The 144,179-nt window shown below is 35.7% G+C and overlaps 3 protein-coding genes across 7 annotated transcripts; 2 read left to right on the forward strand and 1 right to left on the reverse strand.

Moving 5' to 3' along the window:
• The first annotated feature begins 11,969 nt into the window (after positions 1 to 11,969).
• On the forward strand, positions 11,970 to 35,436 carry GNPDA2 (glucosamine-6-phosphate deaminase 2). Its single transcript, XM_045816069.2, has 7 exons — positions 11,970 to 12,096; positions 15,221 to 15,382; positions 19,400 to 19,501; positions 20,573 to 20,755; positions 26,056 to 26,240; positions 29,980 to 30,154; positions 35,300 to 35,436. Exons 2-7 carry the CDS (start codon positions 15,259 to 15,261, stop codon positions 35,359 to 35,361), a joined length of 831 nt encoding a protein of 276 aa, XP_045672025.1. The 5' UTR covers positions 11,970 to 12,096; positions 15,221 to 15,258; the 3' UTR covers positions 35,362 to 35,436.
• A 120-nt stretch (positions 35,437 to 35,556) lies between these two features.
• Positions 35,557 to 60,292, reverse strand: GUF1 (GTP binding elongation factor GUF1). The gene is made up of 17 exons (XM_045816063.2): positions 59,933 to 60,292; positions 58,088 to 58,199; positions 57,784 to 57,932; positions 57,436 to 57,516; positions 56,477 to 56,554; positions 55,431 to 55,514; positions 51,519 to 51,583; positions 50,827 to 51,030; positions 49,158 to 49,297; positions 47,865 to 47,988; positions 47,337 to 47,469; positions 46,381 to 46,524; positions 45,329 to 45,462; positions 42,333 to 42,434; positions 41,381 to 41,500; positions 39,798 to 39,834; positions 35,557 to 38,997 (listed from the first exon to the last, which is right to left on the reverse strand). Exons 1-17 carry the CDS (start codon positions 60,095 to 60,097, stop codon positions 38,860 to 38,862), a joined length of 2,010 nt encoding a protein of 669 aa, XP_045672019.2. The 5' UTR covers positions 60,098 to 60,292; the 3' UTR covers positions 35,557 to 38,859.
• On the forward strand, positions 60,282 to 104,689 carry YIPF7 (Yip1 domain family member 7). 5 transcript variants are annotated; one of them, XM_087864163.1, is made up of 8 exons: positions 78,958 to 78,997; positions 80,685 to 80,801; positions 82,202 to 82,346; positions 89,117 to 89,275; positions 96,921 to 97,068; positions 101,411 to 101,592; positions 102,537 to 102,580; positions 104,188 to 104,689. In XM_087864163.1, the coding sequence occupies exons 4-8, from the start codon at positions 89,163 to 89,165 to the stop codon at positions 104,337 to 104,339; spliced, it is 639 nt and encodes a 212-aa protein (XP_087720289.1). In that variant the 5' UTR covers positions 78,958 to 78,997; positions 80,685 to 80,801; positions 82,202 to 82,346; positions 89,117 to 89,162; the 3' UTR covers positions 104,340 to 104,689. The 5 variants fall into 5 exon arrangements, with proteins under 5 accessions (XP_087720288.1, XP_087720287.1, XP_087720289.1 ...); XM_087864162.1 differs by lacking the exons at positions 78,958 to 78,997; positions 82,202 to 82,346 and adding an exon at positions 60,282 to 60,466 and having other exon boundaries at positions 80,683 to 80,801; XM_087864161.1 differs by lacking the exon at positions 82,202 to 82,346 and having other exon boundaries at positions 78,843 to 78,997.
• Positions 104,690 to 144,179: the final 39,490 nt, after the last annotated feature.

Raw genomic sequence — 144,179 nt, forward strand, 5'->3', positions numbered from 1 at the left:
TGAAAGTAGAGCCAACAGGATTTGCAGATAGACTGAATATGGGATATAAGAAAAGAAAGGAATTAAAAATGGCAGCAAGATTTGAAGCTTGAGCAGCCAGAAGGATAAACTGCCATTAATCTTTGGGAGGAAGAGGTTTGTTGGGAAATACCAGGAGCTTTGATTTGGATATGGTAAGTTTGATATTCTTATTAGACACTTACGTGTACTTGTCAAGTAGGAAGCTAGATATATCAGACTGGAGTTTAGTGGAAAGACTCTGGGCTGGACAAATAGATTTAGAAGCCATTGACATTTAAATGTAATTCCAGATCTGTTTGATTCCCAAACCGAGCTCCTAACTGTTGAGAGCAATTCTCTAGTGCATTTCTACATGTCTCAGATTACCTTTTCAAGGACATTTACATCCCAAACATCCTTAGAAACTGGAGAGAGTGTCTGAAAGGCTGATTTGTTTCCTGATCAAGATCATTAAGGTAACGTCTCCCTTGGAAGCAAAGATTGAACAGATTGGCTTGCAGCTTGCAACCCCCTTATAAGACTGGTTTCCTAAACTCAGTGCTCCTCAGCTACAACACAAACCCATTGTGTGTGCAATGTCTACTAGGACCCACCTTGCATCACCCACAGATGATGAAGGGGGAGCAAGAGGGACCAATGCAATTATAAAGCTTATGTTGCCTGATGTCCCGTGAGTCATAAACTATCTAGATCCACTTAAGCTCATTGTTTCCTTATTGACCAAATTCATGGAAATGTGGGAAATAAGTCAGTCTAGCCACTGAAGTAGTAGCTACTGCTTAGGGACTGTTTGACCACTTAACCATAACTACTATGTAAGAAAAACCATTGAAAATTTTGTAACAAGGGCAGAGGCATGATCTGACTTCAAGTCTGAATTTAAATTCCTTCTGATACCAAAGGGAGAGTTGGGCTGGAAAAGAAGAAACAAGAGTGGAAGATAAACCAGTCCAACTGCCGTTGCAGTAATCCACATAAGAAATGATAAAGGCCCCAAACAAAGGTATTAACAAAGGGAATTGAAAGAAAGAGACATATTTAAGAGATATTTTAGAACTAAAATCAATTGGCTTTTTATCTTTAAGTGAGAATAATTTTAACTTTAGGTAAGAGAATAATTTAGGGTCACTTTCTTATATGAGAAGAATAGAGATAGGCATAGTTGCTACATCCTTATCAGAGCTCTGTGTTGACTTCTCTGTGCATTGTTCTCAAGAAATAGCCTGGAGCATCACATCCTCAAACAGCAATGTCCATAACAGGAACGAGAGAAAGGTCTTTCCCAGAGGCTTTATACAGGTTTCCCCTCAAGTCGCATTAACCAGATTGGGCCAAATGCCCATGCCTAAATGCGAGTAAAGTTGAGAAAATGAAAGCTGGTCCTTTCAGCCTCTATAATGGTAGGGAGGTTTTAATAACAGTGAAAAGAAGGTTGGCATTGGCTGTTCGAGAGACAATCAATAGTGTCTCCCAGAGTAGCTGTGAAGGCTAAGAAAGAAGTCAGAATAATCACTTAGACAACTGACTTGGACCATTGTCTAGATGGTATTGCCATTCATGGAGCTAAGCAATGCGAGAGGAGAAGAGAGCCAAGGAGGGAATCCTGGAAAGAGAAGCCCATTTGAGAGATTGAAAAGGGAAGTCCATGAAAGTAATAAAGCAGGAGAGGGGTGCCTGACTGGCTCAGTCAGTTAAGAGCCCAACTCTTGATTCTGGTTCAGGTCATGATCTCAGGGTTGTGAGATGGAACCTGCTTGAGATTCTTTCTCTCCCGCTCCCTCCCTGCCCTTACCACACCCTCCAAGAAAAGCAGGGGAAAGCAATATTTTAAGATGGATGAGAGGTCAATGGTACTAAATGCTTCCCAGAAATCAAGTAAGATGAAGAACGCCTATCAATTTTAGCAACAAATATGTCACAGTAACTATTGCCAAGGAAGAAAAACACATGGGAGGTAGTTATAGAGAAATATATATTTATAACTATTTGTTATTCTGTTTATTTTTTTATGACAATGTGAGCCCATAGGAAAAGAGCTGAGAGATAGGGGAATGAGAATGATCTATAATGGTGATACAATGGTAACATACACTGCCAGGAAGTATCCGTGCCTTGGATCACTGCAGAACCAGCACAGCCACCCACCAAGCATCTCGGATGGTCCGTAGAGCTCCCTCTCTCTCCCCGCATAGAAAATACTGGGAGCCACTTCTCATTTCTACCCTTTGCTTTTTATCACTATTTTATATTCCAAAGAATAAATTTTCTTTATCAAGGTTAATTTTCTTACACTAATTTGCTTCAGTTTACTACTCACAAAAATGGAGAAAAATCAAATTTAATAAATATGCTAACCAAATAAAAGCACAATTCCTGTGGCAGTGATCTGAGACAGAGTCCCAGTTCATGTGGAAGGGCTGTTATTAGTGAAAAAAGATCCTAAAATTTTACATCACTCTATTTTATGTTTTTCTTTTCCTGTTCTCTGATAAAACTTTTCAATATTATAAACGAAAGTAGATACTAAGTTGTATATTATAGTAAATTTCAGTTTAATGGATTTTTTAAATAGTCTCTATTGTCTGTTACGGCTATCCTATAGAAGGTCAGCTAAAATGAACTACTATCTATAAAGAACAATTGGAAAAACAAAACCCACAGCTCATAAGAAAATGCTGTACTATCAGCACAGCCTGTTTTATATCAGGTTCAATCATGCCCTCTTGTGTATAACTGTAGCATAGCAGCTTCCATTTTTAATTGAAATACAATGAAAACTAACACCTATGTTTCAGGTTCTATACTGGGCGCTGAGGACACACCTGTGGATAAGACTTACAAGGTCCCTGTCTTTATGGAAATTATTTAGGACTTACTTTAATTATCACAGAATTTTAAATTCTTTTTTTTTTAAAGATTTTATTTATTTATTTGACAGAGATAGAGACAGCCAACGAGAGAGGGAACACAAGCAGGGGGAGTGGGAGAGGAAGAAGCAGGCTCATAGCAGAGGAGCCTGATGTGGGGCTTGATCCCATAACGCCGGGATCACGCCCTGAGCCGAAGGCAGACGCTTAACCACTGTGCCACCCAGGTGCCCCCAGAATTTTAAATTCTATTTGAAAAATCTGTTTAACATTTAACATTTCATTATATGGTACAAATAGTTTTATCAGTTACAAAAGAAATATTGTCAATAATTTCTTTAGTCTATAATATTAAATTATCAATTCGGTTTGCCCCTAAACTTTTCTCCTTAACTTCTACTGGTAAAAATTTCATAATACACTGATTTAGTATTATAGTTATTATTTGCAAAGATATAAACTTCAATAAAGTACACTGTGATGTTTAATTCTAAAGCTCTTATTTAATCTCAGTGTCAGTAGTCACCTAGAAGCCTCCAAGGCTATAATTTCATAGTTTATGATCCCAGGAAAACTTTCTTTATTAAATTACCAACAAGAGACAACGCTTTAGTCTATGTTATTAAAATTGAAATTCCCTAAATCTCATTATATATTCTTACCATCTGCATTTTTATGATGCTTATCTAAAAAAATCTTCTGAAAAATCTCAGTGCTGATATAAATTCCTCAAATTTTACTGCAGCTTTCAAAAACAAAAGTCCTTGTTTTAATTTAAAGGAATTGCAAATCAATTGTGTTGGCTGATATTGATGGCATATTATGTAGTCCAGAATGAACCTTCCTATAATGAATACAAATATAAGATATAAACCATGGTAGGCAGATGTGGGAGAATTTGACTTTAAAGAAATACTTAAATCAATACTCATCCATTCTAGCTTTTGATTACACAAAGACTATTGTGTCACCCTAAAAGATCATCGAATCTCTGTATCAGGAGATTGTGCTGTCATTCCAAAAGTGTGAAGACCCACTGAGCATTTCTCATTTAATCAATTGCCCAATCCCTCTTATTCTTACTGTAAGAGTGCTCTCTTATTCTACTTCAGTGTTTGTGGGGAGTATCTAGTTAAGCTTAGTCGTATGAATGGTGACTTTAACTCCTCCTCTAAGTATATCAAACCCCAAATGACCCCAAATAAACCTAAATCCTAATTTAAAACACTGAGCCCTCTATGGAAATGTAGCTTCAAATCAAGTTCCCCTGTCTCTCATTACAACTAAATGACTGACTCAAAAGCCCACTTACATTAAAAATATAAATGTCCCTGTTGCCCTCTTAGACTGTGTATTTATTTTCTTTAAGAAATTAATGATATAATCATTTTCCACTTTCCCCTATGAATGCTTTTGCCCCATCTTATTGTATATATTTAAATATGTGGCTAAAATTATGAATGAAAGCTTGTCAAATTGTAGCACTCCTACAATGTCTACCTTGTCTATGGAGGCCTAAGCCATGAACCAAGAACCTAATCTGACCAACATTTACTCCTGCCTGATGCAAAAGGTAAGGCAACATCTTTGCTTGGTCGTCGTGAAACCCACCTCAGCAGATACTTCCAATATAAGCTCATGTTTGAGTGTGGAGGGATCCATCCATGATCACATTCTTTCTCTAATGCATTACAAAAGATGTGTATCAGTTATCAATTGCTATAACAATGATGTAAAATAAGCCACCACCAAGCACAATCACATTAGAAAGGGTATAGATATAACGAAAGATAAAGAACTGAAGCCATTTCTGCAATCAGTATGCCACAAGATATCCAGTAATAATGACTATAAAATTTTCTCCTTTGTGAATCAAATCAGACCTTACTTTTGCTTTTATTATAAACTCTAAAATTAAAACACACATGCATGCACACACAAACTTTCTGGGTCCCCCCACCAACACTCATGAGCTCAGTCATGCTAATCTCTATCTGTACAGTTGCTACTTACAGCAAAAGGTCATTCAAGATTTAGACTCACTTTTCATGTAAGGGCTTACAAATGTTTTCATGTAATGGGACACATAAAAAAAGATCATATACATACAGCACATTGAACTAAACTAGTGGAGTCTTGAGGGCATCTACGTCAGGCTAGTGGAAAGTTGTATTAACTTCTTCATATTACATAATTCAGAAAAGAAAAATGATATATAAAGCATTAAGAAAGATATTAAGTTTCAAATTGTACAAAACTTCCAAAGAAAATTGTTTTATTTTTCTTGGCTGAGGAATTTGAACGTGATTTCATGAACATAACATATTTTTCTATTAAGTTTTATGCTTGACATGGCTATAAGTAATCCCTGATAATGACTTTTTAGTGAAGAAGTTTCTGAAAGTTTAACAGCCACTTTTATAGGAAGCAAATAGGTTGTAACACTGACAGAAGAAAATGTATTACTTTTCCATTAACGACAGCAACTCACTTCTCAGCATTAGACAGAATTGGAGTAGTAAAATTTCCTTAAATGGTATTTCGAGGATCCAACCATTCTTTAAATCTAGCTGAGATGGAGTCAGATCTGATTGGCCTTTCTGGCTTAAACAAATAAAAAACTGGACAAAATATATGAAACAATAACTCTCAAGACACTGTACATTAGGCAACAAAGGATAGTGATCCCTGAGTAATGGGAAATGAAAAGTGAGCCCTACGATTATCCCAGCTTAATGCCTAGAGAAAGTTCTCACCATGTAGCACAGGGAAAGGAACCCAGGCGGAGACCCATGGTCTCTCTGTGTTGAGGGGAGAGATTTGGGAGTCCAAGGAAGCCATGATACTACAGAGCAGCAAGATCGCAGATAGAGAACTTGAAAGATCTGAAGAGTGGTCCCCTGAACTATTCAGCTAAGTACCCATCAGCACAAACATGTAAGGAAACTACCTGAGACTGAGAACCACGTGAAAGAATTAGAGGGGACCCTGTCTGAGGCACACATAGTAAGAGACATAGTTCCTGTTGCTACAACTAGAACAGAAAAATCGTTATTCATGAGGTAAGGTTTATAATACTAACAATAAGGTTCTTGCTTTCCAAGTAGGGGAAATTAACTCTAGAAAAATCCCTGCTATATTCCCACCTTAGAAAGCTTCAGAGAAGACCCAAAGGGAGCAAATTATTTCTAAGTAGCTTAGCCATGTCCTAGAACAATTTTCAAGGACATTTTTAGAAAATAGCAATATGCAGCACACAAGAAAGTAAAATTCATGATGTGAAAGTCAAATAAAAATTATCAGGAATGCAAATAAGCAGGAAAATACGAACCACAATAAGGAGAAAAATCAATCAACTGAAAGAGAACCAGATGTAACATGCGTGATAAACTCAGACAAGGAAATTAAAGCAGTTATTATACTTATATTCCATATGTTCAGGAAGCTAAAGGAAAGACTAAAGATGTTAAGTAGAAACACGGACAATATTAAAAAAATTCAAACCAATTGTTTAGGGATGAAAACTACAATGCCCCAAATGGAGTTAGGTCACAATACATGTCTTAACAGAAGAAGGTTGAAAACATATCAAGTATCTTTACTAATCATAATGGAATAGAACTAGAAATCATAACAGAAGGAAAATACATAAATATGTGGGTGTTAAACAACACTCTCCTAAATAACAAAGAGGTCAAAGAAGAAATAAAGAGAGAAATCAGAAAATATCTTGAGACAAATGAAAAGAAAACAACATACCAAACTAAATGGGATGCAACAAAAAACAGTTCTAAGAAGGAAGTTTATAGCCATAAATGCCTACATTAGACAAGAAGAAAGTTCTCAAATAAACAACCTAACTTTACACCTCAAGGAACTAGAAAAAGAAGAATACATCAAGCACAAAGTCAGCAGAAGGAAGGAAATAATAAAGATTAGAGCAGAAATAATCAAAATAGACAATAGAAAACTACAGGCCAATATCCCTGATGAGCACAGATGCAAAAACCCTCAACAAAATACTAGCAGAACAAATTCAACAACATATTAAAAGAATCATACCACATGATCAAGTGGGATTTATTCCTGAAATTCAAGGATGGTACAACATAAGTAAATTAATCAATGTAATATACCCCATTAACAAAACAGAGGATGAAGATTGTGATCACCTCAATAGATATAGGAAAAAACATTGACAAAATTCTACACCCTTTCATAATAAAAACTCTCAACAAACTAGGTATACAAAGAATTTACCTGAGCATAATAAAGGTCATATGTAATAAGTCCAAAGTTAACATCATATTCAATGGTGAAAAACTGAAAGCTTTTTTTCTAAGATCAGAAACAAGACAAAGATGCCTACTCTTGCCACTTCTAAACATAATACTGGAAGTCCTACCAAGAGCAATTAGGCAAGAAAAAGAAATAAAAGGCATCCAAATTTTAAAGGAAAAAGGAAATTATCTGTTTGCAGATGACCACATTTTATATACAGAAAACCCTAAAAACTCCACAAATTGTTAGAACAAATAAATGAATTCAGTAAAGTTGCAGCATATAATACCAATACATAAAAATTAGTTGCATTTCTTTACATTAACAAAGAACTATCCAAAAAGGGAAATTAAGAAATTAAGAAACTGTGCCCAAGTCAGGTTTGTCTCAGCAATGCAAGGTATACCTAACATTCAAAAATCAATCACTGTGATTCGCCAATAGACTAAAATAGAAAACCATACTATAAAAGATGCAGGGAGTATTCGATAAAACTTAACATCCATTCTTGATTAAACACACACACACACACACACACACACACACACACACACACACACTATCAGCCATTAGTGAAATGTGTCATACTAGGGCTGGGGCAGGGAAAAAACAAAATGAGCCTGGGGTTTTTCTGAATCTGGATCTTTGCTTCTGTAATACAATCCTCACCCATTCTACCTCCTTCCTAAAACACAATCTGCTAGTCTCTTAACACATTCATGAAGTTTAAGAGGCTCCCCATTGCTTCAATAAAGGTCTAAGTTCAATGCATAGTCTACAAGGTACTTCATTTCACTTCATTTCTGTCTCTTTCCAGATTCAATTTCTGCTAGTTTTTGAAATATATTCTACTCTTAGCTACATGGGAGTTGTTCAGAATTCCATATGTATGCTTTTTTCCTTTCCTGGTGGCATACTTTGTGCAAGCTATTTCCTGGGCTTAGAGGGCCTTCTCTGTATTCTCTTTCTAAAAAAAAAATCCAGCTTACCCTGACCTACCCCTGACCCAATCTTGATCTGTTCTTTTTTTTTTCTTACATACAAACTAAATCACGGTTTACCCTGTTAAAACATTTTGGAGCATACAGAAACCTCATAAGCCATAAATTCCAATATGCCATTCTTATTTTTCTTTAATAGCTCTATATAATCTATATTTTTAATATCTTTTTCTTAAATCTTTCCCTCAAGCCTCCTTCTCATGAGAGCAGGAAACTTAAGTCAATTATCTTTAGATTCATCTTTATGTTTTAGTGTTTTTGTAGTCATTTCAAATGTAAATTCTGTCCTGGGCACCTGGGTGGTTCAGTCAGTTAAGCTTCTGCCCTAGGTTCAGGTCATGATCCTGGGATGCTGGGATGGAATCCCACACCAGGCTCCCTGCTCAGCAGGTAGTCTGCTTCTCTCTCTCCCTCTGCACCTACCCCCGCTCATGCTTGCTCTCTTTCTCAAATAAATAAAATCTTTAAAAAAATATATATGTATGTATATGTATGTGTGTGTATATGTATGTGTGTGTGTATATACATACATATATATATATATGTATGTATTCTGTCCTTTCTGAGTATCCCCCCTTCCCTACCTTTGATTCAGAATGGAATCTAAAGTAGAGAGACTACTTGAATTTACATCAGTGGAGGCATCTGTACTGGTGTCAGTTTCTCTTCTTTGCCATCCACTAAAATGATAGTTATCTCTTTCTGTGTATTTTTAGTCTTTGGCATCTGCTGAAACATTTTTTGCCTGTTGGCCTCCATTTGCATGATCCATGTTGACTAAAACGCTACTTCATGCTGTCAGCCAACTTCAGCTGTATATCAGCTACTCAGGATTACAGGGGGGGTTGTCTGATGCTTCTCTCGGTGCCCTATAGTAGACCAGGGTTGTCATCAGCCATATTTTCCTGTCACCTACATAGCCACCTCTACTATAGTGCTCCTATGGCACTGTAAATTTGTCATCTTCTTTGGGTGACAGCCTATTAAAACTTTTCTTCCAAACTCTCCATCCAAACCCTTGGTTCAGGGGAACTTTCTGCTAATCCTGCCATTCCTTGGGGCTTCATTTGGAGAACAAGACACAGGTCCCTTCTTGCTCAAGCCATCTCCAAATATAAAGGAAAACCTTAATTAGAGTCTCATGACTGAGAATACTTGGCCTTTTTCGGATTTGCTGGGTGACTTCTACATCCCCACAAGACTTACTTTATTGCAAGCAAGGACTGCATGTCTGTTTTACTAATGTTGGTATCTGGCACATAATATGTTCTTGGCAAGTATTTTTTTTTTAAAGATTTTATTTATTTATTTGACAGCCAGCCAGCCAGATAGGGAACACACGCAGGGGGAGTGGGAGAGGAAGAAGCAGGCTTCTAGTGGAGGAGCCTGATGTGGGGCTCGATCCCAGAACGCCGGGATCATGCCCTGAGCCGAAGGCAGACACTTAACAACTGTGATACCCAGGCGCCCCTTGGCAAGTATTTTTTGAATGGACAAATTAATAGCTCACATGTCCCTGCCTTTGTCAAAAATAATATTTTTTTCTGATTAGTGTTGGGTATTTCTTTTTTTGTTTTTTACAATTTTATTTATTTATTTATTTGACAGAGAGAGAGAGAGAGAGAGCACAAGAAGGGGGAGAGGGAGAGGGAGAAGCAGGCTCCCCCTGAGCACGGAGCCCGACATGGGGCTCGATCCCGTGATCCTGGGATCATGACCTGAGCCAAAGGCAGATGCTTAACTGACTAAGCCACCCAGGCACCCTGGGTCTTTTTCTTTTAATGGCAGTAACCCCTTACTTTAATTATGGTACAGAGAGAATGGCATATGGGTTGCAAGAGGTGAGAAACATCAACTTGAGAGAAAAGGAAGACAGGATATGGTATAGGGCAATCAAGGAAGATTAACCATAATCAGTGCCTACAGTAGGGGCAGAACTTATATTTCTAGTGTCAGAAACACATAAAGAAGTAAAACCATTGGGAAAGTATACATTACACAAATATCCTTCTACTCTCCAATAACATTCCCGGCAAAGCTCCTTTTTATTAGTTGCAGTTCTTTTTTGACTGCAGTAGATGTATATTTTTGTTAGATGGTAAGTTATAGTACTGGGAAGGTGTTGAAAATTGCTTTTGCAAAATGAACTCAAGCCTAGAGTGCTAAGAAATCTTGTCCTCTAATCAGTTCAGGAGAAACTTTGCTGTGTGAAGTCTTATCATTGAGAATGGAACATCCCACTCTTGCCCAAGGAATTTCAAAATTTGACCCCGAGAAAGAATTTACAACCCATGTGCAGAACTTCAGATAAAGAGTTTAAGGACATAGCATTTTTCATTTATCTTAACCTTGTCATGTTCTAGGAAACAGTACCTTGAGTCTGCCTGTCATCTCATGCTGGTAGTCAGACTGTATTGTTCCTAATAGAACCCCAAACAGTGTTTCTAATGGGAACATTAATGAAGCCACACAACCCTTCTTTTGAGTGACTGCTGTTTTACAATAACTTCCCTATCCCTGCTTCCTGCCTTCCCCATCCTGAACAAAGGATGTGTGGTACCCAGGTCATAGCTGATCGTGCTTCCTCTACCTCTTCTTAGAATAGTTCAGCACAAGTCCATATCCTATTAAAGTCCTGACCCTAGGACAAGATGCCCCGAAATGTATCATAATGGCATATTAATTACTTTGAATTGAAGCTAATTGAGGAAAAACCGGTGCAAGGATACTGAGACCCTCTTGTCACCCCAAAAGCAGGAAGCCAACCTGCCATATGAAAAATACCTACCCTGTACTAAGAAAAAGACACTCCAGGGGCGCTTGGGTGGCTCAGTGGGTTTAGCCTCCTCCGTCCAAGTGATGAGCTCCTGGTCCTGAGACAGAGTCCTGCCAAGGGCTCTGAGCTCAGTACCAATCAGCTTGGGATTCTCTCCCTCTCCCTCAGCCCTTCCCCCACCCCACACTACTGGTGGGCAAGCCCTCTTTCAAAAAAAAAAAAAAAAAAGACACTCATCACCAGAAATAGACTTTGAAGTTGAGAAAGCTGTAGAAATAAACTTTGTTACATTTTTACTAATCTACTACCTTAGCCTAAATTCCCCTTAGTAAACTCCAAAACGCCTGTTTTCCTTATAATTAAATTCCTCACAAATTTATTATGTTTGTCTAAAATGTACAAAAGCTGCCTGACTTGGTCATTTCTTTGGGTCTCAATATATTATTGGTCCTCTATGCATGGATAATAAAACTTTGTGTTTTTTCCTCCTGTTAATCTAGGTCATGAAAATTGAATTCTTAGGCCAGCTGGAAGACCGTGAAGGGTAGAGGAAGAATTCTGCCCTACAGTGTCCTAGGTTTATTCCTAGTGAGCCACTCCAAGGCTTCCCAGGGTATACACTTTGCTTTTCTGCAGCATGTAACAACCTTAACTTTGATGACCTTATTGATACAAGGCACTTAGTAAACATTCAATAGCTGTGAGCGCAGAGTACATTCAATAGCTTAAAGATAAAGATGAATTCATATTGCTATTATAAGCAACAATTTAAGTAATGCTTATGTATGAGCACTGCAATCCTACATACTAAATTTCATAAGCCCGAAGAATCTACCTCAGTTCAACTTCTGAGAGTTGATAAAGAGAGTAGCGGCAAGGTGATGGCCCAGGAACTGGAAACTCCCGTGTAGGAAAGGATTCCTGCCTCACGAATTCGTAAAAACCTCCGCACAGCTCATCCCTAGAGAGCTAGAGGTACGCGCACGCGCATGCGCAGTACCCGCAGGCTGCGCTGCCGTCCCATCTGCGCCTTGGGTTTACATCCGGGTCTTTGGGCTTCGCGTTCCACACGCCGGCTGGGGTCGCTCCGGGTTCCTGGGTACGGATTGTTTCCGCTGTTCCAACATCGGAAGTGTGGGTGGATCGGCAGGTGAGTCCAGGTTGGGGACCAAGAAGGGGAGTCGGGCGGGGAATGGATTGACCATTGCCCCCTCGGTGGGCTTTGTGCCGAAACGGGGACGTGCGGCCGGAGCAGATTGGGGTCCCGGGAGCTTCGAGGCGGGGCGGAGGGTGGCTCGTGGCTGCTGGTGCCCTTCGGAATTGGGCCTCCGGGAGCGGGTTCTTATCGTTTCGTCTCTTTTGGCGGCTTTCTCCTGACACTTGTTAAAAATCTGTAACAGTCATCCTCTTGTATTCGTTAGAGTCTGCGGAGTGATTGGGCCCAGCAGTCACGCAATTAAGGAGGGTTTGCAGCCCCGGCCTTCTGGGCAGGGACCACAGCTTCCTCAGCTGCTTCTCGCCGCGCAGAGGGATGCGGCTCCCCTGCGCTGCACTTCAGAGGCCTTTTCAGGTCAGGTGTAGAAAAAAAGCTCAGAGCAGGAATTAGGAAGTTCAGATGCTAGTGTAGATTCTAGACTAACTGTGCAACCTAAGTCGTGTGCAAGTTCCCATCCTGCTCTAAAGTTCTGAGATTTGTATTCAGTAGCCCATTCTCCAAGTTAGTGCACATTCAGAATGAATCAGCACCAGAGGAAGGTGAGGGAATGGGGGTGGGGAGTGCTGTGTAATTTTTTGAGTGCTATCTCGTTGTGATCTCAGAGAAGTGCCCAGAGCCACACCAGTTTGGATCTATGAGGATTAGCAAAAACTTGCAAAACCACATTCTTAAAAATCTGATTAAAAGTGACCAAAACATTCTGCTTTTCCTCTGCGTGGAATGATTCATTTGAGACTTGTGTAATGAAGTCTGAGTCTTCTGAGTTTAAAACAAAACTTGCCTGTACCTGATCTGAGAGACTTAACTTGAACTTCTTTGCCATGAAGTCGCTTCCTGTGGTGTGCTTTTCGAAATTTAACCTGATTGTAATAATCATCTATGATATTTCTAAAAGTGCAGATTCCCTGGATCCCCTTTCACATCTGTTGAAACACTTATGAACAGTGAGAGGGGCCTGGAAATCTCAATCTCTAGCAAGCATCCTAAGTCCTCTTCTAAGGCACATCTGGAGCATGGGTCTTTCAGTCAGACCATCTACCATTAATAGCTTTATAACTTTAGCAATAAATTTCTGAGTTGTAGTTTTCTGTATCTGAAAAATGAGGATAATAATTTCTACCCCACAGACTATTCAGCGATTCTAAGCCTTAATAGTAGGGCCCCTATCGTAATCATTTTTGTGACTACAGAACTTAGTGCTTAGCATTTAATAGGCCCTTACAAGTGGGTTGAATTGAGAATAAGAGCGTGCCCAGAACACAGAATACACTTGGAAAATTCTAATGCTCTTCCTCCTTACATTACAGGTCTTTTTTTCTTTTTATCAATAAACAGTTTGCTGAATATTCTTGTTAGAAATAAGTATATTATTAGAATTAAGTGTATCTCTTTATGGCTGGGAAATCTTTCTGATTCTTGGTGTAACTTCGAAAATTGTTTCTGGCATTTGATCATTAATGAATTTAAATAGAGGCGAAGTCCATTTGTGTTGGAGTGAATTTATGACTTACTATGTAAATTATTGTCTGTAAATGCTATTTGTCTTTTGTTACTATGCCAGAATTTTAAATCATGGTGATCATAATTTCTTGTTATGCCAGAATTCTAAATCACTAAGTTCTTAAGAATGTCATTTAGGTTTCATACATTCATTGTAATAAGACCTACTATTCCCATTAATTTCAAGAATTTGACTTATTTTTGTATGTAAAGTGTATGGGAACTTAGAACTGCTGAAGCCATTTGTAAAAGGATTGGTATGGGTGTCAAATCCATTTAAATACGAAACTAAGAATTAAAATCTGGAAATTATGGTTATAAAATACAGTGTAATGTTATAAATCTTGTCAGTACAAAAATAATACATTTTATAGAAATCGGGGGGTGTGAGTCATGTAGTAGGTCAATCCACATTGTCTAAAATGGAATCACAGTTTTTAAGTGACTCGGATCTCTTAATGTTTGTGAAATATTTTGTCTTAACCTTAGAGTACTCTTTTAGGAACCAAAATTGCTTTTTATGAAGAATTTTTTTTTTCTTAGATCAGCAGTTTCAGTTCACTTTTTCTTTTGTTAAATTCAGGAAGAATTACATATTACGCTTTTTATTAAAAACAGCATCTCAATGTTGAAAATTATTTCTATACATTCTATTTATATGTATGCACATTAGATAGACATCTAGGATGTTGTATACCTAATAATAGTTTTTATTTCCTTTTTTTTTTTTTAAAGATTTTTTTAATTTATTTGACAGAGATAGAGACAGCCAGCGAGAGAGGGAACACAAGCAGGGGGAGTGGGAGAGGAAGAAGCAGGCTCATAGCAGAGGAGCCTGATGTGGGGCTCGATCCCATAACGCCGGGATCACGCCCTGAGCCGAAGGCAGATGCTTAACCGCTGTGCCACCCAGGCGCCCCTAGTTTTTATTTCCTGATTTGGGTTGATTTTTTTCTTCCTCTTATACCTTCCTGTATTGAAAGAAATTTTTGAGAAGTACAGGTATCATTTTTACAAAAACATTTAACAAAAGGGAGGTTTGGTTATTACACTATTTATAGGGAGAGTTCCGGATTTTAGTAATTAACCCAAAGGTTGCTAAGTAATCACTACTCCCTTTAACTTGCGTTCAAGAAATGAGTACTACTTTGTTTGCCTTTAGTTTTGTTTTATGTTGCTTTATATAACATCCCTGTCAAGACAGTGTAGTGTGGTGTCTTATAAAAACTTTTAAGTTTGCCTTGATATGAATTCTGACTTTGGCATTTAGTAACTGTGTGACCTCCGTCAAATTATGTGAGTTCTTCTCCTCATCTAAAAGTGAGTGTTATATTTACCTCACAAAATTGTTGTATGTACTCAAATTACATAGGCTACTGCTCAGAACCCAAGGTCTGTTCAAAAGGGAAAGCCTATTACTATTTTAAAAGTACAGGTTGTATTCGTATATAAGTATGTCTTTCTTAAGTAATGTCCTTTTTACAGTCAACAGTTTTAATACATCTATGTTTGAGTGTCTGTAAATTACTTAAAGTGCTCTGCAATGGAATTTTCTCAGGTTTGAACTTCTTGTCCTGGAAGCTGTGCATCACCGTAATGAGGCTTGTAATTCTTGATAACTATGACTTGGCTAGTGAGTGGGCAGCCAAATACATCTGTAATCGCATCATCCAGTTCAAACCTGGACAGGACAGATACTTTACATTGGGTTTACCAACAGGTAATACACCTTTTTTTTTTTCATTTTAGGTACTTAAAATCATGGGATGGAAGAGTTTACTTTAGTAAAATGTTTCCCCTTTATTTCTTGCCATATCACTGATTGAACATATTAGTTTATAAAGCCAGAAATGTGTGTGTGTGTGTGTGTGTGTGTGTGTAGATATATATAGATATATATATACATATATATATATCTATATATATCTGGCATCTGTGTTTCATTACTCTTTTCTTGTATTAAAATTGTACATCACTTGCCACTCCAAAATGCAAAAGGAAATATCCTAAACTTAAGTGATGGTCATAATATTTTTGTACCTTTATCTAGTCATCTTTTGTTTGTTTTTAAGGATGTTACTTTCGCTATTCATATAATTAATTAGATTAGCCTTTCTAATGATTGTTTGGAGGTATCTGAAGTATGTACTCTTGCCTCTTCATTTCACCTCCCCTGTTTCATATACTGTTATTATTTTATTAGCCTTTTATAATTTGTGTTTATTTTCTTTTTATTATAGAAGTATTGTGACTGAAAAATTGAAGACTGGTATGTCTTCATGACAGAGCAAACATAAATATGAATTGCATGTTTTATTGTATTTAGTTCCCTGTTAAGGTTTTTTTTTTTTTTTTTTTTTTTAATTAACCAAGTAGTGTCATTGATCTCATGGCACTTAATTTGATATTGTTGGACCTGGAATCAGAGCTGCTACTTTCTTGGTGACTGCAGGGCATTTATTCTACCTCCCTAATCTTTGGTTTCCTTACCTTTAAGAAAGATAAGGATAATAATAGCCAATAATGTTGTTTGAGGCTCATATAAGGCAGTGTTTGTGCCACTCCCTTGTATACTGTAAATACTGTATAAGTTTACAGTTCTCATAAGTATGTCTTATTTAAACAGTATTTTGTTCTTTCTGCTCCTCCCCCCACATGTGCTAACTACATAAAAACTACAGTCATACTTTTTTCCACTTGTGTAATTTTCATGAAAGGTATTGTTTAACTCCTCAAGTTGTTTGTGTGTTATTTTGCTTTTTGTCTTTTGGTCCAGGGCAGTAGATATTGGTGAGAATGGCAGAGAGGGATTTTAAAAATTGTACATACCAGACTGGCACCCTTAACACCTACATTTTTGATACAGGAGCCCCAGTGGTTGGACATGGCCTCTGTATCAGTTTGCATACTGTGAACCTAGGCTGCAACCAGGCCAGCTGCTTTGATCACTCTGTCTTAAGTATGATGTAGAAATAAACAGTAATTTTAGCTTGGGGGCAGAAAGTCTTCAAAGTCATGAATGCAAACAGTCCTAAACATGCTTTTGTGTGTTTAGATCTACAAGTTTTCCTTATTTTGGGATAGTTTAACTGCTAATAATAAACCTGCCGATGACATATCTTGGAAAACCTTTCTTGACATTTTCCACTTTCCTCCTTAATTGACCATTGACAGTGTTAATCATGCTCTCTCCTCCTTGCCTTTGAAGTTTGAACATTTCTGTAGTTGTCTGTAGCATGCTGTGTTTATCCCTCCACCAAGCACAGTTTCTGGGGAGTATCTTTTCAGTGTTTATTGACGTGATCTTTTTTTTTTTTTTTAAGATTTTATTTATTTATTTATTTATTTGACAGAGAGAGACAGCCAGCAAGAGAGGGAACACAGGCAGGGGGAGTGGGAGAGGAAGAAGCAGGCTCCCAGCAGAGGAGCCTGATGTGGGGCTCGATCCCAGAACTCCAGGATCATGCCCTGAGCCGAAGGCAGACGCTTAAGGACTGCGCCACCCAGGCGCCCCTATTGACATGATCTTAACAAGCTTCACATTTAAGGGCCTCCGTGCTTCCTGACTCCCAAACTTATTTCTTGATTCTCTTACTCTGAATCATGATAGGAAAATTAGACTACTTGTAGTTCAAAGAATAGACCTAACCTTGCTGGCTTTACTTTCACTCATGTTGCTAGTGAGTTATATAATGAAAACTATATGAGCCATGGAACCAGACAGAATCTCTTGAATCTCTCTGGCTTCATCACCATATGATATTTGGCAGATTCCTTAATCTTTTTGACCCAGTTCTTCCATTCTCAAAATGCAAAAGACAATGCCAGTTTCCCAAGGCTGTGAGATTTACGTGAGCTGATGTGTAAAAATACCAGTATATAGCATCTAGCACATGTTAAGCATACAAATGTCATTGCTGGGCCTCCTCTCTGATCTTTTTTTTATTTTCAACTATAGTCTAACTCTTAACTATTGGAATTCTACACCTTCTTCAAGACTTAGTTGAAATGTCATTTTCTTGGATCCTTCCTCCAAAAACAAGACTATAATCTTTTCTTCTTTGATTTACAACAGTTCTCCAGACTTCTTATAGGTTATTTATAATATTTTCCTTTGTTTTGGTTATTTTGTATTTGCCTGGTCCTATCTTGTGAGGTTTTTTAAGGTAGAAACAGTTTTAGTCTTTGTTTTATCTGAATCATAGTAAGCACTTGATAGTAGTTATGTTAGTAAATGAGTTTTGCCAAGCAAATATTAAAATGAAGTTTTTTTAACCAGTGCACCATGTACCATATCTTTCATTATTTTATTTTCTTCAGCCACATGGATTAAAAAGTAGAAAATGGATGTTTTTTTTTTTTTTTGTCTTCACCATTGCGACTTCTTTTTTTATTCATATATTCTTAAATCAAGGGAGCCCTATAATTATGCTCTTGACATTGAAACAAACACAGATTTGTTTATGCTTCTAGGAAGAAAGAAGGAAAAGCACATTTATCCGTCTTTTAGATAGGTTTTATGTTAGTGGGGTATAGTTTTTTGAGATGGAATTATAAAATTTGTATAAATTATTAATTACAATTTAAAATAGTATGTTTGCTTTAGCTTTTAGAAAATCTTTTAGTCTTCCGTTCTCTGAACCTCTATTTGTTATTTATAGCCACTTACATTATTCTTTCATCTCAAATGAAAGGCAGTCTTTTTACTACTATAGAATTTCTTTTGTTTTGTTTTGTTTTGTTTTGTTTTTTGCCAAAGACTGTTTAGTTCTGTCGTACTTCCTCTGTCTGGCACTTGAGTAGAAATTTTGTATGCAGATGTTTTGTTTTGTGATGGTGGATATATTAGGAATTAATCAATACTCCAGCCAGGATTGGGAGGGCCAGATCACTTGTTAAGAATGCAGTCAATCTAACTTTCCAGTTTGTAGTTAAAATGAAAAAATACAGCAAATTTAAAAACAGAGGTCAACTTCAAGTGGCTAAATTTATTTATCTTTATTGTGTCATGTCAAGAAGCACTGTCAAACTGATTTTATTTTATAAAACTTGTAAAACAATCACATTTATAAAACAATAAAATCAAGAACTGATATGAAGTATCCAAAGCCAAGATCTCATTTCCCAGAGGTCGTTTTACTTTATAAATTTTTTGCTGATACATGCTGAAGATAACGCAAAATAAGAAACAGAACCTCCAGTTAAAATCATAAAGGCTAATGTTCCTCAAACAGTCCTTGCCAATTTCTGCGTCTATTTTGAAAGCAGAGGCAGTATTTAAATTTAGCTCCGGTTTCCCTTTTGATTTCATTAAATGGTCAACTTGACCTTTTTATATTTCATTTATATGATATAAATCCTTCCCTAAAAAAGCTTTTTCTCAAAAGGTGAGTTCTTTTTCTTTTAATTCAGATGTGCTTTCTAGAAGTTTCTAATCTTGGAATATTCAACATTAATTCCAAATACTGAACAATTCTAGCATAATTTTCCAAACTATAATTTCTATTGACAGATTTCCAGTTTTATTCAGCAAATTCTAATTTACTAAGATTTCAAGGTACCTTGCAAATGTATGTATAATTCAAAAAAATTTGTTAATTTAATATTTAAATTAACCATTGTTTCCCTAGTAAATTACAAATAGAGAATATCATTAAGAGAATAAGTAAATACAAACTTTTTTTAAAAAATAGATTTTTCACATTATGTTAGAAAATGGAATCTCTATCTGTTTTAGGGAGTACACCTTTAGGATGTTATAAAAAACTAATAGAATATCACAAGAATGGAGACCTTTCTTTTAAATATGTGAAGACCTTTAACATGGATGAATATGTAGGTAAGCTATATTATTTGAATATATTATTTAGATATATTTTAAATAAAATGAATATAGTTTATAATATATTATCTGAATTTATGTTTTGAATGTAATATGATTATTTCTAGAAGATAATGTACTGCCTTGTGATGAGGTTGGGAGTTATTTAAAAAACATATTTTTGTGATGGCAGCACGATATCGTGGAGGAATATGGTACTAGAAATCAGAAGATCTGTATTCATTCTTGGGCTCTGCCACTTACCAGTCATGCAACTTTGAGCCAGTCCCTCACAGTTCTCATTTTGTTTTTTCCTTCCCTTAAGGCAAACTTAAAACCAGTGTTGTTGTGGGGATAAATTGAGTACCACGTATGTAAAAGTAATTAGTAAAGATTTTTCAAATATAAGTGTATTTATATTTGTGGCTATTAAGCTTTTATGATATATTGATTGTTAACTTGCTTAACAGGGAAGATCTGTGATGCAAATAAACTCTTGTTTTAAACTTGGAACATAGGAATACATTTTTAATGGCAGCCTAAGTGATAGCCAAAGAATTGTTATGATTCAGTATACTTTGCATGCATATAGGAAAAATTGATGAGAAACATAGACCAACATTTCAGATGTATGGCTAATTAATTTATGTTGAAATTAACACATGGATCAGTTCCACTGGTAAAAGTTTATGTGTTTGAGAAGTGGAGTACAGCGATTAAATGCATGTGAACTAGACATCTGTGTTTAAATTCCAGTCTTTCTATGAGCTGTGTGACCTTGGGAAAATTACTTAACATTTCTGTGCTTTTCTGTTGTGTGTCTGTAAGATGAGAATGATAAAGGTAATTCCATAGATGCTATATAAAATATTTGAGTAAGTACATGTAAGGTGATTAAAATAACATCGCATATAATGAGCATGTTTTCCACATAATAATGCCTTTAAATTGGATTTAATTTGGCTATCCATTGGATATGGAATAGAAAGGTTATATGTTTTAAATAGCATTTATGGCTTAATCAGAAAAGTGAACTTTGGATTTATTCCTGGAAATACTTACATTTTTATTTGTTAACTTTTTATTTAGGACTTCCCAGAAATCATCCTGAAAGCTACCATTCTTATATGTGGAATAACTTTTTTAAGCATATTGATATAGATCCTAAGAATGCTCATATCCTTGATGGGAATGCTGCAGATTTACAAGCAGAATGTGATGCTTTTGAAAAGAAAATAAAAGAAGCTGGAGGGATTGACCTTTTTGTTGGAGGTATGTAAAACATTTTGTCGTTAATCTTAACCTTTGTATAATGTCTGGAACACCTGTAACTGTCTATAATACCTATTCAGCTACTGATTTTTATTTTATTTTATTTTCATCAAAAATAATATTAAGGTTGCAAGTTAGAATTGTTTAAATTATGTCTTGAGAAATAAGTTCCAATACCTGCTAAACTTTTATATTATCTCTTTTATAATTAACAGTTTACCACATCGTACAGAATGAGTGATGTTTCTTTTCCTAAATTGTAATTCTTATCTTTTATGATTTCTTTAAAATTCCAACCCAGCTTTCTTGCCAAATTACAGGGTTAAATCTCTAAAAGTTTGCATGTGAAACAGGTGGATTTAAGCATTTCTGTACTGATCACTTAAATTGCTTCACTTAAAAAAAAATCAGTTAAGAATGATGTAAGACTTTATTTATCATCACCCTTTAGCTAATGTGAACTAAGCTGTATAACTGTCTTCATAAATTCCACATGAATAAATGCTTAATTGGCTAAATTCCATTTGAAATTTATATATATCTACATGCATGCATGTGTTCATAATGTACTGTTGAAAATAGGAAGTTTCTTTGTAATGACAACGTGGTTTTCTGTCATCATTATGAAGCCTGAGACAGCTAATTAATTACCATAAGAATAGCATAACATCAACTAAACTGAAACCAAAATTGCTTTTTGCCAAAGTTTTTAGTATTCAACTAAACGTACTAAAGCTCTAAATTAATTTCTCCGGATATGTCTTATATTTAATTTATTAAAAGACTGCTTAAAAATACATGAATTAGATCTTCAGTAGAGCTGTATTGAGGCTGATTGATGGTTGAGGTGGCCAAGTATGGTTGTGGTAGTTGGTTGCCCTTGGGAAAAATTGGGTATTACAGTCAGACATGATTTGCATTCCGTTCTGGTCACTTCTGACCTTGGGAAGTTTATTGAAGTTCAGTATAATTAAGTTATTTGTAAAACGGGATTAACCATTCCAAAACTTGTGAGAATTAACCATGTTATAACATGTAAAATGCTTGCATAGTGGTTGGTGTGTCATTGGTATTTGATTAAGTGTTACTTCAGTCTTCTCTTTCTGAACTGTAGATAATGAAATAATTGTTCCTTAGTTCATTGAATTTCCTGCTTTTTTACTAAATTACGTCTAAGGGTATCCAGTAAGATTGAGATTTTCTCTTGGAAGAAATTTTTTTCTCTACCTAACAGAGCCAATATTTACTTTCTTTTGTAGGTGGGATGGTTTTTATCTGAGCAAGAATCCAAGCTGGACTATTTTGCTTTTCAAAATAGAAAGTTATCTATGTTTTAAATAAAATTTGCTAATATTACCTCAGTATTCCTGGAAAACATTTGTATTCCAGTTTTGTCCATATGGCTCAATTTTGAGATAATTACTATTTGTACTTGCCAGTATCAAGGCTGTGGCGATCCACATTTGGGAACGTTTAAGGAGTGCACTACCCATGCATTCTTTAGAGTTTCTAAACTCCATATCAAAATCAGGTAGAATTACTATAATGTATACCTAATTACTGTAATGTAATTATACCTAATGTATCTGTATTTTAATTATATTGAGAAATATTTTCACCCATTTACATTCATTTGAGTATCTTTTTTTTTTCCTGTTAATTTATTTGCCTTACATAAGGAGCCATGTGACAAATCCCTTGGGGATTCCATGCCAGAAAATAGAATTTACTTGGGGTGGGGGTGGGGGGACCTAAGAATTCCTAAACTCCATTTTAGCCCTTTGTCTGTTTTCCAGAAATTATTTACCGCTTAATGTAGTGTTTAAGCCCGAATATCCCTTATCAGAGATTTCTCGTAGAACTTTCTTCTTTTCCTATACGTTTAAGTCACTTCTCTTTTTTGCTTAAGCTTTTTGGTGTATTTCCTCACTATAGGTCACCTTAGTTTTCCCTTTGAAACAGATGGAGTGTAAATTATAATTATGTATGCGTATCACTGACTCTTACTACTAGAAAGAACTTTGCTTTGTTTTCTAACCAATTTTTGTCTTGAGCTTCCTGTAGACATTCCCTCCTGACCAATCAGTCACTTAATCAGTCAGTCAATAAATAAGATTTCCTCGCCTCTTCCATTAACATCTTTACTGTAGTCATGTCATGATCCAGGGCCTACCATTTTATATTTACCATCCAAAGGATGTAATTACTCTGTGTATAGGGGGAGAAGGGTTAGCTTATTGCATTTTCTTTGAACTTTCTCCTATTTGGGGCACCCTCTTATTGGATGTGTACTCATGAAAGAATCTTATTTGATTCTTTGCCTTTGTTAATCTAGGTTTGTTATTGGATTTTCAAGATGAGGCTTGGTATTTGGGTATTTGGGTCTTATCACTTACCCTTCTTTTGTTCCAGGGTTTGTTGGTTAATAAAAACACTAAGAACTGAGCCAAATGGGATCAAAATATCAGCCTTATTAAAGGTAAAGTTGGATTAGAGATTTCAGGTTGGGCTTGAGGCCAAAGTGGGGTTTCCTATTCTTCCCCTCTAAACTGGAAATAGTAGAATGAGAATAGCTCAAGACTATGAATCCATCGTGTCTTACTCCTGGGAAATAGAACAGGAATTCCCTTTCTTCAGTAGAAAAGAAAAAGGAAATATATACTGCCAAAAGTTCTCATTCTCCCTGTGATGACAGAATTGTTAAAAGATAGAGTAAAGTGTATCATGCAATCCCTGACCCACCCCCAGCAATAAAATACACAGATATGAAATTTTATAGATAAACTCTATAGAGATATTACTAACTTTAAAATCATCTTAAGGTACTGTTTTTAAAAAATAAAGATAAGTGGGGAAAACTTGAACCCTCTCCTTTGGCTACATTATTAGAATCTTTCATTTGCAAGTAACTGTAATCTACTTTGGGACCAAAAGTGAGTTAATTAAAACTGGAATGATTCTGGGCTGACTCACAGAATTGTTAGAAGAGTTGAGACAGCCAAGTCTGTGGAAGAACAAGAACCAAGGAGCCTCAAATCTCCAAAGCAGAAATTTATGGATACTCTCCTGCAGCGCTGTCGTCAGATACCTCGGCTGTAAATGCCTGCCTTCTTTTCTGCACCCCTGCTCAATTTTCAGAATTTCCTGAGACAAATTCTGACTGTTTCAGCTTGGGACAAGTATTGATCACTAGGCCATAATCATCCTGATTCAGAGAGAGACAAAGTAGATAAAGGTCCCCTTCATTGTGAGGGGAGCAGGGTAAGGTAGAAGAAGGAGAGAGAAACTATACCGAGCATACCAAAGAATAGCAAGCATCTACTCATTTATTCGGCCATTATGTATTGAGGGTCTTCTATGTGTCATGTATTGTTCTAAGAGGTAAGGGTATATAATTAAGAGAAAGTCCTTACTCCAATGAGATTTACATTCTACCCCCACAGAACTGTAGGAACACAGGGAAGGCCTATAATCCAGTCTGAGGTTTTATAGATGTTTCATAAAGGTGTAAATATATTAGTTTAGACTTAAAGACTGAGAATGTGCCATGGTTTTTAGATTTCATGATTATTTTCTTTAAAGTTTTGTAAAGCTTTATGAAACATTCTGAACGCTTTTAGGACATATTTATATGAGGAAACTAAATTTCTAAGAGGTACTTATGGTCAGTAAGGGAATATATTGACCTTTCTCTGTCATGAACCACTGCTGATAATTTCAGCCTTACTGTACACTTTTGTATGACTCCCAATACAAGCTAGAACACTAATGTTGATCCTTGAGGACTTCCTATTTTTTCTGAAACTTTTATTTTCCTGGTGCTAGCCTTTCCTGTTTATACATACACAGAGAAATATAAATATTTGCACAGATATATACTTAAGAGGAGAAATTATAGTTTTACAAATCTAGAGAGAAATGCATATCTATAATTTAAAACTTTTATTTATAGGCAGATATATATACACTAATGGAAAAATCCATACATATTAACCACATGTAGGTCAGGTTTTATGTCACCACATTAAAATTCCTAGAATGTGGTGCTTTGGTAGCTTATATCTGCTCCCTAAGATTTTCATTTCTTCTTTGTTCCATCAAAACAGGTTCTTCTTTGTCATATTTTATTTTATTATAATCTGGGAGAAATAGGTTTGGATTATAGGCTAAGAGTCAGTAAAATACATCTATCATTAAAGTAAAATGCAGAGTATAAATGTAACAGGTATTTTAACTCAGAACTTGTGGGGTTTTTTTTTCATTGAGGTTGTCAGAACTCTGACTAGCTGGTAGGGTACACATATGTAGAACATAATTTATTCATGTCTTAGAAAGAGTCTTCATTTTACAAAAAGATTTACTTTCAGTTTCATTCAAATAAGGAATGTATTTTTATCTAAAATAGAGATGGGCAGTCCTAGAATATTAGAGCTGGCGGTAGGTCTTTTTAAAGCAGTGTTTTCAAGTTGTGGTCGTCACCCATTATTAGGTCATGAAATCAATATAGTCATTCACATTCTGCATTTCCCTTTTGTGTTTTGCTAATGAAATAGAATGGCTTCTAGCAGGGGTAAGTATTATTTCATGCAGTTCTTGTTTTTAATTATATTTGTAAGTGTGTATATGTGTGCTAGGTTGCAGTGTCAAATATATTTCTTGTAGTAGACTGTAGTCAAAATGTCTGAGGAAAACTACTGCCCTATATTGTCCAATCTAGACATTTTTGTAAGTGAGGAAACTATCCTACAGGGATGTTCAGTGGTTAATCGCACCATCTAGACTAGAACAAGGCAAGTTAAAAGTGTTGATCATAAAGACCACTGGGATAGGCATCAGAAGATTTAGATTTGAGTTTTATGTCAGTATTTACTAAATTGTTACCTTGAGTAGTCATATATTATCCGTGCATGTCAGAGTTTCCTTCTGAGCTCAAAAAAGCTTGAGGAGATGAGGAAAATAGATATTCCTAATAAGATTATCTCACAAGATTGTTAACTATATGTGTTCTTAAGATGTGAAAATACTTTATAAACTGTGAAGTGTTGTGTTTTAATATAAGCCAATGTGCTAAATTTTACTGCTATTACAATCATGCTAGCTCAGTGCTAAGCGTATGGAATACATTGCAATACTTCTTGAATCAAATACAGGAACAAATATTTTAATGCAGCATGAGAAATTTGGCTATCATATAAAATAAGGTGAGCGTGTTTATGGCTATTTGCTCTTAAAAACAAGTTGAACTTTGAGAAATCTTATTTACTCTCTGCATCTATGTGTGTGTATACTTCTTTTAAAAGGAATTGGTCCAGATGGTCATATCGCTTTCAATGAACCAGGATCCAGTTTAGTATCAAGGACAAGATTAAAGACTCTAGCAATGGACACCATTTTGGCAAATGCTAAATATTTTGATGGAGATTTATCGAAGGTGCCAACTATGGCTCTAACAGTTGGTGTGGGGACAGTGATGGATGCAAGAGAAGTAAGAATTCAATATTCTTTGATGTCTGAAGATTTTGGAGGAATTATGGCACCAAATAATTTTGGTTACATCCTGTTAACTATGTAAATTGTTATCTAGCTTTCAATGACTTCTGTTAGTCTCATTGCATGTTTTGAATCCAACTAAGTTAAGTCTTTTGGAGCTTATGTAAACTAAGAATTAGGCACCACCCCTTCTGGAATACTGCTATATTGGCCTGTTCCTGCTTCACAGTTTGAGTTCCTAAACTCATACTGATCAAATGGTCTGTTTTTAAGTGAATTGTCTGTTATAACGAAGATGCAATGCTGGTTAACACTAAACTATTTTTGGAGGCTCAGGATAACTTAGTATAAAGTACTTCTTGACTGTGGGAGGATAGCCAGTTAGTTTCCAGCAGAAAAAGAACCCATCTAAGGTGTTCTAAATTTGGTATTATGCTTAAGAAGGCAACTACTCTGAACAATAGAACCTGCCTAATTTTTAGATTTTTAATTGGGCTTTCATTTCCTTCCCTGAGAATAACAGAACAAATTATAGTCAGCTCATGATTATAAGTGGTTCAATTATATGGAAACTCCATTCCTTCCTGATAACAAGATGGGACATGTTCAGAGGAAAAGCATACAGACAAATTAAGATGAATAAATAACAGATCTTAATGTAAATATTTCTAGACTTGAACATACGAATAGAACTGTCATTCAGAATGTAGTTTGTCATCTAAAAATCTATCAGTATGTGAAGAAAGACCTTTCAAGAATTGAAATTCCTTAGTAAAAGTTGAAAAAGATTTTAGAGCAGTTGTATTTCTAAAATATGAAACTGAAAGTTATGCAAATAGACTTACATTTAACAAGATTTAAGTTGTAATGTAACAAGCTAATTCTTAGAATGAACAGAGAGTTATTAAGATACTGATTTTTTTTTTTCTTTTGGTCAGTTTTCCAACAAAATTTTATGCCACTCACCTCACGGTATTCACTCCCAGCATGATTATAAAGAAAATTATTATGTCAAAACTATTCTAGGACTTCTTTAAATAAAGAAGTCCCGGGGGCCTTAGTGCTTTGATTTTTATATCCTTTTTTTGAAACAATATCATGTCATTATACTTAATGATTTTCTTCAATTGTAAGGAGCTTAGTGTGTACAGATTTTCATTTGCCAGCGAATTTAACTGTGATGTGAGCTGTTCTATAATTTTAGTTTCATTAAGATCAAATACACTTAATAAAATTTGGAATCAATGTGTGGGGAAGATGCTATTGTTAGATGGAAAGTACATATGAATGGTAAACTAATTTTAAGTGGTTAGTCATCAGGAAGCAGCTTCACAATTTGACATCTCTGTTAATGAGGACCTTCTGTACACACCTTGGAAGTGACACGCTGGAAGTTATTATAGGTTTCCTTAAGACTTGGGAATTGTCAACTAGGTAAGGAACCACACCGGTCACTCCTTTATCACTCTTTCTTTGGCTTGAGGCCCTCACACTGATGGTATGTATGAAATGCTCTACTTTTCCAGACCTTGCTTAGAAAATGGCACCTTTCAGTTTTCAACTTTCAAAACTCCCTTTCTTGACCATAATCCTCATGGTCAAAGTTACTTTCTTCTCTTTTCTCTTGACCACTCTGTTCTTTTCCTTTGTATCACTTCTCACAATTTCTGATTGTTCTTGTATGTTTACTGGTTTAATATCTTTTTTCTCACTAATTTACAATCTCTGTGAGTTTCTATGTCGTGTATATCTAGCACCTTACACTGCCTGTCACATAATAGGTATTTAATAATGGGAATCGTGTGAATGAATTGCGTTCATAATTCATGTTGGAAAAAAATTCTATCCACAGCTTGGTCGTCTACTTGAGCCACCAAATCTGATTTTTGTTGACTTTTGGCTCTTCGCCAAAATTTAAATTTACCTGCAAAGAGTTGAAATTTGTTTTTACTAAGGTATATTTAAAGATAAGGTCATATATTTTAAAGGTAATTTCAAAAGAGAAAACAAATTGTTTTCCACTATTGCAACATCTTTATAATTGTTATATATAATAATACTTTGGATATTTATTCTTAAGGTGACATAGGAAAAAAAATAAAATTTAAAAATCTGCTTTTGATTTTGCTACTTTACTAAAAGTCACAAGGTCAGTAACGACTTCTCCATTGCTAGCACTGGCATCTTCTCTGCAGGTTTTATCCTACTGGGTCTCTTTTCATCATCTGCTACTGTTGACCATCCCTCCCATCCTAAAACTCTGCCATTACTTTTCTTACTTTCTGAGCATTCCTTCCTAGTCTGCTTCCCAGGCTTTTCTTCTTCATCTGCCTTTTGAATAATCTTGTTCCCTAGGATTTCATTCTGGAACTGCATATTCACTCTGCATGCTTTGGGGCATGACCTTTTTTTTTTTTTTTAAATATGTCAATAGCAGTCACTGTTTGGAACACTCTTTCAGTAGTTTTATCACTATTCCCAAAAGATAAAGTACTCTCAATACAGTGAGAATAATACGTATCTTTGTCTTGTACTCTTTCTGAAGCTGCACGTTTTGTATTTCCAACTTCCAGCTGACATCTAGATATTTAGACTACCTATACTTAAGCTGTCTAAAATTTATCTTTCCACCAAATTTGCCTTTCTTCTGGATATTGCCTCCCTTGGTGAATAGCAGCACTCACATGAAAATTATCTGAGCTTGAAGTATGTCATTCTCAGTTTCTTCTCTACAACTAATCAGTCACCAACTTTTAACAAATAATTTAGAGGTAAATAAGGATCTTGCCCTCCATCACCACTGCCTATTAAGTCTGTATATCAATTTTTTCAAGGATTATTAGTTCATTCTGACATATATACACTTACTCACATTTGCACATGTTCTTTGAATTATAGACTTTTAGGAATTTGGGACCAAGAGCTTGGATTTTCTATAATTCATAAGGGTATTCTTAGTCTTGTGTGCTTAATGGGCAGGTCTTACATTTAAGTAGATCCCTAATCCTCCTTTAAATCTAGTTTTTGTTTCAAGACAACTCTGGTAACATCTGTTCAGTGAAATAGTCTTTAGGCTTCTTTCTCTAACTTTCAAAGTAATATCTACTGTAATGATTGGATTAGAGCAATTTGGTATATCATTCCTGGTTATATAAGTTCTTAGTTGACCTGCAGTTCTGCTCTTGCAAAACAGCCCTTTTCTTTCTTTTTTCTTCATTTTCCCAGCTCATTTCTGCACATCAGTATCTAATGTATTAATAAGTACTTGCATTACGGTATATTCAATAATACTTCATAAAAAGAAACTGTTTTACTTTTTTTTTTTTAAAGATTATTTATTTATTTATTTGACAGAGAGAGACAGCCAGCGAGAGAGGGAACACAAGCAGGGGGAGTGGGGGGGGGGGGAGAAGCAGGCTCCCGGCGGAGCAGGGAGCCCAATGTGGGGCTCGATCCCAGAACCCTGGGATCATGCCCTGAGCCAAAAGCAGACACTTAATGACTTAGCCACCCAGGTGCCCCACTATTTTACTTTCTTAAACTGGAAGAGTTACACTTTATGCTTGCTTTTACCTTGAAAAATTAAAAACTCAAACTGTGAAGAAATATGTAGCTATTTTTATTCTACCTTCAGAAGAATATTGGTGCTAACATCTTTCTGTTAAAAAAATAGAGCTTTTTAGTCATTTGAAACATGTTTTAAGAATTAACATGTAATGGTCATGACTTTTCAGGTAATGATCCTCATAACAGGTGCACACAAGGCATTTGCTCTCTACAAAGCAATAGAAGAAGGAGTAAATCACATGTGGACTGTTTCTGCTTTCCAGCAGCATCCCCGAACTATTTTTGTGTGTGATGAAGATGCTACTTTAGAATTAAGAGTTAAAACTGTGAAATACTTTAAAGGTGAGCATTGAAATTTCAGAAGCAGACTGTGAGAATGTCCCATTGTAGATGACAATTAAAACTTAATAGACTGTGGAGTTACATCTGCACTGTGCCTGTTGAAACTGGCATTTTGCCAACACAGTAGCCAGTTCTTTTTTAAGGAATAGAAAACTCTCATCTCAAGTAATAGTAGCTTTCAGAATAGTTTCCTATTTTTTTCTTGAAATCCAAAATTTAATAAAATATATTTTACTTTCATATTGTATATACAAGATTAAATAACCCAAAAGGAAATATATATATATGTTCTGATTTTCTTTTGTTTCCTTGTCCCACCTTCCTTGCCAAGCTATGGTTTAGAATCTAATCAGCAGATAAGGTGGGTTGCCCACTATCTCATTTAATCTTCACAATTTCAAATTATTCCCATATATCAGATATAATGGTTCAGTGTCAGAGCAGTATGGAATAAACTCTCAAGTAAGCAAGGGTTTGACTGCCCAGATTCTGCATGTAGCTTGTCCTTTTGACTCTTCCTGCAGTCTAGTTCAGTAATTCTTAAACCTTACCGTAGCAGGTTGTATATATGAAACCACACGTGCTTGATGTAGTGGGTGATTTAAGAGATGTTCAAGGAAAATTTGACTATACTGTTTAGAAACCATTCCCTGCTTAAGATGAATTCCCCATATAGATACACACACATAATAAACAAGCTGTAAAATAGGTGCTCTTTATAAAGTACTTGTATTTTATATAGCTGATATGAAAATATTATGTAACTGGTCATACATATATATATATATATATAGGTTAGTATTTCACATAGTATGTATACTGTTGATATTACATGAATATGTATTTTTAATCTTTTTACTCGTTACTAGGTGTTTAACATGTATTAGAAAAAATACACTGAATCAATCAAACCTGTATTCCATGAATATCATTGTTTTGACAGTTAAAGAAGTTACCATATTTTATTTCCTCTGAGACACATCTTTTTTCATATCTATCTTGTCGAAATTGGGATGTGTTTAAAATTGGTGTCAATATCAGTTACCTAGTAGCATTTTTTCTTAATGGTATATAAAATAATGTCTTACAGTCTCCAGCATCTCATTCATGAAATATAGTATATAAACTGTAAGTCAATTTAAAGGAAATCTTTAACTCATAGTTCATGTAAATGTGTGAATGTGGCAGAGATCCTGAAGATGATACACCAATGAAGTTTGATGAACAGTGAACAATCACAATTTTGATCATGTTTATATAGTTTTTGCACTTAGGTTTTGTGAGCATTTTCCTATCACTAAATATTCTTCAAAAGCATTTTTAATGGCTATATAAGTAGATGTATCATAATTTACTTAAACCTATTCTTACTGTTAAATGCTTATTAGATTATTTCCATTTATATTTTTATCAAAAATTATTTTACCAAGCCACAAAAATATGAAACTGAAATATTGTCAAGTTTTTTAATAAGTTGACAGGTGAAAGAGAAAGATCTGTGATGAGTTGTGAATAAGAGCCCTTGTATGGAGTTTTACCCATATATTTCCATGTAGTCTTTCAGATTTCATGATAAATACTAGATTCCTTGAAAAAAGTAATGGAATCCCCATTATCCACATATTTTAATGCCAGAGATTCATTTAACATTCCTATGTTCTGGTACCAGCAATCCTCAGGTAAACCCTTGTGCTTACCAGATGTTGTCAATTCCGTTTTTATCATAAAATGTTTACACTTTAGTGAAGTAAATATTAAGATACTTAATAATAGCCAATACTTTTATGACCAGGCACTATTCTAAATGGATTATACTTGATTTACTTTATTCTCATGATTCAATGAAGTGGGTATTCTTGTAATCCATTTACAGATGAGTTAACAGGCTTAATAGATATGTTAAGTCACCCAAAGTCATACAGCTCATATGTGGGCAGAGCTTGGGTAAGTGAAACTGGGCTTATCTGGCTTCTGGGCTTTTGTCCACTGTTTGTACTGCCTCATAGAAAGGAATAAACTCTGGCTATCTAAATCATATTTGTTTGTTTGGGTTGCTTTCATACTATAGTAATTGCTTCCAAAAAGGTATAGACATAGGTTAAAGATAATTTAAAACAGAAGGGAGGAGGTGAATACATGTATTTTGTTCTTTCAATTCATCTATCCAGATTCTAAGCTGTTCTGAAACATTTTGAAGTATAGACTATTCATGAGAGAATCACTGCACTGCTCTTTTGAGGATACTGTGTATTCTACTATGGATCTGTATATATTTCTGGAGAGGTTCAGGGTATCAGCCTCAGTCAGAGTGCCTCCCGTCAATATGGAGAAAAATGGAATTGAGATATTATTCTGGGCTATGTGCAGACCTCATTTTACAGTAAGGTATTTTAATACAGGGTAAAATAAATCAATATTCATAAACATACATATTATAAGTGTAGTTTTATCTATTTGCCGTATTTTCACTGAGGTATTTTATCACTTCAAGATGTACTGGAGGATATGAATCCTGTAGTTACCTTCTGTAATTCTTCAGATTCCAGTCACATTACTACGGTTTCTTCTGCCATCACTAAAAAGTGCATAAAAGGGCTCTATTTAGGTCCTGAAGAAAATCTAGGTTAATTGCATCTAAAACAATAAAAATCATTAGCAAATGGGACATTTCAGTATATACCTTTTGGAAGATAGTAACTCATAGGAAAACAGTTTGTTTTATTCTAAATTTTTTGGTTTTGATTTTATATAAAGCCTGTGTTTATGTACTTGAGAGTTTATTTTCAAGACCTCATCATCATGGTGAACATTTTTTTTTGTTCCATCCTTTGTAGGCCCCACTCCAGTAGTTTGAGACAGAGATTGAATGAGTTCAGATTGAGTCCAAACCATAAAACTGACATTTAGAATCTATGACATTTAACTACTTCTGGCAACATGTTAGGAAGTCTATACTTTTTAGTACTCAGAATTTTTTTCTGTTGATTTAAGTAGCAATTATTTTTTTCTATCAAATTCTTGTATAAAAAATTGTCAGCTTTACCTTAAGTCATAATAAATTCTCTATGTAACATCCAGAATGCATTTCTAGTTTGGAAACAGCCTGTGTGTAAAAGTTACAGACAATGTATAGTTAAACTTTATAGAATTGAATTTTTAATGTTTATTCTGATGTTTTGTGTTTTCAAGCTCTAATGTATTTCCATGATCAAAGCTGTAAGTAAATGATAGATGAATGTATCAAGTAGAATGATCCTCTTAATTACAGCTGCTTCTCCATAAGAGGTCACATCTTCTAAACTGAGTGGCTAAGGTTACTGTTGTCTTTGTTGTTCCCTCTCCTGGGTTTCTCCAGTCCCCATTTTATTGCTCTTTACATTCTGGTTGTTGACATGGATTAAACTTTTCGGTTAAATCCTGTTTTAAATAGGATTGGTTTAGAGATATCATCTGGTAAATCGTTTTCATTAGCAAGTATTTCTTCTGCATTATAAAAATTACCCTTTATGGTTTTGGTAAATATAAATTATATTTTTCAGTTAGTGTCATCAGCCAAGAAAACAGGCCCAAGTGCCTTCAAGTACATAGTCTCACATGGTGGTGTAAGAAGTATTTCTTCCTGAAAGTATTTGATTCAGCATCATAAAAAGTTGGTTCATTAAGTGATTTGAGAAAATAAAATGTAATATATTTTGTTAAAAGCTTTGCAAAGGTAGGGACTTAAGTTTTATTCACTGCATTATTTCAGCATCTGGGAGTGTGCCTGGTACAATGGAGGCATTTGATAAATTGTAGGTAGTTGGACAGGTGGATGGGAGAACACTGGACTATGAGACCACCACAGTCTAAGCACTAAATTATGTAAATCACCCTATGAAGCCCAAAGGATATTAAAGAGTTCAATAGTAGCTGAAGAAAACTTTTTGAGTTGATAGAATGGAAGGCCCTAGAAAATGGATAGTAGCACTCAGATTGAGAGGAGATAGCATAAGCACAGCACAGAATTTAAGGAAGAGCTAACACAGGAGCAGAACAAGTTCTTGTTAATAGACTAGAGAACAGTTAAAGTATACTGGTATAAAATGGGGCTAGATTGTGTTTTTTTATTTTTATATTTTTTAGTAATCTCTACACCCAACATGGGGCTTGAATTTACAAACCCAAAATCAAGAGTCGCACGCTCTTTGACTGAACCAGCCAGGAGACCCTGGGCTAGATTATACTTTAAAAGCAAAAGGGAATGCTGAGGTTAAGAACAAAAAGGAAAATCAGGGTTCAAATGTCATGACTCTTAATCTCTTTTGGGTCATGGACCACTATGAAAATCTGGTGAAGAGACTGTCCTCAGGAAAAAAACGCACACACACTTGCATACACAAATTTATATTAACGCAGGAGATTCAAAGACTCCTTGAACCATCTCTAGCTCTATCATATCCTAGGAGTTGAGGCTATACTTGATTTCTGCGAGGTGGACAGCTGCCAGCTGTCATCAGTTTGGGAGTCGGAAATGATTCAGTATTGACTGCTCTACTTTTTTTGCATTCTAAGTTTAACTCTTTGGTTATGTTTAAATGTGGAGTCTTCAACTTTTTAATGGCACCTTGGATTTTTTATTAACCTCCTTCAGTATAGTTTGTTATCACCCCTCTTGTAAAAATACACATGTCAAAATAGTGGAAAATAATTTGCCAGATGAATGGATAGCGTAATACTTTGGAGAACTAAAGCTATCCTACTTTAACAATGGTTCTGAGTCCCTGGGCTAGAGTCTGGTACAGAAATGCCAGAGGATCAAACTCAACAGACGTATAGGATGTAATTAAAATGTATTAACCAAGTCAGGATTCAAATTTGTTATTTTGCCATTCTGAAGCTCTGAAGGCAAGAGCTGCTTCTACTCCCAAGAATTTGTACTCATTCTGTATCTACAGCTTCATAAATAACTGCAAATTGCTACTTGCTAGGTAGTTAACTAAACATTATGAAACATTTCTATTTGCATTTTTCAATAAAACTTAACTATTTTGTATCAGATGGGAACCAGTATACTTATTGTATCTTATAAAGCTTCTATTTTCTAAGGTGAATGAGATATAATTCAAAATTAAAAATAAAACTAGAATTGTGCTTTTTTTCTTTAAGGTTTAATGCATGTGCACAATAAACTTGTGGATCCACTATACAGTATGAAAGAAGGAAATTGAAGGAGATTGGAGCAAAATTCTGCTTGAATGAACAGAACACTTTTATAAGTAGTAGACGAATTTTCAGCTATGCAATATGATAAAACATGGGGATTTTTTGAAGACTGTCATTTTTGAAGTCCAGTATCTATATGTTAAACATTCCATATTTAGAATGTGTCCATTTTATACTAAGGTTTAGGAGAAGTAGTTGGCTCTCACAAATAGCTGTTTATTATAAAAGTACAGAAGCCACACAGCCACCCTGTAAAACATCACAGAAATGAAATGTCTGTTTAAAAAATTTCAAGTCATTTTAAATGTCTATACATTTAAATCTATACATCAAATATCATTCATATGAATCTGGTTGATCAAAGTTTTATTTTTTAATCACATAAAGACACTCCAAGCCTTTCAGATATCAATCATTGCAAACCTTTACTTTTGGAATGTAATCTTTGTATTTTCTGTGCATTACACACAAGCTTTTCTGCACGTGGTTGCCTTAGTCATCTTTCTGCAGTAGCATCTGGACATCAAAAGTCCTGCTATATATCGTTGGAACAGAGAATCTGAAGAGATGCCAGTGCCTAAAAGTACAGTTTACGTCCTTTTGGAAAGTATGTATAAGTGCATGATTTCTGTGCACCATCTTCTATAGCACTTTTTTACAAATGTGCTCTTATTTTTATTTAATGACTTGGGTTCATGCTTTTAATATAAGTATTTTGGCAATTATGAACTTTATACCTAGCAAAACACTTAAATTCTTTTGAAGACAATTTTCTGATTATTGTTAAACTTCATAAATGATTAGCTTTATTCCTTACGTATATGTCTAAAAGGATTACGTGAAGTATATATAAAAAAGAATTACTGTAAACTTAGATTGCCATTAACAACTTGCATCATTAAATTGCAAATAAAAGTATATTGTTTTCTATCTTTAACTCAAATAAAGATTATAATAAACAAATGTTATCTAAATTTTATTTCCAGAAGTGAAACTGAATACGTGCATCTGAGGTAGTCCAACATTAGTAGTAGTATTCACTCAGCATTTACTTTTTGTTGCCATCAGGCATTTAGGAGATTTAACTTAAAAGACAATAATTCTACCTGTAATTTCTTAGTCACTCAGTGGGGAGTAAAAAATTCTCCCATTTCTTCAGCATATTTTGCATCTCATATGTCCATCTCAGAGAAGCATTACTTCGATACTTAACTGAAATGTGACCGAAATGTATTTACAATTAAATTCCTTAAATGGCAAATAAAAATTAAATAAAAATAAATAAAACTTAATATAAAGTATGTTCCTTAAACTCCAAATAATGTAGTTTATAATTGCCTTAAGTGTTATATATCATCTTCTAGTCACATACCTGGTAATAAAGTACTGGTTACTACAATCTACCTTATCTACCTTCTATAGAAAGTCACAGTTATAGTGAAAACCTTAACTGTTTTTGATGCATGATTCAACTAGTTATTTCTGTGCTTTAAATGTGCTAGCTGAAACACAGTTTAAAAGATCTTTCCATCACTGCCCTTGATGTTAAGGGGCTAGTTTGAATCAAACCCATGTACTCAAGCTCCTCAGCAAACTGATTTCTGGCCACTCTAGCTCCCTAGCTCAGAGGCTAAGTTGCTGTTAATGAACTAAGAAGCCCATTAGATTTCCACAATGTAATAAACCATGGTAGCTAAGAACTGGTAGGGTTTGGATAAAGAAACCACTGTTTGAATCCCAGCTCTGTCAGTAACTGACACCAGCAAATATAAGTCTGAGCTGCTTGCAATATAAGATAAGATGGTAATAGTACCTGTACCTTGACTGTTGTATAGCTTGAATGAGGCAATGGCCTGCGGAGCTCAGCTCAACAGCTCTCAGTTTATTATATTCAATAAATGGTGGCTATTCTAATACATTTAAATTATTGTAATGTTTGCAAAAGTCTCCGTAATGTTAAGGTCCTCTGGGGAATATACTTAGAAGGCACACAACTCTTCCTCTGTTCGGGAGAGTGGTTGGGGAGAGAACTTAAGCTTACACTACAGAATCTGAAAAATACTTTTATCACTACAAGTAAAACAGCTTCCTAAAAAGTCAGAGGTTAAAGGAAAAGAACTAAATGTATCCAAATTATACACCTACTAATACAGCACAATATTAAATAGTAGACACGTGGTGCATACTTCGTGCCAGGTACCAACCTGTAACCTTTCTCCTGACAATAATGGTAGAACAGAACATTCGGTCTTAAAAATTATATGTAAATGCTCTAGGTTCAAATATACTATACAAAATACAAATATTGTTATGGAATCTCAAATATTTCATCTGTTTTATTACAGCTAGATGGGATAGGAAAGATATCTGAGTAGATTATATAAGTAGGATGAAATCACAGGTTAATTAACTACTATATACAATTTTAAGTAAATCCCACTATCTTATAGTGAGAAGTACCTCATAACGTAATAACCTTAGTATAAAATATATCAATAGTCTTATCCCTAGAAGACATTTAATTCATTCAGTTCATTCAAGGTAGAGGACAAAATTCAACGGCTAACACATCTTACTGTAATATAATCTGCCCTCTGGTTTGTTCACTAACTGGGTGGAGATAAGAACACATGCTTTGAAGCATGACCGCCATTTACTGGCTGTGTGACATCAAGTAAGTTACTTAACTAAAGCTTGGAGCTTGGTCCCCTCAACTGTGAAATCTAGACAATACTTATTAAATTGCCATTAATAACAGCTGCTGCTAATACCAAACACCTATCGCTTCACACAAATGCATCTTAATTACCAAAATTAAGACAGCCCCTACCCTTATTTTAATTTAGATGTGTATGTAAACTATTTCAAACATTTAAAAAAATTTTAACAAAAACTAGAACATGTCCAGCTAGAATGCTATTTGACTTTATTTAATAACTGATTCCTATAAATCTAAATTTACCCAGCTAACAACAAATTGATACTTAGGGGATTTTGAAAATACTTTATCTTAGGTTTGAACTAAATAGACTGTTAAGTATGGGGCCTTTTAGTGTAAGAAAAAATATGCGTGAAAACAAAATAGTTCAGATTCACTGAACACTATTCTTAGTATTTAGTATTTAAAGAGTATTTAAAATACTCTTCTGAGTATTTTAAACATACTATCTGATATAACCTTCACAACAACCTATGGCGGTAAATAACAGTATAATCCTGATGTCACTAAAGAGTAAATAGAAACGTTAAGTAATAATTTACCTTGCTAGTGAATGGTGGAACAGAAATTTGAAACCAGACAATATGGCTCCAGAATCCAAGCTCTTACCCACCTATTATTACTTCCTTTTCAAAGAAGAGCTAATAGGTTATTTAAACCTAAAAACCTTGAAAGCAACAAGCAAATTTTATAATTTTCATTCTGTTGTCAACATATATATTACTAAGAATAAAAGATCCACAAGTTTTAATTTATGAAAATGCATTGTATTTTTTCCCATCAATTACTTATCAGGTTGTGTTCTTAGAACTTTTATAAAAGCATCTTTTGGAACTTCAATGTTGCCAATTTTCCTCAGTTTTTTCTTTCCTTCTGCTTGTCTCTTCAAAAGTTTCATTTTTCGGGTAATATCACCACCATACTGAAAAATATTTTTAAAAATTGGATGTCCAAATCACTCCATAGAAATTATATAATTACATACAGACATCAATACAATTATAATAACTTTACAATTATTATGAGGTAGACATCTGCAAAGTTACCTTTCTAATCACCTTCATAGCAGATCATAATTTAACATCTTCTCAGAGAATGATAAAGGCTTTATTTATTTTTTGGATGGAGATGAAGATCACCAAGGAAACCCAGTATTATGTTATGCATGTCAAGAAGAATTATCAATCCTCTTACTGATTCAAGTCTTAAAATTCTGGGTCATATAGCCATAGTCTAATAAATTCACATAGGCATAAGTGTGCCAGTCCTGACACTAAGGATTTAGAAAAAGCATTTACCATTTATTTCTCATAACTGAGTTAAGAAATTTTAATAGAGGAGGCCACAAAAAGCAAAGCAATGTAGGAGAGGTGGATTTCAAATGGCCATATTCTTCCCACTGTAAGACAGTCATTGTCTTCAAAATTTCTCCTTATAAATTAGATCAATAAAACATGTTATCCTGATCTGTTACAAAAATACCTTATTGGGTAGTACTTCATATAAGAAAATTTCTATAAATAAGATGGAAAAATAAGAATTATCAAAATGAATATATTAACAGTCAAGCTGAGATTTACCTATTTAAAAAGAAAACTGGAGATGAAATGGTTATTACAAAAACAATGGAAATCAATATATATTATTTATACCCCCTCCTCTGATTTTAAACTCATGAAAACAGATATATTAATACAAAGTAGAATACAGGCAGATACGTACACATTTTGCCAAAACGTTTTTCCTATAGGCTTTCACACTGTAAAAGAGGAAATTTTATATAAATATAACATAATTTCAATATACTCTTTAAAGAATTTTATTTTCAAAAACAATGTCCACTTTCAAGGTTCAAATAATCATGTCATACCTAAGTAAAACTGTCGTAAACAAATAGATAGCTCAAATACTCTTTTATCTATTTTCATATATTTGACATAAAATAGAAAATGGATTCAACATGAACATCAACGTAAATTTTACTAAGCACAAAAAAGGTCAAGGCTTGTGGGTAGTCTTGATTAGGCCAAATTCAAGAGTAGTATGACCTTAATTATAAGATTATACAAGGTCATTTCTGGCTCAACCTAACACTGTTCTTACCACTACTACTTCCAAAAAATTTAAAAATGGTTATCATCGTGTTAATAACTCTACCACATGTGGGTTAAGAGTGACTAGGAATATAAAAAATGTATTACTTTTATAAAACCCTTTTCAGGGCAAATAAATAATTTTAATATACCCACCCAAGCAGATACAAACTCATCTATTTCTATAGGGTTTCTAAATTTGAAGAAATTTGAAAAAAATTCCATTTATAATAAGTATTCCTTAAGAAGATATAAAAATCTATTTTTTTTCCTCTAAGATAGCTCCTACCTAACACACTTATGTTAGAATTATTTGCTATTTTAAATTGTATTTTCCAGGATGTTCCTTGATTATCAACTCTACTCTGCCCAATCTCTGGTACTCATGAAACTCAAAACAATTAACTAAAGCAAAATTGTGTTAGGAAATGAAATTCACTGCAAATACAGGTATAAAATTTGTCCCACAAGATGTAAACTATGTAATAATATTGGTTGTAATTTCACCACTACTGATACAGGTAGGTTTGGGCTTAAACTACAATTGAATAGCAATTTCCAGCTAGGGGACACTTCTGATTTTCCAGAAGTCAAGGAAATACGCTACACGATATTTCCTGCACTTACTAGTAGAGCAGCTTATTCCATGTTCTGATTTATACCTCACATCCCTCATAAAAAAGACCAGTTTCCTACATAAATTAACCTATCTTCCATGTCTACTATAGATCACATAATCTACAATGCAAAGCTCAACATATTAGCATTCCTCTGTCACCTTTCTGATTTCTAATTTGGCTAGTTCTGAGAAGGGATATTAAATGCTTCAAGTAAAAATCGTAATTTAGTTTTGTCCTTTGGAAGAGTATCTCCAAAACTTTTTTTTCCCCCTAGGAAGTTAACAAGTTTCAGTTGCTATTAGTTTATAAACTATACCTTGCCCAGGAAATTCAGTAGCCATTCAGAGTGGAAATAAAGCAATTCCTCAAACCCATGCCCATTATATATCACTCAGTGTTACTTAAGTAATTCACTGTAATGGTATCAATTAAGTGGAATTAAAAAATCAATTGTGTTTCTACAAGTAAGAATAAAGCTTAGGCGAATATGAAGTTAAATTTCTCAATATTATTTCATAATATAGTTCCAGTCCTATCATTTCTAACCATTTATCATTTCTAAAACAGGGAACAAAAATGAATTTCAACTCACGTTTCTCTTGCAATGATTTTACTTCCAATAGCAGCTTGAATTGCTATCTCAAACAGCTGCCGAGGAAGAGAATCCTTAAGACGTTCACATATGGCTTTGCCAACAGAGTGTGCTTTGTCTCTGAGAGAGAAAATGCAACTATTTACATATCCTAAATACGAATATTTACAGTAGCTTTCTAGTCCATATGAATAATCAATACAAAGGCATTTCTCAAGGAGGTTCAAATGGAATTCATTTGTCCTAAACATCCCTTACTCTGAATTACATGACTTTTCTGATTGCAAAAATAACATTATGACCATTACAGGAAATGTAGAAAAATATACATAAAAACCATGCTTGATGCCCTTCCCTTCACCCACAGAAAACCAATGTTAAACATTTTAGAATGTCTATGTTAAACTATATCCTTCCGTTATTTTTCTGCATGTTTGATATTTTACAGTTTGAATCAGTGTGTATGTGTCTACCTTTCTATTTAATAGATATTTTTATGTCACTTAATATTACTTCACAGTATAGTTTTAATAGCTTAATATGATTATTAAATAGGTGCTCCATTATTTATTTTTATCAATTTGCTGAACATGTAGGATATTTCATTTTTCATTATAATTTTTTATGAATATAAAAAACTTTTTGTTCTCAATTTTAAATCTATCGTAAAGTTTAAAATATTTCTTCTACTTTGTCTTACCCTGGTGAGGGAAACATTTCTTTCCATGACACTATTCTTTTTGGCTACTGTAATTCTATTCTTTTATATGTAATAGTTTGGAAAGAGAAGCATGGAAAAAGAATGCAAGGAAAAACTAGTACAAGGAAATTTAACTACTTTTAAGTTTTCAAAATGTAGCTGTCAAATAAAAATAAGCAATCAATAATTAAATAAAAAACATGTCAAAAGTGTTTACTTTCACATTCCGTGATTAGTTTCTATTCAACTTACTTGTGTACAATAGTTACCAGCTCCTCTACAAGATTTCCATTCAGTAGAATATCCATTTTTACAAGTTCTGCAGTCTGGTAGCCTGCATCTTCATAATCAAAACTAACAAAAAAACATCCAAATGATAGATAAATATACTTCCCAAGAGACTGTATTATTTTTCTTTGCAAAACATCTTTTTCCCATCCCCCCACCCCCACCCAAAGATCTAACTTTCTATCAAAATATTAAATATACATTTCACATAAATGGATCTAGATGACCACAGTGAGCAACAAACTCCCTCATCTTTTTACATTTATGAAATGAAAGGCAAAAGCAAGGGGAACATGCTTTATAGGGAAAGGAAAACAAACTGGTAAGTCAGTCTAGGAAAATGGGACACTGAAGGCAAATGTCACCTTCTTGTCAATGTCTCCTCCCAAGAGCTGGCGAACTGTAGACAACAGTATATATTAATGGGTCGTTCTCAGAGATTCATTAAGTTTGGGTTTCTGTTTAGCTTTCTACTACCTGTTAAATAAATGCTCTGGCACTAATAGAGTCGCTATATAAGACTCTTGGATTTCATATACTACTCCTTAATTTGAAACTTCACAGGGCTTCTTTGAGGATGAAATGAGTTAATACGTGTCAAGCACTGAAACAGTACCTAATACAAAAACAGTGTTTAGAACAGAGCCTAACTTAGCACATAAAAGCACTTGGTTAGCATCAGCTATTATTATTAAACAATATGGTCAAAGCTTACAATGCTACTCAAAACAGGTTTTACTCTCAAAACTGAACTCTAATGAGAAAGAAAACTAATTATGATTACATGTCTTTTCAATTATGGATAAGAACATGTACAGTCCTAAACTGTCTTAATTTTAAAACAAACTGATGTGTAGAGCTGCAAATGTTTGGTTTCTAAAGGAAGGTCACAAGTTGATACTAATACTCTAAAATTATATTATTACCTAAAGTTTTGCTAAAATCCTTTCTTCAACAAACATTAAACATTTACTACATGAAAGATACCATCTTAACTACTACGCAGAATACAAAGAAAGATAAAATCTAGACATAGTCCCTAGACTTCTCCTGTTCACAATTTTAAAATCTTCTGTGCTCCAGAAGTTTAGAATTTCTTCACTCATTTTTTCAAAAGAAACCATTACACAAATGTGTTTCCAAGCCAGCCAAATGGAAACCTAACCTCCATTCAAAACACAGTTATTCATAAGTGTACCCCTGGAATGCAGGAAACATATTTAGGACTCCAAAATGCTACTTGGAGTTTAAGGACAAACAGTTCCATCAAGTTAAATACCAGAAGCAGCCTCACTATAGTCTTCATATAACAAAGGAATACTTCTTCTGACCCAGCTGCAGAAGATTCTTGCTGGTTTAAGAGAAATTGTTCCTTATCTCAGTCCACGAGAGGCCAATGGATTAGGCTAGAAGGTCACAGATTATGATGCATTTTTAATAAGTTAGGAATTGACTACATGTAAAAAAAAATCCATTTTGAACATAAGAATCACCTTAATTCTGGAAGCTGGCATTGTTTCATTTTTACACAGTTCAAAATTAAACATGTCATTTCATTTAATCTGAAGTATGTTTAAGTGTCTAAGCTATAAGATTTTAAGACCACTTAACTCATAAGTTGGTACTCAAATGCAAACTACAACTGACTTTGTTAAAAATGTTTATAAACACTTAGCTTAATCATTCTTCTAACCACAATAATTGTTTTTTTATTATTTTTTGTTTGTTTAAAGATTTTATTCGTTTATTTGTCAGAGATAGAGAGCACAAGCAGGGGGAACAGCAGGCACAGGGAGAAGCAGGCTTCCCGCCAAGCAAGGAGCCCGACTTGGGGCTCGATCCAGAACCCCAGGATCATGACCTGAGCCGAAGGCAGATGCCTACCCGACTAAGCCATCCAGGCACCCCCTATAATTATTGTTTTTAACAACATGCTGCCTCAATTCATTTTACTTTAAATCCCACTGCCACTTATTTGCTTAAGTTCTTGTCTGAAAGAAGACACGGAAGAAAAAAATTGGGTGACAAGTAGAAAAAATAATCTCTCAATATAAACAAACACAAAGAACACTCCTTTATATCGATTATGATGACTCTTTCATTCTAAAGCTCATTTCATAAAGCTAAATTTCCAGGTCACACTGTAGCATGTTCTTTGAACACTGGAATTTTTCTTTCAATGTTAATGTTAAACATGCCTGCACATTCATGTAGGTGCATGTGTATTTTACAGATGTAAATGTTCATTTTCCCCCCAACTTCCCCAGCATATTTTATATTTTCTTTATATTCCAATATATGTTTTCCAATAACATAAGATTTTAGGATACTAAGGGCATCTAGAGTTATTTACCCCAACATAAAATACTCCCAAAATGCTATGCATGGAGCTTTTTGGTACTTAGTATTAAATCTTCCTTCACTTATATCAGGCTGTTCCTCCACGCACTCCTGGGGATGAGACGACGGTTTTCATAATGTGGGACACTTACTCTGGAGAAGACCAAGTTATTAAAGTGTTCACAGGTACAGGGGCACACCTAGCATTTTCACAGACTAAGTATGTACTTAGGTTTTACAAATACATAACAGGTGCTCCTACGATTACATAACACACAAATACAATGTGCCACCATACAAATGTGCCACTGAGATCACAGGACCTTCTTGAAATTACGTATAATTTTTAACAGACAGGGGCATATACTCTTTCATGAAGAGGACACTACAATTTTTTTTATTAGAAGAAGGGTAGTTCGATGAATTGAAGGAAGTCATTCTTCCATAAGCAAATTATGAGTACTCTCGAACACTTTTAAGGTTGCTTCAAGCCTGTCTATCCTTCTCCACTATCTTCAAGAGAGCAGAGATTATTAAATCAGTGGAGTATTAGTATACTCATGGTGGTCAGTATTTCAAAAGAATTATCCAGGTATCTGAATTTCCCATTAAACTTTTACCTGGCATATCCAGAAGACAGGGATTTCAAAGAATCATAAAAATCCACCACAATTTCATTCAAAGGGAAGAGATATTTAAGCATAACTCTATTTTGATCAATATATACCATATTCTTCTGAACTGCTCTTCGAGCCTAAAAGAGAAAAAAAAATATGTTTAATAACCTACTTAAATGATTTACAACGAATATAGAAAGATGTCAATTATCAACTTAAAATTTTCCTTACAAATCCTAATGAAGAGTGGGCAAAATGAAGGAATATTTAATGGTCTACTAAAAACTTGCAACAATACTTATAATACAGACAGAACTATTTCGTATTTCAATTATATTTATCACCAAAGCTTTTAATCCTTTCTTTATCTAACAATTTTATCTTTTTAAAATTATATCATATTAAATGATAAACCAAACGTAACTACAGATAACATCAAAGTTCTAATTTCTTGTTTTACAAATAAACTTAGGTCCAAAGAATTTAAGCAACTGACCAAAGTTTTCTAGTTTGTGATTACAGAATTAAAATGCAAGTCCACTAGTAATCATTTGAGAGTTCTTTCCAATGTATGTCAGAGTACTTCAAATAGTTTTTTTTGAGGAGTATGATTTGTGGATTATTTATTACATTGTGGCAAAAACTAAGGCAAAATGGGGAATACCCACCCTTTAGTCAAAAGTCTCAAGTATTATAGTAATCTTTGAAACTATCCTCAATTTCAAGTACTATAAAGGCTAAAAGAAATTACTCTTTTAGCTAGTCAGTAAAAATAAGCATCAAATTTCTTTCCTGTGGGCTAACATATCAACTCAGTAAATTAACAGAGATGATCAAAATTCTGGTTCTATCTTTTCCTTACTTAAAATCAAAATTATTTTAAAAGTATATCTATACCAACATCTCTACCTCATATATATGTAGATGTAGATCTGTATGAAAATTTCTTACAAATTCAGTGTACTCTACAGAGAGAAATCTTTCAAAACCTGAGTGGGAAACCAGTTAGAGAGGACTAAAGTTTACTTTTACATTAAATTGTATTACACTTATACCTGGCAAAGCATCATTATTTTTCCAGTATATTCATCTGGTGTGATAATGGTACCCAAAACAACTGGCTCCAAATATTCTGTTACTTTTGATTTATCAGGGAATTGTGCAGGATTGATGATTGTAATTTCCTTTTCTCTGTATTCCTAAAAATAAGAAAAATCACCTAGAGCTAAAAAAAGTCTTAATTACCGTGTTTTAAAATTTGCTTTTAATTTATAGTAAATGTTAGAACTTACTATAATTGCATTTGTTGAATAAAAACAAAAGAATTCCTAAAAGTTAGACTATATCTTAACATGCTTTATATTTTAAAAACCACCCAAATGAACCACTTAACAATTTTTAATAAGTAACATATCCTGTTCATCAACATTTACTACACACATCTCATGTACCACTTAGAAAAATACGATGTAAAAGCACATTTTAATCTGCCCTTTATAAGACATTATCATTAGTTTCCTAAGTAAATTTTGTTGGAAAATATTTACAGATGTCCAAGTTAAAATTTGTTTAAAATGAAGAGCCTGCCATTCACATGGAATATGATACCTTCTCTATAATATCTTGAAATCTAAAATTTCCTACAGCCAGGTAGCAATGAATACTTCACCTTTCATAAGATAAACTACTTATGACCAAAATTATATTCTTCATTTCTGTACTGGATTTAGAACAGCATTTTAATTACTAATTCTATGTTTTACTCTCAGTAACAGGCTAGTATTGACAATAAATAGATTTCTATCAAGTTAAGAAAAATACTGTACAAAAAAGTTCTCAAGTGACTTCTCCATCATTAGTCATAAAGTATTCAGTTTTTAATGCTACTAATCAAGAATACTTCACATAATAGCTAGTCAGCTAATGGTGTACTAAAAAGCTTCTCTTGCATTCTGCATATACATACACACTCTTATTTAGTTTTCTCTTGTATGCTGGTTCACAACAGTACCTTTATCAATTTTGCTGATGAAAGAACAGCTTTATATGGAACAGTTGGGGTTGTCAAAATTACAGAAGCATTATATTCTTGCTCCAGTCGCTGGTTGAAAACTTCCATATGCAAAAGTCCAAGAAATCCCAACCTGGGAGGAGAAAAAGCCAAACTCCAAAATGTTTACGTCTCATGGGCTCTGGTTTCTTTGATGAATATAGTGTTACTTAGTGGGAGATGGGTAGAATCAAAAGTCATTAAAAAAAAAAAAGTCATTCAAGCAATTCACATCATAATTAAATGCCAGCAAAACTTCATTACATAAGAATCAAAATTTAAAAAAAAATTTCTATTGGAATTGTATTTAAAATTGCTATAAAGCCTACACATAGAGTATGAGTACAGTGTAAAATAGGCAGATGTTTGTTTAGGTTCGCTTTACACTAAAAAGTACTTATTTTCAGAAATGAAATGTTCAGGAGCAATGAACCACTTAAACTTCACTTTTCAATAAAAATTTGATGCTAGAAGGTAAAAGAATCTTACCTCCAGCCAGCACCTAAGGCAAGGCTACTATCCCGATGAACTGTCACACTGGAATCATTTATAGTCAGTTTTTCTACAGCACTCTTCAGGTTATTATATTCAGATTGGTCTATAGGGTACATTCCTGAGGACACAATGATTTCTAATTATCACATGTGAAAATCTGCCTAAAAACTAAATATACAACGCTTCCAAGATCAAAATTAATCATTTAGCTTTTAAATTACTTCCCTACATTTCACTGACCGCAATAACTGGTTTGCTAAAAAAAACTGAATATTAAGTTACACTGGCTTCAAAGTATCTTGCAAGTTTCAGAGCTGTAGTGAATTTACAACTGGATTCATACTTCAAGTGATGTTTTTATGCTTTTGCAAAAATATAAGAAAAATAAAAAAGAACCATGGAAATTAGGCCTTTTAGAAAAATACATTATTTCAAGAAACAGAAGTTGAACACATTCCACAACCACAAATGAAACTCCATTAGTAGATGAAAAACAGAAATAGAAATGAAAACTACACTGAATCCTTAATTCTGTAGGGCAGATAATCTTTAAAATCAAAGATAAATTTTGCTTTTCTCAATTCACTGACAAAAACATACAATTACTGATTCATTAGATTCTTTTCATCTCACACTTCAAGTCCTCATTTCTCAAATCCTCCAAAATTCAAATGATTGACTTTGCCTAAACAGGGTAAACAAACTTCACACTTCCCAGTGACAGATACAAAGGGAGAAAAGCAAGCGCTGGTACCCAGCACAGAGTAACTTGATGACCTTCAATCAGGCTTTCCTTTTCCAAATGTCTGTAACATCACACAGTAGTAAAAGGCTGTGAAGTCATGCTTACGAGAGTTAACACTATCCTCTGCCATGTCTACACTATACTGTACAATATTAAAGAAAGTCCAACTAACAGGAAGGCAGTCAGTAAATGTCCACTGATAATTAGTAACGAAAACATCCTAACTAGAAAAATATTCCAAATGCAATGACCAGCGAAACAAAAAGGAAATTCACATTACTTTGTTCTTTTATATATCAGCGAGCTTGTTTCTTAAGAGCTTATACTTTTTAAGAAGTCCTAAAAAAAATGTAGGAAATTATCTCCCACATAAAGTTTCTCTATACACATGAAATTAACTGATACATAAATAGCACACAAAAAACTGAAAGAAATAAGAGTATTCCGGAATTAGCTGTTATTTACAATGAATACTTCTAATAATTCTTATTTCCATTTACAGAATAAATTGGCCCTCATTCTTGAATTTGTGAGCTCCTCACCTGCAAATACCATTGGTTTCGCTGATTTAAACCCAGGCAAGGGCTCCACTGGTTGTTTATGTAAATATAATGTATCTCCTATTTGTGCTTCAGTGACATCTTTCATCCCAGCAATCAGATAGCCCACCTGTCCTGCATATCTAAATAAAATTATTATATGGAAATATTTACTGCTTTAATGTTTCAAGTGCATACTCACATTAACTTCTACCTTTCCCAGAAATGGTACATTTTCCAAACAAAACCTCATCAAATTCAAAGTAAGTGCTACATATCAATTATCAACGCTAAACTGTCAGTAAAAGAACATACCATGCCTTACAGTCCATTACCAAGGATTTCTGCAACACCACAAGTCTATAGCCTTCCTCATGACTCTGCCCACCTTTGCATATTAAACAACGCTTCTAAAATATAATGTAAACATAGTGAAACTAAGTGCAGAAACACAAAATAACTTCTTGTAGTGTAAAACACTATTAAGGAATTGTGTCACTAATGTGCTTTAAAAAAAAAAAAAAGATAAATTTATAACCAACCTGAAAAATGTGAACTCTAAACAAATCTGACACCAATTTGACGTTCCTCTTATAGGAAAAGAGTACATCCCAAGATTTCAGAGTTTTTTTGGTTTTTTTTTTTTTTTTTAAAGATTTTATTTATTTATTTATTTGGCAGAGAGAGAGACAGCCAGTGAGAGAGGGAACACAAGCAGGCGGAGTGGGAGAGGAAGAAGCAGGCTCCCAGTGGAGAAGCCTGATGTGGGGCTCGATCCCAGGACTCCGGGATCATGCCCTGAGCCAAAGGCAGAAGCTTAACAACTGAGCCACCCAGGCGCCCCAAAGATTTCAGAGTTTTAGCTTAGTTTTTGTGGTTGTTTTTTTTTTTTTTAAGAAGCAAATTTCCTACCTGATAACAAACTAATTTACATTTAGAATAAGGCATCAGAATCTTACGTGAAGATACAATAATGGTCAATGTATGATCTAAATGATGGAACACAGACTTCAGAAATATTTTGAGTAAAATTAAAATAAACTTTATGACTCAATTAAATACAAAATGTAATGAACAAAATAGTGCTAGTTTTAGACATAAACTATCAAGTGTAACCTATATAGTCACTACCTTAACTTTTACAGATGAGGAAACAAAGACCTTAGAATGTGCAAATATGTATCAGGCGATTTATCTCATCAGCACCTGGAGTACTGATGGAGGAGGCACTCAAATATTTGTAAGTGAACTCAGAATTCAGTTTTTCTAATGCACACTACCTTGCTAACCCCATGTGCCATGCATTCTAGTTAATAAAAGTTTTACCATGAATTCTGTACAAAAGGAAAAATCACCAAATTTTCTTCACTACTTTTATGTTGAAAAATCTAATTATAAAAAAATTAAGTATCAAAATTGATACCCAGTGTGATTTGGATATGGGTGAGAGAACCATCTCTTTCACTGTCTCATCAAATACATCAAATTTATATAGTCCTTTACACATGAGATTCCTTTTGCAAGAGCATTTAATATTTAGTTGCATTAAATAATCAGTTTGGGTTTTTTTCCTGAGTTACCAAATTGGGATAATTTTAAGCATACCAAGCTAAGAAAGGCAGAGATTGAAACACATACAAATGTATTTTAATTACTATTGCAAATTACTTACAGTTTATGTGTTGGCTGCTCATTAGGATTCAGAACTCCTACTTCATTAACTTCATATATCTTTTTAGTATGTGCAGATACAATTTTATCTCCTTTGGAAACCACTCCATCAAATAATGCTACATTGGCTATCACACCCCTGTACTGGTCAAAGGTGGAATCAAATACCAAAGCTTTCAGGGGATTTTTGCGATGCACTTTGGGACTATTAAAAATAAGTAAAGAGAAAATATACACATAATAAATTAAAATCTTAATAAAATGCCTATTTTAAACTCAAATATTATGCTAATTTATTCTAGTACCTGAGAAACGCTAATTACTGACAGCCAAAATAAAAAGATCTTCCTATAAAGTATAATGCTTATTTTTATATTAGTTTTATTTCAACCTTGAGTTTTAAATAAATGACTGTTTTAAGATGATTTATGGAACTGATGAAATACATTCATTCAGTATTAAAGCACAATAACTGCTAATGTATTCAAGTCTCTTTACTACAGTGATTATTAGGAAGAGATCCCTACCACCCTTGTTTGCTTTCTTTTCTATGCTGTACTTGATTTCTATGTATCACTAAAAATAAATGTATTTTCACTCATCACAAGAACAGTCTAATCTAAAATTACAGATCAGACTGATGGCCTTTGTACTACTAAAAATAAACAGTACAAAAAATAGGAAAATACTTACGGTGGTATTCTTTCAATGACTGCCTGAAGAACTCTTTCAACATTTGTTCCAAGTTTAGCAGAAATCTAAAAAAATATGTATTAAAAAAATAAGGATTTAAAGACTCAACTTTTCTATCCAGGTGACTGAGCTTTATAATCAGAAAAAAGAAAGAATTCTAACAGGTATCAATTTGAAGAAAGTAATAAAAGAAGCACAAAGCATATACTATACTGACAAATGTCCTTCCATTACAGTTAGGTGAGTCTATGGTTCTTAGATTAAATTACAGAAGCATTCTGATTATGGTATTGAAAGAACAGTGGTCTAAGATTTTAAAAAAATCTGAGTAACAGTTATGACTCTGTATAGACTGTATGAGACTTTAACCAATATATATTTGAGCTTCAAGTTGCTCATCTAATAAATGATCATTTATATTTTCCTAAATCTGAAGGTTGTTGTGTAAAGAGAATAACATAAGTGGATGTCACACATTTAGTGAAAGGCATATTATTACTGCGGTTCTCCCACTGAGAGAGCAAGCCTGAAGACAAAAAACACAGGTATGACTCAACTTTGTCATCACTAGTAACTGGACTGCCTCTGAAATCTTTATTTCAAAACCCATTCCCTAAAAACCACCTCTTAACCTTTAAACTCTGTCTAGATCACCTCACATCAGCACTAAGGACAGTTTGGGCTGGTAACTGTTTTAGGGGTTGTTCTGTGCACTGCAGGATGTTTAACAGAATCTATGGAATGCCATCTGCCCACAACATGACAGTGGCACCCGCTCCCCATTATGACAATAAAAATCATCTCCAGATATTGCCAAATGTTTCTTAGGGGGCAAAACTACCCCCTAATGAGAACCACTGCTCTAGACTCTAGTACCTTCTTTGCAACAATCTTTCAAGTTCCCATCTCGAAACCATTGAATGGACTACCTTTTTTTCACTATCCATTAGCCCCTTGCCCCCTTCTTTCCCAGCTGAGACTCCAAGGTCCACTATTTACAATCACTGTTCAACCACTATCTATTCTCTCCCTATCATAGGGTTGGTAAAACTCAACTGTGACTGCTTCCAACGTGTCTTTTTTTTTTTTTTTAAGATTTTATTAATTAGAGAAAAAGAGAGAGAGAGAAAGAGAGTGAACGAGGGGGGAGGGACAGTGAGAGAGGGAAAAGCAGACTCCCCTGCAGAGCATGGAGCCCAATACAGGGCTGGACCCCAGGACCCCGAGATCATGACCTGAGCCAAAGTCAAACACTTAACCAACTAAGCCACCCAAACGCCCCAACAATGTGTTTTTTCTATGCCTATGATATAAACGGCTTAACATTACTGGGGAAAAATCAAGTAACTGGTCTGGTTGGTTTCTTGAGAATTCATGACCACACATCTCAATGGCAGTTAAATTTCCTAACTTCCCAGGATGCATCCCATAGTAAATTCACATTACCACTGGTACATGTTTTCCCCTCTGGCCAATTCACTCTTGGTTGATGACTTTGCCTGTTATTTCATTTAAGCAAACAGAAAATATCACAAACTCCCTTATCCAAAATATACAAATCTTTCTGTATCTATAGTCACAACTTCTCTAGGACTCTCATTAATTACTATTTGAGAATTATTCCCTGTTCTCTGAAGACTCAATCGTTCCACACTTTCTATTCTGAATCCTACTCTAATCCTTCTTAAGTTCTTACTCATAATGTCCTCAAATTGACAATAACATAGTTTGGCTTCTAGGACCTTTCTCTACACTTCTCCCTAGAAAACCATATTAGTTTGCAAGGCCTCAATACCACATACATGTTTAAAACTCCTAAGTATCTTTCTCTGGCCCCAGTTTTTTCCAAGAATGCCTGAACTGTAGATTTACACTATATCTCTACTTTGATGTCTAACAGACATTTCAAACCCACTACGTCCAAAGCAAAGCTTTTTATTTTCTCCTATAACATTTCCTAACTCCTCCTCATATCAATATTAACACCTACTATCAACTAATTGCTTAAACCCAAAGCTATGTACCTGATTCTTCCCTTTATTTCACTTCCTTACATGTAACCCACCAGCAAATCTAACCTATCTACAAATACACATCAAATCTGCCCACTTCACCAACATCACCATCACATACTTAGTCACCTCCATAGCATCTGAGCTGTTACTGCAAGCTGGTGTCCCCTTATCTCTTCTTCTTATTTTCTAATGAATTCTCTATAAGTCAACCTGATCAGTTTATTTTCCTCACTTACTTTAAAATCCTTTATCTTAGAATAATTTTCAAACCTCAGCACAGCAAGAGTCTCAGCATGCCTTATTTCCCGCCTATCCCTACAAAGCCATCTCATCTAATTTGCCTCCTTTCTGTTCCTTAAACATGCCAAACCTTGCCAAACATGCCAAGCCTTTACGCTTGCTCTTTCCTCCTCCTGGAATGTGTTTCTCCAAACTCTTCATTTCTTCAGTGTCAGTTCATCAGAGATGCCCTAAGTTACTCTGCATCATAGCATCTCTCTGAGAAAAAATGATTTTTCCACGGTTAAGTATGATACTCCACCTGAAACACCACAATCTTTTGAATGAATTTCCTTGATAACATGTCTTATTCAATAATTACTACACTTACTTCTTTCTTTACTTATTTAATGACTACCTCTCTAAGGAGAACATGAACACAATGACAGAGTGGTCTATCTATCCTGTTCACTGCTGTGCCCCTAGCTGGCACATATGAAATAAGTATCTGAATGAATTTTTTAAAGATGTATTAAAAACAGAATAGTTAATTGTACTTTAATATAACATAACCCAAGTTATGAAACCATAATCCCAGGACTGCTTTATGAGGTCCCTCTTTATAATAAAAACCATTAAATTCTGTATGTGTGTATCCTATCTCCAAGAAAAAAAAAAAAAACACTGCTTTTTCAGTTATATATTTCAGTTATATATATATTCAGTTCATACCATGTTGTATGTAATCTTCCACTGTGTTAAGGTTAAACAAACAAAAAACACTTCATCACCTGAAACCTGCTTCTTCAAAAGTCAAAGGATTGAAGGTGGAAGCTGAACATTATACTATTGCACTGACACACTTACAACACAAGCACGTAGCATAGCACAGTCTGGCCGTGGCTACTCAACACCTAATCATCATTTAAAAGGTAAATAAAAAAATTCAAATTTAAAGTAATACCAACTTTGATATAAATAAAATCTACTGTTTCTTAAGATTATTACTATAACCAATTCTTTTATTAAAAAAGCTCTGTCAATTCCAAAACGAATACACACAAATGCCTTGATATTAATTTGAGCCTGCTCTTTAAAGAGAATATTTCCAGAGGCGCTTGGGTAGCTCAGTCAGTTAAGCCTCTGACTCTTGAGTTTGGCTCAGGTCATGATCTCAGGGTCCTGGGATCGAGCCCCAAGTCAGGCTCTGTGCTCAGCAGGGAGCCTGCTTGAGGATTCTCTCTCCCTCTACCCCTCCACCCCCACTCTCATGCACTCTCTCTGTAAAATAAAAATAAATAAATCTTTAAATAAATAAATATATAGAGTATTTCCATAGAGGCAAAATGGCTAACAAGAAATGCTACTATAATCAGTTACAGAAGACCTCCGTTTTAGTCCTGGCACATTAGCTAACTAGATTTGTAATCTTAAGAAAGTGATAAAATGTTTGTGTCTTAGTTCTTTCAACTGGGTCACTAGAATAATTCCTATCTGTCCTAACCATGTAATGAGGATTTTTGGTGAAAATCAAATGAAGTATTAGTAAAAAGAACTTTGCAAAACTACGAAAACTTTATATACCAACGGGATATCAAATACTATGAAATTTTACTCAGGCCACTACCTGAAATTTTTTGAAGTATAACTATATCTTTAAAGAAAAAAAGTCTTTTACCTTAATACATTCATCAGTTGGAATATCGAACACTTTTTCAATTTGCTTTTCAACCCTTTCAGGATCAGCATTCTTCAGATCTATCTTAAGAACAAAAATTCATTATGTCTTAACACAGTAAAAATAAAATGTATTACATATTAACAGCATTTAGAGACAGTTAAAAGCATACCTACATTAACTGATCCCTCTATTTTCTTTCCAAAAGTGTTAAAATATCTAAATATAGGCAATGCAATTTTAACAAGTATGGCCACTGAAAAACAGAGGGCAGGCAGAACTGAGTATGCAAAAAATTCAGGCAGCTGGCAATTCAAGGCAGAAGAGTTCAATAATAATTTATCAACCAACACCATGTAAACTGATTTTATAAGTTAGGTGTAACTTATCACAACCAACTGTCTTACCATAGACAACTTTGCCTCTTTTAAACTCCAATATAAAAAAATTCAACTGAATGCAATGCAGATTTTTTTTTTTTTTTTTTTTAAGTAAACACCGTGTCCAGCAGAGCCCAATGCAGGGCTTGAAATCACAATGCTGAGTTCAAGAACTGAACTGAGATCAAGAATTGGACACTTAACCGACTGAGCACCCAGGCGCCCCATAATGCAGATTTTTAAATTAAGATTATTAATTTCAAAATATAAAAGTTAAGGTTTATCAACAGTGCTCAGCTTAGCACTTAACTGTTATGCTTCAGTGTTACATTGTTTTCCCAAGATCATAAGTGCTTTTTCTTTTCCTATATATGTTTTAGTGTGATAAACATATTTTTTTGGCTGCCCTGCACGTATTCCTTTCCTATAGAAATAGCCTTCAATCACTCCACGTCAATTTAGGGAGACTGTCTTCTCAACTACTTATAAGGATATAGGAGTTTGAGTTGCAATTCTATCATGTGCAATTCGAAGGAATAAATCCTATCAATATATTTAATATATAGTTGAAGATTCCTCATATAAAAAATGGTATACTTAATTGCCAAACACTAAATTCACTTTTAGAAAGTAAAATACTAAACATTATTGTCTCATTAGAATTACCTTGTTTATAACTGGAATTACCGACAGCTGTGCTTCAAAGGCAAGAAAGAAGTTTGCTACAGTTTGGGCTTGAATACCCTAGAAATATCAAGACAAAGATACTGATATGACCATTCTACCATCTATCACAAAACTTAAAACTTAAGACCATTCCACACATCTTCACCAAAAGCAGAGGTATAAAGTAAAGTATGATAACTATACTTCCATGAATCTGGACAATTCCTTGTGAAAATTCCTCTCATTTCGGGAAACATCACTGGAGACAAAAAAGGTGAAACATGAACCTTCAAGGTCATGAAAGCCTACTAAAGGACACAGTCATATGATGGGGTTTATAAAACCCTATACTAGGTATACAAGGTAGACACTGACTTTCCCTGACAGGAACAAGGAAGGTTTAACACAACAATTATCTTGGGTTTTGAATGAAAAGTTTGTGAGAAACTGAAATATATCAAAAGATTACTTTAATAGTACATATCATAGGTCTATATCATCAATGAATATATTTTTATGGTTATCTTTATACCACAAAAGAACTTGGTAATGTTATTGACATGTTTCTTTAAACTTAACATTTCCCAAATTTTTACCTTAAAATCACCCAAAATTACCTCCAAAATAGATTCAAGTTCTTCTAAAAATTAATATTAAAACCCCAAATTAAGAACAGCTAAAAACTGAGTTTTTGGTAGGATGACTGATAATATACTTCAACAATCCCTTCATTTTTCTTATCAGCTTAGTGTTTAAAATAGGAACTTGTCAATTTCACAGACTGCTTTAGTGCAATAAAATTCAAATTAACAGGACCAAATCATATGCTTTGGCTTTCATAATACAATAAATCTTATTATTTTCAAACACAAAAATTCTATTTCCAAAATATATTTTAAGGAAAACCTCTTGAAACAACCGAAGAGCATGTCACACCACATAAAATTGAAAGTACCTACCTCGTTTGCATCAACCACAAGTAAAACACCCTGGCAGGCAGAGAGTGACCTTGATACTTCATAACTAAAATCAACATGGCCCTGAGAAACAAAAAATATTGATACTTCTAAAGTTAGCTGTAATTTTTTTACAGAGGGGCATTATGGCAACTCTACTGACTCCCCTTGATAAAAAGTTAATACATTTCTTTTTTTACCCTATACTTGTGAAACAATTTACTCAAACATAAGAACACTGAGAAAACAAAAAGCAAAGTGCTTAACGGTCAGTTCAAAAGCTGAACAAGGATTTGTTTGCACTATTAATACAAGGCTGACTTAACAAGAGAGACAAAATATTAAACTTACCGGTGTATCAATGAGATTTAAAAGGTACTGCTTTCCTTCATAATTATAGAAAAGAGATGCTGTCTGAGCTTTAACAGTGATTCCTCTTTCTCGTTCCACTTGTAATTTATCGAGAACCTGCTTATTATTTTTTGTTTTATCAATTGTGCCTATAAAGAGAAATACTTATTGATATTTCTATGGGATTTTAAAAAGACACAATACTGCAATATAAAATTAAAACCAAAATTTTAAAAAACACAGTAAAAATGATGATTAATTACTCATGGCCATCAATTAACTATATAACATAAAGTGCAAGTACCTGTTAGTTCCAGAAGCCTGTCAGCTAAAGTACTTTTGCCATGATCCACATGTGCAATAATACTGAAATTTCTAATATTTTCAACAGAGAATCTAGACATGTCAATTTTTTCCTAGAAAGGGAAGAAAAATAAAACATTTATGAGTATACATTTTGCATGATATGAAAAATGTATACTAATTCAAAGAATATTCTTTTAGTCTGAACAATTTCATTTATAACATTTATACCATTCCTATGACAATAAAAAGATGTATGGCTATCATTACAAGCAACTGATTATAACAGCACTCATCAAATACATCAGTTTCACTGTCAAGGTGACAACTTAGCTAAATAAGAGTCCCTTATAAATATTTCCATCACTTCGAGGGCCAATAAGGGAATTAATTTATTTTCATGAATGACGAACATAAGATACCTAGAACTCCTGAACAGCCTAGAACACCAGGTCTAACAAAACCGCTCAAGGCAAAAAAGCTACAGAAAAGTTTCTAAGAAAAAAAAGGAAATTCTTTGCCCTCATCACATTTAGTCAGCAGTCAAATCTATTTAAAAATCTGTGCTCCTAATAGAGTTTTCAAAAGTTTAATTTAGATACAATTGTATTGTTTGCCAACTTCTTTGGAGAGAGAGAAAAAAAGATAACATCAGCAAAACAACAACAACAAAAAAAAAGCTCATCACTTAAGCTTTAAAAATATTTTAAAATGTAACTCCTGATTTTTAGTTGTATACACCTTCTCTAATGTTTTGTGACGGTTCATTGCAAACAGCTAAAAATGGTTATTCAAGTAGAATATGTCAGTTTTTTTGTACTCTAAACATTTTATTTTTCCAAGCAAATCCATTTCATAATCAGCATTAAAAAAGGAAAATTACAATGAAATACACACTACTCATGAACTTTAAGTTTTCTTTTTATAAATGTTCTAATACAAAGCAGATAATGAAGGTGCAACTTATATCTGAAAGAAATTCTGAGAAAAAACTAAACCTGATTTGTCTGCCCCAGTGGATTTCCCACACTGCCCTTTCAACTGCCATTCAACTAAAAAGATGAACAGGACTGCACCACTTTTAAGAATTTTGAATTGCAGCATAAATCCATTTTACATTCCACAGCATTTTAGAAGAGGGCAATTATCATACTGAAGTCTTATTTTTTCCAGGTACTCATAACTTGCAATTACTCTTATCTGCCTAAACTGTATCTCTTCCTAGTAATCAAATAGTGTAGTTTTAAAGAGTTGCTGAATTTCGCACTTTCTCCACCACAAGAACAAAGATTCAGAAAACAAGTTTGCTTTGGGTCACGTTAAATAAAATAAAAAACAGAAGCTAAAGCATACCCAGCACTTCTTACATTCTAGATACTGGACTGAAAAGTACTAAAAACTACTTACGTAGTTCAATCCTCATGAATAGCCATTCTGTTTTATTCTTATCTCATTTAGCAATAAAGAAAACAGTTACAAAAGTTCAAGTAGATTCCCCAGGCCACAGAGCTAGTAAGTTGCAGGAAAATGAGGTTATGTAGCGGCCTCTTCAGCAGGCTTTTAAGAGAATTAAATGCATGCAAAGCCCCTGCATCAGTGCCTCGCATAAACAATCAATAGATAGTTACTGACATTACAAGCTAGTGAACTCGAGAAGCGACTTGCCCAAGGTCACATTGGTGAGTGGTGGAGGATTCAGAAACCTGCGCGTTCTTAGGTCTACCTCCCTCATAGAACCTCAACCTGCATTCGCAGGTAGTCTAGGAAGCCCTTCAGGCTTCCATTTTCGCAAGGAACACCCTCCCAAGTTTTAAAACACGGTTAATCAGAGACTAATGGCGGTCACCTTGCGGTCGGCAGAGCTGTAGAGCCTGTCCTGACTCCTGGACTTGGCAGCAGCCCCACGGGTCGGCATGGGGCGAGGCTCCAGGATCCCCCGATGCGCAGCTGCGGTGGCCCACACCGTGAGCGCGCAACCGTGCCACCTGCCCCGACCCATGGGAGCCCACATCCCTCCGCGCTACGAAGGCGTCAGGAGAGAGTCTCGAGACAGGTCGGCGCCATAGCCTAAGGCGCGATTTTCCACAAGACGCTCGCCGCTAAGATCCGGCGAAAATCCTCCAAACAGCCTTACGCAGCGGGAGAAGAAAAAGTACCGGGGCCAGTGTGGCCCAACTTGCGGCTCCAGTGTGGCCCAACTTGCGGCTCCAGCGCGACACCGGAGACGCAGCGCCGCCGATCGGCGCCTGCACGTCGCATGCAGGATGACGTCAGCGCGCTTCCAGGCGAGGCTGTAAGGAAGTCACGTGAGGGCGAGCCCGCCTCCAGTGTTTGTTGTTCACTCAGCCGCGTTGTGATTTAGCTGCCTACCAAAAAAGCGAGCTAAGATAGCAGCTTTTTTAGAATTTGAAAGGCGAAATAAACTCCCCCTGTTGTTAACTGATATGGCTATTATTTTAGTGCATCTGTAAGGAAACGGAAGGTAAAATTGATTCCAATACTGTATCCTAGGAAAGTTTGGACCAGAACGGAAGGTGGAAAAAAGTTACACCCTGAACTCCCAGAAGTCTCCCATCATCTTCAAGTTATTTTTTTTTATTATATTTCAACAAATACTGACCTTGCAGAGGGAAGATCTCTGGCTAAGTAACGTGGGTGATAATGATAAGAGATCATGAGACCCCTGTAGCTCGTTCAGGGTCTGTCTCCCACTATCTCCCTTGGGCTTTTCTGGAGTATCTGAAGTTTGGTGCAGAGGAATGAGACAACAGCTGTGTTACGTTCACCGTTGTATTGGTTCTAGTTCATTCTTGGACTACTATAAATCAAAACAGTACTTAATACAACACTAATTGCTACCAACTTTGTTAGAGAATAAACAACAGCTACCTTGAATTATAATGAACACAATAGTTCACGGCAGTTCATATAAATCAGTTGCAAACTACAATAATTTGAATATTCTCCTTGATTTGACTATACATACTGCTATTATATACTTAATATTTTCTTTAAATCAAATTACCTTTTATACTTAATTTATTTTAAAAGAAAAATTTGTATCATTACCATAAATTGAAAAAGCATTGTGACCTGTCATAAATTAAAACAGTAAAAATAAGTGTAATTAATTTAAAAAATGTAATTCAATGCGAAGATCTTACTTGGGAAAGGCTCTGAATCTCTCTTGATTAAACATGTAGATTAGCAGGACTCCTGGGTGCTAAGTCAGTTGAACAACTGACTCCTGATCTCTGTTGGGGTCATAATCTGGTGTGGTGTGATCCAGTCAGATGTCAGACTTAGAGCCTGCTTAGGATTCTCTGCCTCCCTCTGCCCCTGGCCTTCTCCCCAACTCGGAACTCTTGCTTGCTTGTATGCTCTCTTTCGCTCAAAAACAAACAAAAACCAAGAGCAAATATAGATTAGCAGACATTAGAGAAAAATTTTAAAACATAACACTAAATAAAGATTTTTCTCCTTGATCTAATTAGCAGTATTGAAATACAATTGAAAGAATTTTCTTGGGGTGCCTGGGTGGCAAAGTCAGTAAGCTTCTGCCTTCTGCTCATGATCCCAGGGCTCTGGGATCCAGGCCCAGGTTGCTGGGCTCCTTACTCAGTGGGGATTCTGCTTCTCCCTCTCCCTCTGCACCTGGCTTGTGCTTGCTTGCTCTCTCTCTCTATATATATATCTCAAATAAATAAATAAAATCTTAAAAAAGAAAAAAAAAGAATTTTCTCTGTATGATTGAATATTCTTGATGCCATGTCTGTCTCAACTAAAATCATCTTGGTACTTTCATTAGTCCCACCCTTTGGGATCATTGCTGTATCTTATGTAGTTGATGTTACATTCCCAAACCCACAGATGAAATATGTATTCATTAGAAAAATAATCACTGAACATTCCTAAGTCAGGTACTGTACTTGATATGGAAACTCAAAGAAATTAAGCAAGTTGTCTGAAAGTACATAATATGTAAATGGAAAAATCTGTATTCGAAATCAAAGCCCAACTCTCTGCAATATATTTAACAGCACGAGTTTATTTAGTTTTCAATCTGGGAAGAAAGGGGAGGTTGAGTCACTAAAGTTTCAAAGTGGAGATGTATTTTCCTCTGGGCCTTGAAGGATAAACATTTTTCTCAAAGAGATAACTAAAACGTAACCAAGCAGAGGAATTAGGGACAGCATAATTGCACTTACCATGTTCCCAGTATTACTCTACACACTTTCTATCAACTTGTTTAATCCTTACGGAGCCCTCTAATGCAGGTACTCTTGTGACTGTTTCTGTACAGACACCTGAGAAAAATGTGGCTTTTTAAGTAACTGGCCACAGTTATACAGTTAGTGATGAAGTGGGTTCTGAGCCCAAGCAGGCTGGTTCCCGAGTCTGCACCCTTAACCATTCCAGTAAAGTCTGCTGAACAAGGGTAAAGGAGTAAAAACATATGACCTACTAGTAAGTTAATGGTCAGTAGAAGCAAATGGGCAAGAATTGGGACAGTGACATTTTACTTGAGGCAAGGATTTCTGAAGAGCTCGTGTAATTAAAAACTTACATAAATCAAGAATCATTTCCTCCTAAGAATAACTGTAACAGGGAGATTACATCCTTACATCTTATATCAACCCATAACTATCATATTTATGTATATTGTATGTATGTATTTTTAAACATTTGAAGGTCTTATTAGTGTGCTAGGACTGCCATAAAAAAGTACCACAGACTGGGTGACTTAAACAACAGAAATTTATTTTCTCACAGTTTTGGAGTCTAGAAGTCCAAGATCAAGGTGTGAGTCAGCCGGGTTGGTTTCTCCTGAGGCCTCTCTCCTTGGCTAATAGGTTATGGTCTTCCCTCTGTACTTGTTTGTGTCCTTATCTCCTCTTATAAGCACATGAGTCATTTTAGATTTGTGCGAACCCTAAAAACCTCCTTCTAACTTAATTACCTTTTTAAAGACCTCATCTTCAAATACAATCATATTCAGAAGTATATTGGGGTTAGGATATCAACATATGAATTTGGGGGGGCACAATTTAGCCCATAACAAAGTGAATAATAAAAACATAATACGTAAATAATTTTAGCACCTCTAAATTTGTTTCAAGTTATTGTGGAGCATTTGAACACTAGCGTACTATTAATAATGTTTAAAATAACGTTACAGTGGTCCTCACAAGCACATGCACAAATTTATCAGCATATCCGCAGGATGTTAACAAAGGACCTCCCATACTGCTATTAGGCAGCTAAAATGCTGCCACCATGTGTCTCTAGTGGAACATACAGCTTGAAATTCATTTTTTAAGTCCGTTTTTAAAATCCGTGATTATTTTCGGAGTTTCACATATTTTCAAATTAGGGCTTTATAAATATTTTTGTATCACAAAATAGAAGGTATTTGAGGAAAGAAGGAGAAAAGTGGCAGGAGTTATATATGGGAAAAACAATTTCAGTCAAGTTTGTGAAGAACTTTAAATAGGGTCTTGCTAGTTAGCATTTCACCATTATCCTGCGTCAGAAGCTATTGTAGCATAGGCCAGGAAATAACACACCAGGTTTTTGTTTTAGGAAGCCCACTCTAACAATGATGTGTAAATAGATTGAAGAGGAAAGCAGATGGAGTGATGACAGAGAAATGGCACAGAAAGAGAGAGGAGAGGCTCCTATTTTTATAACCTAGGTGAGACACAATAGGAGCCTGAATGAGTCACTGGAAGAGAATAGGGATGAAAGGATAACCGGTGGATATTTTGGAGATAGAATTAACAGGGTTCATTTGGTGTAGAGAGAGGGTGGAGTCCGGGATAACTTCATATTTTCTGGCTTGGATATATTGGAGAATGTAATTGATGTTTACTAGAATGTGAAACTTAGATACTCAGTATCTAACAGGTTTTTATAAATGGAGCTTGGGGGGAAAGTTCAGGGCTAAAATTTTAGAAACCACGTGTAAAAAGACAATGACAAAACTGTGGGAAGTTTTTGAAGTCAGAGAGTAGGAAATAAAATAGTTGAGAAAAGAACCCAACACGCTAAGTAGGATACCCTTTTGTGAATGAGAGAAAGAGTTCACAGTCACGGAATAGTATGTGTGTGTACGATGTGTGTTTATGTTTTTTTAGAAATTCTGGTAAGTATCCAAGAGCACAGTATTAAGTCAGGGAAGCAAAAGTGAGATACATATGGTTATGGTACTGTAAGGATTCATAATCAAGGGAGGAAAGCCATTACATAAAAGGTAATTGTATTACAGTGTTGTAATTGGTATGACAGAAATATGGATAAGTTGTTACAGGAGAATAAAAAAGAGGCATCTTCCACAGTCAGAGGGTGAAGGTATCAGAAAAGTCTTCACGTGGCACGTGAATTTATCCACACTTACAAGGACTTCGTGCGTGCCACATACTCATTTTAGCCCTTTATAAATATTACCTCAACTACTCTTCAAAGCAACCCTATAATTAGTATTATATTCCCTATGTTAGGATGGGGAAACTGAGGCTTCAGCAGGTTAAGTAGTTTGTTTGCATTCACATACACAGTATGTAGCAAAGGGATATTCAAACACTCCTCTGATAGATTTCAAAACCATTCCACTGGCCACAAAGTTATGTCCCCTACGTTGGGTGTAAAGGTTTAACCACACTGAGAGTTGGAAGACGAGGGTGTCCTTTCAGGTCCTATGTGAGCAAAGGCGTGATACACATGGGAAGCTTCTAGCACTTCTAGCTTGCAGGAATTTATAGAGTTCAGCAAGAGATGAAGCTGGAAAAGAAATCACCAGACAGACCATGGAAGGAGGAGCTTGGACTTCATGCTGGAGGTAATTATAGCCACTGCAGGGTTAGAAAGGTTTTAGGCAAGGGGAGGAACACGGTAATTTAGTGTTTCATGCAGGTCTTTCTGACAGGCGCTTGACAGCAGGGGTAAGTTAGGTTTAAGAGATAAATCATGACAGCCTATTAGGGCAGCGGTAGTGTGGATGGAGAAGAAATAAATTTAACCAGAAGGCAAAATTAGCCTGCCTTGAAAAGAGACTAGAATGTGAAAAAGGCAACTTTTACAAAATCAAATGAAAAAAAGAAAAAAAAATCCTATTTCACACTTGAAATGTATCAACTGGTCTGTGCTTTTCATTCATCACAAGTATCACCTATTGGTTTAAAAGACTAAGGAAGAATACAGGAGAAGAGGCAATATTTTGTTTTGTTTTGCTCTGGTGAGTCTCTTGTGACAGCCTTTACAGATGAGGACCAATTCAACTACCTTCTAACGTCATGGGATATTAGTCTTTAGGATTTAAAAAAAAAATGGAAAAAAACCTTAAAAGCAAAGCTTCTGGTTCGCAAATTCCTCCATGAAACATTGATTCAGGAATTTGGAATTCACTGAAATGACTTGCCTTTGTCATTCTTACTTCTATTGGTTGGGTGTACAAAAACCTGTGTGAAGACCTAGCTTAAAGTCTCTGACCTGCTGAAGCAATGTGCTACTCATGCACTAAATTATGTCACACATGAAAGGCCCGACTGCTGTGTCCATCAGTCAAATAACTTTCATAACCACAAGGGAATGCCCAACAATGGCTGTACCCTTTGAACTACCATGTTTGGGAGCACAAATCTTCACTAGTAAAGCTATGAAAGCAATGTCTTCTTCCAAAGGCTATGCCAATGAGCATTTGTACTTCATTTAAGAAGAGTACTCAATTAAAAGTTTAAAATGATTTTGTTATAACCAATTAAATTTCAGGGTGCCTGGGTGGCTCAGTAGGTTAAGCATCTGCCTTCCGCTCAGGGGCTCAGGTCATGAGAGTGAGCCCTGCCTCCAGCTCCTTGCTCCTCGAGGAGGCTGCTTCTCCCTCTCCCTCTGCCCCCCCCCACCCCCCGCTCATGTTCTGTCTCTCTCTCACTCAAATAAATAAATAAAACTCAAAAAAATTAAATTCCTAAGTCAGTAACTTAATATGGATGTCAATGTGTCATTTTTTTCTCTTAAAATATGGGGAAGGGTAAGATTGCAAGTGGTTTTGTTTGCTTGTTTGTTTGTTTTTAAGTAGGCTCCAAGCCCAACAAGGGGCTTGAACTCACAACCCTGAGATTAAGGGTTGTGTGTTCTACTGACTGAGCCAGCCAGGCACCCCCAAGTTTGGAAGTGTTTAAACTGAGAAAGTGTCTGAACCCAAAATGTACAACAATACCTAAGTGGAGGGCAGCAATAAGATCCCTTGGTTATTGCTGTGTTTACCAGAACATGTGCTGTCATTCTGGTCAGAACCGCATGGCTCTCAAATCCGGCAGGGTGTTCTCCAAAGGAGAAACTAGGTTCTTATAGGAAATGAGAACAGTGGTGGATACTGCTGCAGTAAATGTCCATTACAGGAATTAAAGGATTCATAACCAATCCAGGAGAGTGCGTTTTTTTTTTTTTTTTAGTTTTTTTATTTATTTGAGAGAGAGGGAGAGAGAGAGCATGAGCAAAGGGGAGTAGCAGGCAGAGGGAGAAGCAGACACCCCACTGAGCAGGGAGCCCAATGCGGGACTCTATCCCAGGACCCTGAGACCACGACCTGAGCCAAACGCAGATGCTCGACCGACTGAGCCACCCAGGTGCCCCCAGGAGAGTGCATTTCTAAGAGCAAAAATGCCAAGGAAAATAGATCTTTATTCCTCAAGGGAATTAATTTTTTGTGACTTTATTTGTCTTTTAGAAAATCACTTTAGTATTGACTTCTTATTTATTTTTGGCTTCTCTGATATTTTTTTAATGAATCATTATTTGTATAGTGCTGATCGGTTTTTCCTCTTCTAATTGCTCTGATTTTTATCATTAGTTTCAGATTCATTAAACCCCTCACAAATATTCATTTATTTGAAAGGGAGTTACCTTTCAAGGGTGAGTCATTCCATTTCGTGCTTCTTTCTCTTTGGCGGTCGTGGAACTTAATTATTGCTCTGAAGGAAAGAAATGGTCACATCTAGAGTAAAGAAGATGAGGAATAAATACTTTTAAAGTTGCACTAAGGATATGAGAAAAGTAAACAACTGTCCAAAACAAACAAAAAAAAAGCCTAGAGGTTCTACTGAGAAGAATCTCTGCAGATTGCAATAGATTTAAGTTTGCAATAAAATGTGCGAGCAGAAATTGTTGACACATTGAAGGTGTACATCAAACAGCTTTTGCATCACAAATTACAGTCTCTCATCAGAAGCTTTTGCTGTGGCCACATCAAGGGTGTAGCATTTTTTTTTCTAGATGGACTTATTTGCAATATTTCAGTATTTATTGGGGGTGTTTTTATACATAGTCCAAAAACTTCATTTTATTGATGAGAAAACAGAGATCCAGAGAAGCTAAGTAAATTGTTTGAGGTCAAATGGGGGAAGAAGACCGCCTATGTTATTGGATTTAAGCCTCCTTGTTTGCAGGAAACAATGACTAGGGAAATCTCTGAGATAAAACTCAGTGGTGGTCTCAGTGGAGAAACTTGATACTGTTCTTCCCTCTAGAAAAGGGTGAGCTGTAGGTCCTCTGGTATATTGTAAGTTTTGTTGGATGAATCTAATGCCTCCCATTTCCCTTCTTCATTACAGCAAATGATTTAGGGAGAAATAATGTGAGTGTCTAAAATCTAGAGGAGATATTATAATGGCTTTTGGTTTGGCTTGCCGGATAAATTATCTGACTTTCTTAGGAAAGGAGAGTTGCATAATATTGGCATGATATTGGCATGATATTGGCATGATATTTACAAAGATGAGTTTTTGCTCATTTAATTAGCTTTTTTTTTTTTTTTTTTAAAGAACTTACACAAAGGCAGTTTTACTGACAAGGTTCTTTTCTTATCTATTGTTACAAAGCAACACACATTCATTATCTCATAGTTTCTGGTTACAAAGCAACACACATTCATTATCTCATAGTTTCTGGTTACAAAGCAACACACATTCATTATCTCATAGTTTCTGGGTCAAGAAACTTCCCATGTCTTAACCAGGTCCTCTCTTTCATTGTCTATCACAAGACTGCAATTAAGGTGTTGAACTAGGAATGTCATCTGAACTAGAGTCTCATCTGAAGTTGCAGCCAGAGAAGGGTCTGTTACCAAAGTCACTCAGTGATTATTGGCAGCATTCAGGTCTTGTTGACCCAGGACTTCATTTCCTGTCTATTTACTGGAACCCTCCCAGTTCCATGCCCCCCGGGGCCTCTCCCACATTGCAGCATGCATCATCAAAGTGGGCAAACCACGAGGACAATAGATAGAGTCTCCTAACAAGACAAAAGTCATAATCGTTTGTACTTAACCACGGTCATAACACCCCATCACCTTTGCCAGATTTTACTGATTAAAACCAAGCTACTTGTCCAGACTACATTCAGGGAAAGGTATTGCACAAAGCATGAATACCAGGATGCTAGGATCAATGGTAACCATGTAAGATGCTTCCTACAACTAGAAAGCAGCTTTTCCCCTAAGACCTCTCAGTGTAATTATTATTCTGTGAGAACTGTAGTATTATATCCAGAGCCTAACAGTCACAGCCTAAAAAGCTGCTTAGCAGGAGATTTCCATATAGGAAACAATGATTCAACAGAAAGTAAAAGGAAGATTTTGCAGATAATTTTACTGTATTTAAAACATATAATAAACTTACTTAGCAATAAAAAAACTACCAGAAATTATTTATAATCTGCAATTTCTTATTTCTCCAACCAAAAAGATAATCAGGGGCGCCTGAGTGGCTCATTCGGTTAAGCGTCTGACTTGGGGTCAGGTTACGATCTCAGGGTCCTGGGATGGAGCTCCCCTCAGCGGGGAGTCTGCTTATCCCTCTTCATCTGCTCTTCACCCCACTTGTGCACACGGGTGCTCTCTCTCTCTCTCAAATAAATGAATGAAACCTTTAAAAAAAGGTAATCAAATATACTTATTAATGGGACTTGAATTTTATTTATTTTTAAGACTTTATTTTTTAGGGGTAGTTTTAGAGTCACAGAAAAATTTCCCATATCCTCTATGCTCTGTCCATTGATCCTAACTCCGTGCAACTATGGGGGATTTACTGTCTCCATAGTTTTGCTTTTTCCAATATCATATAGTTGGAATCATACAGTATATAACCTTTCCAGATTAGTTTCTTTCACTTAGTAATATGTATTTAAGTTTCCTGCATGTCTTTTCATGGCTTGATAAGTCCTTTCTTTTTAGTGCTGCATAATATTCCACTGCAATGATGTACCAAAGTTTATCCATTTGCCCAGTGAAGGACTTCTTAGTTGCATCCAGCAATTATGAATAAAGCTGCTATAAACATCAAAGTGCAGGTTTTCTGTAAACATATGTTTTCAATTCCTTTAGGTAAATGCCAAGGAGTGTGCTACATCTATTTTTTAATAGAAATGTTTGTCATTAATATTTGCTAAGCAATTAATTTATCACTATGCTAATTACTGTGAGCTATTACTTTTTCTAACTCCATGCTGTATATATATGTATACACACATACCCATAAAACATATGATACTATTAGATTACATATTTAACTAAAAAAACCCTCATATATCGGGGCACCTGGGTGGCTCAGTAGTTAAGCGTCTGCCTTTGGCTCAGGGCGTGATCCTAGGGTCCTGGGATCGAGTCCCACATCAGGCTCCTCTGCTGGGAGCCTGGTTCTTCCTCTCCCACTCCCCCTGCTTGTGTTCCCTCTCTTGCTGGCTGTCTCTCTCTGTCAAATAAATAAATAAAATCTTAAAAAAAAAAAGCTCATATAAGTTCTAAAGGACATTATGTGATTTGAGAAATATATGTAAAATGGTCAGTCCTGAAAATCAATTCTGCCAAATGAATTAGAGAATATTTCTTATTAGTCTCACTTGTTGAATGCTATGAACAGAATAGTGGATATTCTGTTTATCGTTTAATCAATTTATCAGTTAATTGAAAGCAGAGAAATAAACTTACAAGTGGATCTTACTTTTAATAAACTGCTAATTGAAAAGGCCATGAAAAGAGAAAAGTAACTGTTGATGGGGATTTTTACTATGTTATGTGGCATTTTAGAGTATGTTACTCTGATAAAATGTTAAGAAAGCCTGTTACACAGAGTATTTATTCATAATATGTATCCATTAGTCTTGATAAAACAAATCAGGTAAAATTTTCATTGACCTCGGTTTGGGTATTCATTAATTCAACAAACTTTAATTGAGCACCTTCTATATCCCATCACTATGCCATATACTGTGAATGAAATACAGATGCAAATCAGCTCTCAAGTGTCTTACCAAAATAAAATACAAGCCTTGGACATAATTATAGGAGATGGTAAATTATGGCAACTCCGAGATATGTGAAAGGAAGATTTTCAACTTACAGCAGTAATTATCATGATACATTTAGCCTAAATGCTGTGTTTTCCCACAAACAGTTCTACTAGGTTTACCTGTCAATCTATTTGGTTTCACTGTCATACCCTTGAGTTTAATCACCTGATTTCATACTATAAATATTATTGGGTTTTATCTGGGTTTTATCTTTGCTCTGAAACCATTTCTTATTTTAAACACCTTCGCTGAGAGAGAATGGAGCTGGCAAATAGTTTTATTTTCAAATTAAGCAAATACTACTTCTCTTATATTTTTTCTAAATTCTGTTAAGAATCTTAGCAGTGCCTACTTCAGTTCAAGGTGAAGAAAAATAGATCCCACTTCTCAATGAGAGGAGTGTTAAAGAATTTGCAGCTCTCTTTAATGTGCCTCAAATTGCAAAGTGCTCAGTTACAGAGGTGTATCACGATTTCTTTAACTAGTCCCTTAATATTAGATATTCAGGCCAGTATAAGATGTTACTTTGTGTGTGTCCCTGATTACATCCTTAGGATAAATTCCTTCAATTGCATTTAATAAGTCAGAGGAATACACATGTTTTATGTGTTTCAATGCCTGCTTACGTGCTAAGGATTTTAAATACAGCATATACTAGATGAACTCTATGTGAGAGTTCTGGTTGCCTTCATCTTCACTAAAACTAGATATTTTCACTGATTTTGATCTATGTTAATTTGATAGATCAAACCTATATCTAATTTTACTTTTAAATTATTAATTGTTTAAATATTTTTCACAGTTCTAACTATTACGAATTGCTCATTTCTTTGCTGTTCTTTTCTCTTTCATTTTAATTTCTTTGTCCTTTTATTCTGAATTAGAAGAGAATATCTTAAGTGTGTTCTCTATAGCCCTGATTAAATTTTCTACACTATCATTTCTACTCTGGCATTTCGGCTGAAGACTTATTCTGTTTTACTTAACGGCTTCCCTACAAGCTTCCTAAATAACACAACTCCCTTATGGTATCAGCTTCCTCCTCTTACGTTTTGTTCTCATTCATTGTGTTCTCATTTAATCTGTTCTTTGACTTTGAAGCCATGGGTGCTTATTGTGAGGAAAATTTAAGTTAACAAAAATCCATTGCATTACTCTCTGTAGTGGGCATTTATAAACCATAGTATGTTGCCAGCCTACAAGAGAGAAGGGATGAAAATGGGCACCACTGGCAACTTCTCCAGGTTGTGGGCTCCTGCTCTTCCCTCAGGAACTCAGCAACACCGCAGATAAGCCCTGGAAAACACGGAGGGTACAGTGTAAATTTGTATACTAAGTGCTGGTAAAGCTTCAGTTTTTTTTTCTTATTATTAGATAAGAGTAAATACAAATAGTTCTTCTATTGGTTTCTATACTCCACTGGGTCATGCTGCACACCTTTCACATCAGATCATTCGGTGAAAGTATTGTAGGACATGAAAAGCTCTATTCCCCCAACATACATTGTCACTAAATACCTCATGTCTTTGGCCCCCCCCCAACAGCAGCATAGAGGGGAGACAATAGTTCCCAGGATGCATCAAACCATAATTAGCAAGAACTTCCACCCCCCATCCTGCTGCAGCAACTCCCCTTCATATTTCCAGTCCTCCCTCTTGTTAGAAGTGGTCTTCTCTAAATACGTATCAGCATAGGAGTGGCATGGATGCTTTTCTCGTCTGTTTAGTATAAAACCTAAGACTCCAAGGATCTCAGGATTCTACCTACTTCATTTTGTATGAATGGCTGTTCTTTTGCGTGACAGAAAGAATGCGATAGTCAAAAGCCATTTTTCTCACTGAAGACTCCTAAACCTTATCATAGAAATTCTGCCCAGATTCTGGCAGTAAACTGATATCAAGCATCAGTTTTTGAGATTGTGGAGTATTTATCGTTCTCTAAACCCCCATGAGTATCCTTCTGGGAATTGTGAGGCAACTTTCTAGCCTAGTGCCATTTTAAACCAGAGACCCAAAACATTTTTTTAAAAAGAAATGAGATTGTATTCAAAATATTGATTTGTTAACTCTGTACACTACTTTCCAACTTCATGTTTGTGAATAAAAATATAAATACTTCAAAGTACAGAGTTGTTGTAAAAGGACGCCTCTATGTCCAGGCAATGTTTGAGTAAATGTCCATCAAGTTAAAATTTAAAGCTGTTAGTAATTAGTGAGGTCCTAATGCCAAAAGGTGGAGATACTGTTTTCTGAAATAGAATTTCCATGTTAACTATTACATTTAAATATATATAATATTTGGTCATTTTTTTTCCAAACTGCTGTAACTACTTTCACCCACTCAATATAATAAAATATTCAAATTAAACCTGGAATACCTTGAAAAAATCCAATAGTACAATTGCAAAGGTATAATTAGGGCAGAGCATTAGAAAGATTTTGCCTTTCATTGCTGAAAGAAATATAGACAACATAAACTTGCGTCATTACTGATTGATATCTAAGAGAGTTTAATTAAAATAATAAGTGGTATATTTGTAAGAAAGTCCATTCTTAGTCTTTCTGTTATTAAAATTTTTATTTTTTTTATAAAAATAAGAGATAAATGTTGAAGTAATGTTTGATGTCTAATCACTATGTCTACATAACAGACACCCATCACCTTCTTTTGGTGAAATGGATTTGTTCATGTAGATTTATGTAATAGTAACACAGAATACACTAAGAAATATTTATGTGGTGAGTGACTATAAATAGTGGATACAGAGTTAATACAGATACCTGGTATTCTCCAACTTTATTTTCACCTAGAAGTATAATCATAACAGATAACATATACTGAACATGTACTATTTGCTCCACACTGTGTAAATTATTCCTGTTACAAAAGCCTGCTTAATCCTATTTTATACACAAGTTTATTTATACTTAAATAAATATACTTTATTTAAATTGTTTATTCATTAATAATTTAGGTATATTATAAAACATGGAAAAATTTTGGGAAAAAACATGGAAAAAAATTAAGTTGATGAGCTAAATATAAAATAAATAGTTTCTCAGAGGTAGGTATAAATTTTATTCTTATTTTACAGATGAGAGAACTGAGAATCCATGTGATTACAGAACTTGTGGAGGAATTTATGTAATTCCTAGGAAAGATTTCCTATAAAAATTCTGTTGGTCTACTAAATGCATATAAATTGGATTTTGTTATTACATTTTAAAACGATTTTATAATAGTATGGTTACTAAGAATGTATAACTCAACTACTACACATATCAACTTTCATAATTTCTGTTGTAAATTATGTTTTTGCTAATGTTCTTACCAAACTAAAAACTTCATGTGTTCAGTAATAATTCTGCTAGATTCCATTTTTTCTCAGACAAAAGTGGAAGCTAACAAGAATTAGCCAAATTGGAACTCAATGATAAATTATGACAACATTAATGAGGGAAAACCCTGTAATTCTATTTTCTTGCCATAGAACACACTGAGCTCTTTAAAATTCACGCATTGAAACAGAATTTTATATCCATTTTCATGCGACTATGAAATATTCAGGGCTGATGTTTCAGCCTTATAAAATGGAAGCAGCGTGGTCTTTAGAGACAGGTGAGCATGAACAGATCTTATGCGGTCTTAACAAAAGGAGCATGTATAGAATACTGACCAAAATATATTTTTTAAAAATGGAGCACAAATTGTATTGTATTCTTTCTGCCTTAATAAGAGTAGTAATTTTTTTAAAGATTTAATTAATTTATTTATTTATTTATTTATTTATTTATTTATTTGTCAGAGAGAGAGAGAGAGAAAGAGCCCATAAGCAGGGGTAGCGGCAGGCAGAGGGAGAAGCAGGCCCACCACTGCCCAGGGAGCCAGATGAGGGGCTCTGTCCCAGGCCCCTGGGATCATGACCTGAGCCGAAGGCAGACACTTAACTAACTGAGCCACCCAGGCATCCCGATGAGAGTAGTAATTTATAGTTACAATGGAATCATTGTACATTAAATTGCAATACAGACTGCCAAAATAAAATAATTACTTGATAGACACTGGTAACAAACAGCCCATTTCTCTGTTGGCAGAGGGAGAAAATGATGACGCATTTTTCTCACTGATCATTGGCAGCTCTCTTCAGCTGAAAAATACTTTTTGGAGGTTGCAAATAATTATTTAGTGTTTCCAAACAGGTACATTCCTAACAGGAGTATTTTGAACAACCACAGACAGTCTTTCGGGAGAAAGTTTGAGTAATGAAAGAAAACATGGCTGGATATGAGAATTGATGTTCCAAGCTAAGTTTTGTCACATACTGGGTGTGTGGTTTTGCATAAGTCACTTAGCTTTCTGAGCTTCCGTTTTTATGTCAAAGGCTTACAGTAAAGTTGTCATGATCTTATGTGATTCTTAGATTGATACACAGCATTAGAAATACCGGGCTCTAAGTATACAAAATTAAAAGTAATGATCATCCACCCATCTAAGCATTCATCTTTTAATTTCACATGTGTGTGTTTGCTTAATGGTCAAATACAGGACAAATTGTTTCAGATAAAGCTGTTGATCAGCTCACAATCTTTTTAACACCTGACAGATCACCAGAAGGACAAAAAGAAATTATGGATGGAAATTCTTTTCCTCATTCCCACTGCTAATTGTAGGCAACAACAACAGAATAATTTTCCCCCTAATTTGGCAAGTCATTGTGCCATTAAAGGTACAGTTTTTATAGACCTTTTTCTGTAAATTTTTTACCATCTACCAATCCACTACTACAAAAGGAGCATCTCATTTTGTTGAGTAATTACAAACAGAAATCTAAGTGGGAGAACATGATGGCTTAACCCAGGATGACAGTCATGGAGGTGGAGATGGAGAGACTTGGTTAGTGGAAGACACATTTTAGAGGTAGAATCTGTAGAAGTCACTGAACGATTAGATGATTTCTGATATGAGTGAGTGAGTGGTTTGCAACACCATTTCTTTTTTTATATAATTTTTTAAAAGATTTTATTTATTTGTCAGAGAGAGAGTAAGAGAGCACAAGCACAGGGAGCCTCAGGCAGAGGGAGAAGCAGGCTCCCTGCTGAGCAAGGAGACCAGTGTGGCTTTCTATCCCAGGACTCTGGGATCGTGACCTGAGCCAAAGCAGACGTTTAACCAACTGAGCCACCCAGGAGTCCCTGCAACACTATTTCTGTAATGGACAAGAGACTATTGGATTGGGTAATGTAGAGATTTTTAAAAACCAGTTTGGATAAAATCAGTTATGGTAAGTAAGTTCAAAATGTCTGTGAGATATCAAATAGTCTGGAGCTGTGAAGAAAGGTGAATTCAGGAACTGTCTATACATAGATGGTGTATAGAGCCCGGGGAATGAATGAGATCATCTTAGGAGAGTTTAGAGAGAGAAAAGAAAGGGAAGGAAGGCAGGAGGGAGGGAGAAAGGGAAAAAGAGGAAAGGAAAGGAGACTGATAGTGAACAGAACATCGTGCTTTCTGTATCAGGTGAGAAACCTTATTCATATTATCCAGTCTTTTTGATCATTCAGAACCCAGAAATAATTGTTTAAGTAGTTGAACTAAAACAATCAATTGATGAAACTGTGACTGTTTATAATATTGATTTAAACTTTCTATATTAAAGGGACACCTAGGTGGCTCAGTTGGTTAAGCCTCTGTCTTCTGCTCAGGTCACGATCCCGGGGTCCTGGGATAGAGCCCTACATTCGCTCTGTGCTTGGCAAGGGAGCCTGCTTGTGCACTCTCTCTCTCTTTCTCTGTCAAATGAATAAATACAATCTTTAGAAAAAAATAACAAACTTTCTATATTGGAGAAAATACATATATATATATAATATATATGTATATGCATCTTCACGCTATGCAAATACTATGTATATATTAGATGATTCATTAGTGGAAAAAATTTAAGTGTATATTTTATTCACATACCATGTTACATGTATAAGAGTAGCTTCAAAGTACTCTGATGCATGTATTAATGGTTCATTAATGCACTTATCAGCAGAATAAACTCATTTGGTTTGCGATGTTTCATGGCTTATCATTCACTTGAGGCTTAGATTAATTTCATTTTTGTATGTCATTTTCGGTCCATGTAATTCTGCAATTCATTTAATCAAGTTGGTTTTTCATGAAGGAAAATTAAGTTGAAAAGCACAAAATCACAAAATAAGTTTAAAATTTAAATGGACAAGATTTGAAAATACTATCTTTGGTAAACTTTTCAGTGAATTTGTATGTCAGAAAAAAGAGTGTATTCTGAGTCCTTGCTGTTAAGGAATTATGTTCTCACACAAAGAACTTTAAAAGAAGGAATGGAAAGAATGATCTAAATTTAGCTACTATATCACAATTTAGCCTTTTCCTATAACATTAATACATTAGGACAAGGAAGTTGTCAGACTTCTAGAAATCATCCTTAACAATTATCCCTCTCTTTTCCCTCCTATTCAGTAGAAGTTGAATCCTATCAAATCCTTGTTTCACATATCTTTTTTTACCTGTTCAGTCCTACCACTTAGAACAATTTACCATCATTTCCCCAGAATGAACTGCTTACTTAGACAACTGCCCCAGTCTTGGCCCCTCCAATTCATCCTTCCCTCAGCTGCCAAGGTTCTTCCAACAGTTCTCCCACTTCTACTGCTGTGCTCGTCTAAGCGACCTGTGTCTCATGCTTGTATTACTGCCACAACAACCTCCTCACCAATTGCTGCAAATACTGATCATATCATCCCATCGCTTAAAATCCTGCCGTGGCATCTCATTTCAAGTACGATAAAATCTAGACCCCTTACCATGTCCTTTATGATCTGGCCTCCGCCTATGCCATTGATTTCCATCTCCTTCAACTTATGCCTGATTCAAAATCACTACCGCACGATTTCTTTCTAAACCACAACCTGCAAAATTCCTTGCCATCTCAGGGAATTTGCTTTAAGTCCTCTTAACAGTCTTTCAAGGGGTTTCTTTCTCAACACTCAGTCCCAATCCAAATGACCTCTTGAGAGGCCTTCACTGAATACCCAATCCCTCTTCCTTTTGCACTCTCCACCTTAATAGCATGCTAACTCCTTGACAGATTTCAGTTGATTCCTGAAATTATCTTGGATAATAATGTGGGTTCTGGACTTAGCCTACCAGGTTTCAAACACTGGCTCTTCCACCTACTAGCTTCTACCTGGGAAAGTTATTTAATCTCTATTTCTTTCCCTCTAAAATGGGATAATAATACTTCATAAGGTTGTTGTAAAACTTAAATGATTTAAACTTAAAGTTCATAGAACAATGCCTTGCTAGTCATTATCATTTGCTGTAGATACAGTAGAATCAATAGTAAAATATTTCTCTTTATAAGTTTGTCCCCTTCTGTAACTATGACATCTAGAACACAGTCTAACACTCAGTAACAGACCCTCGATAAATCTGTAAGCCACTGTCACCTGACTAGTGACCTGGTAAAGGACAGCTCTGATCAGAGAAATTCAAATTCCAAATGTTTTAAAATAATGTGGGAAAAATTATGTAATTTACCTCTTGCCTTTGGCTCTGGTTGAAAATTTCTAACTGCCAAATATATTCACCCTTGAAAGGCAGATCTCAGTTACTGAGATCTGGATGCATGGGAGAGCACTTTATGATAAAGGGGAACCTCTGTGAAGCAGATCACAGAGGAAATTGACTTCCAGCCATGAGGTTGACATTAGAAACAAAACCACCAGGTCCAGATAGGATTTGGGAATATTAGCCAGGTTACCCGGGTCAGAACTAGTGAGGAGACTCCTAGAAATGACCCACAGATATAGAGGGAACCAACTCAGGTAGCTTCTAGGGGTGGAAATGAGTCTATGCTTTCCAGTGGTCAGGACTGGTTTGAAAATGGAACAGAACATGCCCTACGAATACGCTCTACTACATCACATGAGTATATTCATCTTGGGCTCTGCTGGAAAAGTAAGAAAGGAAAAAAAATCAGAGGTAGATTATAGGTAGCTTTCCTAAATGTTGTTTCTGTAAGTTGGTTCAGATTTGGATAAAACTGACAACACCCCATTTTCAGATTGTTGATAAAATCATATGTTAAAGTCATATACTATATATTGGTTTTACTGCATATTATTAGGAAATCTTATCGAGGTTGAATATATTCTTATAGGCTATGAAGCAAAAGGAATATTAAGGCCTCTTGCTTTCCATTGCTTGCCTCAAATGAATGATCTTAAATTAGAGTTTAATGGGACACGCACACAGGAAAACTGAACCTGCCATTTCACTTTATCAAATTGTATGTCTCTATACGATTCACTGTGTTTGTAAACTTTGACAAGTCCTGTTAGCTACTGGATACTCTGGCTTTTGGCAGGCTTATTTATTTATTTATTTTTGGCTGTGGCATTTGTTCAGAGTGTCAGAGTACAAATTTAGAAACTTATATGGAGAGCCAGCAGGTCATCATTTCACCAACTGATTTGTTACAAATTTCTCAAGTAAAGCTACATTGCTTGGAAGATCTTTTGACATAAAAAATACAAAGGTATGTCTCTAATCCTTCTAAAAACTTGGCATTTAAACAAAACATGAAACGGAGTTATGTAAGGACTTTCTTACCAGCAGTCATGTTACATAAAGTATTGCATGTCATGAAACCTTACTGTATTCTCCCGTGGCATTACTCTCTATGCTTTATAATAACATGTTTTCATGGACTGAGAAAGTTATGCTATTAAATTTTAAATTCTTTAAATTATAAATTGTTAAAAGACTTAACATACTCCTCGTCTTGATTTTAGTTTACGTAACTCATCATAATTAATAGCTACTTTCATAAAAAGTCTTGATTTATTAAGTCAGATATATGAATTGCTGCATCTAATTTTAGAAAAGCTTTCTGTATTTCTACCAAACTGAAGAAATTTGGTGTATTTGACAATTACTTGAATACTTCTGATTAATGAAGCTCTTAGAGCTAAGGCTGTTTATGCAATTTCATTTGAAATTTACTATTAGTATTCCATAAATTATTATATTATGTGGATTACTCCTTGTGATTTTTAAGCTCATTCCTTTGAAATAGAATGCTTTTCAAAAAAAATAAAGATTAAAATGTTAGTTGAATAACCGTATCTGTCCACTTGAAAAGATTCTCCATTCTGTATTTTTCATCCAAAGAACCACTATCACTTTACTATTACTTTCTTCCCCACCTTTTTCTCCTCTCAAGTCCCTCTTCCTCCCTCTGGTATTTTTGGGCATTAGGTCTAAATCAAGACCACACACGCTTCTTTGCTCCCTAAGTGAGTACAAACTATGTAGAGAGTGTGTATAGAAAGATAAGGCTCCCCCCTTAGCAGAACTGAGCCTTTCTCCCTCTGACTCAGACAGAAGATCTGATAGGAGCAGCAGGAAAGGCATGAGAAAAAGGAAAATGTTCCAAATACATTTTAAGAATTGGAAAGTAAAGCTAGGAAATTGTTTTGTAAGATTTGGGTTTTTTTGTTTTGTTTTTGTTTTTGTTTTTTTGCGGGGAGCAGGGGAGGCTGTTAGCACATTTTAAAGCTCTAGGAAAAATTAAACTCAAATAGAATTATCATCAGCCATTTGCTTTCTGGCTTTGCAACATGTGTGCATGCATTTAAAGTGAGGAACTAACATTGTTTAAGGGAAAACCTTCTAGATGTATACCAATTTTAAAACTTTTTCTCTTAAAATTCTGGGAATAAGGAATTTGGTGAGAAATGTTAGTTCTTACACATCAGTTAAAGTCAATTTAGTCAACAGCACAGACCTCATGACTGAAAACTTCAGAAAAGTTCATTGAAGATCCACATTTTATAAATGACTTTTTTTTTTTTTTAAGATTTTATTTATTTATTTGACAGAGACAGCCAGCGAGAGAGGGAACACAGCAGGGGAGTGGGAGAAGAAGAAGCAGGCTCCCAGCGGAGGAGCCCGATGTGGGACTCAATCCCGAAACGCCAGGATCACGCCCTGAGCCGAAGGCAGACGCTTTAACGACTGCGCTACCCAGGCGCCCCTATAAATGACTTTCTAAATACATTTCCATACCCTTTCTTAATACTTAATTTAACCCATCCAAAGAATACCTTGTTCTCTAATAGAAATCCATCCATGATCACATCATCAATTAATCCTTGTAAATATCTCAAAAGAAGTTTTATTGACTTGTAAAGTTCTCATTAAAAAACATTCTTATTTTTCAGGATGTCAAACTTGGGACAATTTGACTCTGATTTTTACCAATCTAATTATACTATTGATAATCAGGAGCAGAGTTCTGAAGATTCTAATGCCTATGGACATGTTTATGGATCTAGAAAGTAAGTACTTTACATTGAAAAAATACACTTTTATTTTAAGAAGGCATAATATTTTAGCAAGGGTTTCCACATTGGGAGGGCTTCCTTGGGGAATGCAAAAGCTCTCCCCAGCATATCTTGGTAAAATACCCAAGAAGAAATGCCAGGAAAGGTCAGAGAAATTAATTCAGTTCAGCTCAGGCCCATTTATAGGAGGGTGGCTTGTCTCCTATTTTCAAAATACCATATAACAGGGAGCCTGAATACAGGCCCTGGACCGAACAGAAAACATTTTCATTTTACATGATATTTTTTGGGACACTGCTCAAGAAATAGATTTTATTTGATTAGTAAGCATTTATCAAGTGTCTGCTTGTGTCTTAGGAATTAAGAAGGGTGCTACAAACCCAAAGATTAAAAAAGAAGTCTATAATCTTTTCCCTCATAAAACTTAAGAATTTATGTCTGACAGTGGCAATTAAATATGCAATTATAATACAGTGTGAAAACTGTTAAATGAAATTGAAATAAACATATTTCAGAATATGTTAGTTATTTTGAGTTGACAATTCAACTTGAGTTGAAAATAAAAATGACTAAGAATTTAGTAATTTACCCTTTACTAGTGCAAATAGGGCATTTAGGGTAAGAAGAAATGGTTCAAATTTTGGCTCCAGCCTATGTGATATTGGGAAAGACTTAACTTCCCTGACTGTCTTACACTGAGAAATAAGGACATTAATGATACCTACTTCATAGAATTGTCATGAAAAGCAGTGGTGCTAATGTGTTAGAAAGTATGTTTTAAAGTAAAACCATTTTATAAATAGTATTTTTTCCTAGAACTATAACTTGTCAAAGCAATGGACACTTTGGAGTCTAAAGTCACTTAAACTTATTGTATTTGTTTATACGGTTGCTGCTTTGATTTTTTTTTTTTTTTTTTTTTTTTGTGGGTGAGAAGGGTCAGACCTTTCAACTTTCAAGACAACTGTTCACTGAACACTTACATGTTAGGTACTGTTGTGAACTTTACGTAAGTTAACTCATCGGATCCTCAGACAATCCTGAGATGAGGGCTAGTATTTTTTCCACTTATGAGAAAGCAGGGACCCAGAGAAATCAAGGAATTTTTCAACACAGAGCTAATAAGAAACGGGGTTTGGATTTTAGTTCCAGGTTGTGTGATTAGACCCAATACTAGCATGCACATATAATTTACTGTAAAATCAAGACATTTGTAAAAGCAAAATGTATGCTAATAATAATAATAATGTTGGTACAATAGGAATATAACTGATTCATCTTAGGTAATGATGGGATATGTGGTCACTGTTTTATTCCAACAAGTTTAAGCCAAATAACCACATAACAAATATTTCAAATTTATTAATTCTTGAAGTTCAATTTTCTTAACACAGATAAGTACCCCGAAATCTCCAGATAAAGGAAGAAAAGACAGAATAAATACAAAAGGCAATTGGAACTCTTCTCTTTCAACTATGCACAGGACAATTTGGAAATTCTTTCCACTGGCTCATCACTCCTGAAGACACAGGCAGACAGGTGCTGTTTTCTAGCTACTCCTGCTGGGCCACTACTCTAAGGTGATAGGGGAAGGTATTGGTATAGAATGTTTTTAAAAACTATAAAAGTTAAATATCTGGAGTTTTATCTCATTCATGAACCTAGTCTATGGTGTCCAGCTTCAGTCAAGTACCATAAAAATTTCCTAAAATGAAAAACGATCTATACTGCTCCTTTCCTCCCTTGCTCTCTAGGGCTATTATCATTAGGCAAATTAAGATATTTTTAAAAAATATTTATAGAAAAAATAGGATAAAAGGATAACGCTGTAGAGACTTGCAGAATCGAACTACAGGAAAAAAACTTGATTTTATTTCATTTATGATTTATACTTTGGAAGGTCAAGAAAAAGTGTTCGGTGCCAGGAAAGTTAATCAGGCAGAGGCAGTAGCTTGAACATTCAAGTCTTACAGGATGGTAACTCAAAATACATAATCCCCAATGAGAACTATCCAATAGAATAAAAACCTGGGTAGCATCTATGATCTACATTTTCAGACTAAACTAAACTAAAAAAGTCTAATAAGAGAGAAACAAAGCTTTCTTTTTGTGCAGGGACTCATGGACCACAGCTTTCTCCCCCTGCCCCTCACCGCCAAACCACCACCAATTTTCTTTCTCCGTTTGATTACACATATCAACATTGCCCAGAAATCAAGATGACAAAGAGATGGAAATTAACATAACCAAATGGGGAAAACTCAAGATTATATGGTATTGAGCTGATGGCCTAGCCTGCTTCACTTGCTTAGCATTCAAATCCAAGTTGTGATTTGGATACAGTAGCATTTAAATTCCACAAAGCATTCCAATCCACACTGCAAGTCTCAGGAATTAGAAAGGGCATATTAGCTGTGGTAGTTTTATGAGGTACATAAAATATGGAGTCGAGTCAGTGACTCACTAGTGTACATCAAACTCCAGAGATTCGATCTTTTATTCATACAGTGAATAGTTCAATTAAAATACACCCCAAATCAGAAAAAGATGCTAACCATCCTGGCAAAAGACACAGGAATCCAGGGGATAATTATAATCATTAGTCTCCTTCTCTCTGTCTCTGCCCACCCCACCCTCATATACAGGAGCTTGTTTTAGAGATTTTATTTGTTTATTTACTTATTTATTTGAGAGTGAGCGAGCACGCATATGCACACATGCTCACATACGCCTGCAGGAGCAGGGGGAAGGGGGAGATGCAGAGAGAGAGGGAGAAAATCCTCAAGCAGTCTCCATGCTGAGCATGGAGCCTGACCCTGGGCTCAATCCCATGACCCTGAGATCATGACCTGAGCTGAAATCAAGTGTCCAGCTCAACCGACTGAGCCACCCAGGTGACCCTATTGGAGCTTGTTTAAAAAGCTTGCTCAGGGGCATATGGATCTGAAAGCTGGTTGACTGTGCTTACTAAGACCATAAAAATATTTATATTTAAAAATGAGTTTTCTTATTTTAGAATAAACAGGGAGGAGTTTCCTCATTTTAAGTAACTATTCAGACAGGCACTATTTCCAATCACTTATAGCCAATCGTCTAGGTTCTATTTTCTCACTATGTTTTTCTATTTTTTAAAATGGGAAATCTATTCAAATTATTTAAGGGAATAGATATTTTCTACAGAAAAGGTGACAGCAACTGGAAAACCCCCTTTGAATGTTTTTGTAGGACTTTAACAGACTGATACTGAATCCCCAGCTTTTCTGAATTCCCTGAGCTGCTCTTCCTCCAGTGTCTCAAACACAGTTAACAGCACTGCCAATGGCACGTAGTCACTGTGCACCCGCTGGCTCGGCCAGAATCTGGGAATGTTGTATAAGTCAGCTCCCTGCCACCATTCCATAAAACACACCACCATTCAACTGATCCTGTACATTCTGTTCTTACTGGGAATATTTAAAATGCCTGATTTTACTGGCTCACCTGGAGACTGACATAGATAAAATGTTTCTGGGAGTACAGACTACATTTTTTAAATCAACAGGGTATTTTGATTGTCGATCGGTCTTATTGTTGGCTCAGGCTGTTTCAGGTGATGGTGTTGCAAATTCTGAAACCCTTCCTAGTCTCAGGTTCCTGGAGGCATGCTATTTCATCTGGCTATATGAAATATACCCATACTTTAATATTAGTTAAAATGTGCAGGTAGACTTTCAATGACTTGTGCTTATCTGTTGGTACCACCTGATTTACACTCTAGCCCTCCATGTGACACTGGGAGTCAGGTCATCACCTACTGGCTTCCTGGATCAGATTGACAAAGGAAAGCAGCATCAGGTGACCATCATGAAGGAAATCCAAACCGACAGTTTTGGAAGAACAAAACTTCATAAAATATGTAGCTAGTGACTATGTGATAGGACACAGAATGCATATTTCTGTAATCATAAAAATTATTACTGAGTCTTAACAATGAATGTTAAGTCCTGTTGCCTCAGAGCCAGGTAAAAACTTTTCCCCAGCCGGAGACTATGCCTTATCGTAACACAACATCATCCATCTGGAGACTTGTTGGAACTTTATAAATCCAGGTATGGGTGGTGAAAAGGGAAATACTGAAGAATTGGTGAATGTACAGAGGGTTTTTATATAGACCCGGTGTGTGGCCATTGCTTTATCACTTAGAGACAGAAGTCCTGGCATGGGTGTAGTGGAGATTCTCCTAATAGGAAAACAGAACGGTGGTGGGATGTTGTCAGTCAGTTTGGGTGTTCCAAGGAAACCAAAATGATAAAAAGTAAAAGATGATCAGCACAGAAGGCATACAAACTCCTGGCCTCCCATTTATGTTGTTTTCTTTGAGGAAGAGACAATATTTACAAATATAGAAGATGCTTTTCCAGGGTTGTGGAAGGTGTCTAGAACACTTTAGTGTAAGTCTCAAGAAGAAAAGGGCAAACCAATACATAACTCATGCTTACTGATAATTTTTTGCATGCCCAACGCTATTCTAAGTGCTTTATTTATTTCAGCTAATTTAATTTACAATAACCTTATGAGGTCCATTATTATTATTATTATTATTATTATTATTACTATTATTATTATTATATAGCAGACTTTTTTTATGGCTTGGGGATATTGGTAGAAAAAACTTCAGCCCTGTTCAACTGTGATATTGACTAATACTTTTCTTTATTTGGTTCTTATTGGTTCATATTTTTTTGAGGTATAGTTGACATACAATGTTATATTAGTTTCAGGAGTACAACGTAGTGATTAGGCAACTCTAAACATCAATCCGTGTTCATCACGGTGTCACCATGCTTTCTTACAGTGTTATTGACTGTATTCATCATGGTGTCACCATGCTTTCTTACAGTGTTATTGACTGTATTCCCTATGCTGTACTTGTTCTCATGACTTATTTATAACTAGAAATTTGTCCTTTTTAATCCCTGTCACCTATTTTGCCCTTTCTGCAAACTTCCTCACCTTTATAATCACTAGTTTTGTGAGTTCTATTATTATCCTCATTTTCAGATGAGAAAATCAAGGCACAGATGTGAGGTAATTTGCCTAAGATTATAAAACTGGGATTTGAACACAGGCAGTCTAACTCCAGAGGCATGTTTGCTAACCACTGTACTTGGTTTAGGATAAATTTTATCACTGGACTGTTTTTACAAGCAGAAGTGTAACCCCCACAGAGTCAGGGAGCAAAAGAAGAGTAGTATGACCAAGAATGTTGCCAGTTGTCCTAAAGGAATCTTTTGCAGTCATCTCACAGTTGTTTTAAGTAATTTTTACAGGAAGAGAAGATGCCTACTAACAAAGTTCATGTTTAAACTCTACTAGCCAGAGTCCAGGGTTTCTTCTGGTCTAATTCAGTTGACATTTGTTTCATCTGGAATAATGTGCTGAGTTAGATATCATAAAAATTTCAATATGCATCTTCTCATAGAGCTAATTAAGATGCTGTGTAATCAAGGAGAAGAGGAATATTTTGTTTATGTACTCTGCAAAACTCCTATTACTAAATGAAATATAGATATGATATAACCTTACCATCTTAAGTATTGGGTACACTAATCTAGCTCATTCAATTGTCTTTAATAGGTTAATAATTCAGGGCTATAGGGTTAACAAAGCAATTAGTAAAGTGTCCACAATATATGGTTAAGAGGACACTTTGATGAGCACTGAGTAATGCATAGAATTGTTGAGTCACTAGATGGTACACCTGAAATTAATATAACCCTGTATGTTAACGATACTGGAGTTATAATAAATAAAAGAAATAAAAAAAAGAAATACATGGTTAAATAAAATTATGGTTGTTCATTGCAATTTTCGGAAAAAGACCTAAAACCTGAGAATTGGGTTATTTACAGAGTTTGTTGGGTAGAACTGTGGACTAATCATGTGACTATATTGGTATTGCTTAGATTTTGTTTATTGAGATGTAGTGTAAAATGTTAGAGTCCACATGTATAAAGTTATAAGATAAAAAGAGAGAATTTTAATTCAGACACTGATAGCAGATGACCGTGGAAATTTTTATAGGTAAAAACTTTTGAGGTTTCCTTTGTTGAACAGATTTTGAAATTGTACTTTCTTAAATAAGTGGTGGGAGAATTTTAATATTCTGCTTCCATTGTAATAAGGTTGACAGAGACCAAGTTCCTGATGAAGAAGTTTTGCTGGATGAAGGAGCAGAGAGAGAGGAAAGAAAGAGAAAGGGATGGGGTCTAGCTGGTAATGGGCACATTTTTTAAATTTTAATGTGGTTTTCTCTTTGCAGGGACTGGGTCAATCACCTATGCTAAATTCCCTCCTACGTGGAAATTGTTTTGCAGGGAGTAATTGTGAAAGTTACCTTTTCTCAAGCCTGGTTAGTCACACCTGGGCCTGAGTTATGGTGAGGCCAGGACAGTCAGTGAAATAGTCTTGGTTAGATGCTGGCCCATTGAGTCAACTTTACTCCCCCCTTTTATTCTTCTAGGAATGCTTACATTAAAAAAATATATACAGATCAAGGGTGGTTTTCATCAACCAATAGGCCACTCAGGTTCTTATTTATAATTCATTTCTATCAGTACTTTTGATAGTGGTTCTATTTTGCTGAGAAAAAGGGGAAAAGAAGTGTTAGGAATATGCCTCATGGCTAAGGGAACAATAACAGTAATCAGCATATGCCGTGGGGGATTCAAGAAGTATTACACCAGGTCCTTGCTCTTAACGAGCTTACGGTTGAGTTAGCGAGTGATTACATGCATAGATCTCTATTTTGGTAGCTTTATTTTACAGAGGAGGTTATTTTCTCTGTCAGGCTTAATCGTATAAGGGAAGTTGAAAATGTTATTCTTAGACTTCATATTAAGATTAATGTTGGAAGGAAAATATGAAAAACCATTTTGTAAATATTTTAACACAAAGAGATCACAGGGAGCTGCTGCAAAGTTCAGAATCCTGAGCTGTATTTTTAGCTTAGCCTAAGGGGCTCTGATGAAAGAAACTTAAACATGTTAATAAGGACAACTCCTTATGTAGCTCCCCCTTCCTTCACGTAAAAACAATTTAAAATGATCAAGTAACCTCATATACTTCTTTTTTTCCTTCCTTCTTTTCTCTAGCTCTAAGAAATTATGTAATAAGTGTTGTTTTCCAACTTTCTCACACAAATGGTTAAATAAAAAATAAAAACATGGTCAAAAAAGTATCAAAATATCATGTCTCAACAAACTAAATTGCATATTTCAAAAGAAGTAGATTAGGCCAGCCGTAGAATCCTTTTAGGTACTCAAAGATAATTCAATTGGCAGTAATTGGGAATGGCCAAAGGTAGAAGGTCAGTATATGTATTTGTTTTTTTCTATGAATTGAGTCTATTATTGAAATTGTGATTTTTGGGGTGCCTGGGTGGCTCAGTTAGGCATCTGCCTTCAGCTCAGCTCATAGTCCCAGGGTCCTGGGATCCAGCCCCACATAGGGCTCTCTGCTCAGTGAGGAGCCTGCTTCTCCCTCCCCCCTGCCTGTCACTCCCCCTGCTTGTGCTCTCTCTCTCTGTCAAATAAAATCTTTTTAAAAAAATTATGATTTTTACTTATTTGCTTCCACAGATTTATATGGAATGTCATGTTTGGTGATTGCCCTGAAAATCAGTAAAAAAGCAACATTGTATAGTTTTTTTTTTTTAAGATTTTTTATTTATTTATTCGACAGAGATAGAGACAGCCAGTGAGAGAGGGAACACAAGCAGGGGGAGTGGGAGAGGAAGAAGCAGGCTCATAGCGGAGGAGCCTGATGTGGGGCTCGATCCCATAACACCAGGATCACGCCCTGAGCCAAAGGCAGACACTTAACCGCTGTGCCACCCAGGCACCCCAACATTGTATAGTCTTAACAGCGCTCCAGCAGCTTCACTTAGGAGTCCCAACACCTGAAGTTTTCTTTTGTGACAAGTCCTTCAGTCTCCATGAAACTCTGTTTATCTGTAGAATGAGATTGAAACTACAGTTTTTACCTTACAGAATAGTCATTATATGAGAAAATGTGAGGGAAAGTATCCAGCACATTGTACATAATCAATAAGTGTTAGTTGGTAAGGACTGTTCTTCTAGAACCTTCTCATGACCAGTTACTTCATTTTTTTAAATTAAAGGTGAATTTTAAGCAAGTTATTTCTTTCATGGGTAAATACTCATAAAGACTAGGAGAATTCATCGAAGGAGAATTGTAGTTTCCTTCCGTGATTTTGTCATGATATCCCATTCTGCGATGTCTAAAAATCAGTATTTTCCTTTCTCTAGACAACAAGCCAGCGGGCAGCCTCAGCCTGCCTTTGTCCCAGCAGAGATGCTCGTGTCATCAGGTTACGAGGGACAGTGTTTTCAGCCAGCATCCAACCCGGATTATTATTCACAATCTTCTTACATTGACAGTTTTGATGAAGAGCCTCCTTTGCTAGAAGATAAGTGAAGGAAGTGCTATTCATGTGTGTACAGCTAGAATAATAGCAATAATCAGAACTTAATGTGCGCTGCAGCATGCCGTGTACAGTGTTTAGTGTGATCGTTCCATGTATAAACAGGTCTGCCAAACCAAAGTGTATAAACCCTTGGAAGTTGTCTCATGCTTGTGTGGGGAAACATGGATGTAGATGTGTTGCCGTTGCTGTGCTATTAACGGCAGTTATGAAATGTTTCTTCAGTTTGTTAAAGTGTGGACTCCCTGACGGGGTCTAGACAAGAGTGAACACATCTTTTAGCAGAGTGGTTGTATCAAAGTAGAGACCCTTCCCACCCCAGTTAATGAAGCGACTTCATAATAGCAAATTGTACCTTCTGCTATGGTGCCTGGGAGCCAAGAGGGTAGTTTCTCAATATTTCTTTATTGTCATGGAGACAAGCCAGTTTTTTTTCTTCTCTGGCTCAGAGGAGCCCCCTTATCTCAGCTGGGGCTGGCTCAGTGGGGAGGAATACATGATTCCAGTAAATAGCACTGCTGGTGGCAAGGAAACCGGGGACCCTTGCAGTTGAAGGTCCTTCAGGGATTTCAGGCATGTTCCATCCATTGACTTTTTTTTTTTCCTTTTTTAATTCAGCCACCCTACATCTGCTGCTTTTGCTCTTACAGAAAATCAACACTGATGCTAGAAGCATAGGTGCTAGAAAACAAAAACTCAACTAGATTTAAATTTAAGAGCCAAGGAGAAATATGAATAGGTTAACTATTATGCCCTCACTCCTTTGTATGTGGTCAAGTGAAAAGGGATAGTTTAAAATTCCCAATATTTTACATCAAAAGATCAGTGTTTGCCTCATATGAACAGAACGAATCGCTTGGCATTAAAACATTCTTTTCTTTGTCTTCGAGATTAAAAAAAGGTGAAAGATTTAAACCACTCAGAAAAGCACAGAAAATTATATCATAGGTTTGTTGGCTCTTTAGAAACCAGTTAGATTTTGGGATCAGTTATGTTTAACCAATTCATTCCAGTTTGCCTCTGAAATAATAATCAACACCTGAAAATTATAAGCTATCCTCATCAAACACCCTTGATTCCACCATCTCTACTTTAACAAAGAACTATCAGTTGTTATAAAAGTTACCTGTATTCAATACAGAAATTTGGCAAATACAGAAACACCTAAAATTTTGTCTCTATGACATGACTTCCATTAATGACTTGATGTATTTTCTTCCAGCTTTTATGACTGTGTATGTATGAAATAAGTACATGTAAATACTTTATGTAAGTATGTATATATTTTAAGTATAGACATTTAAAAATGAAATACTACATTTTAAAAATATATATTTATAAATACTTAAGAATGGAAGTTGAATCATACAATGGCTACAAAGTTTTATAGTTTTTAAAGTTACCTTATATCAAAAGTATTTCTATGCGTGCATTCTTTAAAGACATTAAATATTATTTGATATATGATATAGAATGGCTTCACAATATTTTATCCTATGAAAGTACCGTAATTTAAACTCACCTTAAAGGCTGCTCCTTGTAATAAGTGATGCTTTGATGAACATCATGGCAAATAACTTTCGTCTCTGCAAAGTCTGTCCTTAGGACAGATCCATAACACTGGGGTTACCGGGTCAAAAGGTATTTATATTGTCAAACTGATCTAGAAAAGGATGACTCCCCTACACCATCAAAGTAGAATATGAGATGTCTTCGTTAATTGGATGGGTAAAAAGCAATACTTTGTAGCTCTTTTACTAGAAAAGTTACACATTTTTTCATGTCTATTGACTATTCTTCTTGTTTTTTATATTCTTTGTCAGATTTCTTATTGGAATCTTAAGATTTTTCCTTTCCTTGTTTATTTTTAGAGATGTTTATATGGTAAAGATATTTATTTATTTATTTTTATTTTTTTTAAAGATTTTATTTATTTATTTGACAAAGAGAGACAGCCAGAGAGAGGGGGAACACAAGCAGGGGGAGTGGGAGAGGAAGAAGCAGGCTCCTAGTGGAGAAACCTGATGTGGGGCTTGATCCCAGAATGCTGGGATCACGCCCTGAGCTGAAGTCAGATGCTTAACGACTGCATCACCCAGGCGCCCCTATGGTAAAGATATTTAATGATTGCCTGGAATAGCAAACATTTTTTTTTTCCTAGATGGTGTTTGCTATCTAATTTGTTAATAGGACATTAAAGCATATAGAAATTTTAATATTTATGTTTTCAACTCTACAATTTTTTTCTTGGTAAATTTTCTTTCTGTTTGCTCATTTGTTTAGAATATATTTCTCCAGCTCTTGGTACTGTTTATATCCTCTTGTATATTCTTAAATTTTTAAATTATCTTTTTGTTTTGCACTTAAATTTTTGACTCATAAAAAATTATTTTAGGTTAGTATGTGAGGTAGGATTTAACATATTTTTCTTTAATGAGTAACAAATTTTTCCTGTAACGTTTATTGAAAATAATCTTTTCTTTTCTGCTTGTCTGAATGTCTCTATTGTGATAATCTAAACTCACATGCATCCTCCCTAATATCTTACTAAATTCAAATAAGAAATATATTAGATTTCCCCTCTGACTTTATATAGTTTAGAGAAAATTCTTAGATTTTATATTCTCTTTGTGATTGTCCCCACCAAATTGCTAGTGTATTAGAGATACAAGAAATTGCACCTAATATAATTTTGCATTTTGAATCTATGAAATTTCTAGATGCTAATTCAATACGTTCTTCAGGCTGGGTGACTTTGTGAAAGCCTCGAGCCTCATCTGTTTCAAAGATATGAAAAAGCCACAGGCAGGGTCTCTAGGATAAGGTGATAAATGTCATTTGCTAGTTTTTATTGAGCATATGCCAAACAGGGTATCATATTATGAAGCTATAATAATTAACATCCTTTGCATAAAAATATGTTATTTGATAATGTGCTTGTTTATTCCTTAAATACTTTGTTGTCTAGAAGACTTGCTTGGTGGTTTTATATAAGAATGATAACTTTTGCTATTTGATTATGTACAATCAACATGTTAACAAATGTATCTTGAAGAATAATAGTCAATTCAAGTCTGTCAAACCAGAAAAATTACTGTGATATTCAGTACTTATATTTGTAGCACAGCCTGATGTTTATATTTAAAAGGCCAGTGCCACAATTTGCATAGAAAACAAAGATATTAATTCATTTTTATAGCGTATATATCATATACTTTACTACCACTAGATGACAGCAAAACAATAAATTGTACATTCAAATTTCACAGCAGTTTCATCTTTTACCGTGTATAATAAGATATTATATTAGGATATCAACAATTAATAAGTACTTATAATCTCATTTGCATACCTGGTAATAAATTTGAAAACAAAATATTATGGAGATGTATTTTGGTAGAAAACACATAAAATCTTTTTTGGTATGACAATATTTAGTAGGTCTTATGTTCACTCACCGTTTCATGACTTTATGTTGAAACATGTGCAGAAGTTAATTATGCCATCAAGTAAATGTTTGAAATCAGTAATAATGTCTCACAAGGCATTTTTCATCTGAGTTTCTTCAGGAATAATTATTATGCTTTTTGAGGGAAAAACGTATTTTGAATTAAAGGCCACTTTGTTGTGGCAAATGCTGAAAACATATTGCTAGCATAAATGTCTTAATTGAAAATAAAGCTTGAAAACAACATAAGGCTTAGGTGAAATTAATTTAAACTACAATATTTCTCAATTTTTAAAATCTTCTGCTTTTTAAAAATCACATTAGGCATTCTAACTTCATTTTAAGCTCGGTGAACTGCTCATCTTCTCCAAAGTGTATGTTCATTAAGAAATACATAACTACACTGTGATAATAAAAAGGATGCAGCATGGAAGTTGAAATGTACATGATTTACTCACTATCAGCCAGTCAGATTCTTTCTTTTCAAGCTAGGGATAGCAATTGCCCGCCTGGATATGAAACGAGTGAACTACATACACTACACTACCGCAGACCAATGTCTGGCTAACCTTTTGAAAATGTCTAGGTCCCTGTTAGAGTAAGACCCCTCTATGTCATGGCAGGCATTAAAGTCCATCTGGTATTCTGTGTATAGAATGTCAGATAGGCAATGTCGGGTGCTATGTGCTACTGTAAACACAGCTGAACTATACTCTGTATCTGACCAAAGACAGTTACTAAACGCTGGGAAGGGAAGTTGAATGCTGCGTACAAATGATGTAGGGAAAAAATCCTTCACGTGGGGGATTGGGCTCAATTAAAAAAAATACAATCATTATGAGATTAGATACACATTAACATCCATATCTATACGATTAAAAGCAAGGTTTTCGTTTCTTTGTTGTTGTTTTATTTTGTGTGGTGTGTGTGTGTGTGTGTGTGTGTGTGTGTGTGCCATTATACCGACCTCTTCCTGTTTCTCCCACCCTCAGTAAACCACTTTTCTACTGTTTCTAGGAGCCTGACTTTTTTTCTCCTTGATTTTAGATTCCACATGATACTTCACAGTATGTCTTTATTTATTTTAATTAACATAATGCCCTCAAAGTCCATCCATGTTGTTGCAAATGGCAGGATTTCCTTCCTTCTCATGAGTGAATATTCCATTGTATGTATATACTGCATCTTCTGTATCTGTTCATCCACTGACAGACATTTAGTTTGTTTCCATGTCTTGGCTATTGTAAAAAATGCTGCATTGAACATGGGAGCTCATATTATCTCTTCGATATCCTGTTTCCAATGCCTTTGGGTATATATTTAGAAGTGGGATTTCTGGGAACATATAGTAGTTCTATTTTTCTTTTTCTTTTTTCCTTTTTTAAACTGGCCAAGTTCAGTTCTCAGGTTATAGCCTCTGGGTGCCACGCATTGCTGCCCTGGGGATTGACCCGCGGGGCTCCGTGCTAAAGCCACCACCTCCGGGAGCCCATGTCCTCCAGCTGTAAGAGGACCTGTTGCCAGCCTGGCCTGGGGAGAGACCACAGTGGGGCAGTTGGAACTCCACAGCCCAATTTTTTTTTCTAATTTTTGGGGAACCTCCATACTGCTTTCCACAGTGGCTGCATGAATTTACATTCCCACCAAAAGTGCACAGGTGTTCCCCTTTCTCCGCATCCTAACCAATACTTGTTATTTCTCGTCTTTTTGATAATAGTATTCTAAAGGGTGTGAGGTGATATCTCATCGTAGTTTGGATTTGCATTTCCCTGAGGGTTAGTGATGTTGAACACCTTTTCAGGTACCTGTTGGCCATTTGCATGTCCTTTTTGGGAAAATGTCTCTTGAGGTCCTCTGCCCAGTTTGTAATTGGATTGCTTGTCTTGGGGAGGAAACATGGGTTCTTGAATCAGATTCTCCAGGGCTGAAACCTAGATTTTCTGTTACTAGTTCTGTGACTTTGGACAAATTCTTAATATCTCAAAACCTCAGGCATCTGATACACAAAATAGGAATAAAATAACAGTTCTAGCCTCATTACATGTCTGTAAGACCAATGCATACAAATCTTGTAGAGCTCACAGAATTCAGTGAACACTGAATAACTGAAAAATAAACTGTTGTTTACTGAATTCGGTAAAACAACAACAACAACCGAACAAAAACCCATTCAATTATTTTTAGTTGAAATGCATTGTTTTTTATGGTAGTTTATCTCTAGTCTCTGCCTTACTCTTATTCAAATTTAAAATGATAGAAGGAGGTAGCCAGCTTGATTATCGGTTCCTAAATAGTGAAGTCATGTACTTCTCCTTTTTGTTTTTGTTTTTTTTTAATAGTAAATTCAGCTGTATGTGCTTTATTTTTTTTTAATGATTTTTTATTATATTATGTTAGTCACCATACAGTATATCCCCGGTTTCCGATGTAAGGCTCGATGATTCATTAGTTGTGTATAACACCCAGTGCACCATGCAATACGTGCCCTCCTTACTACCCATCACCAGCCTATCCCATTCCCCCAACCCCCTCCCCTCTGAGGCCCTCAGTTTGTTTCTCATAGTCCATAGTCTCTCATGCTTCATTCCCCCTTCTGTACTTCTCCTTTTTGAATGTTCTTTTTTTTTTTCCATTCAAGATACACCCTAACATTTATCTTTACAGAACTGGCAAGAAAAAACTGATACAGTGTTAATATTTCTGTATTCAGTGGATGTCAGATGGCTGGATTTAAAAAAAATTTTTTTTTTTTTAATAAAAATGTAAGAGGGGCAGGATATAGCAGAAGGGTCTGTGAGGTGGCAGTCAGAACTACTTAAAAACAAGGTACTGTGGAAAAAATTAAATAATCTAAAAGAATTTGGACTCATGGGCACTGAGCCCCACTGATTCTGAATATTTTTTTTCTACCACCCCATTCAGAAAAGGGAAAGGTTAACTTGTCTCAAGAATTTAATCTTTAAGGACACAGACTCAACCACACCAGCACTGACCTTATTAAAATACAGGTGCAAGAAAGAGCCAACCTCTTTTCTCCTCTGTGGAGTTTCAGCCAGTTAGCATAGAACTGCTTTTCTCATCAGGCAGGGTGGAAATAAAATCCCGGATCTGGGCTAAATATCTTTAGTTTAGATGATACTGCTAATTGAACAATTATACCATGTTTGATATAAGTATGATAAGATTTCAAAAGTGCTGTTGCAGGATTTTCTGCCTTCAGTGCCCACAGTTCTTGGTCACACCACTTTGCAGAATGAAGAGGTAGACCAGATGAAGAGTGGTGGGCAGCAAAACAAAGTTTATTGAGCGATAGCATAAAACTTCTGGAGAGGGAGGGGGCCCAAGAGGGTTGCCCTTTGAGTTTCTAAGTTTAGGTGGTTTTATGAGCTCTTTTGCGGAACTATCTTAAGCAATCAGGGTTACTGAGTCTTACCATTCAGGGCTTTGGTCATCTATCTGTCTACCTATTAGGTTAATGTCAACATGCTGATGGTCTTTTTTGCAGACAACTGGGGGCTTTTATCTTAACTGCCCCTTGCCTGTGATAGTGACAGATGCTCTGTGGTTAATTGTCTTATTTTAGGACATTTTGCAGAAGTCATTTCTGCAAAGGTTACAAAGCAGAATGCTAGTGTAGTCCTGTCTAAACTGCAAAACAGGATGTTAGGGCTGTTTTATTTTAGCTGTCTTGACTCCATATTATCTTTTTGGGGACCCTGGACCCGACTACCTAACTGTCTAACTAACTCCTAACAGCATTATCAAGGGAAAATGGGGGAAAGGAAATATCTGAATAAGCAATAGGATGGGACTTTTGGTCTGTTAGTTACTATTTTATTATTTTATTTTATTTATTTTATTATTTTCCTTTTTTACTGTAGAACGTCTATTTCCCAATTTTCAACTAGATTTTAAGCTTATATTTGGTGCATAAGGCAGGAACATTTTTCTTTGATGTAATTATTTCTCTAAAATATTTCTTTAGTTCCTTGTTTGGGAACAACAAATCTTTGTTGTTTTTGTTTTTTAATTACTATATATTACATAAAACTTTAGATTTTTAAGGTGTAACAATCAGATTAAAGTGCTAAGTAAATTAACCAGATATGTTAAATTTAAGTAAATATTATTTATGTTTATTTTTTATATTTATATTGTTCCCCTTTTTTTTCCTTTTTGCAGAACTTGGAATCAGTTTTGATCACATATGGCAAAAAACCTTGACCGTGTTAAACCCACTGAAGCCAGCAGATGGCAGCATTATGAACGAAACGGACCTCACGGGGCCCATCCTATTTTGTATCACTCTTGGAGCCGCCTTGCTTCTGGTAAGTCAGCAGTAAGCCCCAGATTTTAATGTGTGTCCTTTCAAGTGTCATTTTTTAAGAAGTGCTTGTTAATACAGAAGAAAATGTGTTACTTTATAAAGTGTAAACTGTTTGATTTATAACTACTTTTTTTTTTTGGGGGGGTGAGAGAGACATAGTTAATCGAACCATAGTGACAAAGAGAAATAGCCCTCAAGTATTATAACAGATAAAATACAAATGTAAACAGAATTTCAAAAATCAAATCACCAAGCAAGTTTTCAACAAAGCAGGCGATCCCTTGTGTCTTTCTTGTTATTTAGGAAAGATTGTCTATCTGAAAAAGTTGAAGGAGCACAGGAATTTGGGAAATACAGGCCCAGATTTTATTTCTTGTTTTCTCTGACATTTCTGTTGTGACACCAGAGAGAGCACTTCTCTTTGGTCATCATGGGCTTTGCTGGGGTGATCTACAGAATATGTCAAATACTCTGTGAGGTAGGAGTCTGAGATGAGTCTCCTTGTTTCTGGTTAGGTTATTATGACTACATTAATTTGCAATGATAACCAATGATTTATTTAGTCAACCTACATATTTCTCTAGTATTTGAGTTTTCTGCTTCTTATAAAGGCATTTTTTTCTTCTGACTTTGCCATTTGTCTTGTGAATGGGCCTCTTTAATTCTTTAAATCTGGAGTAATGAGATTGAGTCCCCAAAGAAGTAAAGAAAAACACATTTCCACCCAAGTTAAGTTTAGAAGACATTTCAGCTCATACTTTAGAAAAGTGTTTCATGTAAAGAAAAAGGAAGAAAAAGAGAAAAGGTCTATGATTTTAAACCAAGGGGATAATGGTCATGTGTTAAAAAAAGAGGATGAAAAAGATGGTCCGTACAGTCTGAAAAGTACAGTTTCATTAAGGCATAAAGAGATGATCTTGACAGGAGAAAGAATACAGGAAATTAAAAATTCTAGGAAAAGCCCTTAAAATAACTATTCAGTCCACTTCTCTGTCTCTTGGCTATCCACTTTCCATGTGTTTTTCCTCCAATGTAGCTACAGTTTTCAAAAGTAGATGTAAAATGTATTTGCAACTAAATAAATTTTTACTTTTCATTTATTAATTCGCTTTATACCAATCAAAATACTGATAGCAATCTAGCTTCTGCACAGTGATATGATTAATAATCACATCATATTTATCCAATACAATAGTATCTGGTGATAGCATCTTATTTCTTCCTTTGAACTACAGCAAATGCAAATACTCTGTAAATCAAACACTATTTCAACTACAATTGTAATTCAGTCTCTAACCTCCCTTCTGTCTTTGTCACAGTAATTTGATAATCTTAACTACACTAAGTTAAGACCATGTCAATTAATCAAATAGTCAGAAACAATCAATTTAATATATTAACCCATATTTTTTTTCAAGTGATTTCTGAAATAAGAGCTGTTTGTTTTCTTGTAGGAAATATTACCATTACCATCCTTTAAAGGAAAGCATTAATCCCATTAAGATATTTTTGGGGTGTATAATGTTAGTCGGAATTATTTAAATATCCTCTTTTTTGTTTTAAGTACAAAGCAATATAGGCAAAGAACTCAACTGGAAGTGAGAAAATTGGATGTACCCCTAACTTTGCCTCTAGGTATGATCTTGAAATTTTTGTTTCCTATTTCTTCGTTTCTTCATTTTGATGACAAAAGCATTTATGTAAGTTTTTTTTTAAGGTTCCTTTCAGTTCTAAAATTTGGGAAAGTGCATATTTTTTGAAACATTTTAAGCAGACATTGTCAGTTTAATTTTACCATTAGATGTGGTTATTTCAGAATTGATGCTGATACATGTAGAGCAATGAGGACCAAAAACAACAAAGAATTACCCAACTATATACTAATGAAGGCAGATTTCACTCAGAGTCCTTTGGAAGCTAAACTAACCATGCCCTGGATATCTAGAATTAAAACATAAAAGAAAAGTTTATGGGCTGTTTTATGCATTGTACTAGAGAAAGCAAAACTAAATCCAAAACAATATTCAAATTGTTCATTTTCTCCAGAGACATAAGACTCATAGTCACATACTTATGGTTTTAATGATTTATGTTGACATAAGGCACGACACAGTATCTTTTAGCGGACTTTCTTCATGTTGAAGGAGGCAAACCAGAAAACACAGCTTCAAAACCATAAACTTAGTTTTGTTCTTGCTCTCAAAATTATTTTCACCCCCAAAACAAGGAAGATAAGTGGTTTAAAAGTATGGCTTCGTTTAATTTTTTTGGTACATCTCAGACTGTGATCTGAAAAAGGAGCATGCATGACCAATGTAAAAGCATAATCAGAGGAATAATGAGTATTTCAAATCCAGATATAGTAACAAGGGTGGTATAAGGAGGACCTGAAAAGTTTTGAGGTTAAAAAGAAATGGAACATTTGCTTTCCATTTCAGTTACAAGCCCTTTTAAGAATTTGAAACAAATTAAAAATGACAGTGGCCCCTTTCAAATGAAATTACAACTTATAATGGATAAACTAACAAGAAAGGAGATGAAGAGAGAAGTCACTAACTGATACCGAAAGGGACAGTTTTACTAACAAATTAGTTTGTCCACCCTCTGTATACCCTCCCCCCATTTATAAAACTACTTGGAGTCCGGAAGGTCTAGCTTTGTGTCCTTTGGTTGTGGGGAAGTTGCCCTTCATCGTTCACCATTGCCATTGCCATTCACCTCTTCCTGCCTCAGAATTATTCCATCCAACTAAAATGTTAAGTAGAATGTTTCTCTAATACTCGAAAGTGATTTGAAATGGTCACTATTTTCCAAGTAGAGCAAACTCACCCAATAGAGCAATAAATGAGGGCATTCTTACTCATGTCCATTAGCATTATTAGTATTATTTCACAAGATAGCCATGAGAATACAAAAGTTACTCAATAAGAACTCATTATGGGTAATGCAGGAGGGAATTCTGCAAGCGTAGCCCAGGGACATTTTGTGAAAGGACTTGGTAGTGACCAATCTCCCCAGCTGTGAAGAGGAAGAAGAACTCAAAATTGCTAGGCAATTTTGAACATTAAAATGATCATAATATTCTCCACTAATTAGTTGCAAAGTAAATATCTCTTTACTCTGTAAGACATAAAGACTGTACAGATAACAGACATAGAGAAGAAAACATGACAGCCTAAAAGCTCACTCTCTGAATTTATCAGATCCTTCATTGTTTTGCATGGTTCCCATGAAAAACAGAGTCAACTTATTCAATATTTATCTAGAATTTCTAATCAGTTTAATGTAAATAGAAAAATGAAATGCATTCTGTACTGAGGCTTTGGCATCCTCAGGTAGCAAACATTAAAATATCCCCTGTTTAATCAATAGTAGTTTGTGACTTTCTCTGGGTGAGTTTAATGGGGACTATTTCAGCTCCCAATCCCTTGTGCCTGTGGGAGATGGCTATTTTTATGAGTCCTAAGAAAATCAGTGTTGTATCCTGAACACTATTGATTTCACTTTAACAGTACTTCTTTTATGATTCATTACCAGTTGGTTTATATAAACCAGCTTTTCATAAGGTATGTTCAGTTAAACTGGTAACAGGAATTAGGAAAACAAAGGATTCTGTGGTCAAATAAGCTTGGGATATGGTAGGTTAAATATGGTTAAGTAAGTCCCATTATTTTAAGACTTGTGAGAGCTCCTATAGATGTCCAGAATCTTATTTTAGAGCCAGACTGGCTAGGTCCAAAGCCAAGTTCCACCACGTAACATTATTTTATTTTGGGCAAGTTACATATTCTCTGCACCTTACTTTCCTCATGGGTAAAATGAGTATAATAATGGTACCTATCTCATAAGTATGTTGTATGGATTAAATAATTTAATACATGTGAAATGTTTACAATAGGACCTAACAGTAAATCCTATAGATATTTGCTAACATAACTAATTTGCCTTCTAAAATCTTCAAGACAAAATTGGAATTTTTTTCATTAATTCATTAATTCATTTAATTATTTAACAAATAGGGGGAGAAAATATATTCTTACTTATGTCTTGTACTTCAAATAGGTGATCTATGATTAAAAAAAAAAACCTAGAAATTTTTCATCTTTTCTGTGGCATGCATGTGCCACCCCAAATATAATCAGAAATGTTTGTTTTCAGGACCTGAATTCATAAGATAGCCAATGTTTTTTCCAGAACTCCCAGTTTCCTGGTAACTGTACCGGAAAGACATGAAACAGTGTTGAGCTGATTGATAGAGTCTAAAATGCTCTCTGTTCTGTTGACATTCCAATTTCCTCTTGATGTTTGTTGTGTGTTCACCTGTGTTCTTCCCATTGTTTCAGGCAGGAAAAGTTCAGTTTGGTTATGTGTATGGCATGAGTGCCATAGGTTGCCTAGGGATTCACGCCTTACTAAACTTGATGAGCTCTTCAGGGGTGTCTTACGGCTGCGTGGCAAGTGTGCTGGGTTACTGCCTGCTCCCCATGGTCATGCTGTCCATCTGCGCCATCTTCCTTTCACTGCAGTAAGTGTCTGCGTACGCTAATGGACCACACATGCACAGTCCTCTCTCAAGCTTGCCACACCAGGGTAACAGTTAACCTCTTTCTGATCTTTTTGGGAATGGAATTGGGGAAACTTTCGCTATTAAAAGCTACACACAGATTCAGGAAAGTAGGTCAGTTTTGGCTCAGGTACTGTTCCTATTTGGATGGTTCGAACAATAAATTAAACCAAGTTATCTGTGAAAGTGGCACTTTGGAAGTTGTTGCAGTCTTCAATATGAACTATTGTCAGGCATAGTAGAATAGCTACAGAAAATTCACTTGTTTGATTTTGGAAGAGGAAGTGCCTGGTGAACACTGAAAAATTGCTTCAGTTCCCAGGCACTCTGCCTTCTAGGCGGCAAGCAACTGTTCTTTCTCAGCTGGGCTCCTTGCAGTGAAGAATTCCCAGGAACCCTGATGAGGATATTAATGCCGAAGAACTTTATAGCATATATGCTCAGCCAATAGAAATTTTTTTCTTCTTTACTTCCTGGGCAGTTAGGATTTGCAATTCAAAACTATTAACGAGGATCCGAGGATCCGGTAGATATGTTTCTGTTGAGCAGTTTCCCAGGGCATATGCACATTCCTACCACAGTTTGGGGAGAGCAAGTAGTTACTTAGTCCTTTGTCCCCTATGTGCTTTAAACCCAATAAACATTTGCCATCAGCGCTCATTCTTCCACATCCAAAGGAGGCACAATTTACATTTTTTGGATGATTCACATTTTAGATTATTAACACCACATCGCATAGCATATTATGTAAAGAATTTACCAATGCCAAAGACAGACATTTTAGGAGAGACTTTAAAAATTTTGTTTAGATATCTCATATAGTTTTTCCATAACATTATTGAGAATGACTTAGTTGGAAATGTTTCTTTGTTTTAATATGGCCATTTATTTATTTATTTATTTAGCTCGAGTGGGAGGGGCAGAGGGAGAGGAAGAGCAAGAATCCCAGGTGGGTTCTTTAGCAAGCTTTTCCATTTACTATGTTGTTTGGTACAGACATTTGACATATTAATACGGAGTTTAGTTCTACAACTTCTATTTTGTTAAATGCTTTTGCTGAAGAATGCTATAATGATTTACCATCTAAAAATTTTAATTTTAAAACATTGTTTCCAGCAAAGTTAAGGCTTGGAGCATCTCAAATGACTCCAGATTATTAAGAGGAAGAAAATAAAAACTAAAATGAGATTTTGAGAATCATCAGAAGTCTGGACCTTTTTTCATTAGATAGTCATTCTGAAATGATAAAGGATGATTTAGAAATCTTTTAAATCATATTAAAGAAGAGCAAATTATCCAACCCCTAAGACTATTACACTGAAATTTCCTTTCTGATTATATTACTATATCTTTCAAATAAATCATACATAATTTTACGTTTTTGTTTGTAAAAACCTGTATATTAGGTCGACCTATAAATTATTCCTAATAGATGTTAATTAAACCAATGCATATCATATTGGTTAGAGTGCATTTTAAATATTTTTAGTTTATTTATAATCCAAAGCATCATAAGCTATATTGTAAGTTTTTCATTTGTTTTTCTTTGGTTCAGTTATTAAAAGTAAATATTTTTGTTATTCTCACAAATAATAAACATAATTCTCAACTTCTGATTATACTAGGATTGAGTGAGACAGTGTAGTTTGATGGTGAAATGAACAATGTGCCAATAGGAATTAGGAGGTCTTAACCTAATGCCCATTTCACTATGTAATTTTCCTTTTGTCACGTCATTGATCTAAAGCTGGGGACTAGATATCTCGTGATCTTTTGTAGCTCCTGTAGCTTGTTTTTCTAAATAACACATTCTGTTTTGCACATAAGGAAAGAAATTCAGTCTTTACTCCCACACCATCTCTTTTATCCTGATGGTGGCTAGACTAACTACCTTATTTGCCCATTTCTTCTTAAAGAGCCAATTGCCTCCACAGTTATTTTTGAACATATCAATTTGAACAAATCCATTCGAATATTCTAAAAAATCCACAATACACCTACAAAAGGAATCTTCAGCAATGAGGTGGGAGGCCACACACATATTTGTGTTCTCTACTTAAACTGTGTCAGGCTTTGCTATCTCAGACAGAAACCTGAAAAGCAGACGTGGGAGCAGTGGGGATGAGGCCCCCTACTGGAATGCAAGTCCAGTTATCTTTCTTCTCATATTGTATATCAATTTGGGAAGACAGTGTAGGAAAATGAATCTGTAACTATAAAAAAACAAAACAAAACAAAACCCTAAGCATAGTTTTTATAAAAGATTTTCAGGAGTTGGAATTTGGATGTTGACAGTTGAGGGATCTGCAGGTGAATTTTTGTACTCCTATTAGTTCAAGTTTTACTGAAGTATAAAATGTTTACCTCTTACGGGAATTTGACTCACAAATTTTCAAGCTGGCCAAGGCCTTTGACTTCATTCAGTTCCTCACTTTCATTTTGCAAATGGAGAAAGTAGTTATAAATATTGTACCAAGGGCATTTCAGGGACAGCTCTGATTCAATAATCTCTTTTTCTCTTGCTATAAGGTAATCATCTCTTTGTCTTTGCTGTAGGGGCATCTTTGGAACTGTGTTGGCACTGGTCGTTGTTGGCTGGTGTAGTCTCTCAGCTTCCAAAATCTTCAGTTCAGCCTTGGGCATGGAAGGACAACAGCTTCTCATTGCCTACCCTTGTGCCTTACTTTATGGACTTTTTGCCCTCCTAACAGTTTTCTGAAGAGTATTTGAGATGGTGTTTCAAGATTCTATTTGTTTCCTGTTCACATTATCCTGGAAATGTGTTAGCATTCAAATTTGGTAATATGATTTCTGCTTTATTGCTGTTGAGAGAATAATAAGCGAAGAGACAAAACAGCACTTAAGGATGGTACTTTAATAATTTGTTTGGTTTGAATGATGTTTTGCTTTTCGGTTTGGTGCATTAAAACATTTTAAAATACTTTAAAATAAAAGGGGATATAGTTGTTGTACTGATGCTGTACCCTGCTTTTCTCAATGGATCTGTTTTTAAGAAATTGTAAGTAAATAAAATCATATGATGACTCTGTAAAGTAAATCAATGGTGAACCTTTTGAGAAATGTTCGTGACAATTCAAGCTATGTTACATGGTTAAGGTCACACTACGTAGCACCTTTGGAGAATTACAGGGGAGGGTTATATAGGGTTTTATTTACCTGAGAACTCAAAGAACCTCCTGCTTTTCAGTTCATTTACTGTAACAACTGTTCTTTTATCCCATTTGAACAATGTATTAACTCACCACTTTTCAAGACTTCTTTCTTGGTTTAGATGCCGTGGTTCATTATTATAATTTCTTTCTCTCATATGTCCTCAGTAACCTTACTGTTTGCTCTCTAAACATACACATGTGATGAGAGGAAATCCCACTTGTTTCACTCTAATTATATTACTACATCTTAAATGGTTCCACAGTTCTGCCTTTTGAATCTTATGACATTATCCTACTGAACTTGCTTTCACACCTTCCGAGATGATTATATCACACCACTTCTTCAGGCTCATACCTCCAATGCTCCTTCCGCATTTCTCACTGTTGGTTGATGACCTTTCTTTGCATTTTTTTGAAAAATTAAAACATCTAAAAGAAAAGTGCTGCAGCTTCCCACCAACAGAATATATATATGCATATGTGTACGAGTGTGTGTGTGTGTGTGTGTGTGTACTGCATTCCCTTCTGACACTGTCTCTTCTTTTCATGGTCAGCCCTTCCACCTATATAGCTAATGTTTCCCTCTTGATCTACGTAAATTCTGATTCCAATTCCAATGTGTAGGGGTTTTCCCCACACCATCAAGCAATACTCCAACACCAGTTGGATGCCTTCCAATTCAATTCAGTTCTGATACTATCTACCTGGAAATAGTACAGATCCCACAGGCTCAGGGCTCAGTTCACAAGTCTGCTCCTGGCCCTCATTTCAGATGCCAATTCCAAGTCCAGGTTGTCACCTGTACTTCTGACCCACTGGTTATAGATGGAAGGCTCCAATGACCTCTTCCTTGGGTTTAATTAATTTGCTAGGGCAGCTCATAGAACTCAGAAAAACGTTTTATTTACTAGATTGCCAGTTTATTATAAAAGGATATAACTGAGCAACAGCCAGGAGGAAGACATGCAAGGTATGGGGAAAGGACACAGAGCTCCGGTGCCCTCTCTAGGTGATCATTCTCCTAGTAACTCCCCATGTTCAACAACCCAGAAGCTGCGTAGTCTTTCTGAGTTTTTATGGAGGATTTATTACATAAGCAGGATTGATCAAATCATTGGTCATTGTTGATTGAATTCAATCTCCAGCATCTCTTTCCTTCCAGGAGGTTAGGGAGTGGGACTGAAAGATCAACTCTTGGTTCCCTTGGCATCCAGCCCCCAGCCATAGGGGCTTTCCCAAAGTCACCTCATTAACATAACAAAAGACAGTGTTAGGACATTTCAAGGGTTTTAGGAGTTTTGTACCAGAAACGGGTGAAGACCAAAAGTCAATTTCATACTATAACGCACAGTATCACACCTGTCATTCATATCAGAACATAAAATGTTTCATTATCTCCTATCTTAAAATAAAAATCCTTTGATTCACTATCACTTTCCAGTTATGGCCCATTTCTGGAACAAAAATCTTTGAAAACAGGTGTCTATTGTCTCTGCCTCCACTTTATCACCACCCATTCTCTCTTTCTTACAGTCCAACCAGGATTCATTACCCTATTCATTGAGGCCAGCTTTGTCAAATCAGCAATAACCTCCACATCTGGCTAAGTCCAATCAGTCATTCATTTTATTTGAACTTTCACAGGTATTTGATTACCCTCCTCACCAACCCCTGTGCTGAAGCACATCACTAGACTTCTGGGACATCACATACTTTTTTTTTCCTGTCTCACTGATGGCTCCTTCTCAATTTTTTGACTGGGTTTTCTTCCTTTTCTCAATCTCAAATCTCTTCTGTATATACTCACTTACTAGATGAGCTAATTTAATTGCATAGCTTTAAAATCTAATGACTCCCAAATTTCCATCTCGCGTCCAGCAATCTCCCCTGAGCTCTGGACAGGAACCACAAGTCACCCAGTTGCTCAGTCTGAAAACTAGTAGTCTGTCTTCATCACTCTTACTTTTACTTTCAACATCTAATCCATCAGAACATCCTGTTGACTCTAATCAAAATGTATCCCAAATTTGGCCATGTCTCATGAGCTCCTTCATTGCCAATGCTACTGTAAGCCATTATCATCTGTTGCCTAACTGAAGCAATCTTCTTCTTCTTTTTTTTAAATAATAATATTTTTTATTATATTATGTCAGTCACCATACAGTACATCCCTAGTTTTTGATGTAAAGTTCCATGACTCATTACTTGCATATAACACCCAGTGCACCATGCAATACATGCCCTTCTTAATACTCATCACCAGCCTATCCCATTCCCCCCGCCAAAGCCCTCAGTTTGTTTCCCAGAGTCTAGAGTCTCTCATGGTTCATTCCCCCTTCTGTTTACCTCCCTTTCTTCTTCCCTTTCTTCTCCTACCAATCTTCCTACTTCTTATGTTCCATAAATGAATGAAGCAATCTTCTTACTGGTTTTTAACTTCCACACTTTCTCCCCAATAGGCTTTTCTACACACACAACCTTCATAACCCTTTAAAAATGTAAATCAGTTGTGTTATCCCAAGTCCAGGGCCCTATAATGGCTTGCATTCATATTTACAATAAAATTCAACCACCTTTTCATGGCTCAGAAGCGTATTTATTGGGGCGCCTGGGTGGCTCAGTCGTTAAGCGTCTGCCTTCGGCTCAGGGCGTGATCCCAGCGTTCTGGGATCGAGCTTCACATCGGGCTCCTCTGCTAGGAGCCTGCTTCTTCCTCTCCCACTCCCCCTACTTGTGTTCTCACTCTCGCTGGCTGTCTCTCTCTGTCAAATAAATAAATAAAATCTTAAAAAAAAAGAAGCTTATTTATTATTCAAAGAGTGGTCCTCAGAACAATAACAATAGCATCCTCTGGAAGACTGTTGGAAATTCACAATCCCAACCCTTGCCCCAGACCAACTGAGCCAGAGTCCGTGTTTTAACAAGACCCTAGATGATTTGTATGCAGAGCAAAGCTTGAAAAGCACTGCTGGAGAGAAGGCCTTGACTGCATGATCTGACCATGTTTTGCCTTCCTGACCTAATCTCCTTCCATTTTCTCCCTTGTTGCCTCGTTTTATTGCTACTTCTGAGACCCCCAAGTTTATTCACCTCAAGATCTTTATAACCGTTCAGTCTACCTGCAATTTTCTTCCTCCAAATCTTTCATATTAGTCAGGTCTCTGTTCATATTTTACCTCCTTAGGGAGGCCTTCACTAGCTATTCTTTCTGAAATAGTACGCACCCTTCCTCACTTTGCTCAGGCTATTGTGTTCCTTACACTCCCAGAGTTCTTACAATCACCTGAAATTATGTAATTTGTTTCTTTGTTTTTTATCCCTAAACACTTTGAGGCCAAAAAACCTTGTCTATATACAACAGTCCCTGACAAAAAATAGCAGATTAATACATATTTATTGAATGAATGAGTGAATGAATGAACGAATGAATAAGACTGTGGTTTGGTATTGATTGTTGTACAAAACAAGACAACCAAGGTTACAGCCCTAATAGAAATTACAGGGGCAAGGGCGTGGTGAATAGACAATAAACGAGTAAATAGTAAATAAACAAGACAATTACAAAGGTATGAGAAGAATACTAAGGTAGGAATGTGTAGAAAAGAAGACGAAACTTTAGTAAATGTTGGACTTCTGTAGTTTATAACCCATTAATGGGCCTGTTAATGAAGCATGGAGTTTTCTTAAGTCCTTGCTCTATTTGGACTGAGATGGTCCTACTGACTGTGTAAGAGACATGAAGCTCCAATGCTGTTTGTTTAAGTGATTTATTTATAAAATCATCTTATTGCTTAGCTATGCATTTACAGTATAGACTTAAAATTTTTACCTTTCGAAAGTGCTTTTACTAAAATAAATTATAGGTAAAAATTGCTCTAAATTCAGGATGTAAGCCGACGTTTTCTATGCATAGAAATAGTCATACACAGAAAAGGTTTGATGTTTTTACTATGAAAAATTATAACCTCCATATAAATATCCACATAAACAAAGTACTAAATGTTTCATAACAGCAACACATAAGAATAAATTCTATTTAATAGTTCCTAATGGCAAAATTATGAAATACATAAGAATTAACATAAAAATAAATATAGATGATCTCTATGAAAATAATTACAAAATACTAGATTCACTTTTTAGGAAGACTAGAATATGCAGATGGACATACTAGACCCCAGGACAAGAAACTGAACTTTATAAAAGAATATCCCCAAAACAAATGTATTGGTTTAATATAATTCCAGTTAAAATTCCAGGAGTATTTTTCTTGGAAGTTGGCAAAGTGATTCTAAGGTTAATCTGAAAAAATAAGCAAATAGATAGCCATGAAAAATCAGAAGTAACCTAAAAACTTATTACAATAGGCAGTAAGTTAAATCAATTATTATTCATATCTATGGTCGAATGCTAGGTAACAATAGAAAAATAATTTTGAAGAATCATAACATGAGAAAATACATGTATTAAATTCTCATAATTTGATATTCACTGAGGACTTACTGTGGGTTGACTTGGATACTTTACATTATTAACTCACTTAATCTTCACAGTAACTTTATGAAGTGTTCTTATCACCTCCATTTTACAGATGAGGCTACTGAGGTACTGAAAGGCGAAATTACTTGCTCAAGGTTATTTAACCCACAGCCAGGATTTGAATCAGGGAAGCCTGACTCCAGAGTCCATAACCACAACCTAACATTGCCTATTACTGAGCAGAACCCCTCATTACACCTTCATAGCCACCAACACGTCTACTCTTTATTCTACTCAGATTTATCCTTTCCCCTCAACCTTGGCCAATACGGACAGAGCCAAAAAGCTTTACCTGATGGAGAATAACAGTATAGAAGAAGAATCCAGAATGTCTAAAAGGACTAAAATGTTACCTGCACAACTCCTGGGCCCATTTCTGAACTTTAGTTGGAATATGCTATGCATCTTCAGATCTAGTTAGCATTTAGATAGGAAAATCTCACAAAATATAGGCCTTTTCTCCATTCCAAGTTATAACGAGTGTATTATATGTATTTTTATGGAATGCAGATACTTTTCTCTTCTAATAAATGATGAAATTTATTTATGTCCAGTACAGTATATTACAGAATAAGTGATAAAGTGGAGGGAAGCATAATTAGGGTACACAGCTAGAAATACATGTTTTTGGTTTAATAGACTCTGACAACCCTTTTCCCTTTCCTTTTCCTCAAATGTTTTCAACTTCTTTTATCTGGGAAGGTAACATTTTTCCACTTTTCTGTCTTTACTGGTTGGATAAAAGTTACAGATTGAGCGCTAAGGGTAAATGGCACATTTGGAGTCAAGAAATGGCCTTCATTTCTACAGGAATGATTGGGGACATGTGCTGAAAATAAAAGTCCTGAATTACTTAGACTCAAGTGCCCCAGTTCACAACAGTATAACTAGGGCAGTGGCCTTTGCAACATTTGAGGACAGATGTTTTCCTACTCTGCTCTGGTTCCCAGTGAAGAATGCCAACTGTGAAGCCACGTTGACAGTCTCCCGCTCTTCTTTTTCTTAGAGCTCTGTAGGTTCTGTGCCATTTCTCAGTGACACAGTCAAGGGTCCATAGCTTTTCAAACCTGTTTTCATTTCTGAGTCGAAGTTGGGAATGATTTTATTTTTTTTAAGTTTAAAAAACAATCAGGCTTTGTTACAGAGAATCTGTGATGATGGTGACTAAGTACATATTTTCAGAAAAAAAAGTAGACTTTTTCATGAAGGTAGGATTCATGGGCTTTTACAGTGCTAATTAGCCATGCAGAGTGGTGAAAATACTATGCATAAAGACTCTGATGTCAAAGAAAGAAGAAGGAAGGAAGGAAGGAAGGAAGGAAGGAAGGAAGGAAGGAAGGAAGGAAAGAAGGAAGGAAGGAAGGAAGGAAGGAAGGAAGGAAGGAAGGAAGGAAGGAAGGGGAGGAAGGGAGGGAGGAAAAGAGGGAGGAAAGGAGGGAGGGAATCCTAGATTCTGGTCCTGGGTTCTGCACATTGACAGCTTGGTGACTTTTTCACACACAAAATGAAGTTAATGTTGCCGAGTTTGCAAGGTCCTTATGAGGTCTAAATAAGATGCTGCATATAAATTACGTGGCCTAGTGCCGGCCAGGAACATAGTAATTACTCAGTAAATGGAAATGTGCCCCGGCTCTAATAGATCCTCTAGGATGAGCTTTTAAGGAAGATTACTTTCTTTTCCATTATATCATGGATAAAATTATGAATAAAGGATAATGACCTTAACTGATACACATACTTAGTGGAAAATAATTGTTTTGACATAGTAATGCAGTTGGTGAGGGGATCATGTCAAGGCTAGGTAACCTTTTTTTTTAAGTGTTACTAGAAATACACAATTTTATGAATTTGAAATAAAGGTCTTCGTTGAAGTTTAATTATTTGTCTACCAAGCATCTAAATCTCTTTCTTATTTTCAAGGTATCCCCCACTTCCCGCCAATCTGCCAGAGCAGGAACCAAAGCAGGCTGTTTCTCCTCGCTCCCTGACCCCTGGCCGCTAGCTAATGGCAAGTGAACCAGGATCAGCCAGTTAGATCCTGTTGGTTAGCGCTGGGAATCCTGATAAACGAGTAACAAAGACAGAGGGACAATTAAAAGTGCTCATGGAAAGAGAAGACGAGATTGAAGCAGGAGCAGGAGGAGTGCTAAGAATAGCCAGCGAGGGCACAGGAGGCCAAGGGCTCCCCAGGGACCTAGTGAAAGGCGTGCACAACCCCGGTTGTTGCCTGTAATCAGCGGCAGTGAGCTTGCCACCGAAATAGGCACTGTGGTCTGTCTTGCTTTTTAAAATGTAGAAACTATGGAATTATCCTTATTTAATAAAAAGTGTGGGCCACATAGATAAACAGCCATTCGGAACTTCCCTCCGAGGCTCATTTGTTAACAGGCAGGGTTGAGAGAGAAGCCAGTAAAAGCACAAGCAAGACTGTCCTTGTGTCAAAAGGGTATCAGAGGAACTTTTATAGAATCTTTCCATGTTTCTTGGTTTCTCTCAGAATGAATATTTGCAGAGGCCCCAAAATGCTGTTTAGTGTTTTAATGTTTGATATTCCTCATTTTCCCAGAGAGACTGCTGGAGAGAGTCCCAAAAATGTATAGAATATGCAAGGATATTTTTATTCCTAGCATTATTTCTGGAAACACTGACCACAAAAGCATTTATTTTATAGCTGTTTGGATATGACCCTTGGTCTGTCTCTCTGTAAGGGACCATAGAACCTGGTGTAATACTTTGCACACCTGTAACTTTCACTTGCCTTATTTATCTGCCCTGAGTCATGAGTGCTATTAAGAAACAATGCTTAATTAAAATGATAAATCAGAAATATAAATAACTTCTCCCTGATATGCATTAATGCTTCCTTATCCTATTAGAAATACCACTTCCAGGAAGGTTTCCCACGTTAAATTCCCTTCAGCATAAACTATTCAATAAACCTTTTATCATGTATAAGCTTTGATAATAAAATAGTTTCTTTAAATAGCCATTAGTATTTACTTAAACATATTTTCATAGATTGTTATTTTAGAATAATGAAATATTCTATTTACTGATCTTTGCTCTCAATTATAGTTTCATCTTGAGAAGATTCTTCTTAACTTGAGCAGAATGAACTAATTCAGAATATTTTTAAATGATCACCAGAAATGTCCTGGATCATGTGCACAGCTTCACAGAACTCCGGAACCAGCAGCCCCTGGTGGTGTGAGGCTTCTCTTTTAAATGACCCAGAGCTGCCAATGCCAGTCCCCGCCCCCCAGCTCCATGTGCAGCCCAAAGGAGTAGGCCAGTGGAGTTGTTTGGGTTTGTCATTGTTGTTGTTTCAGATTCTTCCACTCTGGTTTTCTACTTTTATTTCCCTTCCCTGGGGTAGAAAAAGAAAAAGAAACCATTATGTATGTATCCAATGGGCTTGAGGTAAGTATCTAAAGAACAAATACCTGGTGGGCTACTATATTTCAGTGTTTTATATAGAATGTCTCATTTTATCATCAGAAAAAGCAATGAGGGAGCACCTGGGTGGCTCAGTTGGTTAAGCATCTGCCTTTGGTTCCGGTCATGATCTCAGGGTGCTGGGATCAAGCCCCATGTTGGGCTCCCGTCTCACCAAGGGAGTCTCCTTGCCCCTTTCTGTTTGCCCCTCCCTCCCACTGGTGAGCTCGCGCTTTCTCTCTCAAATAAATAAATAAAATCTTTAAAGAAGAGAAAAAGCAATGAGAATTTATGCTAATGAAAAATATAAAATAAAAGAATACATTGCCTTTTTCATGTGTTCCCATGGCATCCTGTGTCTACTCCTGTGGTGGGTATTAAACATGCCTCTTTATTTGTCTACATCTTCAGTGGGGCTAAGCGTCTAGAAGATAATGAAGGCATTGCTTCGCTAGGGCAGCTGTCACAAAGTACCACAGACCAGGTGTCCTGAAGTCTAAGATCAAGGTGATAGCAAGTTCGGTTTCTTCTGAGACCTCTCTAATGGGTTTGCAGGTGGCTGCCTCCTCCTGCGTCCTCACGTATTCTCTCCTCGCCCTGTTTTCTATGTCTTAACATCCACTTCTTCTGAGGACTCCCATCATCCTGGATTAGGGCCCACCCATATGGTGGTGGGCTTGTCTCTCTAAAGGTGTCCACAACTGCAGTCATATTCTGAAGTACTGGAGCTTAACACTTCAACATACACACTGGGGAGAGGGGAGCACGATTCAGTCTACCACACTCTCCGTGTCTCATCATTTTTATATCCTTTATCTTTTTATATACCACAAGATTAGTGCTTGTTTCTATCATACTGTCCATTTATCTAGGTAATTTTCTAATCTTTTCCTCAACCTGCTAAGGACAACGATTTTCCATACTCCTTATGACATATCCCTCCCCCAGCACTCCTCCGCCGAGTGTAGGATCTATCAGGAAATAGGGCCACTGCCAACAATTCCTTCCCTATTTGTACACATGTGCTACTGCCCTTCTTGAATCTGGGCTGCTTGCGACTTACGGTGGAAACGACCGTGGTTGTTCTGAGCCCAACCCTTAGGAGGGCTGGCTGCTTCTGCTTCCTGGCTCTTGAAGCCTTGCACCACTGTTCAAGGCTCCTCTGTCAGAATAAGACACTGCATGGAGGAGCACTGAAGTCCAGAAATCTTAGTGACCAGTATGTCTTGAACAAAGAGCTCCCACCTTGAGAATAGGTCGATGAGAGCTCATACTGACGGCTGTCCTTTGAGGCCACAACCACTTCTGTGCTCATTTGCCTTCATTGAAGCCCCACCCACATTTTACCATTTTCAGAATGGATGGATTACCATCACCTTAGAGAATTACTTTGCACCAACCCAGGATATAGAGGAGGTGATGAAGGCAGTCTTGTCTTCTGTCCTTACCCAAGAAGTTAGCTGGCTCTGTCCAAAGAGAACTCCAAACCTCTAAACAATTTAATAAAATTAATGTATTTTTAGGACAAATTCTTGCACTTTTCACATAAAACCAATTTCACATAATTTGAAATCTATTCACTGGAGCAACCATCCACAGAATCGTTCTCAAATATTCTTGAACCTGAAATGCCTGTTAAGGTACAATTGGTACTGTCAACATTCCTTGCACAATTTTAATGAGAAAAAAAATTAAAAGCACACTGTTCTGTATGGCCAGTCATTAATCATTGTAATGATAGCTGGGAAGTAAATTAACTGATACTATAACCTCTTCCCCTTCAGAAGCTAAGTAATCATAAAGGTACCACAGGAAAATTGGCTACATCTGAACAAATTTTTAAAGGAGTGATGATAATTAAAAATGTTAAAAATCAAAGTGTTGGGCTTTTTTGTTTGTTTTGGTTTTTTAAATTTTATTTATTTATTTATTTTGTTAAAAATGGAACTCTGAGAACTCCAAACATGGAGGCAGTACTGCAGTTCTCATCTTTTCCCCACTGTCACTTTCTGCATGTTTCTCAGGCCATGCCTTTACCCTCTTTCTTATGACCCCCTCCTCCAGGGGACCCGGCTATATCCACTAGAGGATTTGGGATCCTTATTTGTGTCCTGCTCAATTCTCAAGGGACCTGCATATCCTGTAATGGTCTGTCCCACACCCTGTCCTCTGAGGTCCTTGATCACTGCCCTAGCCTTTATTTCTCCTCTGTCAAGTGTCTTGGACTTTGGACTTTGCTATTTACTTGAGTTGTTTCATCTCAAAAGAAAAATTTCCTTAGCATCACCTGTTCTTCAATTCTTTCCTCTTTTATTTCAGTATTCTTTTCCCATCCCAAGACACTTCACATTTGTTTCTATCTAGGCCAGATATTATGATGTCTCACACTCAACTCCCATAGCCCTCTGCACCTTCTGCCAACTTGCTTTGCTTAGCTGCAAACAGCCTTAGATTATTATAAACTTCTGGTTTCCTAATTTCCTACTTGGTCCTGTGGGAGTGGCTTGAAAACTGGAGAATCACACAACTACATTGATTAGTTTGATTTCAAGTTTATAAACTCAAATATCAAATGGGTTCTCAAAGCAACTTGATTTTTATAAAAGTAAATCATGTTTATCATACAGCTCATAAAAACAAGCAAGAAACAAACTGTGAGAGAAAAGGGACTTATAATTTCACACAGAAAAACTACCATTAAGATTTTGGTGCTTTTCCTCTTTGCTATGTATGCAAAACACAAAAAGTGCACATTATTTTTACAAAATGCCCCTTAACATTATAAAATGCACTTAGTCCATAGTCCATGGAACTTATTCCCAATATCTAATTTTTAATGATTTCATAACATTCTCCCTTTAAGACATGTTACAATTTATGTTTAACTTTCCCTTACTGGTAGATATTTAGGTTGTTAGTGACCAGCAACTCAAACTTTTTTCTCTAGAATGAATTCCTAAAAATAGAACCTAAAAGCCAATGAAAAAGAAATAGTTCTGAAGTTCTTAATGTACTTTGACAAACCATCTTGGAAAAAATTGAGACCAGTAGGTACTAGTAACAGAGGAAGTAAAAACTGTTTTGTCCTACATTCGGAACACTGAGTAACGTGTAGAAGTCGCTCCGAGAGCATCTAAAAGGTTTTGTTAATTTAAGTGACCAAAATTTGTGTGTATTTCTTTGGTTATTAGTAAGACTCAAATCTTTCCCTTTAAAAATTTCTTGGTATCTATGAATTAGCTCTTCACATTTTCTAGGTCATTGTTTGGACCATTCCTGACCATCCCACCATGGCACCCACTCCAATTCCACACCTTCCCAATTTTTCTTCCTCTATTTTAAATTGTATTGAGTCTGTCTGGAAAAATATTCCTTCCCCTACCATGCCCATACCCTCTGTCTTATGTACTGTGTAGATTTGTTTACTGGCAACTCAGGATCATTATTCCCTTTGAGTGTGTTACTTTGAATCACATGGGTTAGAAACCTTGGGATTAAATTTACCAAACGTCCACCAAGAGTATTCCACGTAAGATTCCAGTAAGTCTTTTATGCAAAATGTAGCTGGCTGAAAAGCAGCAGAAATCGTCATTTATTCTAGGCAGTGCTGGGCAAACATGGATTTTTGCAGAAGGCGAATACAGATGGTCCCTGACTTAGGGTGGTGTGAGTTCAGATTTTCCGACTTTAGGTGAGTATGAAAATGATACTCATTCAGTAGAAACTGTCCTTCAAATTTTGAAGCCCCTTGTATGATATGTCATTTGCAAATATCTTCTCCCATTCTGTCCGTTGTCTTTTGGTTTTGTTGACTGTTTCCTTTGCTGTGCAAAGCCTTTTATCTTTATGAGGTCCCAATAGTTCATTTTTGCCCTTGCTTCCCTTGTCTTTGGCGATGTGTCCAGGAAGAAGTTCCTGCAGCTGAGGTCAAAGAGTTTGCTGCCTGTGTTTCCCTCAAGGATTTTGATGGATTCCTGTCTCATATTTAGGTCTTTCATCCATTTTGAGTCTATTTTTGTGTATGGTGTGAAGAAATGGTCCAGTTTCATTCTTCTGCATGTGGCTGTCCAATGTTCCCAACACCATTTGTTGAAGACTTTTTTCCATTGGATATTCTTTCCTGCTTTGTTGAAGATTAGTTGACCATAGAGTTGAGGGTCCATTCCTGGGTTCTCTATTCTGTTCCATTGATTTATGTGTCTGTTTTACCATACTATCTTGATGATTACAGCTTTGTAATAGAGCTTGAAGTCCGGAATTGTGATGCCACCAGCTTTGGTTTTCTTTTTCAACATTCCTCTGTCTATTCGGCGTCTTTCTGGTTCCATACAAACTTTAGGATTATTTATTCCAGCTCTGTGAGAAATGTTGATGGTATTTTGATAGGAATTGCATTAAATGTGTAGATTGCTCTAGGTAGCATAGACATTTTCATAATATTTTTTCTTCTAATCCACAAGCATGAAACGTCATGGACATTGGGGAAGGTATGTGTTGTGGTGAGCACTGTGTATTGTGTAAGACTGATGAATCACAGACCTGTACCCCTGAAACAAATAATACATTATATGTTAATAAATTTTATTTTTGAATTTTGATTTTCCCAAGTAAGCGATAGATGTGCAGTCTGATACTCTCTGATGATGGGCAATGGCATCAAGACACAAACCCCAGTCAGCCATGTGATCATGAGGGTAAACAGCTAGATGCTTACAACCATTCTGTACCCATATCACCATTCTGGTTTTCACTTTCAGTACAATGTTCAATAAATTACGTGAGATATTGAGCACTGTTGCATGATTTTGCCCAACTGTAGGCTAATGCAAGTGTTCTGAGCACATGTAAGGTACGCTAGGCTAAGCTATGATGTCAGATGGGTTAGGTATATTAAGTGCGTTTTCAACTTACGATATTTTCATCTTATGAAGGGCTTATCAGGACATAACTCCAGCATAAGTTGAGGAAGATCTGTATGAGGTTTTCCCACCTTCAGGATATTATCTCGTGAGTCATCCAATTTGATTCTACAGGCAGTGGAGATTATCACTGGCATTTTCCCACAATTTGTGTATAAACTGAACTTGTGAATTCTAGAGGCCCCCCTGTTAGGTGCCCAGTTCCAGACCAAAATCCTACGTGGTTGTTCAGGCTGGACCACGAGCAATTACAAGGTTTTGCCAAGCAGGCTTCCGAGGGGGAAGCTGCCCTCATTTTAGCAGGCTTGTTGCATCACCAGGGCATTGAAGATCTCTGGAGGGAAGGATAGTCAAGGAGTCAAGCTCCTTTGGGCCAGCCATGTTCATGTGCACATTGGAGACCACTTCATCAGGAGGCCAAGGGGTCTCTGCACTTCCGAGGTCTTTCCACTGCTAGCTCCCACCTGGCAGCTAATGGATCCATAAAGAGGTAGAACTTTTACTTCAGGACTTCTCAGTAGTGATATGATCCCTGCCATCCTGACCACAACCACCTGACCCCTGGCTAGTGCCACTCCATGGGAAGAAATAGAAAGTTGGAAAGTCAGTGTCTCCTTTTGTCCCTTGCTTACACTGTGGCAACAAGTAAATAAAAGCTTGACTTATTTTTCAGTTTGGCTTGTTGCCCTAATTGATCACGTCACATCTGATCACTGGACCCCCTAATCTTTGCTCTCCTGGTTCTAACACCTTCTCTTAAATCCCTTCCAACATCAAATACCTAGGCTTGTTTCTTTTGTTGACAGAACCCTTAATGATACATGTAACTAGTATTTCTTCTTTCCCTCCCTCTTCCCAGGAAGAAATGTTACATATCCTGCTCACGGTTAATAACTCATTTTCTCAGTCATTTATTCACCTATTCTTTTAAACATATCTATTAAACATCTGTATTGTGCTATTATCACTGGCACTATGTTAGTTCCTAAGAATATAAAATAAAGATAGTCTACACCCTCAAGGAGCTCATTGTCTTGACTCTAAGACACAAAGGGACAGATGATTACAATTCAGAAATAATTTGGTGTTATAGGGAAACAGAGGAAGGTCACTCAATATACTCAGTAGTTAAGTATTTTAATTTATAATTAAGCACTTCACCACAAAGAAAACTCCAGGCACAGATGACTTCACCAGCAAATTTTAACAAATATTTAAGGAAGAAATTTTACCCCAAATCATCCAGATCGTGGAGGTGATGTCTTGGTCCAGAAAGATCATACGATAAAAATTTCTTGAATAATCCTGAATACAAATGGAATTTGTCAGATGGCGTGAGGCTGAGGAAAATAGGAAGGGGAAAGGCAGGGAAAGGTACCATGGCCAGAGGAGATGGGATATCTTCAGCCAAGAAGAGGAAAGAAGCACTGTGTGTGTAGAAAACTATAGGCAGCCATGTTGTTTGACCATGAAGTGTGAAGGAGGGAGAGGGAGAAATGATCCTGGAAATCAGGTGGTGACCAGCAAATACAATGATTTATACACTATAAGGAGGAATTTGTGCTTAATCTTGAAGGTAATCAGGAGTTATTAAAGAATTCTATGCAGAGAAGTTGTTGACTAAAATATGAGTTCCTTGAGCAATTTTATACACCCATCACAATAAGATCTTTCTGTAACATGTTGCTGAAAACTTAGGAATTCTTGGAGGTTTTTAGGCAACTTCCTATGAAGAAGCAGGGGCACATGGAGGCATGTTAGACAAGACATGTGTAGAGTAGGCAGCCAAGGATCTTGCTTTCAGATTCATCAGTAACCAAATAAATTAAATTTAATAAACTAAAACTGCAACTCTAGACTTCATTCACCCCTAAAATTAGCAAAGATAAAAATGAATATTAATACTGATGAGGGTGTGTTAATGTGGACACTCAGCTGTAGTAGTCTAAATTACTACAGATTTTTCTGGAACTCAGTTTAACAACACTTACCGAGAATTTAAAAATGTTTATTATGTGTTGATCCAGTAATTCCACTCCTATGGATAATAAATGCTGACAAGGATTATCATTACCACTAGAAAATAAAATGGCAACAACTTATGATGCGGTGAAGAATAAATGAGATAATGCTCATAAAACACTTGTAACATTGACAGGACATGTTAGGAGTTCAATAAATGTTAGGAGTCATTATTCTTCTGCATATTGATTTAAAATATGCTGACACAACAAATGTTCAATAAATGTTGGGAGTCATTCTTCTTTCGCATATTGATTTAAAATATGCTGACACAACAAACAAATGAGTGAGCAAACCATAGGGTGTGTTGACTGCCCGCTATGTGCCAGGCCCTATGCTTATGGCTGAACATATAGTTGTGGATATTGTGGCCCTGGTTCTTATCCTTATGCTATTATCTATACCATGATAGTGGAAATAGGCTCTAAATAAATAAATAGTATACACACTGAAGAAAATGAACATGGTATAGGGAGAGAAAAACAGAAGAGATTAAATTTAGAGAGAAAAGGTCAGGACAGCACTTGTTGATCAAGTGAGCCTTAACCAAGGACCTTATTCTCTTATTATGGTCTGAATTGTGCTCCCACCCCTGCCATTTGTGTGTCGAAGCCACAACCTGTAGTGTGATTGTATTTGGAGATAGGGCTTTTAAGGAGGTAATTAAAGCTAAATGAGGTCATAAATGTGGAGCCCTAATCCCACAGGACTTTTGCCCTTATAAAAAGAGAAAGAGACAACAGAATTCTCTGTGTGGACACAGAGAAAAGGCCATGTGAGGACACAGAAAGAAGCAGCCTTCTTCAAGCTGGGGAGAGCGGTCTCACCAGAAACTAACTACTGTTACCTCAGTCTTGAACTTAGGGCCTCCAGAAATGTGAGTAAATTAATTTCTGTTGTTTAAGTCTTCTCATCTATGGTATTTTGTTAGGGCAATCTGAGCAGACTAACACAAATCTGAAGGATGGGAGGAGATGGCCATGTGTACAGTAAGGAGATGAGCATTTCCAGGAAGAGGGGACAATAAGCACCAAACCCAGGAGGCTGAAAAGAGCCTGATGAGCTTGGACAACCGAAGGAAGAACAACATACCTGGGGTCCTATGGATCCGTTGTGAATATTTCTAAGATGTCTTTGTGAAATGAGGCGGAGATGGCATGATGACTCGTTATGGAAATAACAAATGGATTTTGAGTCTGGTAGACCTGAGTTCTGTTCTAAGGAGTAAAATGTGATGGATATGGGAGAAGAGACCAAAGTTCAATGTGCTGACAGTGCCTGAGGCACTGGTAATCATCGGGTAAGTTCAGCCTTTACCTGTTACAGGTGTCAAAACCCAAACTCAGACAGACGAGGAGTATTAACAGGGCTTAAACAGACATACAAGGGAGGCCTGGGTGGCTCAGTCAGTTAAGCATCTGCCTTCAGCTCAGGTCATGATTCCAGGGTCCTGGGATTGAGCCCTGCATTGGGCTCTCTGCTCAATGAAGAGCCTGCTTCTCCCTCTGTCCCTCACCCCTCTCATGCTCTCTCAATCTCTCTCTCTCAAATAAATAAATAAATAAATAAATAAATAAATAAATAAATAAGTAAAATCTTAAAAAAACACAAAAAACTCAGACATACAAGATGCTAGCTAATATCAGGCACATTTAAGAACCTATAAGTCTCCTATATCCATTTCATATGTTTTTAAAACAACCTGATTAAACTAAACAAGATTTCTCACCCCAAATTGATGTCTCATAATTTGGCAATGGCACTAAACCTAGATTTCTAGAAAAGCAGTCTCCGTGGTATCTGAATAATTGTTTTAAGATGTCTTTATTTATTTCAGAGAGAGAGAGAACACGCAAGCGCAAGTGGGGTGAGGGGCATATAGAGAGGGAGAGAAAGAATCCTCAAGCAGACTCCCTGCTGAGCACAGAGCTTACTGTGGGACTTGAACCCAGGACCCCCAGATCATGACCTGAGCGGAAATCAAGAGCTGACTGCTTAAGCAACTGAGCCACCCAGGGCCCTGGTATCTGAATAATTTAAGAAACACAGAAATTGCCAGCTGAATGCAGTAACTGTTAATGCTCTTGTCAAATATATTTGCATCTATATTCTTAACTGCACTGATCAGGCAGTGTTTGAAGGTTTAGGGTTTGCAGGTCCTGGATCTGTTGCACATGTTGCTTATTCACATTGCACTGCAACCTCCAAAAAATCACTTCCATAATTATAGTAATAATAATATAATGTATATTTATTGACCATTTGTCATATACCTAACAGGTGCTAAATATTTTATAAAACAGATTTCGTCCATGAAGTAGGTACTTTTAGCTCCAACATATAAAGAAAATAAGGAAATATGTGGAAAAATTACCCAAGGTTATCCAGCTAAAAAAATAAAGGGGCTGAAAATGAAGTGCTTTGCTGATAAATGCTTAGCAATCAGCTCTCTGCTAAGAGAAGGAATCCTTGATCTGTAGCATTTGAGAATTTCTGTGGTGTTAATGCACTCACCGTGGTTGATTTCAAGCTACAATGTGTTACTGCTGAGCTGGGAACAGACACACAGTAGCACACCATTATATAGCACTTCTACCATATCCATCTATCCTCAGGAGCCTGGGTGAGCCAGCTCAGTACACCACTGCACAACAGAAGAGTGAGTCTAGAGTTTGTACATCTAAAAACCATGTTCTATTTTCTCTCCTTGACACTGGGCTTTAAAACTGGCACAATAGGTACAACTTGCCAGGTACATGTAAGAGACTGGTTGATGATTATTCTGCTTGTTTTGACGTTCCATCTCTTCAACTTTACAGCAAGGGGTCTAAGTTTCTTTCTGCCTGGTTGGTCAAAAATTAGATCCATTTGGAAAGACAATGACTTCCTTTGTTAATTCCCATGTCTTCAGAGAGTAGATTGGGAAATGGACTGACAAATTCCAAGAATCCTGTTTTTAGAAATGTACAAGGTCTAGAACACTACCTTTTTAGAAAAGATATAGATAAAACTGAATCTTGCTCGCCCAACACATGTTGCCAATCTTTTCTCTGAGTGCAGAGCCTAAATTTCATTCTGGTTTTATGTTTTTCCCCACCTACTTTGGTAAATCCTCATGGGTCTAAGCCAATTATCAAGTCCCACAACCTTTTTTTTTTTAAAGATTTTTTAATTTATTTATTCGACAGAGATAGAGACAGCCAGCGAGAGAGGGAACACAAGCAGGGGGAGTGGGAGAGGAAGAAGCAGGCTCATAGCGGAGGAGCCTGATGTGGGGCTCGATCCCATAACGCCGGGGTCACGCCCTGAGCCAAAGGCAGACGCTTAACTGCTGTGCCACCCAGGCGCCCCAAGTCCCACAACTTTGGCCAATGCTGGATTTTGGTTTGGGCACATCACCCATTTATGGCCAATGAGCTATGAAGGGATGTCTGAGAGCTTCTGAGAAGAGTTTCTAAGTTCTTAAACGCAAAGACAAAGAAAAAATAGTCCCCTTTTCTGTCTCCCTTCAGTGACATAGGGATATTTGAAGACAGGAAACATAGTTGTATTATAACAATGACTAGCTGATTACTATTGAATAGGAAGAAGGCAAAAACTTGACTGTTGCTGCTATGTTAATAACGCCAGAGTTTTCCTTCTCAGGGCTTCATGTTCTATGAGCTAATAATCCCCTTATTTGTCATTTGAATGGGTCTTCTGTTTCTTGGATCCTTACATCTAGCTCTGTACTATCTTTCTATCCCATTATTTTTTCAGGCTCTCTTTCCTCTGGATTGTTATTCCATATCCTAACTTTTTATAATGGAGGGCTTGGCTAAAATTTGACCAAAGATTTGTGAAACTTTGAATAATAACTAAGAAAAAATAAAAGCCACAAATATTTTCACCTCTCAAGAGCTGGAGGCACCAAAAATCTTTTAAATAAATTATCCTTACTTTAAAAAAGTAAAGAATTGGTATGAGTATTTTATTCATATAAATGTAGAGACATAGCCACCTATTATTCTTGTGAAAAACTCAAGAAACTAGTCATTTGTGTGTAGCTCTTTTAAACTAAAAATTCTTTCTGTAGTGTAAATTGTTATTTTGGATGAGTGAATGCTGTGCCTACGCAGATTTGTTTGTTTGCTTGTTTTGGCTTAATTTGGAAGTGGGAGGATTTTCTCCTTATGTTTTTCCCTGTGTGGGTATTGGATGCTCTTGCGTGTTCTTATGGAGATGTGTGTGTGTGTGTGTGTGTGTGTGTGTGTGTGTGTGTGGTAACCAGATGCTTATAAAGAGATAAAAGTTGAGATGCAGAGAAGCACTGGAGGATCACGTGAACCTGAACTTCACCTCATCCTGGAGGAGGGAGTACAAAAAAATTTGTCTGACAAGACAACGTGCCTGGAATGTTCTCAAATGCCAATGTCTAAAAAGACACACATACACACAAAAAGGATGAGGACCTGTTTTAGATTAATGGAGACAATGAGACATGACTATTAAATGCAACGTGGGATCACCAATCCAATATCTAAAATTCATGAAGAACATTATTGAGACAATTGGCAACACTGAATACAGACTGTCAAATTTCCCCAATGCAGTAAGTGCATTGTGATTAAGTCAGGAAATGCCTTTGTTCTTAGCAGGCATATGCCCAAATGTTTGGAGATGAAGTGTTGTTTGCTGCCTGCAATAGATTCTCAAATGTTTAAAGAACAAAAAATATGCAAAGATAAAGAAGATGTGACAAAATGTTAACAGGCAAATCTAGATGCAGGGTATATTGATCATCATACTAGTTTCTAGCAATATTTTGGTAAGGCTTAAAGTTTTTTAAAATAGGAAAGTTGGATAAAATAAACATGTAATAAAGAAAATTGAGATTGTGGTTGTTCAACCTGGATTAACTACTGATGTTTTACATTTGATGAATGACTCTGTGCTGGGAAAACAGAGGATATTGAACCACTGTGTTTTGAATTGATTATCCAGTTGTGAAGAGAGAATAAGGACACATAACTGATGATTCTAGGGGTGGTATTTTCTCTGAATAGAGCAAATGGGTCCTCTGTAAGTTTTCCCAAAAAGAAGTATAAGGTAAGAGAAGAAATGAGCACTTGGAAGACACGTCTTCAGATGGGAAAGATCAATGTGGGAGGGAGGCTATGACATTTTACAAAAGGTGCTAGGGCATGCAGGTGTGTGGAGGGTGGCATTCTGCGGCTCCTGCCACATGGCATCAGCCTTTTACCCAGGCCTGGAAGTGCTGCAGGAATCCTTAGCTTACGGGCTTGCGAATATTTGCATCTCATGTTAGATTTCCTTAAAGTTTCATGAGAAGTCAGACTGAACTCTGCTATGGACATGTACGGCTAGGCCCTCACACCTCTCCCAAGCGAGGTGGTGGCAGTGGTAGCACCTGAGCAAGATCACGTGCTCTCAGAACACTGGAGGCCATCAGTAAGACTTAACGTGGGGCTTGATTTCTGTAAGAACTGTTAAAGAACAGAGGAAGGGACCATCTCCGCTAGAGACTCACCCAAGGTGATGGGGAAGGAATCTTTGAAAGGTCATGCTAAAGTCCACTATTCAACCCGCTAGGGTTTTAGGACCTTTGTGATTTGGCCCATTAATGGCAATATGATTTTAATGGTAGTCTCAGTCTTGGTTCATATCTAATGTTTATATTTAAGGAAGTGTCATATCTCCCCTACTTGAGTATAAGATTCTTTAGGACAGCAACCACCACTTATTTTTCTTCTTATCTCTTACTGCTGTGGTTTATTATATTGTAGCAGGTATGTACTGACAATGATCTCCTTGACCAACCTTCAGACAGGATCCTCTGAACCATCTTCTCAACTAGGGCCTGACCTTTGGGCTTCTTTGTTCCTCTTTGCTTGCCAAGGTTTAGCAGAAGTCGTGCTAAGTTAGTTTAGCCAGAACTCCCACCCTCCATATCTGACCTCCTTTAATATCTAATCAAATTCCTCATCCCCCTCGACTCCTCAGGTAACATCTGATAACCCTGGCCCGCCTTCAGCAAGAATCCTGTCAGGTTGGTTAGCCAGAATCCCTCTTTATCCTTCATTTTCCTCTTTGTAATTTTCCGTCCACTCACCACCACCCAGATCGTTGGCTATAAATCCCTACTTGTTCTTGTATTTGGAATTGACCCCAGTTCTATACGGAGGTCTCTTTTCCCCCATTGCAATAGTTCCTGAATAAAATACATTACCACCTTAATTACTGTCAGGCTTTGGTTTTTCTTGTTCGATGAGCACAGGGTGATGTATGTAAGTGCTGAAACACTATATTGTACACTGGTAACTAACATTACACTGTGTGTTAACTAACTGGAATTTAAATAAAAGCTTTATAAAAGTATGAAATAAATATGTTTTGAGTGGAACTGCATCCACATTACATTTCACAGTAATACCACTGTGATTATTGTAATTTTAAGGAAAGTTCATTCCAACAACTCTGACAAAAATTCTTAAAATTCATAGAAAATACTTTTTTTTTTTTTACTGAATAAATCCAATTTTTATTTTTATTTTATTTTTTTTTATCTTTACAGTACTGAGTTTTTATTTTTATTTTTATTTTTTTTTACGCATTTATTTTTTTTTATTTTTTATTTTTTTAATGATTTTTTGTTATATTATGTTAGTCACCATACAGTACATCCCCGGTTTCCGATGTAAGGCTCGATGATTCATTAGTTGTGTATAACACCCAGTGCACCATGCAATACGTGCCCTCCTTACTACCCCATAGAAAATACTTTTTAAAAATTTACCTGTTAACCTTCACTTTGCATTTATTACTATCTATAAACACTATTTTAAATACCACAATATCCTAAGCCATCTTCCCTTCTCTGAAAACAATTCCTGGGCCCCACTGCCATTCAAGTAATCATAGTCTCTGATTTTTTAGGCTACCTCGATGTTTTTTGAATAGCACACTCTGTAAAGGTATTTTTCTTTCATGCAGAATCTCCACCTATATTCCTGAGTTTGCAAACTGAATGCTGATGGAAACTCTGAAGCCTGAACAAGAGCTGAAATGTCTGCATCGATCAACATGGCTTTTAGAGTGCATTTCCTGTGTCCTGATGACCCTGTTGGCAAGGTATCCCTGTTTTTGAATTATGAATAGTACTTATACGAGAAGCTGTTCCCTTTATTTGTGGGCTGCCTTTCGGTGAGAGTGTTATACATGTAGGATTTGGCTTGGTCACACGTGGGATTTCATTGAAAATGATGCAGAGAGCCATCTTCTTCCAAATTTGGGGTTAGCGTCAATTCTGGTCCTCTGCCAAAGGATTCTCAGCTTCTGCAGACTATTGATACCAGATAATGCCGGTAAGAATTATACTTTCAATAATCCATATATTCATCAAAGTTTTAATTGTAGATGAAGCAGAAATAGTAGTGAAGCCTAATCCCAGCATATAGTGGGACCTTATAACTACAAACCGGAGAACAATTTCTTTCTGTTCAGTCCTAAGAGGCCCTTAGCACACAAATTTTAGGAAATTGGTCAATTGATATTAAACTCTTCAGTATTCCCCAAAGCTTTAAGTACGGATTCTGCTCAGAGTGGAGACAATATTCAGTTCTATCTCATTCTATAATCTAGCTTTGGTTTTAATAGGATTTTTTTTTTCTCTTTGCTAAGAGACTGTGTGTGTGAATTAATGGTGGAACTTAACACAATCATGCTTATTTTCAGAAACAGATAATCTGGGTCAATCCCACTCTATAAACCTCAACAGTAAACCACAACAACCAAGTGATTTTAATGCAGACAAAATTACACTAAGCATTTAACTTGTAATGCTTGAGAAACATACTTATAAACTTCCTTATAATGATCCTAAAAGAAGCATTCATTTGACAGACACTGGAATGCTGATCTGCTTTTGTGTGAGAAGAGTGTTCCAGCCTGTGTATGATTAATTTTCAGTTTCCTTGTTTTTGTTAAGTGAACACTTCCTCCAAATAGATTCTTTCAAATGTCTTCTGATTTAATTCATGGATATGAGCTCAATTGTTTAGATACCAGGTAAACAAAGTATGTCTGTGTATACATCTCTATCTGCCTATTTATCTATTTACCTATCTATCATCTATCTATCTATCTATCTTCCATCATTTCCAAGGTCACATACTGAAGAATTGAGTAAAGTAATGCAAGTGTTATAAAGCATCATGATATGAAAGCTACATAATCCAATATGAATGACCAATAGCAATTTGTACATATAAAATACAAATGTGTATATTATAAACTTGTTTAAGAAAATCTGTGCATGCTAGAAAATTTTTGAATTGTTATTTATCAAGCAGAATGCCACTGACATGATAGAACCAAGTTACTTTTTGATTGTGTCATTAAAAAACATACTTCAAAAACGAGGTTATTGATTTGAAATAATGGAACTATTAATTTAAGAAAAAAAGGTAAATATGCAAATCTTATATCTCAATTTCATAATTTGTGTGTTTCTGACTCCTGAGAAGCTAGCACAAGGGAGAATATGAAAAGATCATAATAAATCCAGGGCTATATCTTATCAACTACACAGTACTATGAATGTGTTTGGGTGCTTAAAAGAAAAAAAACATAGCTCCTCCCCATAAAAGTCTTACAATCTATGTAATGGATCTTGTCCATAAATACAGGATTATTTAGCTTGTTATATGAAATATAACAGTATATGAATTATTTAGCTGGTTGTATGGAATCAAGCAGTATATCATGACTTTGCTGCTACCTATTCCTAGGTAAAAATGAGGGAGACTCTGCTGGCTTTCAAGGCCAAATATATATTAGTTGATTCGCTGAGATTGATGCATTAGATAGAACTCTGCAGATGTAGCTAGGATCTCTTAGTTGAAGGAAACAGAGACTCACTCAAGTTATCTCAATACTAAGAGATTTATGGTAAGGAAACATTTAGGGCAATTAGAGGGAGACAGAGATGGAATGAGTCCAAGAATGGAAACCATAGCTCAGTTGGCCCCTCATACGAATGGACCTTGATCCAAGGCAGCACTAATATGTTCAGCAGCAGAAGTTTACGAATTCTCAGGAGCTTGACAGCCGTGCTCTGTTCTTTGTATTGAGTTGTGTATTCTTTCCACTACTCTGCGTTCTGCTTCCTCACAACTGTGGCTCACTGTGACCCTTTATCACCCTAGCTCTCAACACTGATTGGCCCCATCTCATCCTCATGGTTTCACCTTACTTTTCTCAACAGCTATAATTCTCAGGGTTAATTGCTTGATTTTCTTGGTATTTAACAGATAAAATTCTTGTGATAAAGAATTTTTATGTGGCTTTTCTATTAGGATGCTTGTTTTTCTTTTATTGATTTTAAAACGTTTTCATATATCAGTGTTAACCCAGGTTTTTGGTTTAAAACTAGCTTTCCCAAGACAAATACCATATGACTTCGCTCATATGTGGAATTTAAGAAACAAACGAGCAAAGGGAAAAGAGAGAGAGGGACAAACCAAGAAACAGCCTCTTAGCTATAGGACTCTTAGCTATAAAGAACAAACTAATGGTAACCAGAGGGGGTGAGAGGGGGGAAAGGTGAAATAGGTGATGGTAATTAAGAATACACTTACCAGGATGAGCACTGAGTAATGTATAGAATTGTTGAATCTATTTTGTACTCCTGAAACTAATATAACACTGTATGTTACCTATGCTGGGATTAAAAACTTTAATAAAAAAATTTTAATAAAATAAATAAAAATAGTTTTCCTGATTTATTATTTGCTTTTTAATTTGGATCAATGTTTTCTGACATACTCTAGTTCTAAAATTTTGTCAAATATATCCGTCTCTTGTTCCCAGATTTTGCTTTGCTATCAGGCTCAGAAAGGTCTCCCCCTCTAGACCATAATGTAATTATTCTTCACCATCAGTGTTTTTTGAATTATGGTCTATAGACAATCTCACCAGAATCATCTAGATTTGCTTACTTAAAATGTGCAATGCTGGTCTTCTCCCTCAGACTTCTTAGATTTCGTTTTAAGAATTTATCCTTTTGCATATTAGTTGAAGTATTTTTCTAGTACTTCATTAAGACTATAAATTACTGTTAAAAATTATAAAAGGATATTATTTGAAAAAGTTCTGCAAAACAGAAATATATAACAAAAATGTGAAAGTTATCTTCCAATCCCTACGTTTAAGGGATAACAAGTTTGCTTTGAATTTTTTAGGACACATTTTCTATCACAGTGAAATTTTGATGATATCCTACAAATCGAGACTATATGATCTTGCAGATCAAGACTTTGTTTGTAAACTTACATAAATTAGTTTTTATTTTGAAGAGAAATCTAACAAAAATTGAAATATAGATTCTTTAGTATAACAAGTTTTCTTTCGGGAATACTACAGATTATACATTATGCTATGCTCTAAAGCTAATAATAAGGTTATTTAGATATACATATATCATTTAAAAATTTTAATGTAGGTTACTTTATATTATTTAACATTAAGGTATTTCCAAAGAAAATATTTTATATTATTCATTATGACATGAGCTGAATGTAGTAGTAAAGTTATTCATATTGTATTTTCTGTCACGCCAAAGTCTTTGCAAATTTTTGTAGGGTAAAATTACTTTTAAAAATTCTGGTCTTCTGTAGTTTGATGTTGTTGATAAAATTTTTAATAGACATTGAATGTCCTCAGAAGTGGTAGCTTTATGTCAAGTGCAAAAATACATGTTAGTCTTGGATGACAGTTTCTCTTTTATCATGGCTTCCCATATATTATTGAACTTGATTCTGAAGATGAGCAGACTGTCTTATTCTATTTTTTGACCAGGAAGGAATTTACAGTCATTCGGTACAGAACAATGAATTTTTTTTCTTTAAAATTGAATGTGGGCTTTTGTTTAATATATTTAGTATTAATTTAATTGTAGTATTTTAACTGGATTCTGTGATAATGATTTTCCAGTGATATATTATCAACTAATTGAAATAATTTTTTTCTGAAAATGTAGTATTTTGGGCCTAACCTTTGGATATGATAGAGCACATGTTTTAATTCACGGCCTCCTCACTAGTCTCACTAGTCTCACTATATACAAAAGAGAACCCATGGCTATTGTTCTATACCACATATTTATCTACAGATCTTTCTCTCCTTACCATGGGATTACAGGCCAATAAATACACTGTAAGTTGAAAATGTCAAGTTAAAAATGCATGTAATATGCCTAATGTACCAAATACCATGCCTTTCCCTAGCCTACCTTAAATGTGCTCAGAACACTTAACATTAGCCCACAGTTGCGTAAAATCATCCAACACAAGCCTGTTTTATAACACAGTGTTAAATATCTTCTGTAATTTATTGACTGCTGCATTAAAAGTGAAAACCAGAAGGGTCGTGTGGGTGCCCACCCTGGTGGTCTCCGCTCACCGGGAGCTGTGGCTCCATGCCCCTGCCCCGCATCGCCAGAGTAGACTCATTTGGGCACATTGCTAGTCCCGGAAAAGATCCAAATTCGAGATTCCAAGTGCGGTTTCTACTGAATGAGTACTACTTTTGCACCCTCCTAAAGTTGAGAAATCATGAGTCCACCATCTTAAGTTTGGGGACCATCTGTACTAACAAGTCTGCCTGTGCGACCTAGCGCTCACTCTTTAGACTTTTCTCCTCTATATCTGTATTTAACTCCCTAAGTAGTAATCTCAATGAGCCCAGGGGGTTAGGTTCAGCTTTATGCCAATGACTCCCAAATTTCCAAGGCAATTAAGGGCTGAGTAATCAATGCTGCATCCCCCCTGGGTAGAGTGAAGGACCCCAGTGAGAACTCTTCTTGGGAATATTGCCAGAGACAATTTTCCATTGGAGTTGCTAAGTGAAAAGTAAATGAAAACTTTCCATTGGAGTTGCTAAGTGAAAAGTAAACGAAAAGCTTCTGGGATTCTTTTCCTGTCATCTCGTGGGGAGAACTGACTGAGAATGAAACCAGCACAGGGAAAAACACCATTTAGAGGTGGATAAAGATGGATTTTCATTAATTCAGTTGAGCACCTAAGCCCAAACAAGCTTACTCCTGGCCTTTTCAGTAACCTTTTTATTCATACAACCCAAAATTTACCTTTATTTGCTTAAGCCACTTTTAATTGGGTCTCAGGTCTTTGCAAATAAGTCAACGACACAGAAAGTACTTAAATAATAGTATCAAATGGTAAAAACCTACATAATTTTAAAATTTCTAGTATTATTTCAGACAGTAAAGCATATGCAAAGAAAAATATGAAAATTTAATTCTTTTTGGGAAATAGAATTATGAGTCTTATTTAGTGGCTTTCTTTAATCTTCAAATTTTCTACAATAAGCATCTATTTATAATTGGAAAAATAATTGGAAAAATCTGTAGATCTATTTTTATAAAAACTAGCTTATCCATTTTATGGATGCTGTTATTTCCTCAGTATTATTACTAACAAATATTCTTTGTGCTTAAATATGGAGTTGCTTGAGAATTTAATCAAATACATTTATTTTTACTGGATTCATGATTTGACTTCATATAAAACGAGAACATATACCTGGCAAACAGCTTTATCCCAATTCATAAAGATTTTTTGTGTGTCCTATTTTAATTGTGTGCTTTGAAAATATGTAATTCTTATCTCTAAAACTCTAAATTTTCTCTTCCTTTAGTTTCCTATTGATTATCTTTTTATTGTTTGTTTTGGGATGTTCTAGTGCATATATTTGCTATTTCTCTTTGCCTTTTAGAATATGACATAAGTGTACTTTTTTAAAAAGATTTTATTTATTTATTTTAGAGAGAGAGAGAGGGAGCATGAGCTGGGTGGGGGAGGGGCAGAGGGAGAAGGACAAACAGGCTCCCACTGAGCACTCAGCAGGGAGCAGGGGGTGGTGGGGCTGGATTCCAGGACCCTGAGATCATGACCTGAACTGAAGGCAGCTGCCTAACCCACTGAGCTACCCAGATGCCCCACGAATGTATTTTCTTTTAACTGCAGCTTTAAGTGCCCTGAAAGCAATATCTTGTGACTATCCACATGAATAGTTGTGATTGAAGTGGACAGTAATTGCTATTTTAAGTGCTCCTACTAATGTCTGTGTAAAAAAAAAAATTAGGTTTTTAAGTGTTTGTGTTTTGAAAAGATTGCAGAGGACACAAGCATGATATGAGTTGGCTCCTATTCAGCTGAGAGCTACAATTTACTTAAAATTATCATATTAAAATATAATCTAATATTGAATAAATTCTATATCTAAATACGGAGGCTGTATGATTCATTGTAAATAAGCTTTGTACACTATGTAGGTATTGGAAATTGCAGTAGGAGAGGAGCTAAGACGTAAATGTCTATGAAGCATTAGTAAACATCAGACATTTGGATGTTACAATGCCATGTAACAACAGAATTTTTTTCTTTCTAATATTTGGGAAAAAGTTTTATTTAGCTTAGGAGTTATTTTTGTCTTCCAATGCCAGAGTGGTCTACAGCAGTTACAAGAGGAACGGTCTCTGGGTTTTCTCAGGCACCTGCTCAGGGGTATTTGCCACAGGCGGAATGGAAAATAACAGCATCTACGGACAATTTGCCAATCCACATCTCTGTGTTAGGGTTATAGGAATACAACTGAGAAAGTTTCTATGTTAAAGTCAGCTTGGATCAATTTCAGAAGAGACTGAGAATTCTTTGCGATTTGTACAGAAGCTCTTATAAAAGGAAGTAATTAGCCTGACATGAACCAGTTTGGGAAAAGAACAGGGTTAGTGGGTGGTTAGGAAAAAAAAAAAAAAGATAAAAATAGCAGAAGCAGATCTGGACCAGACCCGGGACAGAAAGATGCGCTTGAGGACTCTCGCTAAGAGTTTGGCTGTATCCTGGAGTCCAGCAGCAGATCGTTCACACTAGAACAGTATGGTAGTCATACTGCTTTATTATTTATTATCATTGTCATGATTACGGCTACATAGTTTATTCCATAATATTTATTCAATTCTTCTCAACTTCTTTTCCCCCCAAATCAATAGGGCTTCAAAGATTGCTACCTAAACAGAAAGAACTTAATTTCCATTCAGTTTAGTAGAACTGGTATCGAAGGGCCTAGTAAATGTCAGACAGAGTACTCAGTGAGAAAGGTGAATAAGATCGCTTCTCACCTCAAGACATCCAGACAGCATAACGCAGTGAGTAGATAGTAGGAAAATGAGATACTACAAGGTCACTTTACCCAGAGCTCAATGAGGCAGGAGTCAAGAGCCGGCGGACAGGTGAGGCTTGCTCAGGAGCTGATGCTCGACCTGAACATTGAAGAAAAGTAAGAGTGTGTTATGCAAAGATTGCAGGTGGACATGGTTTAGATTGCAGCAGGGTGAAGGGTAGAGGAATACTTTAGAATCAGAGAAGGGGATTACGAAAGACATGTCATCACAGCACAATAGCTTCGCAGCATGGCTTCTGTGACTCTGTTTCCTAATTTTTAAGATGGGGAGCATTTATTCATCTTGATTCAAGTTCTATTAGTGGCTAATGTTAGGAGCTTTGCTTTATTAAAAAAAAACCACACTTTTTTATATATTAGAAGCCTGGATTCAATATAATATTAATGGCTTGTAATGATTTGGTTATAAAATCACCTAAAGTTTGAGGAGTGCCTGGGTGGCTCAGCCAGTTAAATATCTGCCTTCAGTTTAGGTCATGATCTCAGGGTCCTGGGTTCAAGCCCCACGTTGGGCTCTCTACTCAGCAGGGAGTTGGCTTCTCCCTCTAAGTCTCTCTGTGATCTCTCTCTCTCAAATAAATAAATAAATAAATAAAATCTTTTAAAAAAATCACCTGAAGTTTGAGATTCCTGATTAGTGAGTTTTTCTTATTTTCTTGAAGCTTGTGTTATTTTTGTAATTTTGTATTTTTTTAAGTTGTGCTTCATATGCCTTAGCCCATTTTATTATATTGTTTAGTGATGTTTATAAATCAAAAAATATATATATATTTTAAAAAATAAAACTGTTGTTTAAACTTCCAAAATAGACACATTTTTAAAAGATACTAGAAGCTTAACAAATAAACCAATTGCTCAATAATTATAAGCCTGTACCTGTTTGAAATATAATTTTGTACCTTCATATATGTGGAAATATACTCTTGATACCATATGATGTATTTTCAAAGGCAAGTGGAACTCATTCATTACAATAGACATGGCAGAAAGAGAGAGAGAGAGAAAGAGAAATGAAATGAAAGTCTATAACCTGGGCATTTTTGTAATGCTAGTGAGTCAGAAATGTCCAAAAAATATTACATACTTCCGAGTTTCCCCAAAGCAACAAATCCCTCAATCCCAGTGTGTCTTTTGCTAGGCTCTGTTTGCTTCCTTTCTTTGCTCTCATCTGTGAGCCAGCACACAGGAGATGGAACCTTTGCTGTGGCAGAATTTTGGAGCTTTCTGTGGGTCTCTTTACAGATAAAAATAATTTTCTCAGAGTAACACTGTGGAAGAGGAAATCCTCTATGGCGCTCAAAAATTGAAATCAGAACGTTGGCTACTGCTTTTATTTCCACAATTTTTTTTTTAAAGGCCTCAGGTTCTATTTCTTGAAATACTGTAATTTAAGTATTATGGTACTGTAAAAATTTCCATGGATTAGCATTTGGACTGCAATTCTTGTTATTCCTTGGAAATACATTGAACTTAATGACAAGTACATAAATAAACTTTCTTTGTAATAGATTGGCATTAGGACTTGCTGTCTTCAGAGATGAGATTTATATTAAATGATTCCACAAAGTGCATACATCTGTTTCTTCTCTCTGTTCTTCCTATCTGCAAATAGACAAAAATTAGTTTGTATATTTTTATAGTTTCCCATCTCTAAGGTTAAATTTGCTCTCTTCTGAAGCCACTTAACATAACTTCATTTCTTCATTTATCTTTGTGGCTCTAGCCAAAAGCTCTGAGTGTTTTATTTTCTTACTTTAAATGGACTGGGAGGCTTTCAGTGACAATAGGTTAGTTTCATTGACTGTATTGTTTAAATTATGATAATTCTCCCATTACCTCTTCTGTGAACTAGTCACAGTTGTATGCAAAGGGAGAAAGTAATTGTATTTACTTCAAAAAGAATAAAACTTTTATTTTATTATAGCAGTGTTCCTTCTGAGTTTTATATGGTTGTTTTACTCTTCTAGAATTATTTAACTTTGTGTTTTTCAGAAATTAAAGACCCTGGCACAGAATTTTTTTAAATGGAGTATCACAACTAAATTACTCAGCTTGTATCACTTTCCCCCCAACTCTGAGAGAAAATTCAGAGTAGAACATGAAAATGAAAATTTATGTTGTCAGTGTCTGGAGATTATTTCTAATAGCATCTTCCTAATGGTATTGCCATTAAAAAAAAAAAAGAAGCTGAATATATTTTGATTTGTAGGAGTTTAAGGAGGAAGAGGTCAGAGGCAAGGTCCAGGGAGGCTGATGAGGAATGGGGACCACGCAAGAAGGTGCTGGACTGGAAGATTCAGACAGTTCTTGAACCAGAACAGGGAGGATCATCCTATAATCATAAATTATAACATAAAAATGTTGGAACTTGTAGTCCCAGAGAGGAACAAATGAAGGATAGTGTTTCCCTAGAGTTTGTTCCAGTCAGGTTCTCAGATGTAGCGTCACACAGAGGGCCAGTTCTAACACCAAAGCTTGCATGAACATGCCTGGACAAACTGTTGATCATATTATTGAAGTATATTGTATAGGCTTTAATAGCTCACTCAGCCTTCTTCAATCATTGCATGTATTAGCATCCTACTACTGATTTAAGTTCTCCAAAACCAACTTTTGTGATGTCTCATCAATACATCCTAGGCATTTTAATTGTCTATTTTGTTTGTCACTGTATCCCTACTGCCAAGCTTAGTGCATTGGACAGAGCAGGTGTTTAATAAACACTTGAATGAACAAATGACTGTGTGGATGTCTTGATTAGTGGGAGAAGGCAGAAGATCTCCTATTTATATGTTAGGACATAATGGAAAACATTAGAAATCTCCAACTTGTGTAGGGAGGTAAAAGATCATCCTATTTATAATTTAATTTGATTTTGATTTTCATAGAAACCTTATTATGTTCTTTGTGGCACTTGGGTGGCCCTGTCAGTTAAGAGTCCGACACTTGATCTCAGCTCAGGTCTTGATCTTGGGGTGGTGAGTTCAGGCCCAGGGTTGGGCTCCATGCTGGGTGTGGAGCCTACTTAAAACAACAACAACAACAAAACCAAAACCTTATTACGTCCTTAACAAAAATCAATGTTCTCAAGTGTTCAGCATATACCTAGGACTGTGTTGGTTACTTGCTCACATTTATAATAAATTGAATGAGTATAATTCCTAGAGAAATTATTTTCATAGCATTTGCATAGTAATATTTACATTTATTAAGTTTGCAAGCTTCATTGGTTACAACAGATCAGTGGGTCAGAGGTGGTTCATTGATGGGTAGAAGAAATGATAACAACAGGAACAACAAAACTACAATTTAGAATGATATAATAATTTTAAGTCCAGTAATTCAGTGTATTATTGTTGTTGTTTTCAGACTTGGTCTTTCTCTTTATAGTTGCAGGGAATGTACTTGAAAAAAAGAGTGGGAAGACTCAAAGGACCTGTATACAGGGTGCAGTGTAAGCAATTGAGATTTTTGGAGGTGGTTCAGTTCTGGTGATACAAAGGTCTGGTAAAACAAAGAGAAAGGTCATTGGATCTGAGGAGAATGCTGATATTACTGAGAATGGTGCCAGAAATTTGTGCAGGAATATTCTGAGGCAAGAGCTAAAATTCGATTGCTTTGTATAGTTCCTCCAGAACAATGCTAAATAATATTGTTGATAAGGAATACACTGTTTTATTCCTAACTTTAATAGATGCGTTCCTAGATATAACCCTTAACCATATTGTCAAGTGTTGGTTTGAAACATACCTGTTTATGATCTTTTTTAAAAAATATAGTATCCTTGCATTTAAAAAACTCAGGCTTTTTTGGCATCTTGTTGTAAGTTCATATTTTTTCTCTTGATCTTTTCATATTTATTAATATTTGAAATCTATTGACTCAATATCACTCTCTATTTTTCTAGCTACTTTTACTAGTTGTTTAGCTCTAACAATCTTTTGATATCCACCAGGACCTATAAGCCATTGATAAAGTCATTTATTCCAAGCTCCCGAACCCTCTGTATCATCAGTATCTTCTTTAAAATCCACAGGCAATCATTATTATCACACTCTTGCTTACATGCTCAACTTCCCTGATCTCTTTCCATCCATCACACCACAATGGCAAAATGTCAACCCAGTTAAAAGCAGATGCAACAATATTGATATTAATAAAATAAAATGAAGAGAAAATGCTAGTCTTGGAAAAAAATGTAGTAAGATGCCACTTTTATAAATCTCAAAAACAGTCAAAACCAATTACTTAAGAATTCATTTACTTTTTAAAAACCCCAAAAAACAAGGGAATTATAGTTACATAATTCAGGGTTGTGCTTACCTGGCTGGGGTGCGTAGGTTGAGGAATGAATTAGGGACAAAATCAGACTATTGATGATGCTCTATTCATTTAAGCGGTGGGTTCATAAGTTTTAATTTATTGTTATGAATTAAAATTCACATATATCTTACATATTTACATATAGAAAGGCAAAATAATTAACATATACAGACACAGTTTTGAGAGAGCTTTGTAAGTCAATTGTTAAGAGTTTTGGGATTCATTCTACCAACAATATAGACTATTTTAGGAACAGGTGTGAAATTTAATACATGTGCTTTCAAGATACAGTTTCACCCTGTTAGCAGTTTGGAAAATGAATTAGAAAGGGTAAGAATGGAGGTAGAAAGACTAAAAGTTGTTGGAATAGTGTAGGAAAAAACTAGATGGTGATGTTGAAGATAGAAGTAGCTATTATGTTTGTGTATTTTCTAGTTTGACTCATATTTCTGTTACTAGAAGGAAGAAAAGTTGTTCATGGTGATTCATTTGTTTAATATATAATGCTATAATTTATCTATGAATGTTTATTTAAAAATTTTGCATATTTACACAATTAAAGAATTTAGAGTCTGTATTATCTCTGTGAGATTTTATTTATTTATTTATTTATTTATTTATTTATTTATTTATTTATTTAAGATTTTATTTATTTGACAGACAGAGAGACAGCCAGCGACAGAAGGAACACAAGCAGGGGGAGTGGGAGAGGAAGAAGCAGGCTCCCAGTGGAGAAGCCTGATGTGAGGCATGATCCCAGGACCCTGAGATCATGACCTGAGCCGAAGGCAGACGCTTAACGACTGAGCCACCCAGGCGCCCATATCTCTGTGAGATTTTAATATTGGTGTTATATCACCTTTATCGATATTTTTAAGAGGAAACATGGCTATGATCAGGAACTATTTAAAAACTAAATAAATATTTTTTGAAAGGTTTGAAAGACTTTGAGCACTATTTTCAAAGGTAACTATTTGCCCATATTACTAAGTATTTCATGTATTTTTGCATATTTAATTTTTGCCTTCTTAAGTAGAGTTGCCAAATAAAATACAGAATGTCTGATTGAATTGAATTTCAGATAAACAATAAATAATGTTTTGGTATAAATATGTCCCAAATATTGAATGGGAAATATTTTAATAGAAATTGTAATTTGAAATTCAAATTTAACTTGTATCTTTTATTTTTATTTGCTAATTCTGTCAACCCTATTCTTAGATCAATTTCACTATAAATTGAGGCTATAATCTTCATCCTCATTTCAAAATTTATCATTAAATAAATGATAAAAAATCATTTAACCATAAATCATTAAAAAGAATTCTCAAACAAGCAATTCAAGTTTTTTTTTTTTCATCTATGGTTATTTATAAATGACCCTTTCATAGTTTGTGCTTTTGGTTTTCTAGTTAGTATACCTCGTGTTTTATCTTTTGCACTCTTCCCAAAACTACTACATCAATTTTTTTTCTTGCTTTTCAGTTTTCTAACTTACTAATTCACTTTATCATTTGAATTTCTCTCACACTTGCTTAGGTTTATTCTCTCTCTCTCTCTTTTTAAATTTTTGGATGAGAAATAAATAAATTCCACATTGTATTTAGGATTTTGGGAGTATCAGAAACACTTTTCTCTAAAAATAGTCTGATTAAACTCTTTTGCAAAAGGAAAATGATGGCATGCATTTTTTAAAAAGATTTATTTATTTATTTATTTGAGAGTGAGAGAGCATGCAGTTGGGGTGGGGGAGTAGAGGGAGAGAGAGAATTTCAAGCAGACTCCCTGCTGAGCACAGAGCTCAACATGGAGCTCCATCTCACTACCGTGAGATCATGATCTGAGCCAAAATCAGGAGTTAGGTGCTTAACCCACTGAGCCACCCAGGTGCCCCTAGATGTAGTCATTTTTAAAATTTAAGGAGTTTAGGTAAGGAAGAAGTAAAACTTTCTCTATTTGCAGATGACATGATACTATATACAGAAAACCCAAAGTCTCCACCAAAAAAAAAATGTTATATCAATGAATTCAGTAAGGTCATAGGATACAAAATCGCTATATAGAAATCCATTGCATTTCTATACACTAATACTGAAGTAGCAGAAAGAGAATTTAAGAAAACAAGCCCATTTACAATTGCACCAAAAAGAATAAAATGCCTAGGGATAAACTTAACCAAGGAGGTGAAAGCCCTGTACTCTGAAAAATACAAAACTTTGATGAAAGAATTTTAAGATGACACAAACAAATGGAAAGATATTCCATGCTAATGGATTGGAAGAACAAATATTGTTAAAATGTCTATACTACCCAAAGCAATCTACAGATTTAATGCAATCCCTATCAAAATACCAACAACATTTTTCACAGAACTAGAATAAGTAATCCTAAAATTTGTATGGAACCACAAAAAACCCTGAATAGCCAAAGCAATCTTGTGAAAGAAGAACAAAACGAGGTATCACAATTTCAGATTTCAAGATATATTATAAAGTTGTACTTATTGAAACAATATGGTACTGGCATAAAAATAGACACATAGATCAATGGAATAGAATTGAAAGCCCCCAAATAAACCCACGATTACATGGTCAATTAATCTTTGACAAAAGAGGCAAGAATATGCAAAGGGAAACAGTCTCTTCAACAAATGGTGTTGGGAAAACTGGACAGCCACATGTAAAACAGTGAAGGTGGACCACTTTCTTACACCATACACAAAAATAAACTCAAAATGAATTAAGGATCTAAGTATGAGACCTGAAACCAAAAAAATCCTAGAAGAGGCGCAGAGTAATTTCTCTAACATTGGTCACAGCAACATTTTTCTAGATATGTGTCCTGAGACAAGAGAAATATAAGCGAAAAAAAACTGTTGGGACAATATCAAAATAAAAAGCTTCTGCACGGAAAGGAAACAATCAATAAAACTAAGACAATCAACTGAATGGGAGAAGATATTTGCAAATGACATATTTGATAAAAGGTCAGTAACCAAAATATATAAAAAATTTACAAACTCAACCAAAAAAAAAATAATCCAATTGAAAATGGACAGAAGACATGAAAAGACATTTCTCCAAAGAGGACATGCATGCAGATGGCCAACAGACACATGAAAAGACACTCAGCATCTCTCATCATCAGGGAAATGTAAATCAAAACCACAATGAGATATCACCTCACACCCGTCAGAATGGCTAAAATAAAAAACACAAGAAACAACAAGTATTAGTGAGGATGTGGAGAAAAAGGAACCCTCTTGCCCTGTTGGCGGGAATGCAAACTCTGGAAAACAGTACGCAGCTTCCTCAAAAGTTACAAATAGAATTACCAGATGATCCAGTAATTCCACTATTGGATATTTGCCCAAAGAATACAAAAGCGCTAATTTGAAAAGGTATATGCACCCTTATGTTTATTGTAGTATTATTTACAAGAGCCAAATTATGGAAGCAGCCCAGGTGTCCATCAATAGATGAAAGGATAAGGAAAATGTGGTGTGTGTGTGTATAAACATAAAATAAAATGTGAGTTTAGTTAGCAACACATTTTGAAAACAAGATTTATCTCTTTATATTGAGTGAAGGGGAAATTATACTCCCACAACCACACACATACACAAAATTTTTCTCTTGCTGTATCAGGTAGGTAAATGTAGTCTTACAAAGAAATTTATTTGACTGATTAATCAATTATTTTAAGCTTTTTGTTTTATATTGGTTTGCTCATTAGCTTAAACGAAGCCTTATACATTACAGGAACATAGAAAAGTATTTGTGAGACCATGGTAGAAATCTTTGCCTTAGTTGATTTCCAATAATCAAAGCTGGGTAAAAATATTCCGTGATTTATTTAACTGAAGAGAGAATTATATTTTTCAATTCTATAATTTTATGCTACCTCACAAATGTTTTTTATTGTTTTATTTATTAATGAAACTTACTATAGTTATGTTTCCATAGATATAATGTTAGCCACAGTCCATGTTTTGATGTTTAATATTCTTTTTATAATCGTTTTCTAAGTAATTCAAAAGTGAGGTTTTACATTCTTCTTGGGTGCAAGATTATTTTAAGGAAAGATTTTTTCTTAACATTTCTAAGTGGTTGCACTGAGTTGTTTATGTTTATATCTTTTTAATGTGTAGATTAATTGCACTGTCATAGGAAAATGTAGTTTGCATTCTACTTGGGGAATTACTTGATATTTTCTTTGTGTCCTAATACAGCATCAGTGTTTGAAATTTTCTATAAGTGATTTTAAAAGTATATTTGTTATGTGATACAAACTTTTCTCTACAGAGCTATTTGAACAATCTGTCATTCAGATTTCTATTATTTCTTGGATTATTTTACTTATTTGCTTTATCAAAGACTGAACGACATGTCTTAAATTATCCTAGTAGTAATACACTTTTCTGTGTTCCTTTTTATTTCTAGCAGTTTTTATCCCTCTATTTCAATTGCAAAGTAATTTTATCTACTTCAATTACTAGATTTCCTTTGCTTTTGCATAAAAATGAATATATTTCCAATACAAGATCATTAACACTTCCAGAGAGACACTGTGACTTACTTACTTTTCCTCTCCAGTATCCTCATGCCTGGAAATCATAGAGAGGAAAAGTTTAAATCCTTGGTGGATGGCAATAGTCTAGGGTCTAAGGTTATACAGGATGAAAACTGGTGTCCTCTGGAGTTTATGCTGTAAAAGGACGTAAGACACAAAACATGTTTGCTAAGTGATGAATTCTCGTCTTACATGTCGTACCAGCCTTCAAGGCACCAGCATGTTGCATCTATACCTCCTCTCTACAACTTTCCTTTTGAATGATGTTCACAAACTATTTTATTTCATGAAAATAAGGATGTAGACTTAGAGTAAACTCTACTGTGGGTAAACTGCTAGTAAAACCTTCCAGTTTTCAAAGACCAAGAAACTTTGGCTGCCCAGATAGCAAGATGTTCCATTTTAGGAGACGGAATGTCAGGATCTATAACTTATCCAGTCTATTTTTATCTATAGCCTAAACTGTTCTTTTGGAAACTGTTGAAAACAGTTGATATATTGCCACTATTGTAATCATTATTCAATATTTACTTACCATGTGCCAGGTTCTGCTAAAAAATTCTATGCCCTAAGCATACTAAACAGAGAGCACAGCAGAGCTCAGCCAAATATTAACTGCTATTCCCCTTTTCTTGGAATCTTACCAAGACTTTGGGAAAAGTCGCAATTTGTCTTCAGTTATATATCTATACTGTTTAACTAAAACCTACTTAAATTATTTATCGATGAGGTAGAAACAGGAAGTTGGGTTCTCCTTGGTAATTAATGATGAAACTTTTTAACTTGGTGAATGTGATATGCAATAAATATTCTGGATATGTAACTAGCGAAAACTTTCTCACACATCTTTTCCAAGGTAGACGCCAGATTGGCATGGCATTTAGGAGTGCTCGCTGCTGCACCGGACAGTAGCCACTACACAGTGGCTTAATAAAAACGTTTATTCTTTGCATAACCACAAAATGGCGGAGGCATCCTCAGCATACCAGCTGCTTGAGGAGCACAAAGAAAACGAAAAAGAGAGAAAAGAAAAAGAGAAAAGGAAGCAGAAAGGATTGGCAGTTATATCAGAAAGAGCAAACTTTCCCAGAAAGTCTCAGCTTCTGTCTTATGCCCCCAAATGTGTAGTTGGTACAGTCCTAGCTATAAGGGGGTCTGAGGAGCTGAATGTTTTTAACTGGACATATTGTCATCATGAATAAATCCAGGTTTTCTTAGGAAGAAGGAGAACGAGATATTTGGTAATCGTTAGCAGAGTTTCACAGGGACCTTTCTTCTCGTATCAGTTAGGTCACTTCCTAGCATT

This window comes from Ursus americanus, chromosome 8 (genome assembly GCF_024610735.1).
Source record: "Ursus americanus isolate L20-20 chromosome 8, mUrsAme1.1.p, whole genome shotgun sequence".
NCBI lineage: Eukaryota > Metazoa > Chordata > Mammalia > Carnivora > Ursidae > Ursus > Ursus americanus.

What these genes read in the sequence shown, in the direction of transcription:
- GNPDA2 (XM_045816069.2), top strand. Translation starts at nt 15,259, where the DNA reads ATGAGGCTTGTAATTCTTGATAACTATGACTTGGCTAGTGAGTGGGCA. An exon ending in TAACATGGATGAATATGTAG is followed by an intron (nt 19,502 to 20,572) that starts GTAAGCTATATT and finishes CTTTTTATTTAG; the next exon opens with GACTTCCCAGAAATCATCCT. An exon ending in GATTGACCTTTTTGTTGGAG is followed by an intron (nt 20,756 to 26,055) that starts GTATGTAAAACA and finishes TTCTTTTAAAAG; the next exon opens with GAATTGGTCCAGATGGTCAT.
- GUF1 (XM_045816063.2), bottom strand. Translation starts at nt 60,097, where the DNA reads ATGTGGGCTCCCATGGGTCGGGGCAGGTGGCACGGTTGCGCGCTCACG. An exon ending in AAATAATGATGCTTTGCCAG is followed by an intron (nt 45,463 to 46,380) that starts GTATAAGTGTAA and finishes TTTCTCTTTTAG; the next exon opens with GCTCGAAGAGCAGTTCAGAA. An exon ending in AAAACGTTTTGGCAAAATGT is followed by an intron (nt 38,998 to 39,797) that starts GTACGTATCTGC and finishes AATATTTTTCAG; the next exon opens with TATGGTGGTGATATTACCCG.
- YIPF7 (XM_087864162.1), top strand. Translation starts at nt 80,686, where the DNA reads ATGTCAAACTTGGGACAATTTGACTCTGATTTTTACCAATCTAATTAT. An exon ending in GAAGAGCCTCCTTTGCTAGA is followed by an intron (nt 89,276 to 96,920) that starts AGATAAGTGAAG and finishes TTTCCTTTTTGC; the next exon opens with AGAACTTGGAATCAGTTTTG. An exon ending in TTGGAGCCGCCTTGCTTCTG is followed by an intron (nt 97,069 to 101,410) that starts GTAAGTCAGCAG and finishes CCATTGTTTCAG; the next exon opens with GCAGGAAAAGTTCAGTTTGG.